Source organism: Tasmannia lanceolata, unplaced genomic scaffold (assembly GCF_043159265.1).
Source record: "Tasmannia lanceolata isolate RefF3 unplaced genomic scaffold, GAP_Taslan_0.1 ptg000008l, whole genome shotgun sequence".
Taxonomy (NCBI): Eukaryota; Viridiplantae; Streptophyta; class Magnoliopsida; order Canellales; family Winteraceae; genus Tasmannia; species Tasmannia lanceolata.
In genome coordinates this window covers 4,891,002-5,035,180 of record NW_027518685.1, presented here as the reverse complement: position 1 = coordinate 5,035,180, position 144,179 = coordinate 4,891,002, and the positions used below count along the sequence as shown (strand labels likewise).

General features: G+C 39.7%; 8 protein-coding genes across 17 annotated transcripts in view; all 8 read right to left on the bottom strand.

The window, feature by feature from the left end:
* The window catches only part of LOC143882477 (disease resistance protein At4g27190-like), a 2,905-nt gene extending 2,004 nt beyond the window's left edge, over window positions 1-901 (bottom strand). Inside the window, exon 1 of the mRNA XM_077385955.1 lies at window positions 1-901. This exon is cut by the window's left edge and continues 1,374 nt beyond it. Within this exon, the coding sequence (XP_077242070.1) occupies window positions 1-901 (901 nt within the window).
* A 2,091-nt stretch (window positions 902-2,992) lies between these two features.
* On the bottom strand, window positions 2,993-3,313 carry LOC143882476 (large ribosomal subunit protein uL6c-like). The gene has a single exon (XM_077385954.1). The coding sequence runs from the start codon at window positions 3,311-3,313 to the stop codon at window positions 2,993-2,995; it is 321 nt and encodes a 106-aa protein (XP_077242069.1).
* A 9,967-nt stretch (window positions 3,314-13,280) lies between these two features.
* LOC143884047 (protein transport protein SEC24 A-like) lies at window positions 13,281-42,477 on the bottom strand. Its single transcript, XM_077387411.1, has 14 exons — window positions 42,321-42,477; window positions 42,180-42,219; window positions 20,518-21,697; window positions 20,228-20,366; window positions 18,613-18,803; window positions 18,344-18,451; window positions 17,981-18,184; window positions 17,606-17,837; window positions 17,379-17,528; window positions 17,110-17,266; window positions 15,499-15,626; window positions 15,046-15,368; window positions 14,736-14,930; window positions 13,281-13,960 (listed from the first exon to the last, which is right to left on the bottom strand). The coding sequence occupies exons 3-14, from the start codon at window positions 21,652-21,654 to the stop codon at window positions 13,727-13,729; spliced, it is 3,198 nt and encodes a 1,065-aa protein (XP_077243526.1). The 5' UTR covers window positions 21,655-21,697; window positions 42,180-42,219; window positions 42,321-42,477; the 3' UTR covers window positions 13,281-13,726.
* A 13,218-nt stretch (window positions 42,478-55,695) lies between these two features.
* Window positions 55,696-57,299, bottom strand: LOC143882475 (uncharacterized). The gene is made up of 2 exons (XM_077385953.1): window positions 56,598-57,299; window positions 55,696-56,553 (listed from the first exon to the last, which is right to left on the bottom strand). Exons 1-2 carry the CDS (start codon window positions 57,297-57,299, stop codon window positions 55,696-55,698), a joined length of 1,560 nt encoding a protein of 519 aa, XP_077242068.1.
* Window positions 57,300-61,160: 3,861 nt separating this feature from the next.
* LOC143884046 (polyubiquitin) lies at window positions 61,161-71,341 on the bottom strand. 2 transcript variants are annotated; one of them, XM_077387410.1, is made up of 4 exons: window positions 71,221-71,341; window positions 69,470-70,607; window positions 69,423-69,424; window positions 61,161-62,684 (listed from the first exon to the last, which is right to left on the bottom strand). In XM_077387410.1, exons 2-4 carry the CDS (start codon window positions 70,605-70,607, stop codon window positions 61,311-61,313), a joined length of 2,514 nt encoding a protein of 837 aa, XP_077243525.1. In that variant the 5' UTR covers window positions 71,221-71,341; the 3' UTR covers window positions 61,161-61,310. The 2 variants fall into 2 exon arrangements, with proteins under 2 accessions (XP_077243525.1, XP_077243524.1); XM_077387409.1 differs by lacking the exons at window positions 69,423-69,424; window positions 69,470-70,607; window positions 71,221-71,341 and adding an exon at window positions 63,717-63,860.
* A 1,484-nt stretch (window positions 71,342-72,825) lies between these two features.
* TDP1 (tyrosyl-DNA phosphodiesterase-like protein) lies at window positions 72,826-106,849 on the bottom strand. Of its 8 annotated transcripts, XM_077387404.1 has the most exons (18): window positions 106,738-106,824; window positions 106,578-106,659; window positions 104,449-104,634; window positions 103,170-103,251; window positions 102,982-103,082; window positions 98,495-98,713; window positions 98,336-98,396; window positions 97,705-97,781; window positions 97,344-97,601; window positions 94,195-94,284; window positions 87,683-87,817; window positions 86,297-86,446; window positions 82,115-82,218; window positions 81,038-81,091; window positions 80,820-80,913; window positions 73,908-73,988; window positions 73,393-73,540; window positions 72,826-73,228 (listed from the first exon to the last, which is right to left on the bottom strand). In XM_077387404.1, the coding sequence occupies exons 2-18, from the start codon at window positions 106,590-106,592 to the stop codon at window positions 73,131-73,133; spliced, it is 1,953 nt and encodes a 650-aa protein (XP_077243519.1). In that variant the 5' UTR covers window positions 106,593-106,659; window positions 106,738-106,824; the 3' UTR covers window positions 72,826-73,130. The 8 variants fall into 8 exon arrangements, 7 of the variants coding, with proteins under 7 accessions (XP_077243519.1, XP_077243517.1, XP_077243516.1 ...); XR_013252714.1 differs by having other exon boundaries at window positions 73,393-73,566; window positions 102,982-103,251; window positions 106,738-106,839; XM_077387402.1 differs by having other exon boundaries at window positions 102,982-103,251; window positions 106,759-106,849.
* A 3,103-nt stretch (window positions 106,850-109,952) lies between these two features.
* LOC143884044 (Chaperone DnaJ-domain superfamily protein) lies at window positions 109,953-123,060 on the bottom strand. The gene is made up of 10 exons (XM_077387400.1): window positions 122,841-123,060; window positions 122,694-122,756; window positions 122,536-122,602; window positions 122,111-122,170; window positions 121,079-121,129; window positions 120,863-120,943; window positions 117,482-117,594; window positions 112,604-112,721; window positions 112,254-112,380; window positions 109,953-110,407 (listed from the first exon to the last, which is right to left on the bottom strand). The coding sequence occupies exons 1-10, from the start codon at window positions 122,960-122,962 to the stop codon at window positions 110,304-110,306; spliced, it is 906 nt and encodes a 301-aa protein (XP_077243515.1). The 5' UTR covers window positions 122,963-123,060; the 3' UTR covers window positions 109,953-110,303.
* Window positions 123,061-130,610: 7,550 nt separating this feature from the next.
* On the bottom strand, window positions 130,611-135,693 carry LOC143884043 (uncharacterized). 2 transcript variants are annotated; one of them, XM_077387398.1, is made up of 5 exons: window positions 135,517-135,693; window positions 134,732-134,914; window positions 134,197-134,275; window positions 133,199-133,379; window positions 130,611-131,026 (listed from the first exon to the last, which is right to left on the bottom strand). In XM_077387398.1, exons 1-5 carry the CDS (start codon window positions 135,676-135,678, stop codon window positions 130,945-130,947), a joined length of 687 nt encoding a protein of 228 aa, XP_077243513.1. In that variant the 5' UTR covers window positions 135,679-135,693; the 3' UTR covers window positions 130,611-130,944. The 2 variants fall into 2 exon arrangements, with proteins under 2 accessions (XP_077243513.1, XP_077243514.1); XM_077387399.1 differs by lacking the exon at window positions 135,517-135,693 and adding an exon at window positions 135,104-135,491.
* Between the last annotated feature and the right edge of the window lie 8,486 nt (window positions 135,694-144,179).

Sequence of the window (144,179 nt, the reverse complement as noted above, 5' to 3'; positions counted from 1 at the left end):
CACGACAAACATCCTCCAATCGCGTAGTTACAACAATTTTGCAACCCTTATGTTCGTTTCCACTGAGAATTCCGATCTCAGACACATCAAACTTCTTCCATACATCGTCAAGTATTATGAGAACCTTCTCCTCGTATGCCAATCTCTTTGACAATTGATTTACTCGTTTTTGTGCTGCACTCCCAAGCTTATCCTTCATTCCTAACCTCTCAGCAGTTTCGTCTTGGATTCTCCCCAAATCCATAGTGCTGGACACAGTCACCATTACTACTCTTCTGAAAAGTGGAGATCCTTGGAGTTTATTGTTTACTCTTTTCATTAGGGTCGTCTTCCCTACTCCCCCCATGCCATAAACACCAATAGCTCTGATATCCTCTTTCCTTAAAGCCCCCATAACTTCCCTCATATGAATTTCAAAAGATTCAAGACCCTCGACAAAATCGGGGATAGTTGTTGGTTCAACATCTGGGGGAGGCAGAATAATAGAAACCACCATGAAATTTCTTCCTTTGTGCGTAATGGCATCATTTGCCTTTTTTACTGCTTTCTTACTTAGTCTGTACCGTGAGCTCCAATGAGGATAATATCCCTTAAGACATCTTTGGTTCTGTAACATTTGATCATCTATTGTCCTTGCATCTCTTTCAATTTCAGCCACACTTGCTAGCCAATTTTCTACTTCCTCTGTAGGTTCTTCTAATCTCATCTTTGCCTCATCTACCGAGTGTTGTACTAGATCTTTCTTCTGTGTTAGCTCTGAAACTTGGGTTTTGAGGTTCTCAACATTACTCTTGTAATGGACAAGATACCCAATCTGGCGCTCAACATGAACCCACACACGTTTGCCCCCTTCCTTTATAATATCAGTTGCAGAAGAATTCAGGCATTCCTTGATGTCCATTTCAAGAACTCAAATGTCGTGTATATTTTTACAGCAAAAACTACTACAATGCGAGGAAATACAAATATTGCTGAAAGAAATAACACACACACACAGAGAGAGAGAGAGAGAGAGAGAGAGAGAGAGAGAGAGAGAGAGAGAGAGAGAGAGAGAGAGAGAGAGAGAGAGAGAGAGAGAGAGAGAGAGAGAGAGAGAGGTGTTTCGGCGTACCTCTTGTTGTAGCTCAATGGAAAACAGTGTTGAAGAATATAAGTAGAAGAAAGAGTAGAATTCCAATAACAGTGATATGAGCCGCGAGAATAATAAGTATAGCACCTTAGAAGGGCCTTGTTAGTTGTGGGTAGGGGTACTTCGGCAAAAGGATTTTGCATGGCTTCCATTACTCCAAGCACAAGTAAAGAACAACTTAAAGAGAAGGAGAACTCTCACGTGTCACTGGCAAAGAATAAGATAAAGAGAAGGAAGTCTCTCAAGCACAAGTAATGAACAAGACAAAGAATTAAGTACAAAGGGCAAGCAAAGAATAAGACAAGTCTCTAAAGGGCAAGCAAAGAATAATACTGGAAGAAGGGAGAAGAATAATCTGAAGAGAAGTGCTATCAGAAAAAGTATACAGGAGAATAAGATGATTCTAGCCAAATCCTCTCCATAAGACGATTCTAAACTTTTGATTTCTATACCGTTCATTTTTAAACTTCTGAGCCGTTGGAGATATTTGGGATAGGGCAGATACATGGTGGGGACCAACATCATCTAAATAGGTGTGGCCCACTTCTTAGGATAATCAAAATCGTTCATTTGATGAGCGTAAATCATCTCCGTGGGATGACCCCAACCCTTTTCAGATCGGAGGTTTAGGATCATCTTGTGGTGATGATTTACGGAGTACGGCCTATGTACGTCATGGCCCATCAAACGAATGGTTTGGATCATCGGCCTCACTGTACTTTCTGAAAAATACTAGACTTCAGGCACATACATCATATAAAGCCTCCATTGATCCATTTAGGGTTCAGCCAACAACACCATTGATTTTTGTAGTTTTTATGTTTTGCATGGGAATGTTCTTTCTTTAATATATCCTTTTATTGCTGTTTCAAAAAAAAAAAAAATGTTTTGCATGGGAAGCCCATTCGGCATCCGACCAAGACCATCTGATTCGCTTCATGACGTTCTACAAGTTCAACGGTCTTGATTGCACTTGTTCCCTTGTGAGACCCTAGGATTAATCGTCACCGTTGATCCAGATGCAACTAACCTCCTTATCGCTCACTTGTTATAAAATTACAAGCCTGTAATAATCTTCTTTTGTTTCTGATCTTTCTATATCTTTAATTCTCAACACTTTTTTGGAGTGTATTTCTATAAGCAAAAATGAATTTACACAAGGCAAAAATCGGAGATTTGTTCCCAAAAAAATTGCTTCTTAAGAAATGCCATTTTAAAAAAAATAAATTTCCATTATATGGAATCTGGAATCAAAGGGTCGCTCCAGAAAAATGGTTACCAAACTAGTAATCAGGACTTACTGGTGAGAATAAAAATGGGTATGTTCACCATGCATGCATGGGGCTTACTCTAAAGCACAAGCAAAGAACGAGATTAAACAACTAAAGACCAAATATCCGCACGACCATTTTTTGATAATGAGATGACTCACTCTGTTTTACACCTCTCTTTAATAACCTTTTACAGATGGTTTAAAAATGTAAAACGAGGTGAGTTTATCAAAATATAGTTGTGCCGAGCTTCTAGCAGATATCACCATTCACAAATAAATCTACAGCATTCTTTCAAAGTTAAGCAAACAAACACAAGACCAGCTAGGTAATGTTTGAATTGAGGAAAACACCAGCCGGAAGCTAAGAACAAAGGCAGTTCCATTTTAGCACAAATAATCTCTACTGATAACTGATTTTGACAAATTACAGCTTTCCAAAAATGTAATAATTTCTGACCATATTAAGCATTAAACACCAAATGAGTACATGAATAGCAAAGGAACTGAAGAAAGATATAGAAGTTTTTTTTTTTTTTTGAATGGCGGAAAGATGCAGAAGATTAGTGCACAGAAAGAAGCAGTTTACCAACTTACTTCTTCTTTCCGGCTTTATCCTCCTTCCTTCTCACAATTTCATCAGCATATTTGACCCCCTTCCCTTTGTATGGCTCTGGGGGCCTCCATTTCCTTACATTCGCAGCGAACTCGCCAATGGAACACTTATCATATCTGCTGACAGTGATTCTCGTGTTGTCCTCCACCTTCACTTTTATGCCTTCAGGGATTGGCATCTTGACTGGGTGTGAAAAGCCAAGGTTCAGCACCAATTCGTTTCCCTCCAACATCGCACGATACCCGACCCCAACCAATTGAAGTCGCTTTTCAAATCCTTTGGATACACCGACCACCATATTGTCCGTAAGAGTTCTGCATCGAAGTAAAATGGGATGTAAGTCAGAAAGCACGCCCTTCAACGGGCAGTTAAAGCAAACTACGGAGATTCCTATATCCACCTCCACCTTTCTATTTTTCAACTTTTTGAAAATTGAAGCTTTTTTGAGAAAAGATGACTTTATTGATCCCTGAAAGATACAAGATAAGTAAATTGCGGGAGACAAGTTTTCGCCAGACAGCCTACTTAGCCGAATACATAAATCCTAGTTACATACTGTACAAGCAATCCTACCCAACTTCATAAATTATGACTTCCATCCCGGGCTTTGAAACACCTTTCGCAAGGGTATCAGCCTCGTCGTTTGCAGACCGAATCGTATGACAAAGATAGGGAGCAACCAGACAGAGATGGCGAATTTCCAAAATAATGCTGGATAATTTCCAAGATCCACAGGCAGATCCGCTTGCCTATGCAATGACATTAGATGAATCACCCTACACGATCAAAGGGAGGGATAAGTGACCAGCCGCCCACTTAAGTCCCCACAACAGGGCATTGGCTTCTGCTACGCTCGGTTCACAAATGCCTTTAGGACCAGAGAATGACATACACGTTCTACCGTCAGAGTCACGAATCAGACCACCTATCGCTGCTGGGCCCGGTTTTCCTTTTGCGCTTCTATCAAAATTTAATTTTAGCGAGCCGGGCTGTTAGAATATGTGTGTGAGATCCAACGGTTGGATTGGTGTGCTTATATAGAGCACTTACATGATAAACATAGAATGGAATTAAGATAATTATAGGAGGAAATCTATCTAATCAAATCTACTTTCCTAATCTCTCTTGCTTGCCTCTTCTAATCCACTTGGCTAATTTATCTAGTTGCTTCATTTAGCCAACTTACCCAATCTACCTCTAAGATGATCCAACGGTGAGATCTTAACCCAATCCAACCGTTGGATCTCACACACATATTCTAACACGGGCGGAGGGGGGCTGCCACCGGGGAGCAGGGCGATTCTTAGTTTCTCGCTCCCGTATAATTGCCCACCAATTGCACAAAATATCAGCTGTTGAGTAAGAAGAAAAGACTCCATCCGCCCGAGCCCATAAGGAACAAGGCGCTTTAACATGTGAAACTAGGGATGCTTGTGAAAGGGAAAGACCATTTTGTAATTTTTTTAATTAAGTATGGAGTCTTGGTGGAGAGTCATGTTTGGTGTTAAGGGTTGGAGAGAAGAATAAGTGCAGGGGATTCAATGCCTTGTCACTCCATGCAATACGACAGCTAGAGAGGGTAACTTATCACAGAAAATGATATGGGCAACCTACGACAGATGGTCTTTGTCTTTTGGCGGGCTCGAGATATCTTTAAACAAGTTGCTGGTTTGTTTAAGTTTATTTTTGGGCAATAATATTGGTGTTTTGGACCTGGAGTTGGGTCCAAATGGTTTGACCCAAGCCCAACTTCATAGAAGGTGTTTTGAACTGCTCGTTTGGATTCAATGCCTTGTTTTCGTTTCATTAAACGATGGCTCGCAAGCCAGTTATGGGATAGAAATGGAGGAGCACATGATTGAGGATGAGGTTGAAGAAATGTAAAGACAAATGAGTGTGTTGGATCAACACTCAGTTACCTAAGTCATCCTCCCTTGATCGGATCTATGGATGAAGACTTCTGTGCAGTATCTCCTCCTGAATTGCAGAATAACAGGCAGCTGTTGGTCAATGACATTAGTAACTGCACTGAAGGGTTTGATTTCATACGTGGTTAGGGGGAGGCGAGGGTCAGGGACTCTAGTGCCATGTTGGATGGGAAGCTACCAAAAGGAAGCATGGCAGGTCTCAACAGAAGAAATGTCGTGTTGGACTCTAGTTCGCGCCAATCAGGTCAAGATTGTTACTCATGTTGTACCTAAAGGGGATTGAGGTGCTGTGGAGGCAGAAGTTTATGCAATTTGGAAGGGAGTCAAGCTAATTCACTTAATCAGTGTTTCTAAGTTGTGAGCCGAAGGCGACTTGCAAAACACTATTTAGTGACTTCATATGAAGTTGGCTCTCCCATGGAGATTTAGATATCTTTTCAGATAGATTTTTGGCATTTTGGGGAGGTGGAATGTTCCTTCTCCCACGTTCATACAGAAGGCAAATTCATGAGTAGGACATCTAGCTAATTATCGGGTTTCCAATCCTACTTTGGGTACTTGGCATTGGATGCCTACTTGGTTCTTTTGGTGGAGTTGCATCACTTCTCCCCTCTTTGTTTGCATGGGTTTCAGCCCTCCTATGTCATCTTTTTAATTATTACCTATTTGAAAAGAAAAAAAAAACAAAACCTATGCCTGCCACACTGTATACTGCATGAGGATTTTTTTATCTGATGGTAGGCCTTGCTATACAGCTTTTTTTTAGTAGGTAAGCTGGGATTGACGTTATACAGCTATTACTTATAGCATTAACCTACTATTTCTAGATCCAAATACAAATCAACATTCCCAAATGGTTTTACTAGAACGTTGACAATAATCTTAAGGGGGTAGCAAGAAAAATCATATGACTGTCAATGTTCAAAATGTACATTTTAAAGCCAATATTTTTATCAAAAAACATGATTTCTAGATCATACAATTTATAGCATTACTAGGAAAATGCTTTAGGAACCAAAGATAACAAGTTCACTACTAGCACTGAAAATGCATGGGTAGAGTCATATGATCCATCATAATATTTTGAAAGCACTTCTCATTCTCCTTAAATTGAACACAGTTAGGGGAGAGCTAAATAGTTATATACTCATGTTTATATAGATTATTATGATATGTTTAAATGATCTATTGCCCCCATACTTGTGCTTAACTTGCAAATCAAAAAAAAAAATTGCTTATCATGCATTTCACTCTTGTTTTCTCTTTTGATAAGCATCATAAGAGCTTAATGGAAATATCATATACTTGGCACATAGCTTACATAAGCTATTATTCATCTTGACACCCCACTTGCATATCCCTACCTTTTTGTTGCTGCCAAAAGGGAGAGAATTTTGGGAATTGATTAGGTAGTCCATATTTTGTATGCACCATATGCTTTACATTCATGCATTACACTTATGCATATAGTGAGGGAGAGCATTGCTTCATTGTTTATAGTATATAAATGCTTATTCATATATTTGTTTAATATCTCCTGGCTCCCTAATCAATTTGTTTGTCATCATCAAAAAGGGGGAGAATGTAAGCCCAAGGATTCCAATGGGTTCAATCATTCACCTTACCTTCTTGTTTTGATGCTAGCAAATCAAATTGATTAGCATTTATGAATTAATGTGTTGCTTTGAGGTGTTGTGCTGTATACAGGAATTTCATATCATAATCGCCATTACACAACTCCTCTCAACACATTACTTGTGGATCAAGAAGCAAAGGAACCAAGAGCTTGTACATACAGTGCAAGACATCACCATTTGGAGATGATTAAGTCAAAGAAGCTCGAAAATGAAGAGTCCACAAGTTCCTAACAAAGTGTCAAGAAGGAGCTTGGAGTTGAACATGCCATGGTGACAACTCATGAACCATTCAACATGCATTGAAGATTGGAGGTAGTCACAAGAGCTAGAACAAGTTCAAGATGTTCACTCAAGCCGAAGAAGTCCATGAAAGTGCAAAGGAGCCTATACATTCCAAGAAGACTCAAGGTTTACATCTTTTAGATTATATTGAGAGTCCTCTTAATTTAATGTTTAAATGCACTTTCAAAAGGTTTTCAAATGGTTTTTATACTTAACATTTTATATCTTTGAAAACCATCAACACACCCAAAAATGTGTTTTGAAAACCTTGGACTTATGCCCAAAGACCATGGCCCAAAATCCCAGACATTTTAATGTTAAAATGGAATTTTTACCAGGGACGGTCGACTGGGGGTATCCCGGGCGACCGCGGCAAAATAGCTGGAAATCTAGCTCTTACGAATTTTAGCAGGCCATTCGACCGGGGAAAGTCGGGCGACCGCGGAGATGTCCCTGGAAAGTTGGGAACACTCCATCATGGGTTTGGGCGGGCGACCGACGTGGGTCGGTCGACCGCGAATAGGTTCTTGAGCCGAATTTTCAAGCGGACAGGGAGCCCTCTCCGGGTGACCGCCATGGGACCGGTCGACAGCGACGGTAAGAAAATTGAAAATATAAAAGGACGCCCGATAGGGGCGAGTAGGAGTGCAAGTTTGGCCCTGTCAGCCCTGACCCCAAACAGGGTCTGGGCTGGATTTTCCAACCCTGAGGTCGGGTCAGGGTTGATTTTTTAGGCCCTGACTCAGGGTCGGGTTTAGGGTTAATACCTTGGGTCAGCCCGACCCTAAGTTTTCTATTATAGAATTGAAACATCTGTGCCTATTTCTTTTGCTAATGTTTTCTATTATCTTGGATTGATGTTTCTTTGGATTATTATTAATAATTGTCTCTGTTGCCTATCATGTTGCTGAATTCATAGTCTTATTTTGTTCCCTCTCTCTGTTTATTGATCATTTTGTTCTATATGATATGTGGTTGCTTTATTTTTGGCACTCTTAACTGGTATTTGCACTAGGGTCAATCAGGGCCAGCCCGGCCCAATCAAGGCTAATCAGGGGGGGCCAGGGCCGCACTGAGCCCTAAAGGGTAGGCAATGGGTTGAGGTTTTCTGGCCCTGACTCAGGGTCAGGGCCGAGATAATGGGATCCAGGGTTGGGCTAGGATTTTGAAAAATCCGACCCTGTTGCACCCCTAGGGGCAGGCGGGCGATCGCGGTGGCTTGGTCGACCGCGACGGTCGGGCAAACTAGCCATTGGGGCTTTCACAGGTTGACTTTTTCAACCCTGTTTTTTATAGTTTTATCCCCAAACGGTCATATTTTCAAATACACTATATATACACTATCAAAACCTATCTAAGTACGGTTTTGAACATTTGAGAAAGATCAAATCTCATTTCTCTTTGAGCCTCATCTTTAAAATCAAAAGCAAAACCTCTTTGAGCTTGTATTTCCACATTCTATCAAGAGGCACTCCATAGGGCTTTACATTAGCTATTTTCTTGGACTGATTGTGAGCTATAAACTTTGTAATCTGCCTATTAAGAGGCATTGAGTGTTTTTCATTTCATTTATTTGTTCTTCATTGAGGGTCTTCTCTTCGGCCCGTTAAGAGTTGTGAAGGAGATGGTCTTCTCTTCGGCCCGTTAATAATTGTGAAGATGAGGGTCTCTGATTCGGCCCGGTAAGAAAGGTGAATCATGTAAGAGGGTGTGTCACCTCGTAAGGCTTCGTGCAAAAAGGGTTTGTTCCCTTTGGAGATGGATAAGTCGGGTGTACGGCTTCATCATTTTAGTGGAGATCCCAATGAGGTAAACTTGGAAGAGTGGAGTAGGCCTTGTGATAGACCAAACCACTATAAATCGTGTGTTCCTTGTGGATGTTTCTTCTCCTTCTTCTCTTGCACGTGTGGTGATTGGTAAACTCTAACCCTAATTTGTTATTATGGTTTAAATTGAACAAGGGTTAGTAAATGCACTTGATTTAAATGTATAAATCATAAATGCATTATAATATCTATTTGAACAAGGGTTTGCAAATGTGCATGATTAGAATGTCTAAACCCTAGCTATCATTCAATATGCCTATTTGAACAAGGGTTGGATTAATTAGTGCTTAATTAATATATTAACTTTTAATCTTCCTCTAATTAAGCCTAAAATTTCTAATTGACCAATTCACCCCCCCCCTTGGGTTGTCACACTTGGATTTCAGTTGCGAAGCTTAAGACTAGCTGCGCTTAAACACTCGACCATTGGCCTTCTGTTGGCATTCCTTGCAAGCGGTGTTATCAGCCCTCTGTTGAGATTTGCTCATTTTCCCATCACCTAATTGTTTGAAAGTTCGAAGTCCCCAAGATTTCCTAGTTTAACTAGGAGATGCTTAGGGGAAATGGATCTGTATATCAGATAAGTATCTAACTCCTAAATATATAAGGATTTCCTAGTTTACATGCTCTACTAAGCATAAGCAGGATGGTTTTCTAATCATCTATATAGAGGGTATATATCATTTGCGATGTATAATTATCTTAGATAAAGATAAAGAGCACAAAAACTAAATTCCTTATTTTGCTCAAAAAATAGAAATATATGAAAATAAGAAGTAAATTTTTTTTTTCTGCATCAAAGAATATGTACAGCATATACCACAAACAAGAGGGAAAATACGTATACTCTTTATTTTAATAGTTATTGTTGGAAATAGGCTAAAGCGGTGAACGAATTTGAAAATGACAGGAGGAATAAAATTTGATGAGAGGAATAAAATATAATAATAATCAATTTAAGGGCAAGGCGCACCACTTAAGGTACTGTCTTTAAGACAGTAGATTCTTCCACAATAGGTTGATATCCAAAAAAATTGCAGGTGCTCTAGGAATCTCTGTCCCTAGGATACAATGCCCGACACGCTCTTGAAAATCAACGGCTGCAATCCGTTGATTAACAATAAATCAATCGCCCAAAAATAACGAGAAACAACAAATAATATTGGTAAGTGTTAAGTCAACAAGAGCACTTAATGGGAGATAATATGAGAGAGAGAGAGAGAGCACTATTTCAAAGTGAGTGTACTGTTGGAAAGAACACTCCCTTTTGAAAATGTAAAGTGTTTTTTCTCTCCTTTCATACTACTGTTTTGTTTTTTCACTCTATTTATAGAGTTGTAGAATTCTCCCAACGTATCCTTTTTTTTCTCAAAGGTACCCCAACAGTTACGTCAGTGTTGCTGATGTATTCAAAATAGATTCGTTCTGTGATCAAACAAAACCAGAAAACTCGAACACCAACGCTCTGTGATCAAACAAAATCAGAAAACTCTAGACACCAACGGACTAACTTATCAATATGAGAAAGATATCTTTGATCAAAGAGACATCTAATCATCTCAAATTCAAAACTGAAACCCCAACGAAGAAAAGAATCATCATAATGAAAGGGAAAAGGTTACAAACCCAAATTGGTTCAAAACATGTTTGATCTTCTTAGAGGGAATATCGGCCTCTTGACCCACCTTGAAAGAAGGGTCACTCCTTTGTGAGGAAAGCAACGAGGAGGGCCCTGCATTCCACCATCGGAAAGTCATAAAGTCTTAACCCATCAAGGAGGACCCTACTTCAAGGGGTTTTATATCATTAGAATATCAAAATAAGAGGTTTCTACACGTGTTCTCCCTTAAGCCTTCACCCTCGAAGCTTCTCTCTAAGCTTTCCTTTGAAGTTCTTAAACTTACAAATTGCAAAGACTACATACATATAGACTCACCCAAGAGACACCTAAAAATAGCAAATACATTAAAACACTTAGTTGTAGTTCCCATGAGTCCATTAGGTATCCTAAGCAACTACATAGGAACTCGCCATTTGACTCTTTGATAATCTAGCTAGACTTTAAGAACTATAAACACAAAAGACTCTTTATATAATCCACACATAATAACTACCTAGAATACCAAATTGACTTCTCACAAACTCATACACAATCATTTTGATTTACAATTTCCAACAACGTACAGAAGTCTTTCTCGGGGAGAAATACAACAGAAAAAACAAAAAAGTTGGACAAATCACAAAAGTACCAAGCCATTGCTACTGGCCTTTGTCAATATGCGGTTACATAGAGAAGCCCACGTCTCTTGGCCCATCTCAATGGGCCTTCATAGGCCGATACTCTAGGTGTATGTCGATGGGCCGCTTAAGTAGCTACTCATAGGCCCATCTCTCTCCCATTTGGATGCATGCTGAGTAGGAGTAGAAGTAAAGTAAAAATGATGTCATTATTTACATAAAAATAAATTACAAGTAAAAATCGTGTTTACATTCACTGTTTTTATCTCGATTTAAGGGGAAACTTTAAAAGGTTATTATTTCAAAAGAATAATGATATGGTAACCGATTTGGGGACCAAGAGTGGAACCGAACAAATAGCCTCTCAAAACATCAGCAATCATTCCTTTGTTTTTTTTGTCTTTTCTTCCTTTCCATGTGGCATGTGAGGATTTGTTAGGTTCCACTCTCGGTTCTACTCTCGATCTCCATACCAGCACTTATTTCAAAAAGGAAAATAATGAGGAGAATGAGAGCAAGACCGATGGGAAAGCCCAACAATGAGAACGCGACATGTGTGCAAACAAATGTACTTTTGTGGATTTTCCTAAATCTAATGGCTGCGTTGTGGCGAAAACCCATTTCATCGGTCTCTACTCGGTCTTACTCTCGGTCTCCCGAGCGTTACTCTTCTAAAAATTCCTTGCAAACAGGTAGAATCAACAGTTCTTCCTACTAAACATCTTTGAGAAGGGAGTGAAGCTAAATGACGAGGAATAATAATTGCAGTGTAAAGTGAAGTGTGGAGTGAGTGTTTGGTTGTCAAGGTAAAGGGAAAGGAAGAGTGAAAAATATATGAAAATGTCAAAAGAAATGATATCTTCGGCCCCTTTTCTTCCCTGGTCCACCCACTTGCAGTGTAAAAGGTCGGGTGCAACCGGAGTCAATTTTTGGGAATTCGGGTTGAGATTTTACATTAATATCGGGTAGGTTCGGTTGATTCAAATTCATTTTTTAACATAAGCTCCACTCGACCACACCAAATTTGCATCCCCGGTAAAAAGAGTAATCATAAATACACTAAGGCCACGTTTGGATACCAGCAAGAATTAGATTTGGATTTAGTTTATATTTTGAACTAGATCAGATCCTTAGAATTTCCAAATCAGTTATAACAGTGCAAAAAATTCCGATTTTCAAATCTTTTCTACGAGACATTATTTGGAAATCAACGTTTGTGGCAACTTCCGTCACCATCGCTGCTCCTCGACATTGCTCCGGCAGCAGCGAGGCATCCCTCCCCCCCTCCCTCCCTCTTAAAACATGAAAATGATTGATGTGTTTTGTATCCAAAACTCAAAATCCAAATCAAAATACAAATGCATGAGGTATCCAAACGGGCCCATTTGGATGCCGAGAAGATTTGGATTGGATTCTCACATTTGCAGCCTTTTTTGCATTGTAATTTGGATCGGATCAAATTCTTGGATTTCTATTTCAACAGATACTGAAAAAAAATCAGATTTCTAAATATGTTGTGAAAATAAGAAATTGGAAATCCACAGATCCTTCAATTTCCTTCACCCTCTTTGCTCCTCAACCTCTCCCCTCCACTAGGAAATACCCCCTTCCCTCTCTGTCTCCCTCAACATGAGCTGCCGGATCTATTCATTTTGTTTTCAAAACTCAATTACAAATCCAAATACAAATTGGGAGGTATCCAAACGGGCCCTTTGGATACCCACATGATTTTGATTTGGATTTCTCACATTTGCAGTTGAGATTTGGAACTGGATCGGATCCTTCGATTTCCAAATCAGCTACAAGAGTGAAAAAATTCCGATTTTCAAATCTACGAGACATTATTTAGAAATCAATATTTGTGGCAATTACCTTCACCCTCACAGCTCCTCGACCTTGCAGCTGCAGCAGCTGACGTCCCTCCCTCTTGTACAACATCAGAATGAGGATGATATGAGGATGATTGATGTATTTTGTATCCAAAACTCAAACCCAAATCCAAATAAAAAAACATGAGGTATCCAAACGTAGCCAAAAGGAGGGCGGCAGGGAGAAGAAAAGAGGACGACTCCCCTTTTCCATTTCCTTCACAGAGGTGAGACACATTGAATCTGCGATAGCTACATGACATTAGCTTGATTGACTATTTGGTGGGGCCTCCCATATTGGGGATTACAAATCAGTCATCAGATCATTCCATCACCACTGCAATAAGCAAGATTTTATAGTTGACACCTATGATTAGTGAAACACTTAAACATTTTTACTTCTAACATGTATTTGATTTGTAAGGCCTCTCTCCCTTTTTCAATTTGTAAGTCTATTACAATACAACAAACATCACTGGTGACAGCTGAAGGAACTGGTTGAAATATAATATATAAATAAAGGAGCATCCCTTACAAATTGAGTCTGTAGAACTTATTATTTTTAATTTTAGAAATCAACACCAGGAACCAAATAAAGGGGGATCATCCCTCACAAATTGAGTCTGTAGAACTTCTTATTCTTAATTTTAGAAATCAACATGGAAACCATAAAAGCAAACTTCAGAATGGAAACTCTTCATCTCCCAAAAAAAAAAAAAAAATCTAAAAATGAAACTCAGGACAGATACAGGATTTTAGTCTCAACGGGATTGTTTCTCGATCTGAAAAAGTAGAATGGATCCCAACTTTGGCTCACAAATATTTCATAGAACTTACCCAAAATCACTTAGTCTCATGGACCATGGGGCATTTGAGATAGGCATGAACCAAATTGATCTTCAGAGGGCCAAGAAGCTAGAACAGTAACCTATTTATGCACTTTGCTGGACTTGGCGGTGTATTTGCTGGATCCAATCAACATACCCAACGGTTCCCCCACTTTGATCTTCAATCAGATTGAAAAGTAGTAATAAACTTTCTCTTGGTTGCTCGCCTTGTCTTACGAGATGGCACAGCTGATAAAAGGAAGGATCACTCTCCCTAAATCTTTTCAGTATCCCCATCAACTTTCTCGAAATATGATTATCATGCTCACAAAGGCTAACCTGCAATTAAGAATAGTGGGAGTAGGATTAGAGGATATTAAGTACAGCAACACTGCTCATTGGGGGATAATGAAAAAAAGAAAAAAGACCAGAGAGCCATTTGGAGAAAAGCCCAGCAAAGGGAATAGGAATTAAAGAAAAGGCAACATTAAACGACAATTACTGTTTACAAATGACGGCCGCACCAACATTGATATAGCGAAAATTTTATTTGCAGATTAGACAAGAGCTATAGCAAAACTTTTAGCCATACTAGCTCGTGCACAAGCAACAAAAGAAGCTGAATAGATGCATACTAAAATGAAACTAGATTGGAATGATTGTAAGAAATCCACATCAAGAAAATGAAAGGGTAAATTATGGTTTAGAAAGATAACACGGATCCCTTCCAAAAATTTGATATCCACACTCCTGTGTTTTGATAATGGCACTCCTCACTTAATTAAACACCTTTTCACTGCCTGTTTATACCTTTTTAAGAATTAGAATTATAATAGGCAATAAAAGCTATAATTCGAGTGTGTAAGGAGTTTCATTATTAAAACAATTGAGACTGGATATCAATTGCCAAACTTCAATTAAGAAAAACAAAAGACATTGAATTATTCCCAAACTGCTATTAAGAACACAAGACATTGAATTATCATAAGAGGGGCTTGTAGAAAAGAAATTGAAATATGGAATTTTGATCAAACCAAAAACTTGTCTTTATCAACAAATTGCAATGAAGCTTTCTACGCCCACAAACTTTAAAGTTGCAGAACAGACCCTATACCTTGGACAAATCAGGGATACCAGATAAGTCTACTCCAAGTAAACTAGTGGTTATATTAGAAGAGAGCATTCTGCCAAACCAAATAATGATGCGAAATCCATCATCATATATATAAAGGCCTCTAGCATCTAAGCTCTCAGCAGATAAGGGTAATCGTTTTGAGAAGTTCCCTAAATCATCAGCACTGGTCGTGGCCTGCAATAGTAAAGCATAATCCATGATCAACATCCAACCATGGATCCAAATATTCTCAACTTTGAACAATTAATAGCATTCTTTGAGCAAATGATAAACCAAAGAAATTCATTACCTTTGCAAGGTACTCATCAATCCGAATTAAGGTAGGATACAAAGCCTTCAACAACCTTTTAACAGGTAAAATCATCACATTAAAACCAGCTGCACAGCGTTCATCGAGTTGAACATCGGCATAACCTCCACGAATAGGTATAGATTTCAGAAGTGCTAATCCATACAAAGGTAAGAATTTCAAAGATTCTGGAAATATCATCCTGCCACCCAATCGATGTTGCACAGCATAGAGGTTACGGTATTCTCTAAGGCCTTTCACAATCCTCAACTGTATGGCATGGCGAGCATCTTCCAACTTATGAGACAATGTTTTCTCAATTGCTGCATTTTTCATTTATGATTAGCAACTAGAAAACCATTGAAACTGTTCAAAAAAAAAAAAAAAAACTAGAAAACCATTGAAATACGGAATACCACTGTCACAAGTTATCACAAGGGATGATAATCTTACCGAGTCTACTCAACAAACAAACGAGAGACCCAGTATCTGCATGGCGGTACATCTCTCCAAGATCTGATACCACAGGAGCTGCTGCCGTATGGACTCTGATGCGTCTTTCACCAGAAGATGAAGTGTAACTTTCACTTGCTAAGGAAGCTTCCAGTCTATGGGTAAAAAAATGGCAACAATTTCTTTACCAAAAAAAAAATAAAGGAGGCAACGATTTACATTCAAATACTGGGCAACTCTAAGAGCATTGTCTATATCATTCCCATTCACTGTTTCCTGGGATTTGAATTGATAGTAGAATCTTCAAAGCTGAATATGCTTTGTCACGAAAGGATGTGTTAGATCAAGAGCATGGTCTTCAATTAGGTGGTGGCAGGAACAGTGTTTTTAAGGTGTTCTGGTGCAATATTTCCATAAGAGCCGGAAAGAGGTAATTAGTAAGATGACCAAGAGACATAGAATCAATTCCGTTCCGTTTCATCCGGAAAGGGCAAAACGTACTGTCCCAATAACAAAAACAGTAAAGAAAAGCAGAACGGAACATTCCGGTGAGATAGATGGTTTTAGTGGTTTTACTAATGAGATAGATGGTTTTAAGCAGCAAAATGTGTTTTTTGTGAAATTTTACTGGTATAATGGTTTCTCATAGCTTCTTTTTTTTTTTTTTTTTAAATAACTATACGAAAATTCTGGTCATAGCACCTTTTCGAAATCGATGAAAAACTGAGTTGACTGAAGTCTGGCTCAGAGGAAAGACTAAATTCTCAGTAATCCATTTCAGTCCCCACCTTAAGTCTAGGAATTAGGCAATTTGGGCAATGTTTAAGAAGCCCTTTGATCCCCTCCCTTTCAAGGCTAGACCGTGTGTAACTATTCGCACGAACGCTATTATTAGGGGCAGAAATAAGAAAGCAATAGATGGACAGTTTGTAGCCACTTCAAGAATGACATGAAGTAACGTTTACGGAAGTACTTACTAAGAGTGAAATAGACAAGGTAGGTAGGGTTCTACTGTGCCCAGATAGAAATGTTTGAAAATCCAAATGATCCAAAAGAAAATTTAAAAAAAAGACCCAATTCCTGAAACAAAGACTGCTAAGTAATGACTAGAACTTAAGAATGGATGAAGATAAGAGAACAGGATGTATTGTGCCGTATATTTTTAAACTGATTGAATAGAAAGAAGGAAAACAGACTACCAAAAAAAAGGAAGGAAAACAGAGCCCACTACATATAGAGCACCAGTTCGCACTCTCTTGAACAACAGGAGAATACGACATAATTTTCTAAACGCTATCCACATTGTGCAAACTATTGGTGCCAAAGTAAAGAACTTATGAAGTTCTGAAATATGTAAAACAACACGCAATGAGAACAGTGTGTCTCAGGCATTGAATACTTTGACTAAAACAAATGGCTAAAAAACAGAGCTAAGCAACAAAATTAACTTAGATTAGTTACATTTTAGACTAAAGTGACCCTAAAACAGATACAAAAGTAACATTCAAGAACCAATTCGCACAGAGAACAACTGATTCCAGCTTATTAGTAACTATTTCTTCTTCTTTAACTAATAGCTTACAACTAAATATTTCAGGAAGTGAAGGATACAGAAGAGCAACTTGAATATATACTGTCTGAGTTGTCAATAAAGTCTCTTCTAAGGATAACTGCATCGCAAAGGCTTTATCACAATCCACAGCTGGAAGAGCCAATAAATCTGTAGACCTTAACATAAAATGTCCATGATAAGTAGTAAACCGCACTCCTGAAAATTTTTTAAAAAAAAGGTATTCATCAGGATCCGCTAAACCTTTGCAAAAGCTGTAGACATCCAGGCATCTGATAGAGATTTTAAAATCATCAAAATATCTACAGACCTTTACCACATCGCACGCGCATCACAGATTCCCAAGCAGTCTCCCTCGTAAGGTCCCTGGCCAACTCATAACTTAACTTCTCTTTGTGAGTGCCTCCTTGGAAAGATGGATAATAGTATACCTGGCCACCAGTATATTTTGCAAGAGTTCCTAACAGAGAATAAAATAATTGTCATCCGTAGGATTAACTCTAACCTGTTTTTAATATCATATAGAAAGATTCGTACCTAACGAAGCTATATCAGAATATCTGTCGCTGAAAGCATATACATTAACCCCTATCTGGTACTTTGTCAGATCAGCAGCCATTTGCTTATAAAATGGATCTTCTGGTATCCTTAATGCATGTTCTTTGTCTGTTCCATAAACGCGAATATCATCGCCACGTAGCTTTAGGCGGCCAATGCCTAGTGAAGGTAATGTACTCTGAAAGATGAGCAACTTTCCTCCAAGTTGACTCTGTTGGTACAACAGAATAACATCCCAAGTTGATGCAAGTTAATTAAACAACTGACTTAATGACGAAAAATTACAAGTGACTGATAATTAATTGGCAAAAAAAAAGTCCACAGTAGTGCAAGAAGTGAAAAAAGCCAACACACCATAACCATAAAAGCCGCTTTAAGGGCAGGTCCGAAAGCAGATTCTATGTTAACATTGTCCTGAAACATGGAGGGCAAGCTATCCAAAAATGCATCCACCACACTTCTTGATTCGGACAAGTTGACAAGGAGGTCATCTGGCAAGGGTACAAATATGTCATCCAAATCTGCGACCACCATCATTTGTGGCTGTGTCAAAGACGACTGCATTGACAAAATACATAATATCAATAAATGGATAGATATTGTGCCTAAGCGCATACGTTTATCCAAGTAGAACCCATGGAACAAGGATGCATAATTCCCATACAATGGATGCTTTACCATTTAAGTTAAAAGGGTTGAGGAGCAAGAATCACATGCCTTCATATTATAAAAATGGAGTGCGCTGTCAAAGGTCAAGAACCCAATCTGGGTTCTAGGGAAGCCAGGCAGGTCATCCAAACAGGACTTAATGGTCTTCGCTACAGTCTGCCAAAGGCAACATAAATTCAACAATTCCATATGAAAAGCACTAAAAAAACCCAATACCGATATTTCTCGCAAGGGTTTGTTTGATGGACGTACCACAACCAAATAGTACCATTCTACCATAAATTCAGTTAGTATGGGGCAGGGAGGAGGGGAAATACCTCAAGCATACCACTTCTAACTGCAGATAGTGACACATCAATGAGAAAGAAATATAGCGGTGGCATTGGAGGCCGCACCATATATTCAGTTGGAGCAACAAATTCTACACTACCCTTCATAAGTTCAGGTCGTTGATCTGCATCACATCTTCTACCGCTCGCATCCAAAAGGGAGAAATAATCACCGGGGACTGAAAATGAAATTCTAACACCATTAGCACAAGTATCTTTCAACAATTGAAGACAAAGAAAATCTGCCTAGTTCTACAAGGTCGTGTGTGCATAGCTCCATTTTTGTCAATTATCATAAAACGGTGGAAGTTGTAAATGCATTCTAGTCAAGCCAAAGAACTTTGGGATTAATACTACCAGACACACATGGGAAGCTGCTGGAGCCAGCCCCACCCACATGACATTAGCATGATCATCATGGACATACTTAAAACCACTCGTTCAATTATTCCCGGAAAATAAACTAGAGGATTTGGATGGTTGCTCATTTCTCCATAATCATCAACATGTCGTCCAATTGAATAAGTAAAAATGTTCAATCGCATGATTTTCAGGTCACGTCATCTCCTAGTTGGCTCTTCATATGAATGGTTCATATAATTTTACTCCATGTGGGTGAAGTCAGCTTAGACTTCTAATAGTATGCACCAAGAACTAAACATGAAAAATTGAAATGGACTGTTTGCACTAGAGAAGGCCATAGCATATATGAAATCATTAGCTTACTGTATCTTCTTACAGATTATTCATGCACAATCCTAGTCGGTAATCATTCAACACTAAAAATGGGAATATCATACAAAAACCTCGTGCACCAGAAACATGATAGGACAAGGACAAAGAGTTGGCTGAAGGAAGTGCCGCGCGGCTAGGGGTAAGGGGCGGGGGTGATGGACAACACCTATATGAAAATTAATACTTCCCAATACCATATATAAAATATGGCCGCCAGGCATATTACCAACTGTATACATGTGTATGAATGTCTGTGCCAGTTAGGCTAGATTATAATATGCCCAGCAGCATTTCATGCAGTCTGTGGGCAACTTATGTGGTTTGGTTTATTTTAGATATATAGAGGAGAAGAGACAAAGTGTGAGTCCAAACTTGAAGTCCTCATTCGTAAAGCAATTTGTGTGGTTGCATCTTGCCACTACCCTTTCCTGTTTTTGCCTTTTTCAATTCATGTGCATTTGACAGCAGACTGACTTGCTGCTATAGAGGTAAAAGTGCTCTTCAGAATGAGAATCAAACATGATTTGCAGATCAGATGTCTAATTTCAAATCAAAATAGCATTAAGGAAAAGCTCCACCATCATGGAAGAAAAAAAGATATGCAACGGGATGGTTTTCAGCAGCCAATTTATTGCAAATTATCAGAAGAGGCCATTATGAAGGGTACAACAATTACCTTTAAGTAGAAAATTCTACTTCATCATTGAAGCTTAGCCAAAAAAAAAGATACAAAACATCTTCATTGAATCTTCAGTGCCTTGGCATATTAAAAAAAAAGAAGTAGAGCAGCACAAAATATATGTATAATTAATGTTTCACTGGAACAAATTAGCAAGGCTATAAAAGCACTAGTTAATTGGGAACCTACCATCATTAAGCAAAGCACAGATGTTACAACGCCACTTTCGTCCTCCATCTGTAAATGTCACATATGGATTTACATATGTTCGACATCTCCTACATCTAATTATACCAGTTGGTCCAAAATTCACAATAGGGACTTCCTCCTGAAAAAACAAATTGTGTTTGACAAGTTACTAAATTAGATGGGTAGATAAAAAAAAGGCTGATATATATATATATATATATATATATATATATATAGAATTTTAAATATCAAAAAGCCTAGGCCCTGCTGAGCACATAGCTGTTACTGACCCCATCAGAAGCTTCTGCCAGAGGATGGACCACAGCTCCAAGAGGTAAATGCCACCTGGAAAGCAATGACTGGGAATTTGGTATTGCGGGACTTGTCAGCCTTAAATATTTCGGATGGCAATTTAAGGGGTACATCTGAAAATAGGAATCTGGCTCCACATCACCATCCAATGGCCTTGGCAGCGCTTTGGAATCAATGCCAGGATCCATCGATCCTGGAACGGACCCAACAGTTAATGAGCTGAAGTCCTCAACCAAGCTTTGGACACCTACAGGAGGCCCGACACCAGGATACTGTAGTTGTTCCCTTGAATTCATGCCTAGTGGAGGAGCTCCCATTGTTGGGTGCACAAAGCCTCCCTGCTGAGTAGTAATAAAAGGGGAAGCCGCCTGTCCTAGAGGAACATTTGAAACTGGAGTGGTTTGCCTATTGGGGTATCCATGCATTATTGATGACTGTAAATTTGGTTTTGGCCCAGGAAATGAGGACTCCAATGGCAATGGAGGAACACTACCTCTCGGCATAAAGTTTGAACTTTGAGGTGGAGGTCTCATAAGAACTGAAGGAATCTGTGGTTGAGGGGGCTGAGGGCGAAAGTTAATAGGAGGAGGAAAAGCTTGTTGTTGTTGTCCTCCTGGAGAAGGTAGACCTGGTTGGGTTAACATTGGCTGACCAGCAGAAGGGAGGCCATGTATGGTTGTTACAGATTGAATACTTGAAGGATAACTTGGTATTGGGAAACGCTGAAAATCACCTACTACATCAGGCAAGGGCTGATGAGAAAATGGCATGGATGGACCATTAAACCTCACTGGTGGTGCAGCCCTATAACCAGAGGCCTCAGATCCAGCAGCCACAGGACCAGAAAACGATGGTACAGTGGTCATTGTAGTTTGAGGAGCGGCCACAAAAGGGGAAAGAGGTCTTCCTAGAAAAGTTGGAGGTCCAGGTTTTTCATTCTCCGCAGGCACAGGACTTAAAAAGGGAATTGGAGCTGCAAAGGGGGGGGAGGCAGGTCTTCCTGGAAAGTTTGGAGGTCCAGTTTTTTCGACAACAGGTCCAGAGGATAAAAAGGGAGAGGCAGGTCTTCCTGGAAAATTTGTAGGTCCAGGTTTTTCGTTCCCCATGGGCTGCATCTCACTTGATCTTCTTAAACTTAATTAAAATTCCATGCACAACCTGCTTTAATGCAACCACACGGATAATAAAAATTCGACCATAAAGGGGAGAAAAAGAAACCAGAACATCACACAATATAACATGAAACAACCATAGCACCAGAGATAAGTCACTAATATAATTGATGTTTTGTTGGAAGATTAAGCAATATTTCACTCAACAGCACACCAAGGCAACATCCTGTTCAATTGAAATGAGATAAATCACAAAGAACAAATGATAACAAAACTAGGAAAGTGGTCCTGGTATAGATGATTTCACATACAAACAAATCCTAACACAAATCATGCACATGTAATCCATAGTTTACACATGAACGAAAGAACTAGTACAATGTGATACAGAATGTTATTATAAAAAATACAGGGTTCAGACTGCTCCTTGGAACAGCACTAAGTAAAAACAACAATCCCTACATTCTCATTCTCAAGATTCAACGCTATTCCTAGGGGTGCAAGTTTGGCCCTGTGAGACCTGACCCACCCTGACCCGCCCTGAGCCCGAACAGGGTCTAGGTTGGATTTTCCAACCCTGAGAGCGGGTCAGGGTTCATTTTTTCGGCCCTGACTCAGGGTCGGGTCGGGTTCAGGGTTGATACCTCGGGTCAGCCAGGCCCAGCCCGACCCTGTTTTATATTATAGAATTGAACCATCTGTGCATATTTCTTTTGTTAATGTTTTATATTACCTTGGATTGATGTTCCTTTAGATTATTATTATTAATTGTTTCTGCTGCCCGTCATGTTGTTGAATTCATATTGTCTTATTTTGTTCCCTTTCTTTGTTTATTGAACATTTTGTTCTATATGATATGTGGCTGCTTTATTTTTGCACTCTTAACAGGTATTTGCACTAGGGTCAATTAGGGTCGGCCCTGCCCGGCCCAATCAAGGCCAATAGGGCGGGCCAGGGCCGCGCTGAGCCCTGCAGGGCGGGCATTGGGTTGAGGTTTTTTGCCCTGACTCAGGGTCAGGGCCCAAATAATGGGATCCAGGGTTGGGCTAGGGTTTTGAAAAACACGGCCCAACCCTATCTATTCCTTTCACACCGCTGCCAAATTCAACCATTTCCCCAACTTGAATCTCATTCAATCCATAAACACGTGATGTTGATGATAATGATGATCATAATAATAATAATAATAATGATATTTTTTCAATTGTAATTTATATCATTAGAAAAGGACCGAGGTGGTAGTATAACAAAAAGGGTGGCCCAGTGCACGAGGCTCCCACCATTGCAGTGTCTGGGAGGGCTAGATGTACGCAGCCTTACCCCTGCTTTGCAGAGAGGCTGTTTCCATGATTCGAACCCGTGACCACCAGATCACAATGGAGCAACCTTATCGTTGCGCCAATGCTCGCCCTCATTGAATTTATTTTTTACCTCATTGAATTTAGTTTTTCGCTTGGTATACTATAGCTTGTTATACTAAAAAACTATAGTATAACAAGTGAAAAAATAAATTCAACAAGGTAAAAAATCGAAACTCCAAGTCTTCCTTTTCTAACCATGTTAGCCCAAGGGTTCAACAAGTACTCCTATTGAATTGTTTTGATGATTAACAAACTAAATTTGTTTTAAAGGTTTTATACACTAATGATTTCCATTGGCAAAGTTATAATGTTCACAGTGTACTATCCTCAAGAGTGCATGACAAGGTTGAACTCAAGGTTGAACTCGAGGTTGAACTCAAGCACAAGAATGGCAAATCAACTCAAGCATCAATGGAGTTGAGTGAAGACATGTCAAAGCCTCTACAAGGTGCCAACAAGATTGAAGACCAAGTAAATTTAGAATATAAATGGTCCTCAATGTTTAGTCTAGGTCTATGGCACAAAGGAGAGTTAAAATCAACCTAGATAGAATTTAATGGGTTTGTGAATGTTCATAGTGGTGTCTCAACATTGTTGGACCCTCATGACACTCCATTTATCTTGAAAAATCAAAGTTCCAAAAGCCCAATCAAAATCAGCAAAATATAAGGAAAATCTGCTGGCCGTAGGCTTCTCGGAACTCCGAGAATTGTTCCAGGTTCAAAAAAATAGCCGCTCGGAGCTCCGAGCCCGGAGTCCGAGACGACCGTTGGGGTGCGAATATTTTGTGATTTTTTGTCCCCTCTATTTATATGAACCTAGGGACTCTTGGGTTTCCTACCCAAGGACATTACAAAGATTTCAAGAGCACAAAAAGTCATTTGTTCTCCTTCTCTTGAAGATCTTCACTCTCCATCTCTCTCTTGTGCCATTTACCTTAGATTATTCTTGAGAGACCTTAGGACCTTCACTTGTTCAATCTTGTTCTTGTGAGAGTGAGTGAGCTTTACCTTAAATTAGCCTATCTAGAGGCAAGCAAGCTTTTTCATTTCATCTTCTTTGTATTTGGCACAAAGGGCGCCGTAGAAGACCCTTGGAGCGTAGAGCTCGATTTGTACAAGGCGGAAGGAACGCCGTATTTAAGTTCCTTGGAGAAGATAGTGGAATCCTCAAGGAGAGTAACTTGAGAAGAGTGGAGTAGGTCTTGAGATAAGACCGAACCACTATAAAAATCTTGGTGTCAAAGCTTCTTTGCCTCTTCACCTCTTCTTGTGTGGTAAGTTTTCACTATTGCTTTGAATACTATTTTTGATTTCCTATTCAATCTAAAACTAGTGCAATCTAAGTTTTCAAAATTCTTAAAATTTGAAAAGAAACCCAATTCACCCCCTCTTGGGTTGCTAAGTGGAATTTCACTTGGTATCAGAGCTTAGGCTCTTACATAGGAATTCTCTTTGAAAACCTACAAGGGAAAGATTCAAATGGCAACCTTTTCTCATAGCAATGAGGGGCAATCCACCACTAGACCTCCCTTCTTCAATGGCTCAAACTATCCATATTGGAAAGCTAGAATGAGAGTGTTTTTAAAATCTTTGGATTTTGATGTTTGGAGAAGTATCCAAAATGGATATAATGAACCTAGTGTTGATATGGAACTATGGGATGAAAATGAAAGAAGAGAATCCACTATCAATGCAAAAGCAATGAATGCCTTGATTTGTGCCTTATCTCCCGAGGAGTTCAATCGAGTTTCTACTCTTGAAACCGCTAAGGAGATTTGGGATATGCTAGAGGTAGCTCATGAAGGGACAAATCAAGTGAAAGAGTCCAAGATGAATCTTCTCTTTAGAGAGTATGAGCTATTCATGATGGACCCAAATGAAACCATTGCCGAAATGCATACTAGATTCACAAACATAACAAATGGGTTGAGATCCTTAGGTAAACAATTGTCTAGCAAGGACTTAGTTACCAAAATACTTAGGTCTTTACCTAAAGATTGGGATCCCAAGGTCACCGCCATTGAAGAAGCAAAAGACGTATCAAAAATGGGCTTAGAAGACTTAATAGGTTCCTTAACAACTTATGAAATGATTTTAAAAGGAAGAGAAACCTTAAACAAACAAAAGGAAGATACAAAAAGGAAAGGAATAGCTTTCAAAGCAAGAGTTGAGAGTGAAGAGGAAGAGAGTGAAGAAGACACACAAGATGATCTTGCTCTCTTCACCAAGAGATTCAAGAAATTTCTCAAATTCAAGAAAGGAGGCAACTCTAGCCAAGGAAGAAATAGACCCTCAAACAAAGAGGAGATGAGATGCTATAAGTGCAACAAGGTTGGTCATATACGGCCAAATTGCCCACTCATCAACAACAATGACAAGGATAGGAAGAATAGAAGACATGGCAAAAAGGCTTTGTGTGCGGCGGCTTGGGATGAAGGGAGTGCTTCATCCGGAAATGAATCCAACGGAAAGGATGAAGATGACCTTTGCTTCATGGGACTCGCCGATGTAACACAAGACATCTCCTTATCCGAGGTAAATGATGTTGATGATATATCTCATGAATTCTCTAATGATGAACTAATTTTTGCTTGTGAAAAACTTCATGAAAATTTGGATTTACAACTCGCCAAAAACAAAACAATGAAAAAGTCTTTACAAAATGTCACTAGGGATTTTGGGTTCATGAAAAAGAAATTCGATTTGCAAACCAATACAAGTGAAAAATTGTTTTTGGAAAACAAAGCTTTGAATGAAGAAGTAGACAAATTAATCTTTGAAAACAAAAGCTTAAAAGAAGAAAATGAGAAACTTATTTTGAAATGCAAAGAACTTGATTTGACATTTAAAAAATTCTCATGTGGCAAAAATAAACTAGATGAAATTCTTGAAAATAAGCTTGTCTCTCTAGAAAAAAATGGTCTTGGTTACCAACCCTTTTCTAAAGGAAAAGCCTCATTCAAAAATAAAGCTATAGGAAATTTCTCCTACATCCATGCTAACACTAGTGCCTTTATTCCCACTTGTCACTATTGTGGTAAAATAGGACACTTAAGGTTTGCATGCAATGTTAAGAAATCAAAAGCAACAAAATTTATGTGGGTTAAAAAGAATGAGCTTTATGATGTTGCTAACCTTGAAGGACCCAAGAAAAAGTGGGTACCTAAAACTTCAACATGAGCTTTGATTCTTGTAGGTGTGCTTGAAAGGAAAACCCTCAAAGGACAAATGGTTTTTGGATAGCGGTTGCTCAAGGCACATGACGGGAGATGTAAGCAAGTTCGCCTTTGTCACCATGAGTCATCAAGGAAATGTCACTTTTGGGGATGATACAAGAAGCAAAATCCTCGGTGAAGGTACCATTAAAATTAAGGACATTAAGGTTGAACATGTTTTGCTCGTTGACGGTCTTTCATTTAATTTAATAAGCATTAGTCAACTATGTGATCTTGGTCACAAAGTTCTTTTTGAAAAAGATAGATGTAAAATTTTGAATTCCAAGAATAATGAAGTTGAATTTGTTGCATATAGAGATGGCAATATGTATTCATTAGCATTAGAAGACCTTGAAAATCAAAACATCCAATGTCTCTCCGCCATGGATGATAACCCTTGGTTATGGCATAGGAGACTTGGTCATGCTCATATGGATTTAATTTCAAGATTATCTTCTAAGAATCTTGTGAGAGAGTTACCTAAACTCAAATACATTAGAGATAAAGTTTGTAGTGCTTGCATTCATGGAAAACATGCTAAAAACTCTTTTAAACCCATAAGTGTATTATCTACCTCTTGTCCACTCCAACTCCTTCATATGGACCTATTTGGTCCCATGAAGACTAGTAGTAGAGGAGGAAGTAGATATGTATATGTGATTGTTGATGACTACTCTCGATTCACTTGGGTGTTATTCTTAACTAGTAAAGATGAAACCTTCAAGAAATTTGTCAACTTGTGCAAGCGAATTCAAAATGAACAAGGGGTTTTCATAAATGAAATTAGAAGTGATCATGGAACCGAGTTTGAGAACTTTGAGTTTGATACCTTTTGCAATGAAAATGGAATCAAGCACAATTTCTCGGCTCCAAGAACTCCCCAACAAAATGGGGTAGTTGAAAGGAAAAATAGATCTATTATTGAAATGGCTAGAACTATGTTAAATGAGCACAATGTTCCAAGAAACTTTTGGGCGGAAGCCGTTCACTCGGCTTGCTATATTTTAAATAGAGTGCTCATTAGACCTCACCTTAACAAAACACCTTATGAACTATGGAGTGGAACACCCCCCAAAGTTAGCTATTTCAAAGTCTTTGGTTGTAAATGTTTTATATTAAACATGAAAGACACCTTGCATAAGTTTGATTCAAAATCCGATGAAGGTATCTTCTTAGGCTATTCAACCCATAGTAAAGCTTATAGAGTCTATAACAAAAGAACTCAAATTGTGGAAGAATCCGTGCATGTCAAATTTGACGAGTCATTTGAACCTCCTAATGTCATTAATGAAGATGATGATGGTGTCAATCTTCTAGAGCCTCTTAGTCAAGTAGAGTCCATTGTCCAACCCTTAGAAAATCTTAATTTAGAAGGTCAACCTATAGAAGAACTTGAAGTAGAAAGTCTTCCTAAACATAGTAGAATCATGTCTAGTCACCCCTCTACTCAAATCATAGGTGAAACCTCACAAGGAGTTAAGACAAGATCTCACTATAAGAATGTTTGTGCCAACATGGCCTTTATCTCCCAAATAGAACCCAAGTCCATAAAAGAAGCTGAAAAGGATGAATTTTGGATGATTGCTATGAATGAGGAACTAAACCAATTTGAGAGAAACCAAGTATGGAGGTTAGTTCCTAGGCCTAGTGATCACCCGGTTATTGGGACTAAATGGGTGTTTAGAAACAAACTCGATGAGCATGGAGATATTCAAAGGAATAAAGCTAGATTGGTAGCCCAAGGTTACAACCAAGAGGAAGGTATCGATTATGATGAGACCTTTGCTCCGGTTGCTAGATTGGAAGCCATAAGGATGCTACTTGCATTTGCATCCCATAAAAACTTTAAGTTGTATCAAATGGATGTGAAGAGTGCATTCCTAAATGGGTATATTATGGAGGAAGTTTATGTTGAACAACCTCCCGGTTTTGAGGATTTCAAATACCCTAATCACGTATATAGGTTGGACAAAGCCTTGTATGGTCTAAAGCAAGCTCCTAGAGCTTGGTATGAGAGGCTTAGCTCCTTCCTATTAGAGAGTGGCTTTCAAATGGGCACGGTTGACAAAACCTTGTTTATTAAAAGAAAAGGAAAAGATATGCTTATTGTTCAAGTCTATGTAGATGATACAATATTTGGTGCTACCAATGATAAGATGTGTGAAGAATTCGCACAATCCATGCAAAAAGAGTTTGAGATGAGTATGATGGGAGAGCTTACCTATTTCCTAGGACTCCAAATCAAACAATGTAAAAATGGAATTTTCATCAACCAAGAGAAGTATACTAAGGATCTCCTTAAGAAATTTGGCATGGATAGCTCTCAAATCAAGCCAACTCCTATGAGCACTTCCACCAAATTAGAAAAGGATGAAAGTGGGAAACCGGTTGATGAGAAAAAGTTTAGAGGAATGATAGGAAGTCTATTATATTTGACCGCTAGTCGGCCGGATATAATGTTTAGCGTGTGCATTTGTGCTAGGTTTCAATCGGGTCCTAAAGAGTCTCATTTGAGTGCCGTTAAGAGGATATTCAAATATCTCAAAGGAACTCCTTCTTTAGGATTATGGTATGAACGATCGAATGAATTCAATCTAGTAGGATTTTCGGATGCCGACTTTGCCGGTTGTAGAATTGATAGAAAAAGCACAAGTGGCACTTGTCAATTTCTAGGAAGGTCTCTAGTGTCCTGGTTTAGCAAAAAACAAAACTCGGTAGCCTTGTCTACAACCGAAGCAGAATACATTGCGGCCGGCGCTTGTTGTGCACAAATCCTATGGATGAAGAACACTCTCATGGACTATAATCTTGCATTTAGTAATGTTCCAATCCATTGTGATAATACAAGCGCCATCAACTTGACAAAAAATCCAATTCAACATTCTAGGACTAAGCACATAGAGGTAAGGCATCATTTCTTAAGAGATCATTCTCAAAAAGGGGATATTGAAATTAAGTACATCCACACCAATGAACAATTGGCGGATATCTTCACAAAACCCCTTAATGAGGATCGATTTTGTGACCTTAGGAGTGAACTCAACATTTGGAGTCTAGATCAAATGAAAGAGTTTGCACATGAAGCATGAATAGAAGACATAATTATCTTTGTATATATATATCTCATATTTTGATTGTGACTACATGGTTTTTGATGATCCAACCCTAACTCTAAAAATCACTCAATTGGTACCCATAGCAAACTTCATTTCAAGGGGGAGTCGGTACCATCACCCTAAATTAAGATATTTAAAACTTTGGCCTTGCGCCATCATCAAAACCCTCGGAAAGTCATCTATGTTCATGCATTGGATCATGGTTGGTTAAGTTGCAACTCAAAATATCACATATAACTCTGTTCTCCTCCCATTCAAAAAAAAAAAAAAAAAAAAAAAAATTCTCGAAACTCCGAGATTTTGTCTCGGAACTCCGAGGAAATGAACAGAGGGCTCTGGAGCGTTTCTCGGAACTCCGAGATTTCTTCCAGGCTTCTCGGAACTCCGAGAAAATTTCTCGGAACTCCGAGAATCGGACAGTAGAAAAATAAAAAATTGCGTGTGTTCTCGGAACTCCGAGAATCGGACAGTAGAAAAATCAAAAAAACGCGTGTTCTCGGAACTCCGAGACTATTTCTCGGAGCTCCGAGAATCGGTCCAGGAGCGTTAAAACCCCTGGATCCGGTTCTTTTTTTTCATTTTCTCCTCTCCCCTTTCCCTCTTCCTTCCCTTTCTTCTAAAATACTACCTCCATTTTCGTTCTTTCTCTTCCTTTTTCTCCTTCCACAACCCCTTTTCCTCCTTCAAACCATTTCCTTTAACTCTCTTCTTCCTACCAACCCATTTTTCTTCTTCAAACCCTAAAATTTCTCCTTTTTTTCTCCCCTTCTTCTATTTTCTTCCATTCTAGGGCCATTTCCTTGTTTTTAAACCCTTATCCTTCTCTATTTCTCTATTTTTCTCTATTTCTCTCTATTTCTCTCTATTTCTCTTATTCTCCTTCATTTTAGGGCTATCTCTCCACTCACACTTCTTCTCACAATGCCTCCCAAAACCAAAAATCTCAACATTGGAGGCTCCTCCCAAGCTGCAGACCCTGAATACTTTCCTGAAGAAGTTCCCGAGGAAGAAGGGCCTTCTCGGAAGAAGGCAAAGGCAAAGGCTGTAGCGGCTGAGGTTGTGCCTAACTCATTTTTTACTGGGGATAAAGCCAAGAAACTCTGGGCCGACATCGGCACTAGGGGCATCCTCACCGGCAGGTACATTGATCCTCCTGTCCTTCAAAATTTCGACTTACAGGCAAAATTTGATGCCCTTCACTGGACATCCATCCTACACCTCAATGAACCAGTATACCCTCGATTGGTGCGTCTCTTCTACGCCAATCTCACAATTTCTCCTTCCTTCTTCAAAATTGAATCCAAAATCAAGAAAACAGTGATCAAACTCAACTATCACACCTTTGCCACTCTTCTTGGGATCAGCTTTGATGGCCTCACCCACTATTTCTGGCCGGAAGATGGGACCCATTCACTTGATGATATCGATCATGACACGGTCTATGGTAGGATTACGCGGAACTACCACTCTGGTATGCCCGTCCAATCCGCCGACCTCATTCCGGTAGCGCGTATGCTTCACAACTTTATGTACCACATCTTCATCCCTCGTGGTGGGATGCGTGAAGCCCTCAGACCCTTAGAGGCCTATCTTATCTACAGCATTCTCGAGGGCCGCCAGCTTTGTCTGCCGTACATCATGTTTCGCTACATGTTTCAGACCCCTGGCCGCTACCGCTCTTCGTTGCCCTATGGCATGGTCCTCACCCGTGTCTTCCTTCACTTTGGCATCACCTTGGATGGTGAACTGACCATGACTCCGACTGCCCCGTTTGATGAGCAGACCTTTAACCGCATGGCTTTGAATCAAGTAGCGGTTGACGATGCTCCTGCCGCTGGAGGCGGCTACGAAGCCGATGCTCAGGCTGCACCGGCCCCGCAGCCATCACAGGATACATCTTCATACTGCACTCGCCAGGATTTGGCTCAGATGCAGGAGGCTATTGAACGATCCATGGCCTCACAATTTGCGCAGCTATCTACCCATGTTGACTCTGAGATCTCTGCTCGCTTCCAGACCATGACTACCCACGTTGATGAGCAGTGGGCCGCTTATTATCGCTACCTCTCCGGTGACCAGTGGGGCCAGGCGCCGGGCAGCTCTTCTCATCAGCCACCGCCTCCTCCGCCTCAGTAGATGGCTCGAGTTCTCTAATGCTCAGATTTCTATTTCTATTCGGTGTATCTATCTGTTTCTGTTGTGTATCGATAGTCCTTGGACTATCCGCTGGTTGTATGGATTTTTTTTGGGATGTTTTAGGTTTATCTACATCTGTCGCCATTATGCTGTGTCATGAATGCTATGTATGCTGACCGATTGTATGCACTTTTCTGTATGCCATTTCACATCCTCTATATATATCTCTATGTTTCATTCTTTTTGCTTGCATACCATGTATTATGCCTACTCTCTTTATCGCATTTCATGTTACTTGTTCATTTGCTCTCACCTACCCTCACTCCTTTTGTTCCACCTTTTTGGTGATGACAAAAGGGGGAGAATATTTGAGCTCCCAATGCATATATTAAGGGGGAGCAAAGCTCTATGCTTAAAATGTTGCAATCAAATTTTCATCCTTAAAGTAATGCCTTAAATGTTCAATTAAATCAAACTCTTAGGGGGAGCCCAAAGTGTTTTATTCATCCCTAAAGGGGGAGCTCCTACCCTAAAACAAATTATGTTTGTCATCATCAAAAAGGGGGAGATTGTTAGCCCAAGGGTTCAACAAGTACTCCTATTGAATTGTTTTGATGATTAACAAACTAAATTTGTTTTAAAGGTTTTATACACTAATGATTTCCATTGGCAAAGTTATAATGTTCACAGTGTACTATCCTCAAGAGTGCATGACAAGGTTGAACTCAAGGTTGAACTCGAGGTTGAACTCAAGCACAAGAATGGCAAATCAACTCAAGCATCAATGGAGTTGAGTGAAGACATGTCAAAGCCTCTACAAGGTGCCAACAAGATTGAAGACCAAGTAAATTTAGAATATAAATGGTCCTCAATGTTTAGTCTAGGTCTATGGCACAAAGGAGAGTTAAAATCAACCTAGATAGAATTTAATGGGTTTGTGAATGTTCATAGTGGTGTCTCAACATTGTTGGACCCTCATGACACTCCATTTATCTTGAAAAATCAAAGTTCCAAAAGCCCAATCAAAATCAGCAAAATATAAGGAAAATCTGCTGGCCGTAGGCTTCTCGGAACTCCGAGAATATTCTCGGAGCTCCGAGCTCGGAACTCCGAGAAAATTCTCGGAACTCCGAGAATTGTTCCAGGTTCAAAAAAATAGCCGCTCGGAGCTCCAAGCCCGGAGTCCGAGACGACCGTTGGGGTGCGAATATTTTGTGATTTTTTGTCCCCTCTATTTATATGAACCTAGGGACTCTTGGGTTTCCTACCCAAGGACATTACAAAGATTTCAAGAGCACAAAAAGTCATTTGTTCTCCTTCTCTTGAAGATCTTCACTCTCCATCTCTCTCTTGTGCCATTTACCTTAGATTATTCTTAAGAGACCTTAGGACCTTCACTTGTTCAATCTTGTTCTTGTGAGAGTGAGTGAGCTTTACCTTAAATTAGCCTATCTAGAGGCAAGCAAGCTTTTTCATTTCATCTTCTTTGTATTTGGCACAAAGGGCGCCGTAGAAGACCCTTGGAGCGTAGAGCTCGATTTGTACAAGGCGGAAGGAACGCCGTATTTAAGTTCCTTGGAGAAGATAGTGGAATCCTCAAGGAGAGTAACTTGAGAAGAGTGGAGTAGGTCTTGAGATAAGACCGAACCACTATAAAAATCTTGGTGTCAAAGCTTCTTTGCCTCTTCACCTCTTCTTGTGTGGTAAGTTTTCACTATTGCTTTGAATACTATTTTTGATTTCCTATTCAATCTAAAACTAGTGCAATCTAAGTTTTCAAAATTCTTAAAATTTGAAAAGAAACCCAATTCACCCCCTCTTGGGTTGCTAAGTGGAATTTCAAACCAGCCTATCGGCCACCCCATTGGCAGAGCGACACACATGGAGGAGGACAATAAAAGTGGTACCCACCCAATCTTGAATTTCATCAAAGAATCTAGCGAATCTCCAAGGATGAGGGTGAAGGTCCTTAAGCCAATGAATCACATTCAAAGAATCCTCTTCAACAATCACTTTAATTTTGACAGATCTAGCTTTGGGAACCTCTGAGGTATCTAATCATATTACGTATGAATCATACGATTTATGATTGAATAGTACAATTCGATCAAAATCGCATGATTCATACAAATTTAGATTAAATCATGGGATTCAAATTGAAATCCGTAAAATTTGATTTGAATTCTAAGACTTGACTCATCTTCTCCTCTTATGATTGTTTAGCCATTCAAAAAATAAGTAAGACTTGACTCATAAATCGTGAGATTTTCAAAATAATATAAGTAATCATGTTCATTTCAGCCTTTAAATTGTATAAATTCTGTGAAATTACTAACCATAATAAGCCCCCTACTTGGGAGTTGGGGGCTAAGCTTCACAAAAGTTTTAAAAAATAAATGATGAAACACTTTGTCATTTTTTTCACTTTCATTAAATCTAGTAACCCATCTTTCATTGTTTACATCAATCCAAGTCCATCGAAAACAAATTCACAAGCAAGATCCTCAAAAAGAGGTTGGTAAACAGAATTTCAAATAGAACCCAATTGTATACAGAAAGGATAGACTTTTATACTTCATATCACACCCTCAACCTATATTATCATAGTCTACATTATTTCTCTTGCTCAACCGGGGAGACAGCAAGAACATACAAGGCCTATGATAGTACTTTCTCTTGCTCAACCGGGGGGACAGCAAGAGAATAAAGCCTCATATAGTGTAAAAACTAGAAAGACCATGAACCAAACTAAGGAGAAGGAAATCATAGTCTACATTATTTACACAGAACATACAAGGCCTCTGATAGTACTTTCTCTTGCTCATCCGGGCCCGCAAGAGAATAAAGCCACAGATAGTGTAAAAACTAGAAAGACAATGAACCAAACCAAGGAGAAGAAAATCAGTCCTACAAGATGGTCAACTGTCAAATGCATGCACTTTTCAGATTAAAAAATTGCAGCAGATCCATGTAAGGAAAACAGCAAAGAGAGCACGAGTTAAGAAAGAAACCTAACATTGGACTATGGTCAATTATAGAATAACAAGTGAAAGATAATAAATACAAAAACAATAGCAGCCGTATTTTTGTGTAAAAAATCTGAAAAGAAATAGCATGGGCATGAACAGAGAAAGAGGTATTACAAGACAAATCAACTTCAAAGATATTTAAACCAACAAATTGAAGGAAGTGTAGACCAACAAAAAAACATCAGTACAATCCATCCATATGAAAAAGGGGAAGCAGCCAGCTCCTGTAAAAATAGCAAACAGAATTCCCTGCCAAAACCAGCAGTCCATGTTGGCGCAAGCAAAGAAACAAAGGCAAGTTCACTTTAATTAAACCAAATAGCCAAAATTTCATTGTTTTGATCAACCTAACTCCACCAATGAAAATGAATAATAGAGAAATATGCAGCAAGTTTACCTTGATCAGTCGGCGGCAAGATCTGAATATACGATCGACGAGAACTCTGTAACAGATCGAGTGTTTAAGGGGCTCTGCTTGTACTTTTTTTGTCAGGGTTTTCCTTTAAGAAATTTACCCTGGTTTGTGACGTAAGCAATTAGTTTCCAGGTAATAGTTTTTCATTGGAAGTACAACCCCAGGCTGGCCCAACTCTTTTCTTATTTTTCCCCTTGTTGGCAAGTTTTTCCGTCATATTCCTGTTTAGGGTCACTCTCTCACTCTCTGCGCTGCCCTGGGTTTGTCAAATCTGTTTCAAATCGATATGTTACAAATTTCTCTGGTGACTACCACCGAAGGAGTTCTCGCCGATCGTATATTCAGATCTCGCCACCGATTGATCAAGGTAACCCTACAACATAATTTTCTGTTATTCCATTTCATTGGTGGTTAGGTTGATCAAAACAATGAAATTTTGGCTATTTGGTTTAAGTTAAGTGGACTTGCCTTTATTTCGTTTGCTTGCCCCAATATGGACTGTTGGTTTTGGCGGGGAGTTATGTTTATTATTTTCACAGTAGTTTGGTTATTTCCCCCTTTCATATGGATGGATTGTACTGGTGCTTATTGTTGGTCTACACATTTCTCACTTTGGTGGTTTAAATCTCTTTGAAGTTGATCTGTTATGTAATACCTCTTTCTCTTTTCATATCCATACTATTTTTTTCTAGATTTTTTACACAAAAAACGTCTGCTATTGTTTTTGAATTTATTATCTTTCGCTTGTTTTTCTATAATTAACCATAGTCCAACAGCCTTATGTTTTTTTTTACAGTGTCCAATAGCCTAATATTAGGTTTCTTTGTTAACTCTTGCTCTCGTTGGATTGATCTTTTATGTTTTCCTTACATGGATCTGCTCCTATTTTTTCATCTGAAAAGTGCATGCATGATAGTTCACCGTCTTTTGTTTTTTGAAAATGATAGCCAATTTTATTAAAAGAAGCGACCGAGGTGGTCAATTTTATTGACGCATGGTGCTCTCCTGAGCCCCTTATGAACGTATACCCGGAGTTGTTTGTTGTTGCTGCTTCAGCTTTGGTTAGTGATTGTTTTGTTCGCAAGGATGGCGGAGTGATGTGGATGCAGACTTTCAGGAGGAATTTCTTTGACAGAGAGTTGGAAGCATTATCCCATTTTATTGAGTTGGTTGAATCCTGCTACATCAAATTGTCTGGGTCGAATAAAAGAGTTTGGATTTGGGACCCATCTGGCTTCTTTTCCGTTAAATCTTTTTATTCGCATCTTGTACCATGTGGGGCCTCCTTCTATCAATACAAAGGTGTGGAAATTTCATTGTCTTTTTGGGTGGGCGGCGTGTAGGGATAGGATCCAAACAATTAACTTTCATCGGGTATGTGTTTGGTGGATGATTGTTCCCTTTGTTTGGAAGATGAAGAGTCGGCTTGCCATCTCTTTATCCACTGCAAAGTCGCTAGAGAAGTATGGGGGTACATTTTAGGGAGATTTGGTATTTGTTGGGTGTTTCCTCTCTCTATTTCGGATGTCATTTCGTGTCGGGAGGCGGTGCCATGGAAGAAAAAGGGTAAGATGTTGTGAAAATTTGTCTCCTTGCTACATGGTGGGTCCTTCGGAAGGAGCGTCATGCAAGGGTTTTTGAGGGGTCTAATAGATCGCCCTACCGGTTATTCATTAACATCATCGCTCTTACCATTTCTTGGGCGAAATGCTTGGCACCTTTCCGCTTTGTCTCTGCTTTTGACTTGTGGGAGGATTGGAGAGTGGTGTGTTTCAGTGGAGAAAACCAATCGCACGTGGTTCAACAGTGGGAAGCTCCACCTACTGGATGGATGAAACTTAAGTTTGATGGTTCGAGCTTGGGCAATCCCGGGCCAGCAGGTATTAGTGGTCTTTATCGTGATTTTCAAGGGGCTACCATTTGAGCTTATTCGGGGCCGCTGGGAGTGTGACTCAAATGAGGCGGAAGTCAAGGCGGTCTACTAGGGTATTAAAAGAATTGCAAGAGACCATATTGACACTACTATTGTGGAGGGGGATTCACTAAATGTGGTTAGTTGGCTCCGTGGGACTGCGGCGCCACCTTGGAGATTTTGGTCGTTTTTTTGACGAAATCTCTTATTTTGTAGAGGGCTCATCCATTGTTTTCAACCATGTTCGTAGATCTGCAAATTGTGAGGCGGATTCTTTGGCTAGATCTGGGGTTGAGAGATTAGAGTTGGAGTGTTTTGATTTTTTGCCTCCTTGAGGTTATTGTATTTTTTCTTCTCTATATTTTCTTATAATCCTTTGGGAGACCTTCTCGGCTTTCCATTTTTTTTTAATAGATTTGACTTCCCATTCAAAAAATATATAAACAAAGCAAAAAACAAGATACAAGAGAGAAAGAGAGAGCTTGGGGGAAGAGAATCAAAAAGAGCTAGAGCTTCCTTTGAGACTCCCTCTCTCGCTAGAGGGTCCACACCACTTGATTAGCGGAGGGAGAAACATGATGAAAGGACCAAGAATACCAAGCCATCCAATCAAACATTTCGTCAAAAAGGTGATCAAAATGCCACTGTGGTTTTTGAGATTTCTTGAGCCACCTTATGACATTCAAAGAGTCTTCTTCAACTAGCACTTTCTCACATAGTCTCTTGCCAACAACTTCAATCCTTGATGGACCGCTCTCACTTCGGCCTCTGTAGCATCAGAAATTCCAATAATGCCAGCAAAAGCCCACAGCACGTCTCCTTCACAATTCCTTAGGACCCCACCTATGCCGGCCGGGCTCACGTTACCGAAGCTAGAACCGTCAAAATTGAATTTAGCAAAGTCCGACGATGGAGGGACCCATTCTTTGATCGGATTCTGCCTCAAGACTGCCGACCCACAAACCACTCTCCACCCTGCCCAAACGTCATAGGCAGAGACAAACCTAAAAGATAGAAGAGTCTTCAGCCAGGAGATCGTAAGGGCTAGAACTCTAATGAATAGGAAATCCGGGTTTCGAGAAACCCCTTTGAATATTCTTGCGTTCCTTTCCTTCTATAGTACCCAAATAGTAGCCAAGAATGACACATTCCAAAGAGTTTTGCCCTTCTGTTTCCAAGGAACAAGGGGCCAACATTGGAGAAGATCGACCAACTTTTCAAGGAAGACTCAGGAAATGCCAAATCTGCAGAGCAATTCACACACTTCTCTAACAACTCTACAATGAATAAGGAGGTGATCCACTATTTCACCCGCCTCTATGCATAAGGGATAATGGTCTATAATGAGCATTTTCCTTTTTCGAATGAAGTCGACTATTTGGATACTATTCCTTAGGGCCGCCCACCCGAAAATACATACTCGAAGAGGAGCCTGGAATGACCAAACTCTAGCAACTTTGGAAGATGCAGGGTAAACCACTAAGTTGAAGTAGAACGATTTTAATGAAAATCACCAGATGAATTTTAGATCCATATTCTTATGTCTTTCCCATCCTGCTTTATGTATTCCTCTTCTAATAATACCATTAATCTTGCAATTAAGTCCATTTCCGTTTCAAAAAAATCCTTCTAAACCCAGGCTTCCACATGAACCCATCTTCTCTTCTCCCCATGTTTTCCTTCACAAAGCTATCTTTACTGGCAGCAATAACAAACAGATCTGGAAACAAGTCTTTCAATGATCTGTTATAGGTCCATTTATCTTGTATGACTGGCTTTCCTTCTCCTTGGTTTGGTTCATCGTCTTTTTAGTTTTTACACTATATGAGCTTTCCATGTTGAGCAAGAGAAAGTACTGTACACTGTCACATGCCTTGTATGTTCTGCATAAATAATGTAGACTATAATAATATGGGTTGAGGGTGTGAAATGAAGTATAAAAGTCTGTCATCTCTCTAGTTATACAGTTGAGTTCCGTCTAAAATACTGTTTACGTGTCTCTTTTTAAGGATCATGCGTGTGAATTTGTTTTTTGATGGACTTGGATTGATGGAAACAATGAAATATGGACTGCTGGATTTGAAGAAAGTGAAAAAAATGATACATAGTGTCTCATCGTCTTTTTTAAAACTTTTGTGAAGCCTAGCCTCACAAATCCCAAGCAGAGGGCTTATTATGGTTAATAATTTCACAGAATTTATACAATTTAAATGTTGAAATGAACATGATTACTTCTATTATTTTGAAAATCTTAAGATTTTCGAGTCAAGTCTTACTTTATTTTTTTGAATGGCTAAACAATCATATAAAAGGAGAAGAAGAGTCAACTCTTATTATTCAAATCAAATCTTACGAATTTCGATTTGAATCCCATGATTTAATCTAAATTTGTATGAATCATGCTATTTTTATATCGAATCATACTATTCAATCATAAATCGCATGATTCATATTTAATGTGATTAGATGGCTTAGAGGTTCCCATCCGTATCCGTGGAGATTTGCCAAATATTTCAAGAGATTCATGATAGAGTTTGTGAATCTCATCCATCCGTCATGTTAGGAGATCGGAAAATGGCGAGGCTGATAGGCTAGCCAGGGAAGGCGTTTCAAGTGAGGATTTGGAGCTATTCGATTTCCTTCCTCCTTGATTTTTTTTTTTTTTTTTTGTTTCTTTTCCAAGAATTGTGGGGTCACTTTTTGATCTTATTGTGCTTTATTTCGCCATGCGCTTGTACTGACCATGTGGGTTTTCTTTCGCTATTAATGAAATCTTCTACCATTAAAAAATATTGTTTTTTTTTTTGAGTTGTAACCTAATTAAGTTTTGTATAAAAGAAAATATAGCTTTCTTTCGAAAGACCCATTTTAACTGAGTGTGTTAAAGTCAGTTGGGCTTAGGGACTTAGGACTATTTACCGTTTAGTAAAAATAACTCCATTCGTTAGGACTTAGGACTATTTACCGTTTAGGAAAAATAACTCCATTCGTTAGGACTTAGGACTATTTACCGTTTTACAAAGACCAATGTCTTTCTATCGAAGACATTTTCGAGCCGACCTCGACGCTTCTCGCAACTGCGAAATCTAGCCTCCCCTCCCTTCTCCACCATCTTCTCCGGCGATCTAAGGACGTCTTTTCCGGCGATCGCAAGGTAAGATCTTCTCTCTCTGTCGTTTTAGTTTCTCCCCTTTCCTTTCTCGTTTTTTCTTCAAAAACCCTTGTTTAATCTCTCTCCCTCTCTGCCATAACCATGGATCAGGGTTTTCTGGGTTCTGATTTCATCCTTATGGCAATGAATTAGGGTTTTATTGATTCTGATTTGGGGACCCCCTCAATATCTCTCTTTTTTAGGGTTCGGATTGTAAAACGATTCAATTTTAAGTGTAAGGTGATTTTTCTCAGTTCTCTGTATTGAATTTATAAACTGAATATTACAATTGTAATGCGGGATGATAACAACAAACCCACATTACTGTTGGTGGAAAAGATATGAGCTCAAATGATAAAAGCAGAATACAAGAAGATAAAAAGTAGATCTCAATATATCTTCAACTCAACTGAGAATCAAACTAAGAACCGATAGCAATATGATAGCTTCAACCAAGACACATCTGCAACATGCTTCCTCGTTGATGCATGTGATATACTATATCCCTTATCACCCTCCCTCAAACACAAAGGTGCAATGACAACATTGAGTTTGGATCACAATGAAACAAACCGTGCGGAAGGTAATACTTTAGTAAATGGGTCTCCCAGTTGATTGGAAGTTGAAATAAAACGGACCCAAAGAGCACCGCGTGCAAATCTTGCCCGTACAATATGATAGTCGACTTCAATATGCTTTGTCCGAGCATGTAGAATCGGGTTGAGCGATTCAAAAAAATGTAGAATTGGGTTGGCTACGAGATAGGGGCGCTTATATTATCGCAAAGTAGCAAAGGAGGTTTGCAGAGAAAAGTATTGAGATCACGTAGGACATGCTGAATCCAACAAAGATCATCCGTTGTGATTGCCAAAGCTTAGTATTCTGCTTCAGTGCTTGATTGGGGGGACTGTTGGTTGCTTTTTGGAACACCAGGATATTAAATTCGGACCAAAAAATACACAACTTCCAGTGGTAGGGCGACGATCATCGCAAGAGCCAGCCCAATCGGCATCAGAGTGTGCTGTTAGTGAAAAGTCATGAGAGATAGTACCTTTAATATGATGAAGAATACGATTAACAGCCTCCAGATGGGTAGACGTACGAGCTTGCATAAATAAGCATACTTGATTGACAGCATAGGAGATGTCAGGCTGTGTAAGTGTAAGACATTGAGGTAGACAAACGATGCTTCTATGATGGGTTGCATCAACAGACATTGTACCATCAGTTGTAGATAGTTTTGACCCGTTCAGACTTCGGAGTTGGGGGCAAATGGGTTTTGCACCAAGCATATCAGTACTGTCCAAGAGATCCAACACAAACTTGCGCTGGGTTAGATAGATAGCATCTGAGGTACGGGTAACCTCCATTCGAAGAAAGTAATTGAGTGCACCACAATCTTTAAGATCAAATTGTGAAGATACACCATTGATGAGGTGATCAATTTCAAGTGAGTCACTCCAGTAATTATAATATCGTCAACATAAACGAGGAGAAAGACAGAACCATGATGGGAATGCCTAAAGAAGAGGGAAATATGATGTGCACTATTTTGATAATCAATCTCAAGAAGAGAGTCCTTGAAACGACTATACCATGCCTTTGGTGTTTGTTTAAGTCCATATGATGATTTGTGGATTTTGCATTCAAAATGAGGCTTGTATGGAACAACAAAACCAATGGGCTGCTTCATGCAAACATCTCCAGTCAAGGTGCCATGCAAGAATGCATTACGTATATCAAGTTGAGGAAGAGGCCAACTTAAAGTGCATGCAAGTGAGAGAATGATCCGTATAGTTGGAGATTTCGCAACAGGACTAAAGGTCTCATCAAAATCTCTACCCGGAATTTGATGAAAACCTTTTGCCACTTATCAACTGCAAATACCTTCAAAACAGAAATTGATCGACCTGAAAGGCTCTAAAAAAATCGAAAATATATTCATATGGTGCATTACAGTTGAAAATCAAGGGGACAAAAAACTCAAGAGAAGAGAGGACCGAAAACACCATCACAATCACCATGACAAACACCATCACAAAAGATGAGGGAAAATAAAGGAGAAACAAATACCGAAGCTATAAACCCTATAAACATCAACACTAACACTAGAAGAGGGTAGAAAGCAAAAAACCCACACTGAAACCCTAGAAAAGGGGGAAAACGAAAAAAAGTGGAATGTAGAACTTACCTGGGGAGGAGAACGGCGTCTGGTCCGTTGGAGGAGAAACCTACAAAGAAAAACCCAAACTCCTAAAACCCTAGAAAGCAAAAAAGTAGATCTGAAACCCTAGAAAAGGGGAAAAAATAAAAAAATAAATTACAAACTAACCTGGGAGGAGAACGGCGGGCGTCTGCTTCTTCGTTGGAGGAGGAAAACCGGCGGAGATAGGGGATTTCACGGCAAGAAGGAAAAGAGGGGTTTGGGTTTTTTCGCACCTCGTTTCTGTCGAGCGAGAAAGAGAGACGATCGGTGCTTTTTTTTTTTTTAAGTTTTATTAACAGTGTTAAATGGCCAGGATTGAATAAGATCGACGGTCTATATTGCTTAAGTAACGTTGCACATTTAAGCTTACAGAAGCAAATAACAGTAACTCCAACACTTAATACTCTAACAGAAATGAATTTTTTTTTGTAAATCTTCGACACTACAAGCTAACAGGAATGGATACCCATAAAAAAACCATGATTTTGGATTAGAAAATGAAAGAGGAAAAGAGATAAAATCATTAAAAGAGAGAAAATCATCAATGATTCATGATTTTCCCTAATACATTAGCCTTAAAACCCTAGGAACAAAAAACCCAATAGGTTTCCACTTAAAGACTAGTGAAATCCTCTCAGTTCATACTCTAACAGAAATGAAATTTTTTTGTAAAACTTCAACACAACAAGCTAACAGGAATGGATACCCATAAAGAATTCATGATTTTGGATTAGAAAATGAAAGGGGAAAAGAGATAAAAGCATTAAAAGAGAGAAAACCATCAATGATTCATGATTTTCCCTAAATACATTACGCTTAAAATCCTGGAAACAAAAAACCCAATAGGTTTCCACTGAAAAAAGAAATTATGATTTTCGAAAAACCCAATAGGTTTCCTCTCTGTCTAAAGCTTTAATCTCTCTACATTCTCACTAAAACAAAATTATGATTTTCGATGGAGAAACAAAAATACCCTAGAAACATCAATGATTCATGATTTTCCCTAGAAAGCCTAGAAACAAATAGAGGAAACCATCAATGATTCACGATTTTCCCCAAATACATCACCCTTAAATCCCAAGAAACCAAAAAAGCCTAACTGAAACCCTAGAAAAGGGGAAAAAATGACAAAAAATGAAATATAGAACTTACCTAGGGTGGAGAATGGCGTCTGGTTCGTTGAAGGGGAAACCTAGAAAGAAAAACCCTATCAGTTAAAACCCTAGAAACCAAAAAAGCCTAACTGAAACCCTAGAAAATGGGAAAAAAGACAAAAAATGAAATATAGAACTTACCTGGGGAGGAGAACGACGTCTGGTTCGTTGGAGGAGAAAACACCGTGCGGAGAAGGCAGATTTCACCGTCGAGAAGGAAGGGGAGGGCGGATTTTGGGCGCGTCTACGGTTCCCTCTACTTCTGTCGAGAAAGAGAGAGGGAGAGAGAACGTCGAATAGATTTTTCGCTGGTTTGTGAAAGGTCAGGGAATGGCCAGGATCGTTTGAAATCCACGGTTCTTAATCCATAAGCGCGACTGCGCATACAAGGCTATACGAGCGACCGCTCAGGCGCTCATAGTCACTTTCCCCACTGGGTCCAGGTAAGACGATGAAAAGGGGTTCTCATTTGCCAGATCGCGAAGTGTAAAAATCAACGGCTCCAAGACATCTTGAATGCCCGACATTTTACATTATGCTTAAATCAAAGGCCTAAAATGACCCGATCGGTGAGGGACCCAGGGTAATTTGATGATACACGGATCCGAGAACCAGACACGTAGAATTGGAGTACCGTAATTTTACAGTCCTCCTCTTAACTACGATACACACGTTGCACATAGGGAAATGTTATCGGCACTACAGTATTTTGATGAGGGCACTCCTCACTTTATTAAAAGTATGGTATGGCCCGCACCATAGGATGATCCAAACCGTCAATTAGATGGGCCAGAGCCCAAAAAGGTTGTGCCTCAAAAATCACTTTCATAGATTGATCCTAACCCTCCGTTCTGAAGGGGGTTAGGATCAACTCTCTAACATTCATATCGGAGGGTTAGGATCAACCTATGGAACTGATTTTTGGGGCACAACCTATTTGGGCTGTGGCCCATCTAATGGACGGTTTGGACTAGACCCAGCAAAATGGGACCCGTACCCGCAAAATGGGACCCCTACTAATGTTTGATGACGCGTAGCACTAGCGGAATCAAACCCAAAATACCCTTCCGAAATTTCTAGATATTGTTTCTACAGAAAAACAGTATCTAGAACAGTAAACAAAAGAAAAACAGTATGTATAAATACTTGGGGATTTTGTAGGAGTGTAGAAGAGAGTGTAAAGTCTGTCAGAATTGCCTCCTTTTATGAAATGACTGAATTCTGCACATTTTGTAGACCACCTGGTGTCTTTTCAGTGTGAAAAACACCTCTACAGGGCACCTTTCCAGAATGTTTGAAATCTGACCGTTAGATCGCACCCATTGATATTGAACGGTCCTGATCGATCATAGAGGTGACTGTTGGTTTGAGTAAAACCTCTCTCCAACCCAGTCATCGTTAGATCAACCATCTATGGTGTGGATCGCACCCCCTTGGCACTTGACCGTTGGGGGAAGGGACACAACCCATTTGATCATACTCTTTGACCGTTGGAGTTATGGGCCCGTTGGGCCGACCATTAGGCCCGAACCGAAGCCCAACCAACCCATTCGGCTTGATGGGCCTACGAACCATTTGACCTACCCATCCGACTGGTCCACCTTCATCTTGATCCAACGGTGCAGATCAAATCTGAAAAAATTAAAGGCTCCAATCGCTCCTCGCGACGTTGCGTACGCTTCAAAGTGCAAAGTGCGCCTAAAAAAGCACCACTATGCGCCCTATAACCCATTGCCCACGCCGCGCGTGCGCGTGTGAGAACGGTGCGTTGCACCGTCCCGTGGGTCCAACCATGGGTTCAACCCAATGTGCAATCAACAAGTATTAAAAAAGTGTAGTGCTTTATAAGCCCTTCTCTTTCCTTTCTCTCATCCGGTACGGGAGTATCTTTTCAACTACACTTCTACATCCTTTTGTAAAAGCAAATCTTTCCAAGAAAACATTTTCTTTTTCCCAAACGCTTTTGATAAAATATTTTTCAAAACACTAAAACATGCAAAATACATGATTTTGAAAATCCAAAATCACTAACAACTTTTAGGTGATCCAAAGCATTCATTTGAAAGGCCCTTATATAGATGGGGTGTGTACAAAAAATCAGCTTCATAGGATCATCCTAAGCAATCCATTTGTGGAGGTCAAAATGGATAGACACTTTTTGCCCACAAATCTACCCATTTTTGCCCTCCACTTTGGAGGGGTTAGGATGATTGAATGGAGCTGATTTTTGGTACACACCCTATCTATGATAGGGCCTTGCAAATGAATGCTTTGGATCGCCATAAAAAAATATGGGACACATGTGATTGGGCACTCGAGCGTACCAACCTTATGGTACGCTCTCTCTCTCTCTCTCTCTCTCTCTCTCTCTCTCTCTCTCTATATATATATATATATATATATATATATATATATATATATGAAAACGGTTCCTACACACATGTGTAGATAAGTTATCTACACACTAGCTTAAAATACAGTGGGGGCCACATTATTTGGGTGATCCAAACCATTCATTTTTAAGGCCCTCACATAGATAGGGTGTCCACAAAAAATCAGATCCATAGGATCATTCTAACCATTCGAACTGTGGAAGCAAAAAATGGACTAATTTGTGAAGTTTTAAAGACATCCATTTTACCTCCACAAATCGCAGGGTTGGGATGATCCTATGGATCTGATTTTTTGTAGAAACCATATCTATGTGAGGGCCTTTAAAATGGATGGCTTGGATCACCCAAACAATGTGGGCCCCCACTATATTTTAAGCTAGTGTGGAGAGAACTCTCTACACATATGTGTAGGAACCGTTTTCTCATATACATAGAGAGTTCTCTACACACTAGCTTAAAATACAGAGGGGGCCCACATTGTTTGGGTGATCCAAGCCATCCATTTTAAAGGCCCTCACATAGATAGAGTGTCTACAAAAAATCAGATACATAGGATCATCCCAACCCTACGATTTGTGGAGGTAAAATGGATGTCTTTAAACCTTCACAAAGTAGTCCATTTTTTGCCTCCACAGTTTGAATGGTTAGGATGATCCTATGGATCTGATTTTTTGTGGACACCCTATCTATGTGAGGGCCTTTAAAATGGATGGCTTGGATCACCCAAACAATGTGGGCCCCCACTGTTTTTTAAGCTAGTGTGTAGAGAACTTATCTACACATATGTGTATGAACCGTTTTCTCTCTCTCTCTCTCTCTCTCTCTCTCTCTCTCTATATATATATATATATATATATATATATATATATATATATATATGAGAAAACTGTTGGTGAGCTTAAGCGCACCATAGTGCGCTTAAGCTCCCCAATCACATGGGGGCCCACTTTGTTAGGTGATCCAAAGCATTCATTTTAAAGGCCTTATGATAGATAGGGGGTGTACCAAAAATCAGCTCCATAGGATCATCCTAACCCCTTCATTTGTGGAGGACAAAAATGGGCAGATTTGTGTCTGTCCATTTTTGTCCTCCACAAATGGAGGGGTTAGGATGATCCTATGGAGCTGATTTTTGGTACACCCCCTATCCATGTAAGGGACTTTAAAATGAATGCTTTGAATCACCTAACAAAGTGGGCCCCCATGTGATTGGGGCGCTTAAGCTCACTAAAAGTTTGGTGAGCTTAAGCGCACCAACAGTTTCCTCCCTCTCTCTCTCTCTCTCTCTCTCTCTCTATATATATATATATATATATATATATATATATATATATATATATATATATATATATATGAGAAAACGGTTCCTACACATATGTGTAGAGAGTTCTCTACACACTAGCTTAAAATACAGTGGGGGCCCATATTGTTTGGGTGATCCAAGCCATCCATTTTAAAGGTCCTCACATAGATAGGGTGTCTACAAAAAATCAGATCCATAGGATCATCCCATCCCTACGATTTGTGGAGGTAAAATGGATGTCTTTAAACCTTCACAAATTAGTCCATTTTTTGCCTCCACAGTTCTAATGGTTAGGATGATCCTATGGATCTGATTTTTTATGGACACCCTATCTATATGAGGGCCTTAAAAATGAATGGTTTAGATCACCCAAATAATGTGGCCCCCACTGTATTTTAAGCTAGTGTGTAGATAACTTATCTACACATATGTGTAGGAACCGTTTTCTCATATATATATATATATAGAGGAAAGTGAAGCTACACCACCGGTGTAGCTAACTTAGCTACACCGCCCGCTTAAAATACAATGGGCCCACATTGTTTTGGTGATCCAAACCATTCATTTGATTGGCCCTCACATAGATAGGGTGTCCACCAAAAATCAGCTCCATAGGATTATCCTAACCCTTCAAACTATGGAGGCAAAAATGGACAAATTTGTGAAGGTTTTTACACGTTCATTTTTGCCTCCACAAATCGTAGGGTTGGGATGATGCTATGGAGCTGATTTTTGGTGGACACCCTATCTATGTGAGGGCCAATCAAATGAATTCTTTGGATCACCAAAACAATGTGGGCCCATTGTATTTTAAGCCGGCGGTGTAGCTAAGTTAGCTACACCGGCGGTGTAGCTTCACTTTCCTCATATATATATATATATATATATATATATATATATATATATATATATATATATATATAGAGAGAGAGAGAGAGAGAGAGAGAGAGAGAGAGAGAAAACGGTTCCTACACATGTGTAGAGAGTTCTCTACACATTAGCTTAAAATACAGTGGGCCCCCACATTGTTTGGGTGATCCAAGCCATTCATTTTAAAGGCCCTCACATAGATAGGGTGTCTACAAAAAATCAGATCCATAGGATCATCCCGACCCTACGATTTGTGGAGGTAAAATGGATGTCTTTAAACCTTCACAAATTAGTCCATTTTTTGCCTCCACAGTTCGAATGGTGAGGATGATCCTTTGGATCTGATTTTTTGAGGACACCCTATCTATGAGAGGGCCTTAAAAATGAATGGTTTGGATCACCCAAATAATGTGGCCCCCACTGTATTTTAAGCTAGTGTGTAGATAACTTATCTACACGTGGTTGGGATGATCCTATGGATCTGATTTTTTGTTGACACCCTATCTATGTGAGGACCATTTGATTTGGATCACCCAAACAATGTGGGCCCCCACTGTATTTTAAGCTAGTGTGTAGGTAACTTACCTACACAAGTGTGTAGGAAATGTTTTATATATATATATATGATTGTACGCTCGACCGTACCTAAAGTTAGGTACGGTAGAGTGCCAAATCACATGCCACATTTTTTGTGGGCATCTAAACCATTCATTTGCAAGGCCCCATCATAGATAGGGTGCATACCAAAAATTAGCTCCATAGGATCATCCTAACCCATCCATTTGTGGAGGCCAAAATGGACAGACAGTGTTTGTCCACAAATCTGCCCATTTTGGCCTCCAGTTTTGGAGGGGTTAGGATGATTCAATGGTGCTGATTTTTGGTATGCACCCTATCTATGATGGGGCCTTGCAAATGAATGGTTTAGATGCCCACCAAAAATGGGGGACCAATGTGATTTGGCACTCTACCGTACCTAACTTTAGGTACGGTCGACCGTACAATCCTTTTCCTCTATATATATATATATACACACACACACACACACACATATAGAGGAAACTGTTGGTGAGCTTAAGCTCACCAAACTTATGGTGAGCTAGCTTGCCCAATCACATGGGTCCCACATTTTGGGGAGTGATCCAAACCATTCATTTGCAAGGCCTTATCATAGATAGGGGGTGTACCAAAAATCAGCTTCATAGGATCATCCTAACCCCTCCATTTGTGGAGGACAAAAATTGGGCAGATTTGTGTCTGTCCATTTTTGTCCTCCACAAATGGAGGGGTTAGGATGATCCTATGGAGCTGATTTTTGGTACACCCCCCATCTATGTAAGGGACTTTCAAATGAATGGTTTGGATCATCCTAACAAAGTGGCCCCCCATGTGATTGGGCAAGCTAGCTCACCAACAGTTTCCTCATATATATATATATATATATATATATATATATATATATATATATATATATATATATATATATATATATATATAGAGAGAGAGAGAGAGAGAGAGAGAGAGGGCCGATCTCTTGAGCGGCCAAGAATATGCAGTCGTTTTGAAGCTTGAGGTGGGGGCATTTTTTCCCAAAAAATGTCGAGGGCTGTCAACCAACACAGACTATATGTTTGTGTATAGAGGAATGCTAAACTGAAGGACGCCTTTGCAAAAACCATGTACATGGGTACCCCATTACACCATCTCACGAATGTGCATTTATAATGGCACAGAAAAATGTAAAATTATAGGAATAAACTTCATAAATGAAGAACACCAAACTGTTTCCTCTGCAGCCTCTCTAAACGCTCTCCTTCAAGAACAAATCATCATCCATGAGCGATGGATAGGGAAGGGCTTGCATTTCAGAAGATTCCCATATAAAGAGCGTGATCGTACCCAAATGGACTGTCTGTAGCAATCACTGAATGCGAGGCTGTTTGGCGATTTCCAATCTTTCCAAAAAAGTGAAAAACATAGTTCAAAATTCGAATCCATGTCACAAACTTGGCTTCTCTGTCAGTATGCACTCATATTTTGGTAGTTAACAACTTCAGAAATGATTTCAAATGAGTATTGAACACATTCACAACAGAAGTGCAGATGTTGCAAATCAATAGAAACACCATTCCTAAACTTCTTTTTTTTTTTTGAGAAGTGACAATATATTTAGGGAAATGATATCCTCCCCCCTCTCCCCCCGCCCCCCCCAATTAACATTATTCATTACGTTTTAAAGGCAAAGAAAAACATTAAAGGGGGTGAATTTATCCTCAAGCAGTGAACCATTCTCACAGAAACCGTTAAAGGGGGGGATTTTATCCGTTTAAGGGCAGGGGGTATCAATCCCCTATATTTATATAGTGAGAGCATTACAAAAAAACAGAGGGGACCAAGAGTCCCCCTTATTACAGTATAAGAATGATTCTTACGCCCAAAAGAAGACCCACTGAGTCTACTAGGAGTAGGAGACAATACATTTCCAAAAATTAACTTAATCTACACCAAAAACCTACTGTAACTTCGCCCAATAATTCATAAAAAACTTTTCATATACCCTTTCACCCTAGCAAAAATAGAGATTAATAGAGGATAAGTCCTCGAGCAGCGAATGACGAAAGTCCCTCAAGCACGCTCAGGTGATCTCATTTATCCACTTCCTCAATTAGGGTAAAGGGTTCCATAACCAAACCATTAACAACTCCCCCCTTCCATCATTCAGCTTTATTTTAAACTAGAGTTCCATAAAACGTATTTGGCAGTAAAAAAATGTGACGGAAAGATCCCACTGAATCGAATTTGGACCAATTTTAACCCGGAATTTATCTATTTGGTCCATGTAAGAAATCTTGAGAATTCTTGATCTCACTCAATATCTCAATTCAAAGATCCAAGATTTGTATAGATATAGTGCTAAACTGAGGGGCTCCCTTGCAAAAAGGGGATCAAAGGGTGCCCCATTGGATCCACATCACTGTTGTGCATTTAACATCCTATGACTTTTATGATATTATAAATGCACTATGGTGACGTGGATCCAGTGGGGGGCACTCCTCAGTTTAGCATTCCTCCTGTTTTTTCTCATCCTTCTATTATTCCAAAATCAGAACATAAATCCATTGTCTATCTCTCAAACACATCATAATGACAGATGGCCCCACCTTCAATCCTAGTAAACTCTACTCTTGTCTTCTTTGGATCAAACCAACATTGTGATCACCAGCTTCTGATTATGAGTGTACCAACTCCATCACTGCCTACAGACTTTGAAGGCAATTGAACAAGGAAAGAGGCAAGGTAGGTTCATATTGCTATGGAAAGGAATACAACTTAAAGGTGCTACCATGGCTGCTGCTTATTGGAATCAATAAAAAATACAAGAAAGTTTTAGAATCAGCCAGCAAATTAAATGGATTAGAAAGCAATACTAAATTAGTCGCTGATTCCATTAACTATGAAGATGACATTTAGCACTTGACATCTGCATGAAAGGATACACCTACTTGGTCAATGGAGACAACATGGAAGTTTTGAGAATTTAACAAGAAAAAAAGAAAGAATTCGAGATGGCAATCACACAAAGTAAATTAAAAAAAAACACCAACAATATGAAAGGGGAGCACACAACTTGGGTGAACTTTGGAATAAAAGAAATAAAATTAGCAGTTGGTACTAACTAAAGTAGAACATGTTCTCGCCACCATGAACAAGCTAGAGTAAAAGAAACTTACAGGTGGTATTAAAGAAAAAGGCTAGTATTTAACCATTCGACACGACAGAAGAAAAATAAAGGGTTGTAACTTGAGTGTCACACAACCTAAACAGGAAAGAACCATAATGGTCATTGGAGAGTCCTGTGCTACTTAAAGTCTAATGAAGCAGGTATATCGCTTTGATTCTGTGACAATTACGAAAGTGGAAAATATAACAATATAAGCTGTAGGCAGTGATGGGGTTGGGACACTCGTAATCAGAAGCTGGTGATCACAATGTTGGTTTGATCCTAAGAAGACTAGGGTAGAGTTTACTAGGAATGAAGTGATCTACCTTTGAGGCCATCTGTCATTATGATGTGTTTGAGAGAACGTTCCAATGGAAGATACACAATGGATTCATGTTCTGATTTTGGAATAATAGAAGAATAAGAAAACAGGAGGAATGCTAAACTATAGGTTTGGGCCATCAAAGCTCGTAGTTTTGGGGAAACCATGAGGGCAAACTTGGAAGACCTGAATATTCTTATAGGAGGAGAGGTTAGATATGACTCCTTGCACTTGAAGTTTGTTATGTTAGTTTGCTACGCTGCAAGGTCTCGAAATGGTTGTAGCTGTGTTTATGCCTCATTGACTTGATAGCCATTTTAGCATGCATATACTGTCTAAAAGTCCGCTGCTCTGTTGTTAGTATCCCTGATTTTATGGGCATCATACCAGATCTGTTTTGATAGTTACAGAGACGTGAATGATTCTGTTTGTGCGGGTTGAATGACTAGTTATCTCTGTTATAAATTTTGAATTGAACTTTTATGCAAATCCGCTTATGTATATTTTGTTCAGTCTACATGTTGCTGCCCATTTCTCTTTCATTTGAGTGAAACAAACATCTGTCCTTTTTTCTTTTTTTTGAAAGATAACATTCCCATTCATTAACCAAAACAGAATACATCAGCAGGCATGGGGACAAGACGTCCCCGCCGACTACATAACATAAAAACTAACTAACAAGGTGCGATTCACATAAAGTGATCCACGATTCAGGTAATATAATACTGCCTCTTCCTTAGAAAGTCCGTCCACCATCGAGTTGGCCGATCTTAGCATATGTGATAAGTGAGGCTGATCAGCCGAATCAGATCACGAATTTCATCAACAATAGTTGCAATCCGCCATGGTCCGGCACAACTGTTTGCAGCAACAATGATTCAGGTAATATAATACTGCCCCTTCCTTAGAAAGTCCGTCCGCCATCGAGTTGGCCAATCTTAGCATATGTGATAGAGTGGGGTTGATCAGCCGAATCAGATCACAAATTTCATCAACAATGGTTGCAATCCGCCATGGTCCGGCGCAACGGTTTGCAGCCCACGCTATAACATTTGTAGAGTCACCCTCAACAATTAAGGGTCCAAGATCATTTGCATCACATATGCCCGCCGGCCCAGAGAAAGTCATGACAGTGTTCCCGCGATCATTCCGAATCATGCCCCCAATACCGGCCACACCCGGGTTGCCGAAAGAGCTTCCATCAAAAATCAGTTTGAATCACCTGAGTGGGGGGTTTATCCAATGAGGCATTAATTTCGCCGATAATCTCTTCTCCATGATAACCGATATCCCATTCCTAAGGATTTGTTGGATGGTGTATTGCAGACCACCAGGCTTTTTACACCAAGATATAATAGCAATCTTGATCTGAAGGGCGATGTGGTGCCACACTTTAGATTTGAAGGACGATGGTGAATTGCATACATCTGTCCTTTGTAGACACGCTGTGTTATCCAATACGCTTCTATTTGGAAACTCCAACGTAGTTCAGTTTTTATTTCTGAACAACTTAGTTGTTCTTTCATGAAATATGGCTCTCAATTATTAGTTGTGAAATCTTGAAAGGGGACCTCGGTGTACATATATGTTGGGTTAACTTGAACAACTATTTCAGCATGTGTGTATTTTCTGTTAGACTGTCAATATTTAACACACAATGTAGAAACACATGAAATCTTGAAAAGAGACCTCATCTTCTCAGCATATTGAAAGTTTTGGTTGATTTTTTACTTGAGAGAACTGATTATTCTAGAAAATAAATCGAGGAATGTGAAACAAGATGGGGTGGTGTGCCTGCGGTGTTTGATATTTTGATTGAATTCAAGACTGCTCCATTGTCTCTTTCCAACTAATTGGTTTCTCAACCCCAAAGGTTTTGAAATGCCAAAGTCATAGATTGTTGGATTTTATACACTATACTTTTGAATAGAGGTTGCTAAAGAAAGTCATTATCACTTGTCGCTTTTTCCCTCCAGTTAACGTTTTCCTATTCTTAGACACTGAAAAGTGAAAAGAAGCTTTCCTCTTATAGTATTTGCATCAACCGAAAATAGGAGCTCCGATTGCCCTTTTAATCCAAGTTGCCCTCGACTTTTATCACCAACTCATTTCCTCACATCCTAATAGATATTCATATTCCTTGCCAAGCTTAAATTTATCAACTCTCACTTTCAAAAATAGTACCTTCGCTTCCTTCAACCTATCCAATAACTTAATTTTATCAACTCTCTCTTCCTCCAATAGTACCTTCCCTTGCCTTTGGGATCCTTCACAAAGCTTTGAGGGAGTTGAGAAGAAATGATCTCACTAGAAGAAATCATATCTTTCCTTTGGGGGTAGGATCCCCTATCAAAGTGGCCTTGTCTAATCTCCCCACATAGTCCATGTCATTTTTCCCATTCTTATAAGCGTGGCCAAGAAAACCGAAAAGCTCCAAAGAGAGTTTTTTATGGAAGGCAAGGAGAAGGGAAAAAAGCTTAAGCAATTGGTGAAATGGGAAAAGGGTTTCATTCACAGGTCTTTCACGGCTTTTGTAGTGATTTGAGAGATCTAGAAGAAGTGCAACTGAAGGACCTTTGACAACAAATGCTCCTCCTATCAAAGTCTCTTAGTCTGTCATAAGATTCTAGTTCAAAGGTTACATGGTCAAGATATGCACCAGAAATGGAAGGAAATTATATTGGATTGTATCAAAAAGCAAGGAAAAATTGAGATGATAACTCCAGATCCAAAGTGTCCGTGATGAATTTTGATGGTGCTTCCATTGGTAAACAAGACCCAACCAAGATAGGAGGCGCATACAAAAATCAGTTCATGGATATCATCTACACATCCTTAGATCCAATTGGCTGGAAGGATTCGAACAAAAGCTGAGGTGATGGTACTGCTAACTAAGTTAAGGCTCTTTGATAGCGATCTGCAGAGTTACCACTGCAACGGAAGGGAACCATGAACGTCACCTCCTAGGCGAAGGAGTTTGTTGACCTCTGGAGATTGGCTGGAACCATTAGTGAGATTCTGAATATTAGTAGCAGATTCTGCATTAGGTTCACCCATATTCCCTACAACACAGATGAGATTTTTATTTCTTGCAAAAGGAATGTGGGGCGATCTCAGCCCCCTTTGTACAGTTTTCTTTTTCTGGTGGTTATTGCTTCTTTTCAATTTTTTAACTCGATAAAAACTCTCTCTTTTCGAGCCCGAAAGTGGGGGTAATGTCAGGATCATCCAATGATCAGCCTTTAGGTCCTGCATGGACACATCCAAGTGTAATGGAGATTGTTATTCTTGTAGACCATCATGAGGCAACCCACATGGTTCTGATCCCATGTCAAATGGACATTCCAACCATATAATTGTAATCGTGGTTCATACAACATAAACATTCTTAGCGCACAAACCACATATAAAGTAGCTATATGTACAAATAAACGATGCTGGTAACATGTGTCCAAAACAAAATATTGAAATACCCCTCAAAATAATATAGAATGGATATAGCAGCCAAAAAGAGTACAACGCAATATATAGTCTGCATAAATATCTTTCAAAAAATATGCTTTAGCTACTGGAAATAACTGATCTAAAAAAGTTACTTACACGACGGAACTAATTGCAGGTAACCACAAATCTGAAACCTGTGAATGAAGTAGGAAACAACTGGTGACAGTTATTTGAACTGATTCAGTCAGCCCAGTCCAGTGATTTCTACCTGGTTCTTATTGAAAGCATGGAGGATTAGGTTTGGTCATCTAGAAGCTTATGGTAGAATTGCAAGACCTTCGGGTGTGCCTTAATCTTCGATGGATTAAAACGAGATAAATAAAGGCCATCTAAGCTTCTAACTCGAGAAAGTGCCACATAAACCATCCCACAACCAAAGGCGTTTGAGAGATCTGTTTGAAGGCAGTTAAGAGTCAAGCCCTGGCACTTGTGTATGCTTAGAGCCCAGGCAAGAATTAGGGGGACCTGCCTACGTGTCGCCAACACTGTTTCTCCCTCCATCACGTCCCACGAGTCAGGTCCAACAACAATCTCCGGTCCTGAATCAAACCGGACCCTAGGCAATAGCGCTCTATTACATATGCCCAAAACAGTGATACCAGTGATACCCATCTCTTCAATAAATGCTGTGATCACTCCAGTTGCACCATTCACCAGTCCATTGCTTGAGTCCTTGTTTTTTACCAGCATCACCCTTGCTCCTAAACAGAGCTCCAACTCATCAGGCGCAATTCCTTGTTTAAGCCGGTTTTTCCAAGGCTCATTGCCACTATCCAGAGATCTATAAGTAATGACATCTCCACCTAATTTTCTGAGCCTCTCATTGTTCAACCTCCTTACGTCTCCGTTCCTTGGATAGAGGCGTGTCACAGAGGAATCCCAATCACGCAATGTGGGTTCCGTCCAACAAAGATTAAGCAATGATAGGTGATCAAAATTCTTGTTCCCTTTGCCCTGAAGCAATTCGATCAGTTGGGGGTCAGATTGTCGGAAAACACGAGTAAGTTCGACCTGCAAGTCGAAACTGGCAGTCCAGCAGTTAGCTTCGAACGCTAATTCCTTGCTACGATTAGTCGGATTAACAGGAGGGAGCTGAAAGAATCACCACTGACAATGAGCTGTATTACACCCCACACTTGATCCTTCATTTCAACCCTAATATTTCTCGCAATGAATTCGAGGTTATCAAAAAGCTCTCCATCTATCATACTCACCACATCTATAACCAAGGCCTTAACATTTCTCCATCGCTTATAAGACCTCTTGTTCTTCCCAACTCTATTTAACAGAAGAACTCTATCTCCATTCCCAAGCCCTATACCGGCAAACGAGTGAAGTGTCTGGCCATCAAGGGCACACGCAGCGACTCCAGTGGAGGCTGTGACAAAGACATTTTGAGGACTGTGGATCTCTTTAAGAACTCTAATGGCATGTTTAAGCAAAAAACTTTTACCAGTCCCGGCGGATCCTGTGATAAACACTGAGCAACCTTGGGCCACGGCCTTCAGTACCTCCGTCTGTTTCTTGGAGAGCGTTATTGCACTCATGTCGGAGGATGACCCCTCCCCACATCGATGACAGTGGCCATTCAAGATGTGTCCATCCATGGAATAAATAGTTTCATGTTGCTGTGGTGGTGGTGATGGATATTGTTGTGGTTGTTGTTCGAAGGAGATGCGGCGGAATAGTTGTTTGGCCTGTTCTGCTCCATTCGTTGTCTCTGTTGGGGTGTGAGAGGGGACTTTGCATTTGGATTTTCTACTTTTACTTCCTTTAGGGGATTTGGTGTTTGTACATGGATGTGTTTCTTGTCGTCGTGTTGTAGGAGTTCGTCGCATCCCCTCCACATGATGAACCTCTGAATCTCACCGGTAGAATAAGGAGACAGAGGAGAAGTATTTCATAAATGCTCAGAAAATCAGTTACTGTCAAGAAGAATAAGGGCATATGCCCTAGTCATAATAAAAATCCAAACCCTAGTCCATTCAGTCTATGAGGAAGGAATGAACTTCTTACCAGAAAGAGAGATCGGAAGGAAACCCCTCCTATTCGCACCCGCCGATTTACAGGGGAAACAATTACAAACCCTTGCCTTACCGCTTCTCCCCTCTTTTTATAAGAATTTAAAAATTGGTGTACGCTCGTGCTAAGCTCGTTCGGCAAGGCAGCGGGAATAGATAATTTAAACCATTCATATGGCGTAAACAATTCATATTGGGACCTGATTTTTTCACCTCACTGGAGGATTATGCGCCCCCCGTTTTAGAGTGATTGTGAGCAACTTTAACGCTCTTTGACGTTAAGTCAAGTTAAAAGGGGGCAAGGGTCGAAAAAATCATCGCCCTACATATTTTGTGTAGGGTGCAACTTGGGTCGGGTTGAGGCCAACCTAACCCAACCCGAGATAACATTCCCTCAACCCTAACTCAACCCAACCCAAGCCTCGGGTTGAGGATGGTCAACCCTAACCCAACCCCCCTCCAAACAGGTCGGGTTTGTCTAGGGCCAAAAAGAAAAATACAAGGAAAAAACAACTCAACCCAACCCAAGCCTCGGGTTGAGGATGGTCAACCCTAACCCAACCCCCCTCCAATCGGGTCGGGTTTGTCTAGGGCCAAAAAGAAAAATACAAGGAAAAAACATAATCCTAAGAAAAATCATGAAAAAGTTAGAGGACGGAGGTCGGGTTGCCAATCCTCAACCCTAACCCTACCAAAAAGTAAATCGGGTTTGCTTTTCGCAACCCAACATGGGAAAATGCCAACCCAAGCCAAAATCGGGTTGAAACTGTCGGGTTCGGGATGAGCCGAACCAAGTTGCACACCTAATTTTGTGCCCCCATCATTGATATGCCGTGCCCCCCAAAAAATGGGCCCCATTGGATGATCTAACACTTTGATCTGTGGCCAAGGACGAGCGCAAAAAATTAATGGGTTAGATCATAGATTCAAGTTAGCCATGCTGTCCTTTTTTTTGGCTGCTAGCCTGCTAGCAATCAACCATATTGAAACTCTTATAAACCACTCTCTCCCAGAGTCACATGTGTGAAGAGCGGTTTACATGTGATATACATCAGGTTCATTGATCTAGTAGGCCATCGCAGGGTGACCATGTGGGTCCAAATGCCATGACGATCAGAGATATAATTCCCAAGATTTACGTGTTCAAAGAACCAATGGCTTAACTACGCCATATAGGATGTCGTTTTCATCACCCTTTATCAAATGTCTTGGTCTCCTCCTATTAGCATGCTGATTATTAGAGAGAAATGATTCATTCCATTTCATAGATCACAAAACAAGATAGATTATAACTAATTTCTACAAAGAAGTCCTAGCATGATGCTCGAGGAGCAGGGGTGTTAATAGGTCTACTTGGGATCATATCCACCTCTGGCTTGGTCACAATATGTTTGGATCCCTGAGGTGCCCTGGCCCTGGGTCCTAGTAGAATCATTATAAAAATGAAAGTGTGAAGAAAAAAATGTTGTTAGTTGTTTTGAGTTGGGTTTTAGTATCTACAAAAAGAGAAACTACATGTTGTAAGGCCTTACAACAATAACGCCTTTCTACGGTGGAAGTACCACCCTTGACATTTGATCCAACAGCAGCTCCTCAAAAAGCTCAAAAAGTGAGCTGCTGTTGGATCAAATATCAAGGGCGGTACAATAGTAAGGCCTTACACCATATAAAATCTCCTATAAAAATATGCCATAAATGAAAAAAAATATGAAGGGTATTTTTGTGCATTAGCACTATAAAGTTCGAATGTAGGAGGCTCCACTGAATTTTGTGGCTACGTCTGGGTCAAAATAAAAAATAATTCAGAACCATAGCATATGGATTCAATGGACATTGCTCGGATCAAGCTGTTGAGCTCAAATCTTGTCCATTAATGTTGATCCACCGCACCGTCTAGGCCCATCCACACCCCTATGAAGAAGGATACCAAGGCTGAGGCTGTCACTTCATAGGCACCTTGTATATGGCCAATAAAGGGACTTATAATAAGAGCTCCTTTTGCTCCAATCAAGATAAATAAGAAGGATACATTGCACCAAGAGGAGGGATCTAAAATATAAGAACAATATATAGGGTAAGGCTAGAAAAGTGGTAGTTGGATAAAGCTTAACATCCTTCTCAGTTTGTTATTTCTTCTGCATGTTGAACAATTTGAACAAATAAAAGAACCAACACTTGCGGTAGCCATAGCAAGAAGAAAAGTCCACATGGGTACTTGGTGTATATTTTGCAGGAAAAATGAAAAATCATCAGATTACCTCTTTAGTTCATTGCTCATTCTACCATCGCCTATGGATGAACACAATAAAAAAAATTTAGTATGGCTTGGGCATTCTAGAGATCCATCAAAACAATACTAGAGTCGAGTGGTGGGTCATTTGGTGAAACAAGTCGGACTGGACATTTTGGAGGTTAGTTCCACGTATGTGTTAATTTGGCACATAGTGAAAAGAAAGGAATAACTCCATATTCAAAGATAAAAAGCAAGGTTTCAGAAGGATTTTGATTGGCATAAAAAACCGATCAGATAGTGTGGAGCAAAAGGAGTAAGAATGTACACAGAGTGGGAGAGATTCTAGAAATTTGAAGGCAATTCAAAAAATGCATTGTCATGGGCAGGCAACAAGTGGTCCAGGCCATGGAAATTAGGAGACATTGCTGCAGAAATCATAAACCTTACTGGTCTTGATCTCTCCAAACTTTCATCATAGGAGAATATCTCCTAACCAAGTTGCTAACAAATTAGCCAAAGAGGGGATGGAGATGCATATGATGCAGGACTCACGTCTGATGTTGTGCAGATGTGTTGTAGGACTGATGTGCGCGACTCACACGCGGAAGGTAAGTTTTATTTTTGAGTTTTCTCTTAAGGGTATTTCGGTCAATTTCTCCTTGTAGTGGCGTTATATAAGCCACATCTTAAGGTTATGGGATCAGTTTTTTGTTCTTTGTGTTTTCTTGGCTCAGTTTGTGTTGAAGCACTTAAATCTTGTGTGATTTTGTTCTTTGTATCGTTTCATTCTTTTGAGGCTTTGGTGCACATTGTGGTTGATCCTTGTCTAGAAGGTATTTCTCAGTTTTTCTACATGAGATTTGTAATGAAAAGGGTGGGTGGGGTGTAAGGAGGATGTTAATGTGCTCGATGTCTTGTATATAAGCCACATCTCAAGGCTATGGGATCATTTTTTATTTTTTTTCTGTGTTTTCTTGGCCAAGAAAAATAGAGTTTGTAACCTAGACCGAAATAGTGGAAAATCTTTCCCCGTGGTTGATCCTTGTCGAGAAGGTATTTCTCTTCTTCTACATGTGAGTTGTAGTGAAAAGGGTGGGCTGTAAGGAGGCTGCTATATTAGCCTAGCTCATCTAGCCAAGAGGAAGGCCTGCAGGTAAGCAACCAAGCAACTGGCTATGGCGAATTCAAACGACTGCAAGTAGGGGTGGTGAACTGGTGATTGGCCAATGCTGCTGTTGTAATGGATATTGATCGATATGGCTTCCCAAATTAGTAATTTTTTTTCTAGGGTTTAGATTTTCCAAAATTGAGTACTGTTGTAAGCTCTATTAACATAGGTCAACATAGGTGGTGAGTTTACAAACCAACTCATCTACTGGTGTTGTTGGCTGTGATAGTGAAAAGAAACTAAAAATAAACATCAAACATCACCAAAACAACAGCAGTTACTTACAGAACTAAGAGAAAATATATATTAAAAAAAAACAAACTAAAAAGTTCACATTAGCCAAACACAAACCAAACTACTAAAATGTTCAGAGTCATGGAGAACAATGCTCCCTAGACCCAACACAGCAGATTCTGAAATAAAAGACTCAGAGACCACCACGGAGACGGAGAACAAGGTGAAGAGTCGATTCCTTCTGTATGTTATAATCGGCCAGGGTGCGCCCATCCTCGAGCTGCTTACCAGCGAAGATGAGGCGCTGCTGGTCAGGAGGAATCCCCTCCTTGTCCTGTATTTTCGCCTTCACATTGTCGATCGTATCAGAGCTCTCCACCTCCAGAGTAATAGTCTTCCCTGTCAGAGTCTTCACAAAAATCTGCATCCCGCCACGTAAACGCAGCACTAGATGAAGGGTCGACTCCTTCTGGATATTATAATCCGCGAGAGTCCTTCCGTCCTCCAACTGCTTCCCAGCAAAGATCAACCTCTGTTGATCGGGAGGGATCCCTTCCTTATCCTGAATTTTAGCCTTCACGTTGTCGATCGTATCAGAGCTCTCCACCTCCAACGTGATGGTTTTACCTGTGAGGGTTTTGACGAAGATTTGCATGCCGCCACGGAGACGGAGGACCAGGTGAAGGGTAGACTCCTTTTGAATGTTGTAATCGGCCAGAGTCCTTCCGTCCTCGAGTTGCTTTCCAGCGAAGATCAAACGTTGCTGATCTGGGGGGATGCCTTCCTTATCCTGGATCTTTGCTTTCACATTGTCGATGGTGTCCGAGCTCTCAACTTCAAGAGTGATGGTCTTGCCGGTTAGGGTTTTCACGAAGATCTGCATACCTCCCCTCAATCGTAGCACTAGATGGAGAGTAGACTCCTTCTGGATATTGTAATCGGCCAACGTCCTACCGTCCTCGAGCTGCTTGCCGGCGAAGATCAGACGCTGTTGATCTGGGGGGATCCCTTCCTTGTCCTGGATCTTAGCTTTAACGTTATCGATCGTGTCAGAGCTCTCGACCTCCAGAGTAATTGTTTTGCCGGTTAGGGTTTTGACGAAGATCTGCATCCCGCCTCTAAGACGGAGCACAAGATGGAGAGTGGATTCTTTCTGGATGTTATAATCGGCGAGGGTGCGTCCGTCTTCGAGCTGTTTGCCGGCGAAGATCAGACGCTGCTGATCCGGAGGGATCCCTTCCTTGTCCTGGATCTTAGCTTTAACGTTATCGATCGTGTCAGAGCTCTCGACCTCCAGAGTAATTGTTTTGCCGGTTAGGGTTTTGACGAAGATCTGCATCCCACCTCTAAGACGGAGCACAAGATGGAGAGTGGATTCTTTCTGGATGTTATAATCGGCGAGGGTGCGTCCGTCTTCGAGCTGTTTGCCGGCGAAGATCAGACGCTGCTGATCCGGAGGGATCCCTTCCTTGTCCTGGATCTTTGCTTTAACGTTGTCGATCGTGTCGGAGCTCTCGACCTCGAGAGTGATGGTCTTGCCGGTGAGAGTCTTCACAAAGATCTGCATCTGTAACAGAAATAAAATTTATGAGCACAGATGGAAAATCATAGGAAAGACCTATTGGAAGAGAATCAGATCCAAAGATCCGGACACAAAGAGTGAAACTTACATCTTCTACAGATCAAAGCCTAAAAGAAATAGCATAAGAGAAAAAAATAGGCATATTTGCAAAAATCTCGAAAATTCGTGAAAATCAAATCAGGCGAAGATATATGTGTCGCTCATCAGAAATTAGATAAAGGAAAAGGACAAAAAAAACCTATTTCCTACTTTGATTTTGTATGAGAATACAACGCGAAAACAGATCAACCGAAATAACAAGAGAGGAAAAAAAATCAGATCAAAGACGGGCAGGAAGTTCACATCTTCTCATAGATCTAAAATAATCGTTTGAATTTCTTCACAACGAAAAAATACTCAAGATGAAGCAAAGGAGATTAAACACGCCAACGAAAAGTAAGATAAAGACCGATCAGATCCATATATGTCGCTCATTAGATCAGGTCAGAAATTAGTTAATCGATCAGATCCATATATATCGCTCATTAGATCAAGTCAGAAATTAGATGAAGTAAAAGTACACAAAAACGTACATCCAACTTTGATTTTGCATGAGAGCACAAATTCGAAAACAGATCTACCGAAATAACAAGAAAGAACAAAAATATCAGATCAAAGACAGGCAGGAAGATCAAATCTTCATATAACCCGTTTGACTTTCTTCACAACTGAAAGATAACTGGAAACATTAATAATCAAGATCAAGCAAAGAAGATTTAACACGCCAACGAAAAGAAAAATAAAGATCGATCAGATCCATCCAGATCTGAAATTAAGATCTAAATAGTTTCGACCGATCAGATCCATCCACATCTGAAATTATAATCTAAATCGCTTCAAAAACAAAGAAAACCAAATCGCCATCCTAAACGACTGTTAAAGCAGATTCAAAGAAATTAAGATCTAACCACAGCATCGAGAAAATATGAAAACTTCAAAAATAAGAGAAAGACAAAGGGAAAAAAGGCAAGAACATACCTTGAGAGAGAGAGAGTTGGGAGATTTTCTTCCTTTCCAAAAGAAAAATCGAATGGAGATGAAGCGCCTCAGCCCTTTCTATTTATAGTCGCAATAGCCGACTTGCTTACGCAAGGGGTGGGATCTAAGACGGAACAACCAAAGAAAGTTCAATCAATCGCCGAATGCCACGTGTTAAATGTGAGCTGGCACGCACCTAGGGCTTTGCCTCTGTAAAGCCTTGCCGGTACTGGATTTATGGACCGTCTAGATCGGTCAAAGATGTTCTTACAATCGGGGTTGTTCCACTAACATTTCAAGTCATCTATGGTGTGCTAGACTGTTTTTTTAGATGGGATCCAGGTGCCCTGTTTGATCAATAGGAAGCGTGGAAAGTCCTCATAGAAGAATGTTTAAGCTTAGGAAACCACGCTAAATGGCTAACAACATGGTTTTAACCCACACCGAAACCACCAAAAACCGAAACGGTCATTTATTTCGGCCGAAGTTTTGGAAATTAATTTAATATTTCACCGAAATTATCGAAATTTCTGTAATTTTGGCCGAAATTTAATATTGAATAAAATATTGGTTTCAATTTTTTACCAGATTTCGACCGAAATTTCAGGGTCCGAAACCGGTACCGAAACCGAAATTTTAAGCCTTGCTAACAACTAGCCCTGTAGAATTGAGATTTTTTATATGGTGCCCGACTGTCAAGTCCCTTGGGCTCGGTACTACCTTTGATGTTTGATCAAACAGTAAGCTACTGTTGGAACAAACATCAAGGGTGGCACTTCTATCGTACCACCCAATAGGGACTCGACTGTCAGGCACCATATAATTTCTCTAGAATTGATACCACGTCTTGGTTGGATCGCAACAAAAGAGTAACCATATGGCATATGGAATGACTAATCTCCAAAATCTATATGATCTAATATAGGGGGCTAATCCCGAACATGCTTCTTAACTATTTTAAGGGATTTGCTAGCATCTATCGCAGAAGGCATTTCGCAGATGGCTTGTTACATGTGAAAGCAGCCACATTATGAATGAAGACAAAATCTGATGTGGCTGCTTTCACATGCAACAGGCCATCCGTGAGATGCCTTCTGCAATGGACATGAGTGTTAGGCCTAAAATCGGTAACAGATACGGCAGTGACGTCAGAACTGAGCTGGAGGACCCGAGGAGCCGAAGTGAATGAACTGAGTTCTGAGGGACCGGAGTTGAGAGGCTGAGGAGCTGAGTCCTGCACAAAGAGCAAACGAGGTCAGAAGACCAACCCGGAGTGTTGCTCCGGACAGGCCCTTCGACACTCAAGTCAATATGAGCAGGAGTGCAGAACTAGTTTTAAGAGTGGTGGGTGAGAAGTTATTACCCTTGGTTTGAGCTTTGAAAGCCCTTTTATAGAGGAAAACCTGGGGTGGTTGGATTACCTACCCCAGGACAGGTGTCGGCTTGTCATAGGTTTGAGTTTACCTACTCCGAGGTAATTACCATAATACTCCTGTACAGCAATTAGGCTTGTGGTGGGCCATCCTGGGGCCACGTGTCAACAGCTAATTGGCTGGTGTTTTTATACTCTATCAACGAGCAAGTGTAACATCGGAAGGTCAATTTTTTCCCCTGATTTGGATGAAATTTTATCACAAAAAACTACACCCAAATAGCGGTGCTAAGCTCGTTATAAGAATTTAAAAATTGGTGTATGCTCGTGCTAAGCTCGTTCGACAAGGCAACGGGAATAGATAATTTAAACCATTCATATGGCGTAAACAATTCATATTGGGAGCTGATTTTTTCACCTCACTGGAGGATTATGCGCCCCCGTTTTAGAGTGGGCGGCAAAATCAACCCAACCGAACCGAAACCGAACCAAAAATTCGGTTCGGTTTCGGTTAAATCAAACCAATTCAAATTTTGGTTCAGTAGAACCAAACCGATGATTGGTTCGGTTCGGTTTCGGTTTGGGGGTCAAACTGAACCGTTGCCACCCTTAGTTAAAAGGGGGCCAGGGTTGAAAAAATCATCGCCCTTCATATTTTGTGTAGGGTGCGACTTGGGTCGGGTTGAGGCCAACCTAACCCAACCTGAGATAACATTCCCTCAACCCTAACTCAACCCAACCCAAGCCTCGGGTTGAGGATGGTCAACCCTAACCCAACCTGCCTCCAAATCGGGTCGGGTTCATCTAGGGCCAAACAGAAAAATGCAAGGAAAAAACATATTCCTAAGAAAAATCATGAAAAAGTTAGAGGACGGAGGTCATGTTGCCAAGTCCTCAACCCTAATCCAAACAGAAATTAAATCCGGTTCACTTTTCGCAACCCAACCCAAGCCAAAATCGGGTTGAACCCGTCGGGCTTTTTGGATCAAAGGTCTAGGTCTCTTCCTATTAGCATGGCTTAAATACGCTATATAGGATGTCGTTTTCATCACCCTTGATCAAAGCTCTAGGTCTCCTCCTATTAGCATGGTGATTATTAGAGAGAAATAATTCATTCCATTTCATAGATCACGAATCAAGATAGAATATAACTAATTTCTACAAAGAAGTCCCATCATGATGCTCAAGGAGCAGGGGGTGTTAATAGGTCTACTTGGGATCAGATCCACTCTGCCTTGGTCACAATGTGTTTGGATCCCTTATTTGTTGGTCAGATCTTTTTCTAGGAGTGCTTTTTGGATTCTACTTTTTAAATATGTGTCACCGTCCATTTCGAATTAGATTGTCCATGAGGTGCCCTAGTCCTATCTATGTTGTACACAATTTGGGCTTAGGTTACTTGAAAGTAAGGGTGCACATGGTTCTTGTTCAACACGAAGAACCGAACCGAACCGGCCTATTTGGTTCGTTTCAGTTCTAGGATTTGGTGGTTCGGTTCCGGTTCTAGGATCCTGGAATCGTGAGAATTCGGTTCAGTTCTAGGTTTGGGATCTTGGAACTGAGAACCGAGTAGGATCATATCCCCCCGATCGGATAAAATCACACCCCCCCCCCCCCCCCCCCAATACGGTTTCCGTGAGAAAAAAATATTTTACACTTTACACTTACTGCTTAAGGATAAGTTCACCCCACTTTAACGTTTTGCTTTGCCTTTTAAAGTTTTATTCGTAAGTTCTTAAAAACGAATAAAATCTCAAACATTACACGGTGGTTTATTAAATTTTGTTGAACAGGTTTATTAAACTTACATGGTGGTTATATTAAACTCTCTCCTGAACAACCCATGCATTCCCTTCATTCATCCAATAAATGGGAAAAAAATTATAAAATAAAGGTTGGGTAAACCCAAAACCGAACCGATCTGGTTCTGTTCGGTTCCAATGATATATGGTTCGGTTCTGGTTCCAAATTTTGAGAACGATTGCATATGGTTCAATTCTAGGTATACCTCAGAACTGAACCGAACCATGTCCACCCTACTTGAAAGAAAGAGTAGAATCATTATAAAAATGAAAAGTCGGAAGAAAAATGTTATTAGTCGTTTTGAGTCGGATTTTAGTATATTATAAAAATATCCCATAAATGAAAAAAATTTGAAGGGCGAATTTTGTGGCTACTTCTGGGTCACAATAAAAAATAATTCGGAACCATAGCATATGGATTCAATGGACATTGCTCGGATCCAACTGTTGTGCTCAAATCCAGTCAATTACTGTTGATCCACCGCACCATCTAGGCCCATCCACACCCCTTATCAAGAAGGATAAAAGGCTGAGGCACCTTGTATATGGGCTAATAAAGGGACTTACGGAATAAGAGCTCGTTTTGCTCTAATCAAGATAAATAAGAAGGATACATTGCACCAAGAAGGAGGGTCTAAAAAACAAGAACCCTCCCTAAATACGGTAGGGCTAGCAAAGTTCTCAGTTCGATGGGTGAATCTCGCTCTGCAAGGATTTGGAGATCGCAGCCTCACCACAGGTGTTGGCCTTCGCTTGGACGGTGATAAAAATAATAATTAAAACTTGTGACCGCCACAAAAGAAGAATAGTCCACATAGCTACTTGATGTGTTTTTTTGCAGGAAAATATAGAAGCATCATATCATCTCTTTAGTTTATTGCTTGTTTTCCTATCGCCTACGGACGAACACAATAAAAAGGTGGTATGGCTTGGGCATTCCAAAGATCCATCAGGGCAATACAACTAGAGTGGAGTGTCGGGTGTCGGGCCCAGGGGTGGCAAAATTGGCCGAACCGAAGAGAAACCGCCGATTCAAATTTTGGTTTGGTAGAACCAAACCTAACCGTTGCCCCCGATTTCCAATGAATATGAGTAAGGGGTGGTGAAATTGGCAGAAACCGAATTTTTGGTTCGGTAGAACCAAACCGATTCAAATTTTGGTTCGGTTCAGTTTGGGGGTAAAACCGAACCGAAACCGAACCATTGCCACCCCGTAGGCGGGCCGTTTGGCGAATCTTCCACGTGTTAATTTGGCACATATGGATAGAAAGGTACAACTCCGTATTAAAAGATAAAAGGTGAACTTCAGTAAGGATTTATCTTGGCACCAAAGAATACAATGTTATAATATGGGAGAGATTCTTAGAAATTTGAGAGTGATTATGTTCGAGAAAAAGGAAAAGCACAAAGTGCCCAAGTGGAATCTGGAGCGTGCTGACTCTAAGGAAGCTGCGGGCATGCAACAAAGGTGTGTCCGGCCAGAAAGTAGGGGACATTGTGAAATCAGGGACCTAGTGGCCTTGATCTCTCCTAACTTGCATAGAAGGAAATCTGCTAATGAAGATGTCAACAAAGTAGTGAAAGAGGTATTTGGCCAGTATGCCAGGTGTGGATTGTAACAAATGACGCCAGGTGTGGATTGTAACAAATGACGATCTGCTAATGAAGTGGCCGATGAATTAGCAAAAGAAGGTGCCAAAAGAAAAGAGATTGAGTACACTTCCCGGTGGCGTCCAAAGAAATGCTATTTTTCCTCCGAACAGCCTCTTCTGAGAAGTGATAAACCAGGAAATTATTTCAGATAGAGTTTGGGCCCAGGGAAGTGGGTACAGTCGGTGGAGCTCAGGTCGATTTTTGGGAATTCCGGTCGAGCTTTTACCTTAAAATGGGTCAGGATCGGGTTGATTCTAATTCATTTTTAGCAAAAGCTAAACCCGAGCCCGACCAAAGTTGCACCCCTAGCCCAAAGGAAAGCAATCAGATAACGAGTTGTCCCAAATTGCAGAGTGAAAGTAGTGATGCGGCAATGCCAAGGAAAGGTTGGGAAGGTTATTGCTCCATCTGGCATCCCAAATTAAGAATTTGGGCTTGGGTTGACACTTTTAGGTTTTCCAAAACTGATTCCAGTGGAGGCCATCAATGGGAGGTGGCTACGGATACAAGGATTAAGAAACTGAGTATCGTTCTAAGCACAATTAACAGAGGTCAAAACAAAGGTTGCTTCCCATCTTGAGTGTTGTAGGCTGTGATAGGGATAAGTCACCACTCTCAATAGGATTTGGGACAAGAGGGCAACAAATTAAGCAAACACATCAAAATAACCAAGCATACCACTTTACAATGTATACGCAGCAAATTACAGTACTAAAACCATGGGAGACTGACTATTAATTGAAAAGAAACAACCATCAGCAACGACTATAGCAGTTTATTTATAAAACCAAGAGAAGCTCAAGAAAAACATACATAACAAGTCCACAGAGGGAAGGAAAAAAACAAACTAACTAACAAGTTCAGAGTCATGGAGAACACTCCTCCCTAGACCCAACACAACTGCTGATAAAAACAGATTCAGAAACCACCACGGAGACGGAGAACAAGGTGAAGGGTTGATTCCTTCTGTATGTTATAATCGGCCAGGGTGCGCCCATCCTCCAGCTGCTTACCAGCGAAGATGAGGCGCTGCTGGTCAGGAGGGATCCCCTCCTTGTCCTGTATTTTCGCCTTCACATTGTCGATCGTATCAGAGCTCTCAACTTCAAGAGTGATGGTCTTGCCGGTTAGAGTCTTTACAAAAATCTGCATCCCCCCACGCAAACGCAGCACCAGATGAAGGGTCGACTCCTTCTGGATATTGTAATCCGCGAGAGTCCTTCCATCCTCCAACTGCTTCCCAGCAAAGATCAACCTCTGCTGATCAGGAGGGATCCCTTCCTTGTCCTGAATTTTAGCCTTCACGTTGTCGATAGTATCAGAGCTCTCCACCTCCAATGTGATGGTTTTGCCGGTGAGGGTTTTGACGAAGATTTGCATGCCGCCACGAAGACGGAGGACAAGGTGAAGGGTAGACTCCTTTTGAATGTTGTAATCGGCCAGAGTCCTGCCGTCCTCGAGTTGTTTTCCGGCGAAGATCAAACGTTGCTGATCAGGGGGGATACCTTCCTTATCCTGGATCTTTGCTTTCACATTGTCGATGGTGTCTGAGCTCTCAACTTCAAGAGTGATGGTCTTGCCGGTTAGGGTTTTAACGAAGATCTGCATACCGCCCCTCAGTCGGAGCACTAAATGGAGAGTAGACTCCTTCTGGATATTGTAGTCGGCCAATGTTCTGCCGTCCTCGAGTTGCTTTCCTGCGAAGATCAAACGTTGCTGATCTGGGGGGATCCCTTCCTTGTCCTGGATCTTAGCTTTAACGTTGTCGATCGTGTCGGAGCTCTCGACCTCGAGAGTGATCGTCTTGCCGGTTAGGGTTTTGACGAAGATCTGCATCCCGCCTCTAAGACGGAGCACGAGATGGAGGGTGGATTCTTTCTGGATGTTATAGTCGGCGAGGGTACGGCCGTCTTCGAGCTGTTTGCCAGCGAAGATCAGACGCTGTTGATCCGGAGGGATCCCTTCCTTGTCCTGGATCTTCGCTTTAACGTTGTCGATCGTGTCGGAGCTCTCGACCTCGAGAGTGATGGTCTTGCCGGTGAGAGTCTTCACAAAGATCTGCATCTGTAACAGTAACAAAATTTATGAGCACAGACGGAAAATCATGAGAAATACCTATATTGGAAGAGAATCGGATCCAAATATCCGGATAAAGAGAGTGAAACTTACATCTTCCACAGATCAAAGCCTAGAAGAAATAGAATAAGAAAATAAAAAAGGGATATTTGGAAAAATCTTGAAAATTCGCGAAAATCAAATCAGCCGAAGGTATATGTGTGGCTCAGTAGATCTGGTCATAAAATAGATAAAGGAAAAGGACACAAAAACCTATATCCTACTTTGATTTTGTATGAGAATACAAACGCCAAAACAGATCTACCGAAATAACAAGAGAAAAACACAATCAGATCACAGAACGGCAGGAAGTTCACATCTTCATATCGATCTAAAATAATCGTTCCAATCTCTTCACAACGAAAAAATAATCAAGGAGATTTAACACGCCTATTTAAAGAAAGATAAAGATCGATTAGATCCATCAACATCTGAAACTAAGATCTAAATCGCTTCAAAAGCAAAGAAAACAAAATCGCCATCCAAATCTACGATCTAACAATAGCAGAGAGAAAATATGGAAATTTTCAAAAGGAAGAAGAAGAAAAAGGTAAGAACATACCTTGAAAGAGAGAATTGGGAGCTTTACTTCTTTGGAATGGAAAAATAGAATGGAGAAGGAAGGGGCTCAGCCCCTCTATTTATAGTCACAATAGCCCACTGCTTACGCAAGGGATGGGGTCCAAGACGAAACAATCAAAGAGAGCACAACCAATCACAGCACGACACGTGTTAAAATGAGCTGGCAAGCACTAGGTATAGAATCATGTGGTGGGTATCTCCCTCTTTTTTAAGAGTAGTTGGTTTTGGTAGGTGAAGCCCTTTTATGAGAGTCACGGACTTTCTGCTTCTTCAAGTGCGTATAAAGAAAGGGAGAGGACTTTTTCGCCCCTGCTATAGGATTATGACGCTCCCTTGTTGACGTGATTTGACGTAAGAGAGGGCTAAAGTCTGCCCACAATTCACGTAAGAGGGGGCGCATCATCCTACATGGGGGCGAAAATACATCTACCTAGAGCGGTTTGAAAACACACAAATCTTAATAGGACTAAACGACATCTAAACGCATACATTAATAGAGCCCACACACAATCTTAAAATAGGACTCAACGACATCTAAACGCTAGTGTTGGCCCATTGACACATTAATATGGCCCACCAGACGGATGCTAATGAATTCATTGTGGGCCCACTTTTGATCATGATCATCAACTTTAGATAACGAAAAAAACAAATCTGAATAGATGGCTGAGATTGTCCGACTGGCGTGACCTTTTGGCGGTGGAAGGTCGACCATGGACCTATTATATGGATTGATCATAGATGTTTTTACAATTGGGGATGTTCCCTAATAAAGCCTTCCTTTATAACATTTTCTAGGTCTCATTTGGCATGAAAACTGAGGGAACCCAAATTATATAACCCATTGTTTCTCTTTAAACGACTTGAAAAACTACATAAGAAACAGGAAGATCAATATTCCTGCCACAACCTTAGGAAGGATAAAATAAAAAGAGTAGATCGGATCTAGGAGCCGTATTTTATCAAGAGAGAGTGTGGAAAGTCATAGAAGAATGTTTAAAGCTTCGAAAACCACACTAAATGGCTAAGTATAAAGGACTGACCCTGCATACTTGATCCCCCCTGTCTTGGTTGGATCATAACCCAAAAGAGTAAAGATAATAAGATATGGTGAGTGTGTTAGAATACGCGAGGTGAACATACGTGAGATTTCACCGTTGGATCATCTTAGCAGTAGATTAGCCAAGTGGTTCAAATGAGGTAACCTAGCTAGATTGGCCTTCCGCTGGAGCAGGAGGCTTCTACAATTGTGATCAGGGCAGGATCGGTTGCTGTATCAGTTGCTCTGAAACCATGTACTCCAAAAACTTAAACTATGCCTAACCATGAAATTATACAGCTTGAATAAATAAGCCTAGTATCATTTGCCAAATCTTTGATTCATGTGATTTTTTGGGGTATAAATTCTTGACGATGAGGGCCACAAGATGAACAGTCCAGGGTAAAAATCGAGCTCCAGATATATGCTACATCACGGTGTCATGTTTCCATGTTTCACGAGTGACCTCACAGCTTATTTTGTTTCGGGGCTTGATCTTGTGGCTTTATCTCGTAAGGTACAACTTATTATTTGTGATCAGCACCGTTGATCTGGTAGGCCTAGCTGAATCCAGTAGGCAATTTTTTAAGAAATAAAAAGAAAATGTTAAAATAGATAGGGCTGTTAGATTCCTTCAGATCGGATATGATTCAAACAACTAATAGGACCAAATCCAGTTGAGAACATCTTAAATGAATCATGATGGGCCCAAAAATTAAAACTTGATCTTTGTACTACTTTTATCTTATGCACAGAATATGCCCATTTGAAACGGGACCAAGACCTTGTGAGTTGCCTGATGATGTACTGTAAGATCAACGGTCATGATTTCACATACCGAAATTGAAAGGTTAAGAATCAGCGTTGACATACAGCTGAACATGTCGTGGCCAAACTTCACCATATGCATCTTTTGAGTGATACCGCCTGTCCCATGACCACGGCACGTCTGGAAACGAAAACAAATAAACTAAATTTAATAGATTAACTCAACTCAACTCAACTAAGCCTCTGTCCCAAACTAAATTTAAAAGATTATATATGAAAATTGAGATATGGTAAGAACAAAATCATATCACCATAAATAAGTAGCAATTGGAATGACAGCCTCACCTTCAGGCGTATATGGCTGTGGAGGGAGCTCGTATGGAACCGGCAATTGGATAACTTTTGATGATGAATCTGTACTACTACTTTCTTTCGAACAAAGAGTTGCTAGTTTTGTTTGCACTTCAACATTTTGAGATGATTCACATATGACCTGACCAGTGAAGAAGTTAAGAATATCTGACAAAAGGGAAATGATATCAGCACAACCATATTTTGATATTTTCGCAAACCCATCTTGTCTTTTAGCATTTAAAGAGCTGTTAAAAGGTCATTACATTTCTCAAAAAGCTCTCATGAGCCAATCAAAGAAAAGAAAGCTTGGTCTGTGCAAATATCAAAAGAAGGTTGTGCTGATAACATTTCCCTTGACAAAATATAATTGAATATTATTATTGACTACTATATACTTGTACAAACAACAAGCATACAAGACTCATAATCTCACCACTACTGCATATTCCAGTATCCACAAAACCAATAATAGAAGTTTATGGCAACGCTTAGGATGTATCTATTACCTTACTTGGACCACTGTTCTCTGTACAAGAGAACTGAAAACCATGTGCTTTTTCAGTAGATGGCAAGAAAAGAACCCCGATCTGAAACCATAGAAATAAACATGCTTAAAAACAAGAAAGATTCTTCCAGACAATGCAATGCAGAAAAACTTCAGCACTTTGACTGAATTGATGGATCTAAGGTTAGAGAGAGGATGAGAAAGTTAGAATTTTAATTTCATCGATTTCAAACATCATTTTTTTTAAAATAATTCAGAGACTCAGAACGGAGTACGGACCCTATAATTTGACCACTTTGGATGTATAATTGGACCAGTAAAATATCATTTAATCAACAAAGCAAGTAACAACTAAAAAAATTCAATGCATGAGTCAGACAATTGGACCATCAGTAAGACAGGTGATAAATAATGGTGAACCATAAGAAACTAGGGCAACCCCCAAGTTCCCTAAAATGATCCAAAAGCTTCCATTATATAATATCTTAGAATATCCCGATGAAAAACCTTTGGAGGTACACTGGGGTTTTGTAAGCCCAATGGTTCCCACCTTGGCAATTCCCATCTTATTTTGATGATTCCAATACACAAGTGATTTATGATCACTAATGTGTTTGATTGTCTAAGTTGTAGATCATAATTGCTTAAAGACATCATTGCTTGGATTAAGGCCAAAGAAGCTCGCATTGGACCGCTTATGAAGGCCAAAGACATCGGAGATCCAAGACAAATGAAGACTTGATGAATCGCATTGAAGATCGAAGTCAATTTAGATTGTATAAAATCCAATCTTAGTTTTAGATTTTAAGAGGCATAACTAAGGAAATAAACACACACCCAAAATTTATATGTGATTGTCTTTGTGGTGTTCCAACACCTTGGAACCCTCATAGCAATCCCAACTTGGTGTTAAGTTGGAAGCCCAAAAACATGAAGTGAAAATCTGCTCTTCATAGGCTTCTCGGAACTCCGAGAAATGGTCCAGTAGATTTTTTTTCATTTTCTGTTTGTATTCCTGGAACTCCGAGATTTTTTCTCGGAACTCCGAGAACACTGTAACGGTCATATTTTGAGCCGTTGGGAATTTTGCCGGAATTACCACAATGCCATTGAACGGTCATATTTTGGTTTTCCTATATATATGGGCATTCTAAACTTCAAGACTATCAATCCTAACACTCTAAAAACCTACTTGAACATCCTTAGAGTGAATCAAACTTGTTTATGCCTCTCATCATCTAAGATTAGGATTTGGATCTTTAGGCCATATTTGTACATCTTCTGCAAAATTGTAAACCCTTGTGAGGGATTTTTGTTCTTTCTTTCTTATTCAAGAAATTGTATTCGGGCGAGTGTTCGGAGAAGCGTAGCCCACTCTCCGTGGTGAAGATTGCCACCAAGGTTAAAGGTGATCGGAATTTGTAATCGGCATCGATCTTCGCCGAAGTTAAGAAGATCTCTTAGTGAAGCCATCAACGGGTCTTTGTTGGTGGAGTGGAGTAGGCCTCGCGTTTTGAGGACCGAACCACTTTAAATCTCGGGTGCACTCTCTCTTGAACTCTAGCTCTTTATTTTGCATTGCACCTCTAGATTTAACTTGTGTGCTTGAATTTCATTTTGATCTCTTAATTTTCAATTTAGGTTTGAGTTCTCAAAAAGATTAAAACTTGTTAGAAACCTAATTAATTCTCACTCCTCATAGTTGCCGTACTAGGGACCACCCTTGGATTTTCACTTGGTATCAGAGCAAAGGCTCTTAAAAGATTTTATTTTCTCTAAATCTTTGGTAAATTTTTCTTTAAAAATTTCAAACAAGGGAAAGATCACAAGATCTTTGGCAACTTTCTAATTGTGAAATGACTGATAGAAATGGAACCGGACTTCCGGAGGGCCATTCCACAACTAGACCTCCCTTCTTTAATGGGTCCAACTATGGACATTGGAAGACAAGGATGCACATCTATCTTCTTTCGATAGATGTGGAACTTTGGCATATTGTTGAAAATGGATACATTTTGCCTTCCACACCATTTGAAGAATGGAATACAGTAGAAAAAAGGCATGCAAATTTAAATTACAAAGCTATAAATTCTTTGTTTTGCGCCTTATCTACGGAGGAGTTTAATCGAGTTGCTCTTTTTTATTCCGCCAAGATTATTTGGGATACACTTGCCGTTACCCATGAGGGAACTTCTCAAGTTAAGGATTCCAAAATAAACTTGTTAAAGAGCAAATATGAAATGTTTAGAATTGATCAAAACGAAAGCATTTCCGAAATGTATACCCGTTTTTCTAAAATTTCTAATGAATTAGCAAATCTTGGTAAATCTTATCCTACTGATGAGCTTGTGAGTAAGTTGCTTAGGTCTCTTCCTCCACATTGGGATCCAAAGGTAACCGCCATACAAGAATCAAAGAATCTCAAGACGCTAACCATGGAGGAGCTTGTAGGATCTCTCATCACCCATGAGATGCTCCTCACTAGCCGACAAGAGGAGAAGAAGCCGAAAGAGAAAGAGAAAGAGAGTCGATCTCTAGCTCTAAAAGCCTTCAAAGCAAACTCATCATCCTCTAGCGAGACGGATAGCGATGAAGAAGAAGCTTTGAGAAAATTTAAAAGCTTATGGAGAAAGAAGCATAAAAAAGAGAAAACGAAGAAGAAAGAAGAAAGTGAAGTAGAAGGAGGAATAAGGTGCTACAATTGCAAGAAGACCGGACACAAAAGACCGGATTGTCCTCTTCTCAAGACATCTTCCTCTAAATACAAGGGAAAGAAGGAATGGAAGAAACATAAAGCTCTTGCCGCCGGATGGGATGCTACTAACACCTCGGGAAAGAGTTCAAGCGAAGGGGAAGAAAAGAAAGATGATCTTTGCTTCATGGCACTCACCCATGAAGATGAGGTAGACTCTAACCCCTCATGTTATTCATCTAGTAGTGATAGTGAAAAAATATCATATGATGAATTGTGCTCAACCTTGCACTCTCAAATTTCTAAAAATAAAGTTCAAAAGAAATCCATTTCAAAATTAGAAAATGAACTTAATTTTTTGAAAAATGAATTTTCTTCCAAATCTCAAGCACAACTTGAAAATTTTAAACTTGAGATTAAAACCCTTAAGGGTTGTTTGGATGAGAAAACTTGCCAAATTGCAAAACTCCAAGATGTGGCAGGCTCTTCCAAATCTTATGAAGATGAATTTAATGATTTTCTAAATCAAATAACCCATCTTCATAATGAAAATGAAAGGTTAAGATTATGTCTCCGTGGATTCTTAAATGGTGATAAAAATTTTGACATAATCTTAAAGAAAGCTAGTCAAAGACCTAATCATGCATTTTATGATAGGACTAGCTTGTCTAACCCTCATGTTATATACCATTTTTGTGGAATAAATGGTCATTACCAATTCTAATGTGCATCTAAGATTATGGATTATGGTGGAACCAAGAAATCTTGGGTTCCCAAAGCGCCCCCATATGATCATCTTCATATGTGCTTAGATTAGGGGTTTTTGCTTAAAATTGAATATCTTTAGTTATCCCCTCTTGTATTGAAATTGTTTTTTCAATAGGGGGAGCTCTAGGTTTGTCTTTTTCCTTGAAAAAGGGGGAGCTTTAAATTGAATATCTCATCCCTTTGTTTCTCTTTTACCCCAATCTTTTTGATTGATGCCAAAGGGGGAGAGAATTCTAGTATAAGGAAACTATGTATGCTTTTATTGGAAAATCTCTTGTGCTTGTCATCATCAAAAAGGGGGAGATTGTAAGCCCAATAGTTCCCACCTTGGCAATTCCCATCTTATTTTGATGATTCCAATACACAAGTGATTTATGATCACTAATGTGTTTGATTGTCTAAGTTGTAGATCATAATTGCTTAAAGACATCATTCCTTGGATTAAGGCCAAAGAAGCTCGCATTGGACCGCTTATGAAGGCCAAAGACATCGGAGATCCAAGACAAATGAAGACTTGATAAATCGCATTGAAGATCGAAGTCAATTTAGATTGTATAAAATCCAATCTTAGTTTTAGATTTTAAGAGGCATAACTAAGGAAATAAACACACACCCAAAATTTATATGTGATTGTCTTTGTGGTGTTCCAACACCTTGGAACCCTCATAGCAATCCCAACTTGGTGTTAAGTTGGAAGCCCAAAAACATGAAGTGAAAATTTGCTCTTCATAGGCTTCTCGGAACTCCGAGAGAAATTCTCGGAACTCCGAGAAATGGTCCAGTAGACTTTTTTTCATCTTCTGTTTGTATTCCCGGAACTCCGAGATTTTTTCTCGGAACTCCGAGAACACTGTAACGGTCATATTTTGAGCCGTTGGGAATTTTGCCGGAATTACCACAATGCCATTGAACGGTCATATTTTGGTTTTCCTATATATATGGGCATTCTAAACTTCAAGACTATCAATCCTAACACTCTAAAAACCTACTTGAACATCCTTAGAGTGAATCAAACTTGTTTATGCCTCTCATCATCTAAGATTAGGATTTGGATCTTTAGGCCATATTTGTACATCTTCTGCAAAATTGTAAACCCTTGTGAGGGATTTTTGTTCTTTCTTTCTTATTCAAGAAATTGTATTCGGGCGAGTGTTCGGAGAAGCGTAGCCCACTCTCCGTGGTGAAGATTGCCACCAAGGTTAAAGGTGATCGGAATTTGTAATCGGCACCGATCTTCGCCGAAGTTAAGAAGATCTCTTAGTGAAGCCATCAACGGGTCTTTGTTGGTGGAGTGGAGTAGGCCTCGCGTTTTGAAGACCGAACCACTTTAAATCTCGGGTGCACTCTCTCTTGAACTCTAGCTCTTTATTTTGCACTGCACCTCTAGATTTAACTTGTGTGCTTGAATTTCATTTTGATCTCTTAATTTCCAATTTAGGTTTGAGTTCTCAAAAAGATTAAAACTTGTTAGAAACCTAATTAATTTTCACTCCTCATAGTTGCCATACTAGGGACCACCCTTGGATTTTCAGGTTTTAAAAAGCTAAAGCAGTTCTAATGAATAGCATGAAAATGATGCCCCGAATGTTACTGCAAAATTTTTCTGAAGGCCCTTTTGTAGGAAATCATCTGACCTTTCAGAAAAAAACAGAATGCACAAATATTGTCAACCTCAAGGCAATTGCACAAAGTACAAACATTTTTTAGGAAATGCGTGAAAGCCAATTGTGTTGGCCACATATGCTCTTTGATTATTGGATCATAGGGAAATTCAATTTTCTTTTCTTTTTATTACTTGTAACAGAGACTCTTACTTTTAATATCATGTTTCTTAAGGCATTCAAGATAGAAGTTAAGCCTCTAACGTTCAATAGGAAAACATTTTGAAAACGGGATTCCGTGTGGAAAATAAAAACGGGAGTGATGTGACCGTTGATTAGACCATTTAAAATGTATTTATTGCTTTTATGGGGATTTGAGATCCTTTACTTTGTCTTTTAGTGGACGTGGCTCCAATGAATGATGCCCTTTTCTCTTTTTTTTGACAAAACGGATTCCCGTTTTCCTAACAGTGCACCTTTCAATATCATGTTTCTTAAGACATTCAAGATAGGAGTTCGTTCACGGAAATTTCTTAATATCATGTTTCTATCTTCATATTTTCATATTTGCATTTTGTTAGTTGTGTAGTTTTTCAATACACATATTTTGATTATTTGATCCTATTCAATAGTTCCTTGAATGGCAACAGAGAGATATTATATTTCTCGTGTTTTTTTAAGGCATTAACTAAGTGAACTAATCTTGGAAAATTAAATGGAAAAAGGATCATGTCTCACAAGAGGATGCCTTCCACCCATCCTGTTGGTGGAAACAACAAAACATCAAGATCTTACCTGGCATATCAAACCACCCAACCTCCATGCTTTGTCAATGTCCCATCCAGTGCACCAGTGGGAAGGCATAGAAATCTATTTCAAGGCCTCTCATGGAGAAGGATACCCCTTCTGTTATTATCAGATGTCCTGCGCTTTTGCATGTTCTTACCATGGGAATCACGTATTGAGCAAAAAATATTTCAAAATATTGCCCATGATTTTAGTAATGTTGCACATATAAACCATTCAGATGCTAAAGAATTAAGGTCTCCATATAGGGCATTGCATTCTTTATCGTCCTCTAGCATCATTTACAAGTTTCTCCATCAGAAGTATTTGCTGGAATAGGCAGTAACAACCCATTTAGCTATGACGGTTGACGAGTACCAGGAACTATATAGGCTGTATAGTGGATAAATAATGCTCCATTAGCCCACATTTCTGGGAGATTAGGTTCCATGGCCTATCTATATGAAATAAAATTTTCAATAAAAAAAAGACCGAAAATAATTTGTACATTCAAATAAATAATGAGCTCCAACAATGTATCCTATGAGTCTAATATACGAGTTTTTAAGGCATGCCCTCCTCTAATTATAATTTTATTCTTCTCTTTATAATTGTTCATTTTCATAAAATAAAAAAGATAAAATAATTCCAATGGATTTAAAACTTATTCGTAGGTAAATCAATTGGGAAAGGCTTCTGTAGAATGTCCAATGTCCGTTTTATATCTTCCATGCACAAATGTTCAATTCTCATAAGATCTTGATTGTTACTCAAGGTCCAAAATTCTAAATGTGTTGCTGGAACAGGATGATGACTAAAATTTTCAGACAAAAGACGAACTATTAGGGCACATGAAAATGAACCCTGGCAAGAGATATTTTACTAAGAATAAGGGAGTAAAATATAAATGAAGTTATGAAAATCTGCAGTTATAAGAGAGCAGAATCTAACAACGGACATGACAAGAAAGCAAGTTCTTCATAGGATTAGGAATTCTATAATCTACCCACTGTATAGTTTTTCTTAGTAACAAGGGTTTTCCACTGTATAATGCAAAGAAATGCACCTCGTATGAACGGATCATTAGTTGGGAATTGTTCTTTTGCAGTGCACCCCAAGCAGCTTTGCTAAGATTTGCTGAAGTTAGAAGAAACCAACTGCTGATAGAATTTAATTACGATACATCTAAAATCTCAAAAATAGATTGGTCTGGAGAGAGAAACTACGCCAATGAAGACATAAACACTAGAAAAATGATTTAACAAGTTCAGGATGAGTTCTTACGCAAGGTTTTGATCATTATATCGGGCATATGTTTTTATGTGAGGCATTGCACGGCTGAAACACCAAAAAATGAACAAGAAACATAAAAAAGTGAACACAAATCAGTATGTATCATCAACTACTATTACATAGAAAAAAAATTAGAAAATATATGTTGATATACCTAATTAACAGAAATAATATTTTCAAGCTAAAAAATGTAGCATTCGACGGAACATGGAAAACAAAATCATTCATGATGACATTAATAGCTGTCACAAAACCGAAATGGGTTACATAATATGCTGCAACTTTTCCGTTTTTTTAACAGTAGCAAAAACAAAGAGGGAGTGGCTGTAGGCTGAAAAACAATTCATAAGTAGTTGTTAATGGAGATAAGCTATGTTGCATCAGCACGGATACGAGTGTCGGAATCCGACACGTGTATCCAGTGTCGGAATCCGACACCTGTATCAAGTGTCGGGTTCGGCAAACCTCAAAAAGAAAGATTCGTGGATTCGCCAAAATATTTAAATTGATTCTGAAATTTTAATTATAATAATAATATATTAAAACTTTTAGTAACTTGAGTAAATATAATGTTTTATTTTCATATAGAAAATATAAAAAACTCACATTAGGATGGATAAAACTTAAAATGTGCAGTAATTGTAAGGTTGTGAGGGGAAAAAACAATCAAGAGAGACCTAGAAGTGTCTATGAATCCCAAAGTATTGGAATATGAGACGTGTCCAACACGGATTCTTCGCCTATTCAGAAGAATCCATGTAACAGAGGAGTTAAGTTATGAAATTATGCGTACGTATCGGATTATGCGTGATTGGTATACATATAGTTCCTCAAACCACATTTTCTAAACTAACCGGATCCAATCCAAATTGATGTTGTAACACATCTGCTACAGAACATATACGTTTATTTTTCAGGTGATTTATATAGCCAAGAGTATGTTCTCACAAGCACAAAGCATTGACATGCCTACATGCACTCAACAACAAACCCGGATGCTACTCAATAGGCCATGTAATCTTGGAAATTATTTCATGATCATTGATGACAACTAACAAATAAACATACCAACGGCCAGTGTGGCTTGCTTTCCATCTTGCCCAATACTTCTTCAAGAAGTCTTTCTCTACATTCTTTTGTGGGCTTGGGATAGCATTGCCAGCGGCATAACCCTGAAGAATCAAGAAAGATACTTGGAATTTATGAGATCTTGACAGAAGAACAAACAAAAATAGAAGATGAAAAAAGTACAGAATATACAACTACATGATAAAAGCTTTAAGCTCAAACTGTTATTTACGAACCCTACAAGACCAAGAAATTATTATGATGGGCCATTTTACCATTTATGTGGTTTTAGAACCACATGTTTTACTTCATAAAATGGTTATCATACTAAAACTAGTTCTGTCTTAAAGATACATGTTTTATCAGTCATTTTAGCACTTTCATATCCCTAACTGGAAAAATCCTATCATGGTTACTGGAGCTTACCAGTAAAAGGGACATAAATATAGTAGATAAGAAAATTCATAGTATTTTTTGCCAATCACCAAAACTTCAAGGTTTTTTTGCCAATTAGTCATAATATCATCCAGTTTGAAGCGAAGAAAAACCCTATAAAGTTCTGTAAGTGATGCGGGACTAAAAACTACTTGAAATAAAAAAAAATTGATAATGGTAGGCAATTTTATTGAAAAAGGGACCGAGATGGTTTAGATACAAAGCGACAAAAAGAAAATGAACGAAGAAACAAGAAAAGAGAAATTAAGGGGGAAGAGAGTCAAAGAGAGCTAATGCTTCCTTGGAAACTCCTTCACTCACAAGGGGATCGGCCACTTGGTTAGCGGATCGACGAACATGAACAAAGGACCATGAAGACCGAGACTTCCAGTCAAGCATTTCATCAAAAAAATGATCAAATCTCCATGGCGGATTTTGAGATTTCTTCAACCACCCTATGACATTCAACGAGTCTCCTTCAACTATCACATTTTGCACCCGGTCTCTCACTAGCAATTTCAAGCCTTGGTGTACCGCTTTGACTTCGGCCTCCGTTGCATCAGCCCTCCCAATGGGGCCCGCAAAAGCCCACATGGACTCTCCTTCACAATTCTAAGAACCCCACCAACTCCGCCCAGGCCCGGGTTGCCTCGGCGAAGGGATCCACTCTTGAGAAACTTTTTGCTCGGAGGCTACACAACATTGTCCATCCTTCCCATAAATCATAAGCATAAACAAACCTACAAGAGGGGAGGATCTCCACCCAGGATATCGTTGGAGCTAAAACTCTAAGGAACTTTTAGGTGAGGATCTCCACCCAGGATATCGTTAGAGCTAAAACTCTAAGGAACTTTTAGGTGAGGAACTGAGGATCTCCACCCAGGATATCGTTAGAGCTAAAACTCTAAGGAACAGGAATTATGGGTTCCGAGAAATCCTTTTGAATACTCTTGCGTTCCTTTCCTTCCATAGAACCCAAATGGTGGCTAGGAGAGACACATTCCAAAGTGTTTTCCTTTCTACTTCCAAGGGGCTGATGACCAACATTGGAGAAGGTCAACCAATCTGTCCGGGTACACCCCAAAAATGCAATCTACCAAGTAATTTATTCCATACTTCTCTCCCAACTCTGCAATGAATAAGTAGGTGATCTGCTGTTTCACCTACCTCTATGCATAAGGCGCAATGATCAATGATAATCATCTTCCTAAGTCCACAGTTTGGATTCTACTCATTAGCGCGGCCCACCCAAATAAGCATACTCGAGGGGGGTGCCTGGATTGACCAAACTCTAGCTACCTTGGAACTAGGGCAAACCACTAGGTTGAAGTAGAATGATTTGACTGAAAATTTACCAGATGAATTCCAGGCCCATATCCTTTTATCTTTCCCATCCTTGAAATAAATGCTCAACACTCAAAAAAATAAAAATAAATAAATGCTCCCTAATTTCTTAAATAGTTGAGTTATATAAATTTATATATACATATAGGGGACACTGGTCGTGAGCTTGAGCTTATATAGCTTATATGAGCTAGAATGCCACAAACACATGGGTCCCACACTTTTTGGGGTGATCCAAAGCATCCATTTGGAAGGCCTTTATATAGATAGGGTGTAAACCAAAAATCAGGTCTATATGACCATCCTAATCCATCCAAAAGTAGAGGGAAAATGAACAGACACTCTTTGTCGACAAATCTGCCCATTTTTTCCCTCCAAAAGGATGATCCAATGGACCTGATTTTTGGTACACACCCTATCTATGATGGGCCTTGCAAATGAATGGCTCGGATCACTACAAAAAATGTGGGACCCCTAGGTTTGAGCACTCTAGCTCATATAAGCTTATATGAGCTCAAGCTCACAAACAGTTTTCCCAGGCTAGAGCTCAGAAACCTTTTCTTATATATATATACACACACACACAAACACACTAAGCAGCAAACTTTCCAAAATGTCATTCGCCTTTTCCAAGGAAAGCAATTTTGGAAAAGTTTTTTCGCCCCTACTCGTGATGACTCTATCTTTTAGCATTTAATGGTCATGTGAGTGCTTTTTGGGAACGGTAAAAAAATGCCCTTTTGGGGGAAAAAGAAAGCTAAGAATTTACGTAATTGTAATATTTTGATGCATTTTCGTTGTACTTCTCTCTGGAGTTGTCATATAAAGGTATCTTTTCTTGGTAATTTTTTCGGTGGTTTTTCTACTTTGTAGCCCTTTTTTCGTAATTCATAGCATGGGCCTACCATTTTCCATGGGCTTTTTTATTGGATAGGCCCCACCTTTTGCACATCATTTTTGATAGTTTGGGTCTCACCACTTTAATTTTATAACCATTCCTAGCACGGAAGGGGCCCACAATTTTACCTCTAATGTTATGAATAGGTGACCCGACCATCTTTACCCTAGGGTGGAACCCACCATTATACACCTCCGTTTGATAGGGTGGGGTCTCCTATTTGACACCCATGCATAGCATGGGTCCAGCATATATATATATATATATATATATATATATATATATATATAGAGAGAGAGAGAGAACGGTTTCTACACACTAGCTTAAAATACAGTGTTGGCCCACATTGTTTGGGTGATCCAGACCATTCATTTGAGAGGCCCTCACATAGGTAGGGTATCCATAAAAAATCAGATCCATAGGATCATCCCAACCCTACGATTTGTGGAGGTAAAATGGACATGTATAAACCTTCACAAATTAGTCCATTTTTTGCCTCCACAGTTCAAATGGTTAGGATGATCCTATAGATCTGATTTTTTGTGGATACCCTATCTATGTGAGGGCCTTTCAAATGAATGCTTTGGATCGCCCAAACAATGTGGGCCCCACTGTAATTTTAAGCTAGTGTGTAGATAACTATATATATATATATGAGGAAAATGATTGTGAGCTTCAAGCTCATATAGCTTATATGAGCTTGAGGGCCCAAACACATGTGGGCCCACATTGTTAGGATAATCCAAAGCATTCATTTGAAAGGCCCTTACATGGATAGGGTGTGTACAAAAAATCAGCTCCATAGGATCATCCTAACCCATCCAAAAGTGGAAGTGGATGGCAAAATGGACAGACACCGTTTGCCACAAATCTGCCCATTTTTGCCCTCCGCTTTTGGAGGGGTTAGGATGATCCAATGGAGCTGATTTTTGGTACACACCCTATCTATGATGGGGCCTTGCAAATGAATGGTTTGGATCACCACAAAAAATGTGGGACCCATGTCTTTGGGCCCTCAAGCTCATATAAGCTATATGAGCTTCAAGCTCACAATCATTTTCCTCTCTCTCTCTCTCTCTCTCTCTCTCTCTCTCTATATATATATATATATATATATATATATATATATATATATATATATATATTCAAATAAAATGTTATGAGAACAAAATTTAACTGAACAATATTCTTGATGCAAAGAATAAGACAAATTTACAACAATCAATTTGCTCTGTAAAGGTTTTACATACGAAAAGGAAATCAAGTCTTATACGGTATTTGCATACTTGATGTGAAGAGTATTTTATACGGTATTTAGGATGACATTACTTGGTAAAGTCTTATACGGGTGGAAAATGTTACGGTATTTAGCTTTATGTTACTTAGTAGATTTCTTTGAAATCCTATTACTTATCAATGTATTTGTTATTGATCACAAAATACGAAACCCATGAGACGGTACAATTCAGGAATTGCCATATTCTGTCCCAATTTACGATATTTACCTCTAGAGAGCATCTGACATCCTCAACAGTAGGCCAGATTATTAGTGGTTTCCCCAAACCCAAAGGGGTTTTATCATCTGATGAACCTGATGACATTGACGATGTTAATTCAGACATCCACTTCTCATCCAAAGAACCAAGGGAAGAGAACTGCAAAAATTCACGACAAGTTACAAGTCGACCTAAGATATCATTATCAAATATGCACATTAGAAGTATAGAATGGCAAACCTTTCAAAAAGAAAGAAAGAATGGCAAACCAACTTATAAATGTAAAGTTAGAATCACTGCTTGAAAATGAGTAAGATTTACTAACAGAAATTAAAAGGAAACTACAAAAGAAAGCAATTTGGTTCCGCAACTTGCAATATGCACTTGTGAAGAATCTCATCTGCCTTAAATACTCTTGTAGAATGGTAGAAATACTGCGTTACAAGTTTCAAAAAAACACTTCAAACAATATATTTTAATAACCAATATATTAAAAAAAAACTTTTAATTTAGGGTAGCAGTATGCAATCAGAACAGGAAGCAATTATGGGAGCTGGAGATACTTGGTTTACTTTTCATCATTTCTGGTGAATGTGCAAACATGGGAAAAATAAATAAATAACAGTGACCATCATCACAGTGATGTGATTGAATTTCAAAAAAAAAATATCATTGATGTGATTTTAGGTCGCATTTGTAGTCCACCCTCTTCAGGAACATGTTGATAGGAACAAGACCAATTCACAACATACATAACTGTAGCTCCGAGCTAAATTATTTTAGTCCCAGTAACATTTTAGAATAAATTCCCTATTAAATCTATCGTAAGCCTTGGCCATATCCAACTACATTCTCCCCTCACTTTATTATCAATACCTTGTATCTCCTGCCTGTGCTATGACAATATTTTCAATGACCATCCCCTAACAAAAGCGCCTTGTTCTTGAGAAATGATCTTAGGGGGAATGGTTGCAAGGCGATTCACAATCATCTTTGATGTGTTTTTGTAACAATAGTTACAAAAACATATAAACGAATCTCTGTTCCACTCCCCTGAGCTACTCTTTAACCTTTTCAGCTTAAGAGCCAAATTTGAAAGATGATGATCGAAGGTAGGGGACAACCATTGATCTTTAACATGGCCCATGGGATCCACATTGAGTCCACATTTTCTAAAATATGAAAGGCATTTTGTGTAACTGATTAGATTCTGTATGATGTAAATGAAGAGCAGGGTCCTAAAAGTACTAGATCGATATATTCATCTCCTGCTAAAACACAAACATTTGTGCAATATATGTAGGCTGTCACATCTTGAAATCACAATTGAAATAAAAGGAATATTACAAGACAAAAAACATAATTAAATTTATTAAGAAAGGCAGCCAATCATACCTGATAAACAAGAGGCGATCTTTGAAATTCTTTGGCAAAAGCAAGATCCTGCAGAACAGCCCGAAGTTTCATATGTCCCCACTTTTTCAGGTTGGGGCCGTTATGGTAACCAGGAACAGATGCAATTAATCTAACCTAGAAAAAAGAACCTTAATAAGATGATGCAAGATAAAGAATTTTAGGAGATACATCAAGGATAATTATCACCTATTTTTTCAAAGAAGGGGATCATTTGAATAGTTATTTTAGTATCTGAGAGATCCAAATACATAGGCATGTTAGATTATGTATGTCATATAAAGAGCACAATTTGAAAATAAATTCCCCAGTTATTTCATTTAATTTGACGCATGAGATGTTATTATTTTATATATATATATATGAGGAAAGTGTTGGTGAGCTTAAGCGCCCAATCACATTGGGGCCTACTTTGTTAGGATGATCCAAAGCATTCATTTGAAAGGCCCTTACATAGATGGGGTGTGTACCAAAAATCAGCTCCATAGGATCATCCTAACCCATCCATTTGTGGAGGTCAAAATGGACAGACATTATTTGTCCACAAATCTGCCCACATTTTTGTCCTCCACAAATGGAGGGGTCAGGATGATCCTATGGAGCTGATTTTTGGTACACACCCTATCTATGATAGGGCCTTGCAAATGAATGGTTTGGATCACCACAGAAAATGTGGGACCCATGTGATTGGGGTGCTTAAGCTCACCAATACTTTCCTCTATATATATATATATATATATATATATATATATATATATATATATATATATATATATATATATATTATTTATTTTTTTTTATTTTTTTTTATTTTTAAGGATATGGCATTGTTTTAAAAGGCATGTAGGCGTATGCCAGGAGGCAAGATGTACTAAACACCTTGATGTGAAAGCCTTGAGGTAAGGGTACAAGTTCATTTCCATGGTCTTGCACTTTTGCTGTCTGTCAATTGAACCAGATATATTAGGATAGGTTGAGTGGGGTTCGTACGTCGTAGTGGCTAACATGGTTCGGTAACTTGGGTAATTTACAATAAACATACATAAATTTTCTGAGGAATGATAGATGCAAGGGAGCCCATGCATAAAATGCCAGAAAAAGGCTATTGATTGGATACACGTGATTTTCGGTAACCTCTTAAAAATGGTTGATAAAGTAAATTCGGTTGCACTTAATGACGTGGATCCAATCAAGAGCCCTTTTCCGGCTCTTTATGCATGGACGTTCTTGCATGATTGCATCTATCATCCCTCAAATTCTCCAATCTGTTTGAATTTTACAATTAGTAATATTTGGAGAGCACCTAGTATGGCTGGCTATATTGCATTAGATGAATATAGTGCTACAATTAAGCACACGTAGTATGGCTGACCATATGCCATTAAATGAACATAATGCTCCAATTAAGCAACACTTTATAAACATTGTTTCCATTAAAGTGAATATCGATATTTTAGCAGTGCGAAGTGGAAAAAAATTATAGCTCTCTAAAAGTCTAACAAGATAAATACCAATAAATATATCTTAATCTTGGAATAAGTAATTTCATAAGTATTTAACTTGCTCCAAATCATGAATCCATAAAATTTGGCAACAAAATGCCAAAAGAAAAGATTAAAGAAAATCTCAGAATTGGATTAACCGATCCCAGTGACCCAATACATACACCACATTTCAAATGTAATTCATATAAATATAATCAAATAAAAAATATTGATATAGTATACCACCAATGCACTTTCAATTTTGGTTTCGGTCGTTTCATGTTGGTTTCGATGGAAATTTAAAACCATGCTTTCTACTGTAGATTAGATATTGTGTTAGTTGGAGGAATACCATGCTTGCAATTGTCCCTAGTTAACCGACCAACAAGCATCTAACTATGCTCCCAGTCATGCCTTTTCTTCCCGGAACGAATGCACTTCAACTATTTCTATTCCTTGCTGAACCTCTTGCCTTTTGGAATTCAGTTCCAGAGGGAAGTTTTGATTTCTCGGGCACTAAGGAATTATATTATTGTGATCATGTCAGTCTCCTCTCCTCACTCTGAACATAAATATAGGACTTGATTCAAGGAGGGAAACTCATCTGGCCAAGTAACTGAACTATGATCAGCTCCAATTCACGATTAAGACCTGGTAGAAAAATCATGAACAGTAAGAAACCCAATGATGCAATTGTACTACACTTTCTTCCTTTTTTGAAATGGAATACTACACTTTCTTCCTACAAGCGACGGCATCTTCAGTGCGCATTGGCTCATAGGGGTCATAAAAATCAAGCTCCCCCACATACATTTGAGGGCTGCAAAATAGTTACCTAACGATTTCTCCCCAGTCTCTAATGGGCAATGTCTTGTCATAGCCTATATATCTGAGCAAAATTCTTCACCTGAAAGTACATTTGGGCTGTGGCATCCCAAATGTCTTTGTTTGTCTTTAGAAACATGAAGTCACTATTGATATTGGGCTCCATAGAACTCACCAGATAAAATATGAGAGAAAGGTTTTCTTTTTCTCACCGGTTGTGAGTTGGATCTTTAGGAGTTAGTTTCTTTGTCCCCAACAATCTCAAATGATGTTCAGGAATTATCAAAACAAATTAAAACAACCTTTTTTTTTAAAATGAATCATCAAAACAAACTGAAGCAACCTTAGTTATGGATTTCGTTTCACCGGAATCCCACTATATACTGTTTCACGCTGTGTTTCGTCCCAATTTGCCCCATTTCGTTAGAACGGGGTGTTTCTTCAAAAACAGGGCAAATGCCTGTTTCGGCCTAAATTTTACTTTTTACTTTTTTTTTATCTTCTCTTATTCTTGCCTCTTCTTAGAATTGGGTAAGAATTGGGTATTTATATGCAAAGTCATTTAAGTAAATGCCATTTACTTAAGATTTACATGTAAATAGGGAAATACCCCCATTTGGATTTATTAAAAATAGTTTCAAGACCCAATTCTAAAAGGATAAAACGCCGACTTTCCAGTTCTAGTACAAAATTCGACCTCCAGGTCAAAATCTTAACTTCCAAACGATGGGATATTTTTCCAATTTTAAAAATTCATAAATTCTATCATGTCTAAACATTATTAAATCACAAAAGTCAGGTAAAAAAATCTCATAATTTAGTCTCTAAATTTTTAACATTATTAAATCACAAAAGTCAGGTAAAAAAATCTCATAATTTAGTCTCTAAATTTTTTTCATCTAATCAGGCATTGGTCAACACAGGCATTCAGTTGATATTGGTTTTCCTTTAAGTAAATGTTGGATATTTACAACCTTCGTACTATGATGGATTGGGTTACATAAGATGACCCCGTTGTTCCAATTTTTAGCAACTTTTTTATTTCTTTGATTTTTTTTAAAAAAAATTAACTATTAAAAAAAAAACTCTATAGTCATAGCATCTTTTTCGAAACAAAATGCTGAAACGGCCGAAACGCCGAAACGTTCCGTTCCACTGACCAAAACGAAACGGAGAATGAAGCGAAGTCGATAACTAAGGAAGCAAGAGTTATTAGGTTTATAAATCGCAATGCCAAAAAATTGAGTGAAAAAAACCCTGTGGCAACCACACCGTAGATCCAAGAAGTCGTTGGAACTCACTCAAATCTTATCCAAATTTCATGAGACATTAACCAGAACATTCCTTACCAAAAAAACGACCCAACTAGGGACAATCCTCGCAAGAAACATAGTCTCAAATCCTTGCAGCTATTAGTTTTCCGATTCTGACTCATTCTTTCCAAACCTAAATCGATCGGCTGAAACTCCTATCATATGGCTTCAAAATATCTGCAAAAAATCACCATAAATCTTCCAAAATCAAGACGATTCAAATGATGATGGACTCGACCCAACCTAGTCACCTTGATAATACAACTGATAATGTCGCCAAGTGACATCAGCAACTTCCTACACGTTTTCTAGATATACAATTTCAATCCATTGGCTTTGATACGAGGTAGAAAACACTAATTGAATAGATCTAAGTTTTGTAAGATAAGAAGAAAGGAAGAAGCGAAAAAGAGTGAATAGAGAAAGGGAAAATGTGATTAGTTCAAGTTGCTCTTGTGCCCGTTAGTTTGACTTATTACCGCAATACAATATTAATGAAAAGACAAATATACCCTCAGCTACACAAGTAATGACTCAGGTATCAAATTATCACAGTAGGATTAAAATACCCTACATCTCAACAGATTTCGCATTACACGGCTAACTGGTAATGCATGTAATGGGTACCCCGGTTCAGACTTGCATCATGTTTCCTATTTTGTTAGTTACTACAAAATTTTGCTATTCAATTGCTCAAAATAAAATACTCTTTTCCAGAACATAGAACCCTGACTCAAATCAATTGTAAACAAAATTGTTTTCACTGCTAATAGGTTGAGTTACCTTTTGAAAAAGTACCGAAGTCATATGTTAATAGTGAGTCTATGAACCAAAATCCTCATGACATAGCAGAGGCCATGTAGTGGTGCAAATTCACAAGGGTATTGAGGACACTCCACATTGACTAACTGCCTTGTGGAAGAAGCTAATTCATCTGACTCAATCGAAGCATATGTAAAACATAACTATGAATTGCATGCTCTTTTTTCTTCATATATTGTAGTAGAAAGGTTCGTTGGTTGAGTCAAAGCAATATTCATCAATTCTATTAATGATTTTTTTAGTTCAATTTAGCTTGTGTACTTAAGAAGTATTTCCTTTGTCACCATGAAGAATGGTGAGACCCATCCCAAACACAAACGTGCCTTTCGCATCCAGCCAAAATCATTGCTGCTGCTATTATAAATAGTCATAAGACTTTATAACAAAGACCTTCAGAGTCTTGCAAGAAACAAGCACTTCATAGAACTGTTGATGCATTTTCAAAATGAGGACACTTCCTCTATACAGAAAAGAAAAAAAAATGATAAACAGAAGAATAAATAGAAATTAAACTCAAAAAGCACACCAGTCAACATAATAGTTTAGATGAGTGGTTTCATATATTTGGTTGTAACATGGTTTTAAATTTCAACCGAAACCAACATGAAACCACCGAAATGTTTCCATTTATATCCCCACCAAAACCAAAACCAAAACCAAAACGACCGGAATGCATACCAAAACCGAAACTCATATCGAAACCAAAAAAATGAGTTAGTGTTACATATGAAATTATGAATTGCATGTGATATGTGGTGCATGCATTATATACAATTATTAATATGCATTACATGTGAAATGTGGTATGTGCTGAATTATCAGACGTGGGACAGCGCATGCCACTAAGTGTTCGATGTTATTAAACCATTGTGGATGATTGTCTTGCTTATTTGATGGTTTATAAGTGTGTATTTGTGCTTATTCTAGCATTTCCTGAAGTTTCATCTTAAAATTCTACCATTCGCATATGTTTCCAATTTTCCATATGTTTGATTTTACAGGGTTTCTACCGAAATTTCCAATAGAACCAAAACGTTTCTATTTCCGTGGCGATCGGAACTGAAACTGAAATTTAAAACATTGGAAGTACAGTAAGCCTCCTAAACATTAGCAAGCTAGCTATCCTTAATAGTTCTCCTTAACAAAATGTTCAATGCTAATAATGTAGTATAGCTATAGAAAATAGTCACGAGAACAGGGAAATAATATCTTTACTCTCTTGTTTCAATGATGGCACTCCTCCCTATATTTAACTTTTTCTATTTAGTTGTTATCATGGTTTTAAATTTCCACTGAAATTGACATGAAAATGACCAAAATGTTTCAATTTAGTAAGTGCATTAGTGGTATACTATATCAAAACGTATTAAATAATTCTATTTACATGAATTGCATGTGAAATGTGGTGTACGTATTATATATAAATATTTATACAAATTTCATGTGAAATGTGGAATGTAATGAAATAAGAGACATACGGGACAGTGCATGTCACTGGATGTTTGATATAATTAAACCATTGTGGATAGTTGCTATGTGATGGTTTATAAGTGTGTATTTGTGCTTATTCTACCATTTTCTAGAAGTTTCATCTTAAAATTCCATCATTTGCATATGTTTCCACATGTTTCTGTGATTTTACAGGGTTTCCACCAAAATTTCCAACCAAGACCGAATGTTTACAATGTTTGTGTGGCGACCGAAATCAAAACAAAAGCCGAAATTTAAAACCTTGGCTGTTATAGCATGTTATAACCCCATAGAGCTAACAACAACCAATCAGATAAGTTTTTAATAACAAGGAAGAGGATATCAGTTACCAAGAAAAAATGTGTAATGAAAATAATAACTTACAGAGAAAAATAAATGAGAAGACAAGATGCTATTACTCAACCGATTGAAAACATAGAATAAAATAATTGATTTGAAGGATGCCTTAGTCCCAACACAATCTTATGCAAATAGTAACCTGAAGTTCATAAGCCAGCAATAAGACCATCATTTAGATTCAGAGATCATAAATTTTGGAACTAAAGGGGTTGAAGGATACCACGGCACTGCTATAATCAAACTTTTTAAAGAATGATGCATTGATAACAACATGACCGATGGTTGGCAGATTAACACTGAATCCGGGCCACTGCAAACATTTCAAAGGAGAGAACGATTAATATATTTTTTTCTGCTCAAAGAAGCAAAGAAAATAAGACAAAAGAACACTTGAAAAAACTAGAAATCCTCATACACACAATTCCTAAGCAATTAAAATTTCAGTAACTCTAAATGGTTTGGCAATTTCAACTGTTTCATGGAGAAGCATATGACGCTAACATCAGGAAGAAAATGGGTTACAAAAATTGAAGTGCTTTTCTTTATGATGATTTTTTTCTTTTGAGAATTTAAGATGAAAATTATTTTTTCACCTTTTTTCCACAACTAAGACAAGTGATTTTCTTCAGATCTTTGCTGGAATCAGAGAGGCGGTTTGATTGCAACATAATCTTTCCTGGAATAAGGCCCTGTCCCGGATTTCATGTTGTTATGGATAGCTTATCCTGAATTAGTTTATCACTTTTGCCAACTTTGTTTTCTATCCTGGAATTACTTGTATCCGCTGTTTGTTCCACATTGAACTATCCAAGAATTAGTGTTGTCTTGTTTGATTGAAATTTCATGGGGCCTGGAATTTCTAGTGCTACTTAAGAAGTATATTCAACAAACAAAATTAGATCAAAACAATGAACCTAGGACAACTGCAAGTGGTGAACACATATGAAGAAGACAAGAAGAGAATAGGAAAAATAATTAAGATGTTAGATATGAATTTGTTGAGGAAGAGAATGAGAGAAAGTGTGAGTTAGGGAGTCTCCCCCTCACTTATGTATTTATATATAATGAGAAATGTACAAAAGACGGATATGCCCATAGGCATATACATAAACTAACACTCCCCCTCAAGCTGGAATGTATATGTCAAACATTCCTAGCTTGCTACAATTATCACTCAATTTAGCTTTGTTCAATGGCTTGGTAAACATATCCGCTAATTGGTCCACCGATCTAGTGAACACAGTGTATATTTCTCCATTTTGAATCCGGTGCCGAATGAAGTGACAATCAACCTCGATATGTTTAGTTCTCTCATGAAAGACTGGATTTGTGCAATGTGAATCGCTGCCCTGTTGTCGCAATATAACTGAGAAGGAGATGATGGGGAGAAACCGATCTCTGACTAACCAAATGAGCTCTCCACTTGTGTGTGCCATAGCTCTCTGACAAGAGAGAACGTAACCAAATGAGCTCTCCACTTGTGTGTGCCATAGCTCTATGCTCCGCCTCTGCACTAGATTTGGAGATAACAACCTGTTTCTTACTCCGCCATGACACAAGGTTACATCCCACAAATGTGCAGTATCCTGTGGTAGATCTTCTATCAGCTGGAGATCCTGCCCAATCTGCATCTGTGTACCCTTCTATCTTCTGATGTCCATGTTTCTTGAATAGCAACCCTCTACCTGGAGCACTTTTTAAATACCGAAGAATCTGAAGAACTGCTGCCCAGTGTGAAGTACGAGGTGAACTCATATGTTGGCTGACAGAGCCAACATCAAAGGAGATATCTGGGCATGTGACTATAAGGTAGATAAGTTTACCAACCAGCCTCATGTATCTGCCTGGGTCATCTAACAAGTCTCCCTCTTCACGTAGTAACTTCACATTTGCATCCATGGCAACTGAGGCAGGTTTCACTCCAAGACAACCTGTCTCCTCAAGCAGGTCTAAGACATATTTCCCCTGTGAGAGAGAAATCCCCTTTGTCGAATATGCAACTTCAATACCCAAGAAGTATCTAAGACGACCCAAATCCTTGGTAGAGAACTCATTTTGCAAGAATGTCTTCAATTTCTGGATCCCAGCTGTATCACTGCCAGTGATGATGATGTCATCGGCATAGACTATCAAGAGTACACACCCAACTGTAGACTGATAGCTAAAGATAGAATGATCAACTGCACACTTCTTCATACCAAAGCGCAGAATGGCATCACTGAACCTTCCAAACCATGCTCTAGGAGATTGCTTAAGACCGTAAATGGCTTTCTTTAATCGACACACAGATCTAGGGAATAAGATCGGAGCCGCGAAAAGAAGACGAAAGTGGGTAAAAGAGATTTAAGGAATTAGGAGACGAAAGACAAAGAGAAAGTGAGGTTGCGGGAGCAGATTTCTAGGGTATAGAAATGGTTTTTTTAGGGTACTATAGCGGTACTGTAACGGGTACTGTAGCGGGTACTGTAGCGGAGAAGGGAGGTGGTGGGGTAGGTTACTGTAGCAGGGAGTGGAGGAGTTAGGGGAAAGGGAAGAGGGGCAGTGGGAGGAGGAGGAGAAGGGAAGAGAAAGGAAGAGGGTGGGGGGGCTGGGATGTTGGGTTAGGGTTAGGGTTAGAGGTGAAGGGAGAAAAGAAGAGGGAGGGTGAGGGGCTGCTATGGGGTCACTAGGGAATCAAAACCCTAGGGCTCTGATACCAGGTTGAGGAAGAGAATGAGAGAAATAAATTGTGAGTTAGGGAGTCTCCCCCTCACTTATGTATTTATATATAATGAGAAATGTACAAAAGACGGATATGCCCATAGGCATATACATAGACTAACAGAATTAATAATAAGCAAGAGAGCTACCAACCAACGAAGAGTAAGGGGCAACTGAAATCATTTTGATGGAAAAGAGAATAGATTAACTTAATTCATATTGCTATTCCAAAGATCTGAACTTTTTTTGAATAGAAAACAATTGATGAGTATAGGGACCCAACAAATTCCTCCCCATAGGGAGACACAAGGTTCAAAACTCCACATTAGGGACTGAAGCCATACACAGATCAAAGCTCTATATGGTAAGAGTTTGATCCTAGGAGACAAATGATCAATGATCACACATCATTCTATCCTTTAGAGAATATTAGGCACATGACAAGGAATAGCAAAAATATATATTTCCATTTAGCATCATAATAATGGTAAAATACAACTTGACAACCAAAGAAAGATAATAGATAATGTGAGGCATGTGACGTAACATACAAACCGCAATGTTAACAGCTTGAAAGCATTATCTAGTTACCAGGTCAGAATAATGGAAAAAAGCATTATATAGTTAAGCCAAGATCTCACAAGTTTATATGAAGAATAACAAGAATACCTTTAGAACATTAAGATAATCAATCAGGTCATTCTCAAATGGACACCCTCTATTTAGATTCTTTTGATCTTTCCAAGGGAAGTCTTGCATCCACAAACCTTGGCTTTTGTTATTCCAGTCAACATAGATTAAATTTGCTGTATGTACAACAACACGCACCCCTTTAGGATATATGAGGAGCATGACTTTTGAATGGTGTGTCCCATATGAAATTGGAAGCGAGGGGCGGTGTAGAACCCAATTTGCAGGCTTGTCCTTCTAAAAGAAACCAGAAGTAACAAATTTAGGAACTCAATATGCTCAAGAAAAAACATCAAATAATCAGAATATAATCAATACAACAAATTAACCAAAATCGAACCTTCAAATGGTCCACTGTAGCGCTACTTTCTCCAAGAATAACAAGCACATGAGAAATTTTCCTCAGATTTGGACATGCTACAGCAAACAAATTCTTTTCAATGGGTGTACATGAGTCATATTTAAAGACCTTTGTAATCTAGTGTACAGACACAACATCAAGGCAATATAGTTAGATAGAAGTTTGTGTTTATACCCCTTAACTAGTGTACTTGACTAAAAGGGCATACTTACAATTGGTACAAGTGATTATTAAAAATATAAGATGAGACACATCAAGGGAGGCTAAGAAGGATTCTTCTGATTCTCCCATTTTCGTAAGCTTTCCGTAGGGTATTTGCTCTTTCATATTTCTCTTCTCTTTATGAGATTCAGCTAGGTTTTTCAATATTTTTGCAAAGACAATGGTTATTTTGACTCTCCAGACATTAGGAAACGTATACCTCATACATTTAGGCAAAACTATAAACCTTTGCCACTTCAAACCCAAACCAGTGTTTTGCTCCAAAAGACTATGATGAAAGTCAATGCAAGGCCACGAAACAGATTAGGCCATAATTCATAAAGAGGAATCAAAAACTATTTGATCGACAGAATGAGAAGAAAGATAGGCATTAGATAATTAAACTCACCAGATACCAACCAATCCAGATCCACCATGTAATTCATAAGCACAGCAACAATAACATTTCCCTACTAAAACATTAAGCAAAACACAGATCAGTTTCCATTGTGAATTCATTTATGTACGCTTCCACTACAGAATGGCAAGATAGAATTAAGTACATTACCTGTATCACATCCCCTATAGAAACTGAGGAGGAATTTGCCCATGCAGGTATACGTTGGACTCGCAAAAGTCGAAATGTTGAAGGCAAATTCTCTCTAGGGACATTAAAATGACCAGCGGACTCAAAGTTATTACGAGGAACAACAGCCACCTCTGATTGAGATGAAAATTCACCATATTGTACAGACACTAAAGAGTCACTATTGTTTGCCTCCTCATCCTGTATGAAATAGAGAATGAAAATATAAAAGCTCCAACAGAAAACAACCACTAAACATGAGATAGTAAAAATCAACAAAAGCAAAGAATAAAGTCCACAAAAGTTCAGTCTATTTCTTTTTTTCTTTTCAAAGGAAGCTGTGGATTCCATGTTACTTCATTTACCATCAAACGACAATGATAGACAATACACTAAAAATTGACCCAAACATATGTGATTTCCACAACAAATTCTCAGAAAATTTCGAGCAAGATACTGAGAATCAAAACCTTTACTTCCACATCTTCATAATCAAGTGACTTTGAGAATAAAGCATGCATACAAAATGATAACCGATTCATAAAAATGACAAGGGTCAAAAGAAAACATTGAGATCCAAATAAATTTTAAATTTATTGAAAAAAAATAACATATCTAAACCATGGTTTTAAATTTCGGTTTCGGCACAAACTGAAACGAAATTCACATGAAGTCGTTTCTTTACAAGATTTCGCCGAAATTTAGGTTGAAATTTCATTTTTGGACTTTTTTACAAAATTTCCACTGAAATTTTTGAAATTCCACCGAAATAGCCGAAATTGACACCGAAATTTTAGACATTTCGGTCGAAATCAAAAAAAATAAACGAAATCATAATCATATTTTAACAAGATTTCGGCCGAAATTCTGCTCCGAAACCGAAACGTTTCAGTTTCAGTGGTGGCCGAAACCGACACCGAAACCGAAATTTAAAACCTTGATCTAAACCAGCCTAGTTTTTAAAAGCGAAGTTTTGAGTATACTACCATTATCATGAAACAGTATAAAAGAAGCAAACCGAGGTACTCAGAAGTCCATCAGGTCAATAGAATAGCACTAAACCCAACTGCCCCCCATACACTTCCATAAGCTTCTCAAAAGAACAGAACCATGAATTGCTAGTAAAAGTTAAAAATCCCACATTCAATATGATGCCAGCCAGAATGATATGCACTGAAGGACAAAGCAAGTAAAGTGAGTTCCTGGGTAGGCTTGACAAAACATAAAGGAATCAAACTGATCCTACTAGCAGGGAAATTTGCTGTTGTAATAATTGGTGCATTGCATCACTTAGATAAATGAACAGTATTCCTGCATTTCTTGTACAACATATATAGACCACGTGCTGTAAAAGAAAAAGTCTGTGAGTTCCTTCATGAACCTTAAATTAGAACAGCGATGTGTTTAGCTCAATCAGAATCGGTCACTTCATCTATCTAAACAAATTGAACATTTACACTAGAGGATCATAGTATGCCATGGGATTCTTTAACGGTAGACCAAGTGATAAAGAAAAACCAAGTCCGAAATGAAAAGAGTTACACAGAGGATAGGAATTAGAAACACGTGACCAAGTGCAGTATAGTAGAAATTAGGGATGAGTAATGAGATTCCTACTAGCACTGTTCTCCGACCCCAAGAACATCCATTTACAAGGTTGGTAGCTTGGGGTAAAAATCATCATAATTATCATTTGATCCATAAAAGTCTATTGGAAGTATATAATGTACATAACTTGCATTTGATAGATGGATGACCAGATCAGAAGCTATGATTTGTGGACACGGACAAGAGTGTCGCGTGTCGACACGGCAAAGCCCCAAACTTTAGAAACGAAGACACGGCTAAAATAGAAAGTATATGTAATCATGATTTGTGGATATAGATTCGTGTGTCCAGTTTCGGCATAGATACGAGTTGTCTAAATGAGGTAAACACAATATTCAATAAAAAACATAATATCACACTTGACACGACACAAAAACATGTCCACACACCCACATTAAGTCTAACACGTCCACCAATACAAGTAAAAGTGTCCAAAGGAGTGTCAACACGTGTGGACACGCATGTCGTGTCAGACACGGCAAGACACGTGAGTCGGCAATAAATTTGAAGTGCCGGCCAAATCATAGATCAGAAGTCAAAATCCGCTGCTCAACAGAATGACATGGGACTCCTTCGAAAGTTTCAAGATTGGAGGAAAGGATCATAGGTCAGTGCTATCGATGAAACAACACAGATGTCTTCAGAGGACTATATACTTGCAAAGCCCATGACAAATAACTTGAAACTTCCGGGGAAGTAAACAAACTTTTCAACAAGTATGAGAGAGGCCCTACTGACATCAGTATATGTATGTTACAGGCTTGATGAGGACGAGGACAATAGTCCAATGTTCTAGCCAAATTGAACAGTCCACACTCCTTTTTTACTTTTCTGATAAATAGTCATCTGCCTCTCCATATTAACAATGTGTGAGGATACATTTGGTAGACAATTTAACTCAAGCATAGTAGTAACAGGAGTTTAGGTGCCTCTAACCATTGGTACATGTTTAGTTGAACTGTAACAGTACTTTCAAAGAAAACCAACAACATAAGTTTTGAAGGGATTAATTCGCCATCATTTTTCACTTCCCTCATACATTTTGAACTAAACAAATAATTTAGGTTGATCGTTGAGCTCTGGCAAAATTTTAATCTTCACTGATTGGAGAGAGAGAGAGAGGGGGGGGGGGGGGGGGGGGGGGGGGGGGCTAGTATGCATAGATGTGCATGATTTAAAATTTCCCCGAAACAACCGAAATGTTTCCATTTCCATCCCCTCCGAAACTAAATCCAAATGAATTCCTTCCACGTCATTATCGCAGACAAAGTTGTTTCCTGAAATTCGACCAAAATTCTTAAAATTCGACCGAAATTTCTGAAATTCAACTCAAACTCCTAAAATTCGACTGAAATGATCGGAATGACAAAAAAATATGGAAAAATGTGTTTTACATCGTAGAAAGCTATTTCTTCTTTTAAAAAAATCCTTCCCTAATCTGCTGTAAATCGAAACAAAAAACTGCAAATCAAGGAAACACACTTTTCCTGCTTTTTATGGAATTTTTTCTGGAAAAGCCGGGCCCATCCTAATTGAATCGAAGGTGGCCCGCTTTTCATTTCCATGTGAAGAGTCACAGGAAAGTCAAATTTTAAAACCTAAGCATTGTGCAATGATTAAGTCTCCAAGCACCGAAAGGAAAAAATGTTTTTTTTTAAAGCCATTTTACTGTGCATTTCATTTCATTTCATTAAATGTAGACAATGATATTTGCTAGGCAACATCATTGATCTGCATAGCAAAGTAACCGTATCATATGCATGGATGTCAGATCAGCATGGGACCAATAATAGCTCGTAGCTCTATGTGGTATTGACATAGAGTTGGGATCCTTGAAGGGGAGACTGGTCATTGTACTTTCTTATACTTCAATACATTGTACTTCTTTATTGACTTTACTGTTCAAAACATGTGCGATAATGCAAGTCACTAGGTGTTCGATGTGATTAAGCTATTATGAATGGCTTTCTTGCTTATGTGATGGTTTCTAAGTATGTATTTGTGCTTATTCTAGCATTTCCCAAAGTTTTATCTTAAAATTCATCAATTGCATATGTTTCCATACGTTTCCGTGATTTTACAAGATTTCCACCGAAATCGAAATGATTCTGTTTCCGTGCCGACTGCCGACCGAAACCGAAATTTAAAACCTTGTGTGTGTGTGTGTGTGTGTGTGTGTGTGTGTGTGTGAGAGAGAGAGAGAGAGAGAGAGAGAGAGAGAGACTTCAAGCCCATTCATCATGCCACTTCATTATTTCAGCCCTAACAAGAGAATAACAGCAATCATAGTTGATAAGAGAAAAGAACAACAAGAAGAAGCCCATTCATCATACCAAGCGCATTCATCATACCACTTCATTATTTCATTCTCAATAAGAGAATAATTGCAATCATAGTTGTTGATAAGAGAAAAGAACAATGAGAAGACCGGAAGCAAATTTCAAAGGCTCAACCCTCAAGGAAAGACATACATGAGGCTACATTATGAAAGCATAGATATATGTATAGTGTAAAATAAATCAAGGTTTTAAATGTCGGTTTCGGTGTTGGCCACCACCGAAACCGATATATTTCGGTTTCGGTGGAAATTTCGGCCGAAAACATGTAAAAATTTGACAAATTCGGTGGAAATTTCGGTAATTTCAGTGGAAATCTTTACAGTTCGGTGGAAATCTATTACATTTCGGTATAAATTTTGTAAATACGGGTGAAAAACGTGTTCAAATTTCAAATTTCGGGAAATCGTGTTAAAATCCGATTCAATGACCAAAACCGAAATATTTCAGCCGAAATTTCGGATTTCTATGAAACAAATCCACCAATAAAAGGAAATGAAGAGCAAAATCTAAAATGAAGAATACCTGTAAAATCCGTGCAAACGCTTCATCTTCAAGAACTTGTCGTTTTCTTTTTAGAGTTGATAACTCCTCTTCACTAAGCTTATTTCTTTCAGTTAAAACATCTGCTTGTGATGAAGATGAATGTTGCTCACATGCCAATGTCGTATATTTGAAAAGAAAACTACCAGGAATCAACTCCAGAATATCACCATGGCCAATCGTGGCTTTGTCTCCAGAAGAGAGCTTCCTTCTTTGATGACCCGATTTAATAACAACAGGATTTGGCCCCTCCTACAATTCCACTCAAATGTCAAAAACACATTTCAAGTTAATTAATTATCTAAATTCAAAAGATATTTGTTTTAATTACCAAGTGAAAATGATTAGGCAAAAATATTTCAAAGTTTCAGGGTATCAACAAAACAAACCCATAAAGAACAATTCCCATTACAGTCAATGGAACACCTTTTTTTCTAATCACAAATTGTTTGAGAACTAGTCGTTAAAAATCACATTGAAAAGGTAAAAAGTGCACCATTATGCTTTTGACAAATTACTTATAATGGTTTGAGAACCAGTTGCAAAACATCACAAGAAATGGCAAATATAAAAACTGGTTGAGTTTAAAATGGTATAGGTGGAATCAAGGCAGTAGTTGTGGGGAATATGAGCAATGGATGCTTGGAAGTTGAAGAGGAAGTGGGAACGAGAGTCTAAATGGAGTGGGAACACGAGCAAGATGTCGAGGTGGCAGAGGCACCTTGAGTAGAAGATTCCTACAAGTAACATTAGGACGAAACATATTTCATTGAAAATAATACAGTAGATAGAATTTCTACCCAATTTTCGATGAAATTGGAAGTTTCCTTTCTTCAGGATTGCTAGGAGCATGAGGCAACATCTCTCGCGTTCTCTAATGAGAAAAACTAGGCAGACGGTACCTTATGGGATCAATGGTGCAATCAATTCTAAAGCCCCACACGGAGACATGCATGTGCAATCAAGACCGTTGATCTTGCAGAATATCATGAATCGACCGATGTGCCCTTGGTCTCATGACAAACGGACATCCCATGCGTAAGATAAAGAAATACAAAAACAACGGTTTAGCTTTTGTTGGTGACTTGGTGGTACCTTAAAATAGGATTGATGGGTCAAGGACTTGGGATCATCCAATGAAGGTTTTTTCTAAGGCATTTGGCAGGACTTGTGTTGGATCAACAAATCTGATCACATCGACGTGGCAAAAGCAGGGCCCAGAGAGTGTTTTTCAGGAGCGACCCAAACATCCACAATCTTTTTAGCATTTTCCAAATTTTATATGTCAAACAAGTTGATATTAAAGAAAATGAGAAAAAACAACAGAAATCCCAACAGGCCAAGTGGACCCAAGTGTTGAAGTTCCACAGAACTTGTCTTCCTTCAAATAAGATTCTCATTTCAATAGACCAAAAAGAAGAGGTTCACGGAGAATAAAGAACTGCATACCACAACTAATTCAACGGAACCATCAAGCATTGCATTCAAACTGATATGTTTGCGGCTCACTCTTTTGTCAGATACAGGAAGATCATTGCGGCCCACAACATTGACTCCTTCAAAAATTGGTATATTTGAGACTGAGGCATCTTCCTCTTCATTATTCTTAATGGGAGTGAAAACTCCAATCTTCAGCTAAAATGTTTCACAATGACATATACCATTAATAAGTTAAACTTTGCATGGAGAAACGTACTCTAACAAAATATCACACAGCACAGATGTGGTATAACATTCTAATATGAATTTCATTTTAACCAAAGTTTAGAATAGAATAATCACATCATAAATAGAAAATTAATAAATAGTTGTTTTTTTTTACCAAAGTTCATAATAGAATAATCACTTCATAAAGCAAGTTGATAAATAGTTATTTTCTGACCAATAAGTTAATAAGCAGTTTGATAAATAATCTCTCAATAAATAGTTATGATAAACTTCAAATGCTGCCAAGTGATAAAGCATGCGGATCATTTTTATTGGATCCACAAGTTTCCAATAGATGAGGTGACGTATTCCTTTTTCAGTTGCAAAATACCAAGACAAATACGAGGCAGATATGTTGGACATACAAAAGTTATAGTATTATACCATCCAACAACCAACCTCAAGGCCTAAAAGGAAAAACAAAAGTTAGCGAGATTCATTACTGAGACTGATAGTACGATAACGGCAAAAATCAGGTAGTTGGCTATGGGTTTGAAGTGAGAGTGGCGAAATAAACGGAGGATGTAGATGAGAGAACAAAAGAAAGAGAAAGAAACAAGAGGAGAACAAAAGAAAGAAAAAGAAACAAGAGCAACAAGATAGAAAAGGGGGGAAACATGGGGAGGTGGAGGAGATCGAATCAAAGCTACAGCTCTCAAATTTTCAGGCCATTTTTTGTTGAATTTCAGTACCGTGGATCTCTTTCTCATGCAGAGACAGATTGGAATTTGTGGTTTTCTGATGGAAAAAGATTTATAACAGACAAAGAAAATGGAAAAAAGGTGATGTGAGATTAGCATTCAAATATAAGTTCACATCAGCTGATGAGGATGATGCATTGTCCACATCAGCCAATATGGCCGATATCCTACCAATATAAGTGGGATTTTCGGTAAGTCGCAAAATATCGGCAAATATCGTATCGGTCGATATAGCCAATGCAATACCGAAATTACGCTCCATGAATGAGATACACCCTTAGATATGCATATATTATCACAAGTCCTACATCATTTTTTTTTGGTAGGTAAGCTGGGATCGAACCTCAGACCTCTAGGTCCGAAAGCATGCCTTCACCATCGAGCTAGAGGCTCAATCCTTAATCTTACATCATTTGTTGTATCAAAAATTGTTGCCCCTTTTATAGCATGAGTTGTTTTCAAGAAGTGGAAAGCATATCCTGACTACATTAGTAAGCGGAGTTTACAGCCTAAGATATATGTTCTGTAATAATCTATCCAAAAAAAAACAGTTTGGTGGCACACTCCTTGTTATAAAATGTCACAAAAGAGCTACATATTGATTGACTTTGAACAGTAGGAAGACCAAACAGAAAGAGAGCATGAGAAAAGGGGCCGATTTCCCAAAATATAACAGCTAGGCAGTTTCTCTCCATCACCTAAGGTCATATTAGGAAAGGTGAAGTACCAAGAACTATAGATGATAAATCCATATAGCTAGAGCTCATAAGGCCAGAAAAATCCCCATATTAAAGGAGATTGAAACTACAATTTAGTAAACTAGTTTCCCATCCCTCAAATTTCAAAGGTTGCTTCAGAATTCATAGCAAAACTCAAGGGAGAATTCTAGGGTTACAAAATTACAAGCAATAGAAGCTGAAAATCTTAGAACATCAATCACTCATGTCAGGACATGATTGTTTCATGGAATTTCCATCTGAGATTAATATAACCCAATGTGATAACGAATTCTTAATAATAGGATGAATGAAATTGACACCATCAATCAAACATCTGTACCATAGATTTACCATTACAAAGAAAAATAAAAATGATATACAGTAGTAATTCCACGCAAATTTGAAAGCTGGTAAATGGTCGAGAACGAGGAAAAGGGGGAAAAGTAAGTACCCGAGATTCGTCCATTGATGGAAATCTAATGCTTTCAAATCCTAATTCTCAGAAAAGCATTGGGAAATATATCGAAATGCTTCTGCGAGAAAACGGAAAAAAGAAAAGTGAGAATAAGAAAACATTAGGGTTTGAAGGATGAAAGGAAGAATGAGAAAACCTTTTAGGGTTTAAATGACACCTTTCGCGAAAACCTAACGATTTGGCTGATTAAGAAGAATGAAGTACAGTAATATGCGCAAGGGAAATGTTATCAGCACTACTGTATTTTGATGAGGGCACTCCTCACTTTATTAAAAGTTCGGTATGGCCGGCACCATAGGATGGTCCAAACTAGACCTGGCAAACGGGTAACCAGGGTGGGTACGGGTACCGGCGGGTACGGGTAAGAAATACCGGCGCGGGTATCGGTAGCCTTTCATGAACCTGGAACCCACTCGGGCGGGTACGGGTATACCCGCGGGTAACCCGGCAAATTTAAAGAAGAAATTATATATATATTTACGAAAAGAAATTATATGATGAATGGGTTTATGAACACATAAAGGTGGTACGATGGATGTACAAACCTTGATATTTAATCTAACAGCAGCTTCTTAACAAGTCAGCTGTTGTGGGATCAAATATCAAAGATGGGATGATGAGTACATGTTTATATGCCCATTCATCATACAATTTTTCATTTACTTTAACAAATGTTTGTTTTGGTACAACCAAAGATACCAGTTACATGGTCTGATTGCTTTGACTTGTTTTGTTGGCCCACCCACATAATCTATTTTTTAGTGTTTTGTGTTTAGGCCTTAAGAATAAAAAGTTGAAAACCAAATGGCGGGTAACCCACAGGCACCAACGCCCAACCCAGACCCACACATGGGTTGGGTTCGAGTATTTTTTTTTTCGCGAGTATTGAAATTGGTATCCGTACCCCTCGGGCCGGGTGTACCCACAGGTACGGGTCCCATTTTGCCGGGTCTAGTCCAAACCGTCCATTAGATGGGCCACAGCCCAAATAGGTTGCGCCCCAAAAATCATTTCCATAGGTTGATCCTAACCCTCCGATCTGAATGTTAGAGAGTGAGGAGTGCCCTCATCAAAATACTGTAGTGCCGATAACATTTCCCTATGCGCAATGCGCAAAGAGTGTATCGTAGTTAAGAGGAGGATTGTAAAATTACGGTACTCCAATTCTACGTGTCTGGTTCTCGGATCCGTGTATCGTCAAATTACCCTGGGTCCCTCACCGATCGGGTCATTTTAGGCCTTTGATTTAAGCATAATGTAAAATGTCGGGCATTTAAGATGTCTTGGAGCCGTTGATTTTTACACTTCGCGATCTGGCAAATGAGAACCCCTTTTCATCGTCTTACCTGGACCCAGCTAGGTGACCTTTTAATGGCCTGTCATATCATCGGCCCCGATCACGAGCATAGATGGCACCGGCATATATCATTGATGGAAGGATTGTGTCAAGCAGCAAGCCCCACCATAGCTGTGTAACTTGGATCGGGCTCAACCTGAACCTGATGGGTTCAACCTGATTTCAGCTTGGGTTGGGTTGGGTTCCATTAGTTCTAGAAAAAGCCAACCCAATTTAATTCCAGATTGCGTCAGACTTGAGGCCTTTTGGCAACGCTAACATGAACCCAACCCAACTCGATTTGGCAAAAACGAGTTAGACAGATTGGGTTACGATTGAGATAATTAGGTGGATTGGGTTAGGGTTGACACTACTTGGCTTGGGTCAGGGTTGACACTCCATGACCCTAGGCTCGGTTGGACTAGGGTTGGCTTCAACCCAACCCAAGCTGACCCAAGTTGAGAAGGCGGTGAGTGAGTAGAGCATAGGATAGGGCTGGAGAACAGAGAAAAATGATTCCTGTCCAAGCCCCAGCTCATGCTTTCCTCCTCCCTCCCGACCTCTTCAAATCCTACTCTCCCACCTCTCTACCTCTCTCCTACACTAGGTAAACGAGTGTTACACGAAATAATTTTTCATGGTTACCAAACATGCCCTAAGATTTAGTGTGATTTTCTACACCATGATACTCCTCCAATAGAGCACAGAAGATGGACGGTTCAGATCATCCAGCCATGCAACCACAAGGGACGATGAACTGTCTCACTCAGTTGTGACTTCCAAATGACTGCAAATGCCCCCAAAACGAGATCAAAATCATTAACAACTGACGGGAAATTCACAAGGGTACAACTTACAAGCCTATGTACCAAAAGATCAGATTCCAGAACAATTCGGCAAGGCAAATGGTCAAAATTTTGGGAACAGTTCTTCCGGTATATATTCCTACGTAAAGCATAGATGTATAATAATTTCTTGAGGGAATGATATTTCCACCCCCTCTGTTTGTATTTTCCCAAAAATGACTGCATTTCCAATTATTTTCCTGAAAACATCACTTCCCTTTTATATAGTACAACACACCTTAACAAGACTTTTTTTCTTTTTTTTTAAAATTGCAAATTATTCATGAAATTCGGGGATTTTTAAAAAAATGCAAGCATTTCAAAAATTTAAAAAGGTAAATTTAGCAGCTATGTACATGGATTAAATTTCCACCAAAACTGACACGAAAATAACAGAAATCTTCATGTTTCCTTCCCCGCCAAAATACATACCACAACAGCATATACGAAATCAATATAGTACGTGTATGAGCACTGAGTACTTGAGTAGTATGCTATGTCATTGTGTTATGTAATTATATTTATATCTATATGAAATGCATATGAAGTGTGGTGTATGTATTATGTATAAACAGTGGCATATACTGAATTATCAGACATGCACACAACAATGCATGTCATTAGGTGTTCGATGGTGTTAAACCATTACGGATGGTTGTCTCACTTAGGTGATGGATTCGGACCATTTGGATACACAGATTTTAGTATCCATGTTTTTAGTTTGAAAACAATGTAAAAGAGGGTTCATGATCAAGCAGTTATATGCTGTCCTGACAGCGTTTCTTGGATTTTAAGTGAGAAATTCAGGTTTTAAAAATCTCTCTTGCATCCTGAGATTTCCAAAACCTGAAAATATGGGAGGATCTGCTACTCTTGCTGACAGAAAGAAAGGGCGAGAGGTAAAAAAAACGAGTAAAAAACGACAGCTGGTCCGCTTCTTCTCTCGTCTCTTAGCTACAATTTTGAAGAAATCCCGGATTCTAAAATCCGTGTATCCAAACGGCCCCTTAGTGTATATTGCGCTCATCCTAGCATTTCTGAAGTTTCTTCTTAAAATCTATAATTTGCATTGTTTTCATATGTTTCCATGATTTTACAAGATTTCTACTGACATTTGAACCGAAACTAAAAGTAAAACCAAACCAAAACCTTAGCTATGGCAACAAAAAATAAAAAACAAAAATCTTACTGAGTGCAACTTATATTTCATAATCCATGACTATTGAACAGAGTAATCTTGAAGACAAAATTGTAATGCATGATCTTATACACCACCCCTTTATGAGTTCTGAAGAAGGGTGTTTTGGCACCAATTCCATGTGGGAATTGAACACGAGACCTTTGACAAGGTTCATGACCCTTACCACAAACACAACGGTGAGGGGTTGGTGGACCTTTGACAAGGTTCTTCTACACCACCCTTTATGAGTTAATCATCAAAATTTGTTTCTCAAAGGAGAATTTCAGATGAAAAAGAAAAAGTGGACAGATGACCATCGATGGAGGTTTAAATAAAACCAGTTATCTTCTGCGCTTTGTTTCTTTTCGCATGTCTGCCAGGTAGCTATCCATGTTAGCTTTGTTCCACAAACGTTTATGAACAAGATCGCTCTTCGTCAATTCATCTGACACAATCAAATGAAAAATGAGAGGAACAGATGTAAAACCAATCCATGACTAGAAATTATCTACACTCTACTGTCTGTATCTATACACTCACACACGGCGGCAGGTCACTGTTATGTATGTGCAATAGACTAGAGTACACATATCATCGAGATAAATAAAGTGATGATTTTGTCATTAATCACCATACTGAAATTTGCTGTATAAAGAATATCAACCATCTATCAAATCTGGAACATGCAGTAGAGCGGCAACCCACCTCTTGGATGGGATGTTGGCCTAAAAATTGAACTGCTGTGTGTTTTTAACAATCTGATCAATGGAATTTTTGCTGGACCATTGATTATCACTTTTGTTTATTTATTGATTCAATGGACGGATCATCTGATTGTTGTGACACATGGGTTATGGCCCAGAGATTGGTCACTCGAGAATTGACATTGATGGAAACGTACACTGACTAGAAGGTGCGGATGGGTTATAGTCCGAATTGGTGTCGTACAAGAGATCATTACAGATATCAACATTAAACTCTCTGTTACAAGGTATCCACATGTACTCATAAACTACAATAGCATATTGGTATTTGAATAAGTGCGTTCTCATTTTTACACGGTAAACTAGATACGAGAAAATAGAATGCGTAAGTTAAATGTTTCTCTTTATTGCCTTTATTGTTTGGTGATGGCCAGTTTGTGTCAAAGAAAAGAGAAGCTTAAGCCTCTGACTTGGGAATGACTTAGTAGATAAACCGAGACAGCACCGATAGGAAATTCCGGAATAAAGTTCTGGGAGGCTATCGATGTCATGGATATTCACATCTCAGGACTACCAACAACGACGGAGCAAGGACGGACAGGATCCAAAAAAAATCCTGTTATTTGTGAAATAATGCAGGGTAATGATATTATTAGAAACTTTTAATCGACGCAAGTGTCATCATTGACAGGTCTTCCATTTTTTTGAGGATTTCTACGTAATGAGCAAGCAGAGAAAAGGGCTAGAACACCATGTAACTGTTGGTTTGTTACATGATCGCAAAAAATAACCAAAAGGTGGACGTGTGTCGAATCACTGAGCCCTTAGAGGTTGTAGAAAGAAAAAATGGAATGAAATTTATGAGGTGAACAGTTATTAGGAGTTTTATAGATTGGCTTGCTTGCATCCCATCACAAGTCTTGTGGCTAATCAATCTTCAGTCGAACTTCCACAGCCTCTCTCAGCTAATGTTGTTGCATTTCTAATTAGTTTGATGTTGGGGCAGGGACAAATGGCACGTCAGTGGTTTTTATTTATAAGTTCATTTCTGGTATACAGTCTGAATTCTGAAACAGTGAAACACATATATTTATGAGATAGCTTGTGAAAGCTTGTAAACTACAGTTTTGGTACTATATGTGTTTATTGTATTGGGCCATCACTTATTTTGTGAATGATTTTCTTTGGAAAGCTTATTGACATGTGAAAGCCAATTGTGCTGTGATAGTTCTCAGATATTATTGGTTTGTATTTGACATGAACCCTCGCCATCCTTGAGATGATCATTGGCTAGCTGGGGAACTGATTAAGGGCATCAACCAAGTCATTGGCTTGTAGTGGGGAGTTTCACTGGAATTGCCTGGACTATGGTTCAAGTCTTCTCAACAAGCATCAAGGTTTTAGTTTCAATGATGTAACTAACAACAAAAACAAGTTGCTTTGCTGGATAACTTCTGTCAATTTCAAAATAGCAACATAACTTCAGTTCTGAAATTGCAAGATAGATTAGGGCATTCCTAGAAGATTATTGGAGACTTTAAAACCCTGTTTGAAACCAAGCAAGTAGGATTAGGTTAGCAAATTTACCAATATTCCTCCATGCTTTAAGAGGAACTCTGAGGCATGTTTGCGTCATGTAACAAGCATCATCCCAGGAATAGGGAGCTTTTTTAATCTGGTATCTCCAAAACCAACAGCCTCTCCACAATAATAGCTGGATGAATTAACATGGATGAGTAGAGTACTGAAAGTGAACTCTAATGATCTTTTAATATGTAAACATATCTTGCAGGAAACAGATAGAAGAGAAAGCGAAATCAAGAAGAAATAATAAATTAACATTATAAACTTCTTGTAAAGTTTATAGGAGTTTCAAACCAAGAATGGCAAGACTACAGAGCTTATGCGATTCTTCTTGATGAGATAAACTAACAGACCTTGCCAAGGGTGTAAGGTAAGAGTAGAAACTGGACCGCAACAAGATTCCACATGGAGGGCTTTTCAGCTCCCTGGATCTGCAAATCAAGTTCTTTGCTAAGATCCTCCAGCATTGTCCTGTGATGAATAAATGGATGGGTTATATTAATTACAATTTAAGAATCAGGAGAGACGGAGCAAAATAGTTTAAGATAACAGTAATCTTATCAAGCATCTACAATACCCATTTATTCACCAGTCGGCAAAATAGCCACTCATATGAGGGACAAAACCCAGTTCAAGAATAAATAAAATACCAGTAAATGGGAGGAAATCCCAGGAACACAGACAACACATCGACTTACTGAAGGACATGCATATGCAGAAGAAAATGATGCAAGAGACAACCAAAACATAGGCCCATTTATAAAAGTATGCCGAAGTATATGGATGGTATGAAACTGGAATGATTAAAAGATTCATAAAAAGAGTATATTGAATACTAGATTTAATTCTACTTTTTAAAAGTTTGTAAAACCCTAGATAGGATAGATTATCATGAATTTTACCTGGTCGAAAGGGAAGAGGATATCTCTCTCCTAGTTCTTCATCAATTTGGTATCAGAGCTATAAAAATTAGTTTTCTTCCTTATTGATTCTACAACAATTTGTTGTCCTTTAGAAAGTCGATGTTTTGGGGGAAATAGGTGGTTTTGTGAACCCTCAATTGTGATATTTTTTATAAATTTTGAATTGAATAGGTTTAAGTGGAAGTATGAAGGTTTGAATTAGGGTTGATCTGTAGTGTTTTTTTTCTTTCTTTTGAATGGTAGGGTTGATCTATAGTTAAAAATATTTTAGTATAGAAAGTTATATTTTTTGAGAAGATTTGTGGAAATTTCTATTTTTTGTTCTAAAAGAATTCTAGCTTGCTTAAGAATGTCTTATAAATACTTTTTTTTTTCCTGAAATAGTAGTCTTATAAATAGAGGGCAAGCCTTGGCGCAACGGTAAGTTTGCTCCATTGCGACCTGGTGGTCACGGGTTCGAATCACGAAAACAGCCTCTCTGCAAAGCAAAGGGTAAGGCTGCGTATATCTAGCCCTCCCCACACCGGGGAACCTGTAATGGCCGGAGCCTCGTGCACTGGGGCCGCCCTTTTTTATGGTAGTCTTATAAACACTTTAAAGTTAGAAAGTGTGAAAGAAAAATCTAGCTTGTTTAAAACATGCGGTTGATATTTTATATCTGTTGCACCACATACCAAATAAAATTTAAATTATCATCCTTTGAAAACCCAACTTCATTGTGCATGAAAATATAAATGTAGCCAAGCCATGAGAAAAGCTACAGACAGCACTTTCTCAATCCTCATATGTCAATTAAATATTGCGCTATAATAATATCGAATGGGAGAAATATCAACCTGGAGGGGAGACCAAAGAAGAGAAAGTGAGGCCCGATTGTGGAAAGGGTGGAAAAGACTCTATCTGGAAGCGGAACCTTGGTCATTAGGGGGAAGAATCACTCTTGTTAAGACAATTTAGCTAATATCACTATCTTATACTTCACTCTTTTCAGATGCCCGGTTAGTGTGATCAACCAGTTTGAGCAAATTCAATGGGATTTTCTATGGGGCAACTCATAGGAGAAAAGGAAATTTCATCTTTTAAGCTAGGAAGAAGTGTGTGAGCCTATTAAGGTGGGCAGTTTAGGAGTTCAAAACCTGAGAGCCGTGAACAAATCCTTGCTTGTGAAGTGGCTTTGGGGGTTTGGTGAGGAGAGACAACAGCTTTGGACTCGAGTGATTGAGAGCATGGTTTTAAATTTCAACCGAAACCGAAACGTTCCGAAACCGAAATAGCCAAAATTTACAAAATTTTGGTCGAAATTTCGTTAATTTTGGAAATTTCGGCAAAATTTGTTAAAAAATATTATTTTTTATTCTTTTACAAAGTTACGATCGAAATCATTGAAATTTCGACCCAAAAAAACGTTGTTTCGAGCGCGTGTACCAAATTTCGACCAAAATTTCGGGATTTCGGCTGAAATTTCGGTTTCGGATAAGTCCGAAATTTTAGCCCAAACCGAAATTTAAAACCATGATTGAGAGCAAGAGCAACTACGAGGCATTCATTGGGAATTAGATATCTAATGATAAGTTCAGAAGTAAAGGTTTGACTGCGTGGAGGGATATATTGAGACAAAAGGATAGATAAACTTCAGGGTTTACAAAGGTGATAGGGTCAAGTTTTGGCAAAACATATGATGTTCATAGGCGTTGTTGAAGGAGTTATTCCCTGATCTTTGTGCGGTGGTAGATGACAGAGAGGCTCGAGTCTAAGATTGTTTCGAGTGGGTGGAGGGGTAGATCTCTTGGAACATAAAGTTTAGATGAAATTTCTTTGACGAAGAGATTGATCGGGAAGCCTGGCTCTTGGACACCCTTGATTCCTGGTACATCAAGAAGTTTAGCAACGACAAAAGGGTTTGGATCTGGAGCTGGCCAGGGATCCTCGGCGTCAAGTCTTTTTACCACATGCTTGTTCCTAGCTCTCCATCTCCACATCTTTCCAAAGGTTGGTGCATACAGGCACCTCCTAGAGTCTGGGCATTTGGGTGGACATCCTTCCAGGAAAAGATATTGATAGTTCAGTTGCGTAACGGAAGACCCTTATAGTTGATCATTGCGCCCTTTATGTGGAGGCATGCGAGTCTATAGAGTACCTCCTTCAGTACAGGATTGCCAGAGATGCTTGGTACCATAATCTCAAGAGATTCGAGGTATCGTTGCTGTTTCCTTCACACCTCCCCAACCTTTCGTATTGCTGGTCCTTTTCTTAGGTACCATAATCTCAAGAGGGAGGATCTTATGGCCAGTGGCATTATTTGCTACCATATGTGTCCTTTGGAAAGAATGAAATGCTCGCATTTTCAAAAGCACTGCCAAAAGCCAAAAAATCATCTTCATGAAGGCCATATCGCTTACAATCTCCTAGGTGAAGATCCTTTCCGATTTTAAGTTCATCTCAAGCTCTGACCTTATACGGAGATGGAAGGAGGTTTCTTTAAGGAGAGAGCTGAGGTTCTCAACCTCTGGTGGACTCCTTATCTCGGTCAAAAATTAGTTTGTTTCAATGCGCCTTTAGGCTATCTCTCTTCCTGGCCGCTTTTCGCACTTTCCCACCATGTTATTGTGTGGTACTGTGCCAATCAAGTATATTCGGGTCGTTTGTTTCGTGATTATGCTCTCCTCGGTGATGATATCGTTATCGGCCAGAAGACCAAACGATAAGTCCAGTTATCTCTCTCTCTTGGGAAAGTCATCCAATTGGCAAAACCCATTTCTAAGACGACTGTCATCACCGACTCTTGGTCAACACACTCTTTGGTGAAGTTGAAGTTCGACGGATCAAGCATGGCATTCCGGTGCCCGCCGGTGTAGGGCGTGATGTAGACCCGGGGAGGGAAATAGAAGAAAGAGGAGAGAAGAGAAGAAGAAGAGCAGGAGAATAATAGAAGAAGAATAGATGGAGAAGAGAAAAGAAAGAATAAAGGAGGAAGATGAGGAAGAAGAAGAAATCTCGGGAGAAGAAGAGAGGAAATTAGAGGGAAGAACTCAATTAATCTTTATTCATCAAAACTTAAAAATCCCTAATACTATTTATAGGCAATTGAAATAAAATTCCATGGAAAATAAATAACAGCCCTAAATCTAAATACATGGAAAATAAAATCTTAATGGGCAAATAGGCCACTTATTGGCCTACCATATGCATCATGGAGTCTTCTTAGGGACGTGAATGACACCGACAGATGGGCTTTTCTGACCATATAGAAGTCACAGACTAACAAAGCAGAGATCATGGCCCTTTTCTGACCATATAGAGGTCACAGACTAATGAACTGTGCTTCAAGACATCATGAGGATAGATACTAGCGATCTGGGTAGAGTAATCATAGAGGGAGATTCTCTCAAAGCCACAAACAAGGTTTTAAATTTCGGTTTCGGAATGCGTTTCGGTCCTCACCGAAATTGAAATTTCGGCCGAAATTTCGAAATTTTGGGTGAAATCTGACGAAACCAAAAGACTGATTTTTATCTCGTCCTAAAATTTTGCCCGAAATTATCAAAATTTCGCCCGAAATTTCGGAAGAAAATTATTTAACGTTAAAAATCCAGATTTCTTGGAGATATTCCTTAAATTTTGTACGGTTTCGACTTCACCCAATTTTAGTTTCTTTCTCCACCGAAACCCGAAATTTTGGACCAAAATTTCAGATTTCGGTCAAAATTTAAAACCTTGGCCATAAAGTGGATGGATAGGAGTCGACCTCATCCATGGAGGTCTGCAAACATGATTGAAGAAATCCTTGATCGGGTGGGGGCACCTGGCCTGATTTCAGCATGTTAGAAGATCATCCAACTCAGATGCAGATCACTTAGCACGAGCAGGTGTTGACAGGGCCGTTTAGAGTTCCTCGATTTACACCTCCCATGACTTTTTCCTTGACTTTTCATTACTCTTGATCTTCTATGTACCTCAGCTTGTTTGTTTCTCCTTTGTATTGACCATCCCGCTCGTGCTTTCCCTCTCTTTCTTCATTAATACATTATTCTATCATTCAAAACAAAAAATGGGAGCTAACATTTACTCCACCTTACTTTTGGTGTCATATAGCCAATTTATGTTAGATTATTTCATTGGCTGTTACAATTCCCAATGTGCTGCAGGAACAACTAAAAGAGTAACGTAATGATTGGTACTGCATAGTCCCAAAAACAATGAGGGTAAATATCGGATCCATATCAGACTGATGCTGTCAATTGACATATTGCAATATTTGTACTTGAAAGAGGAAGATTTGATCATGCAATGATGAAAATAAATCCTTACTTGTCCATCTGCTTGTTACCCTTTTTCTTGTTTGCCATTCCGCCACTGCGTTCAAGTTCCAGTGCTCGTAGCCTATTCTTATAAGCTGGTGTCTTCTTAACCATGCTTATAGCCTGCAATTGTGTAAGTAGATTATTGAGCACTTGGAAAATGAAGCATATAGAACTGTTCATGTAGTGAGTGATGCCATAAACAGAAAATTCCTACAAACCTACATGAAATGTACTCAACCACAGGAAGCAAGTTAGTTTCAAGGCAGTTCATATTTTATTTACTTTATGCTATTCATAACGTAAAAGAATAACTACAGGAAAAACCTTCAACAACAGTTAAGTAACTTTCTTCACTAGGAAAATAGTGCCTCTCTATATCTCTCGATCTCGCTCTCTCTCTCTGTGTGTCTGTGCATGTAAGTTTAACATATAACGCTGGGTCTTAAAGCATTACAAGTCACTTTTCTGCTTTACAATTTGCATCTCAATTTACATGCAAGAGGAGGCATACCCACCAACATAAGATGCTATTAACTGATTGATCTCTTGAAACTTATATGCAACATGCTATAAACTGATTGGGTACAATCAAGGCTACTAAGGTAATTTGGAGAACCCAGTGCACAGTAGTGGTACATCATGAGCCACTTTCGATAATCAAGTACCTGTGATATGATTAGCTTTGTATTATATGTTCTCTGAGGAAGTTATATATATCACATTATCACCCACATTGAGTATATTTATCCCTCTGGAAAGACAGACTGGCAAAAGGATACAAGAATTCAAATAAAATAGTTTAATCGAATGGAATAGTTTTTCTTCTTTATTTTTCTCTCTAGAACAATTGGATGACAACCCCACTTCGTCTTTCTCTAAATGGTAGACATCGACACAATAGGCTTTAAGATAAGAGATGGGAGAACCTTTTTCATTGTATTTTTCTAATTCCTTTGAACCCTTTTGGCAGTTGTGAATCAGGGTAGAGGGAAAAATCCCTGAATTTGGTTGAAAAAAAGATGCAGGATCCAAAGTATATGCTTTATAAGAGGGTTTGTTTCCTTTGTTTTGTTCATGGAAGGGAGGCATCCTTGTTACATCTTATATGTAAAATAACTACAATGATGCAATGATCAATCACCATGAAAGATGCTACACATGAATGTGTAAAACCTAAGTTGGCATGAAAATTATTATTCTGTACTTTACCTTTCTAAATTAGCTTAATCAACTAGAAGGTGACCCATTTAGGCAACTGCAATCCTTACATGATAAAACGTTCAATTACTCTCTAGAATAAAAGTGAGTAGGAACAATAACATGGAAAAAGAAGCTCGAGCTACAAAAACCTATGGGGCGGTACATCAAGGCATTATTTTGTTGACCCAGGGGATGTTTGAGAGTCTAGTAGTGGAATGGGATTCCCTTAATGTCATCCGGTGGTTGAAGGGAACATCTTCGAATCCTTGGAGGCTCAATAGATTCTTTGATGAGATCATGGACCGTGTTGGATCTTCCTCTGTGGTCTTCCAGCATGTTCGCAGATCAGCAAATGATATTGCAGACCGGCATGTGAGAGAGGGGGTTACTAAGGATGCTCTCACCCTTTTCGACAACCTTCCCCCTTGATGCCTTTGTTTGGGATATACTTTTATCTCCTAAGTTGTTTCTTTCTTTGTGTGCTCTCTTCCTTCATGTGCCTTTGTATTTGACCTTCTCGGTCTTTCTTTTTTAATATAATTGGCAGCTATTCAAAAAAAAAAAAGCTACAAAAACCTATGGCATGGACGTTAGATGGCTGTCAACTATGATATGATCAATTGATTGTTACTTTGTAATTACATCATCTTGTCTAGAAAGTTGGGGTAATTAGATAGAGGGCGCGTTGCTGGTCCATATCTGTATCCCCATAATCCTTAACCTCTCAGATACAGTTCTACAGCACGCGACAAGATAATTATCTGCAGGGCTTGAAAAACTCAAAACACAACTAGCAATTGAAAAACTCTGCAATTGCAAATGTTCCTCAAGTTGAATTCACCAGATGAGGAGCCAGAATCATTACCAGTAAATATAGAAATGCTTTTAGATTTTCCCCTCATTAGTAAACTTTTAATTACTAAAACACGATATTTGATTTGAATACTGGCCCCAAACTAAAAAAATCTAACACGACAGACAAGAATAAAATCCTCAGGAAATTCACTTATATGCACAAAATCGTTTCTTAGAAAATCTAGAAACGTAAAGTCAAAGTAATAATTATAAAATGAAAAAGTTACAAGATAAATACATCTATCACCGAAATGATCTAATGAAACCTCTTGATCATTCTCTACCGATGAGTATTTATTTGAAAAGATGCCAAAGGACTAACAAAGTAATTTTTATTTTATTTTTCATTTTCAAGTTTGTCAGAAATAGATTAGCGTGTTATAGAAGAAAATGTCCTCACACCTGATCTTTTCAGGTTACTCATGTCAAATGACCAAAAGAAATTTAATATAATACTTAATATACTCAAAGTCTACGTTTAATCTCTTGTCACAAGACAAAAAGAAATTTAATATAATACTTAATATTAGTGTTTAAAAATGTGAATGCAACGCGGAACGCGGCCGAAGAAAATCCTAGTCAACTCGGCACGACACGGACGACTAGTCAGTTGACGCGGACATAATTCGGGAGAGTCAAAGGAGTTTTTATGGACTCTGTGGGGCAAAATGGGGAACGCGGATGCGGCACAGCGCGGAATGCGGCCAAGGTAAAAGGGAGTCAACGCGGACGTGGGGAAGTTTTAAAACTATGCATAATATCGTCAAAGTCTAAATTTAATTTCAGCAAGTCATAAGAACTAGTGAACAGAAACTAATATTAGTAACTCATCATACTATTTTACTGAAATAAAACAACAGGTCGGATAATATAATTTGAATGTCCATAAAATAAGAATACCTTTCCCAGGTACAAGAAAAAAAATTGTGCTATTCATTTGGAACAGGTCGGATAATATAATTTGAATGTCCATAAAATAAGAATACCTTTCCCAGGTAGAAGATAAAACATTGTGCTATTCATTTGGAAGAACCATATATCTCTCCATGTAAAAGAAATGCCCCAAATCCTACAGGTTGACTGAGGCACCCAATATTTGATCTATACGATAAGGATAATTATTTTTATAGTTCTCTAGACATGAAATTCACATCAATTACTTGCATCCAAACCCCTAAGTAAACATGTAAAGATCACTATTTTAACAAGAGACAAAGCCAATATTTGCAGCCCAATCTTAACCTGGTTATCTAACTACTGAATTGTGCAGCGACAGTATTGGCAACGAAACATAAGATGTCACATTTTGGTCATATTTGATGCATCTTCATACCTGTGTATACCTGCTCCACTGATTCAGATACTGAAATGCTGAAAGAACCAAAAGAAGACCCACTAAGACTGCACGAGGATCCTGTAAGAAAAAAAAATGGCTGCTAAGTAACACCAGTTTGGAGCAGTAAGTTCAATCCTACTTCCTATTTAAACATAATTTTTATCAACGACTAAGTATGTAAATAGCAGAAAGGAAAAACAAAATAGTGCTTACAGTTTTGTGCCCGTAATATGCATGATAGTAACGAGCCGTATTGTAGAACACCTGAAACAAAGAAGAAATTAGTTGTGACATTCTTAATAATCTGATATATGCAATGGATATAAAATCCTAATACTTGGAAATTAAATAACAAAAAAATTTACGCAATAATATCCTGGCATAACCATTTACTCCTATATTTATTCCATTGGGAAGAAAAAATTCTATGATATATCCTGGCACGGAGTTATTTTCGCTTCGCCCTCGCAGCACCAATCTCTGTTGATTCCAGTCCAACCTTCTCTATCAGCTTGGTCCGGTAGAGGATCATGCTAGGGTCAGATGATCCTCCCACCCCTGCTTCCGGATTTTGATCCGCTACTCCATCCCCATAAGGTAGGTACATTGTTAAAAAATAATACACTTAAAAATGAATTGTTAAAGGAAATCTCTATACTACATAGTCATACCATTCACATATCAACAACAGCTCAGACACACCATCTCAGATCACCCACATATCCCATTAAGTATTAAATGTACTATGTATTAGAGCAGGGGATGGAGAATTTCGACCATATCAACACACACAAAAATTCCATAAAGGACCCGCTCTCATGATGCGGTTTGGTCCTTAACTTCCTGTTTAAGAACTCGGCATACTAAAAGTATCTCTATGTCTCCAACAGACAGAATAGTGGAATGTTATAAGCAGTATGCATGACCCCTACCCTACCTCATAGACAAAACTCAAGATTAGCAAATTTTAATCACAAGTATCACAAAGCGGGAAGATACCTTTACCTTCTTTGAAATATAGTTTCAGAATGGAGATTGTAATTACTGGAAAAACAGGCAATATTCATGATAGTAATAGCACGGAAGAAAAGGAATTAAGTGTTGTTCATAAAAAAACTTAAACTCCATCACAGTGTAAAGCTAAATTGTAATTTGGGTTTCTCTAGGTTGCAGTTCTGTTCAGCTATCTAGAAAATGCACAAATTGTGATTTTGGTGTACATCCTAACGTGGCTACTATATGTACCTCCTCTGGATGTGCAATTGCATAATCGTATTGCTCCCGTGTAGCTTCATCCTTCAAAATCTGCAATGGCAAAGAAATTCCTCCCATTAAAAAAAACAGTGAAGAAAATCATATCAAGTCTATCCCATCAGTACTACTTTCTACTACAAGGTGAAAGATCAAAACATGCAAAACAAAGTTGTGAAAAATAACTACTGAACTATGTCATCGAGTTCGAATGCAATGTTAGCAAAATTGGAGGCTAAATTTTTTAAATATCTAGTAATGTAACAAGGAACAGATCATAATCGAAGCACCAATTTATCAATTTTAAAACTAAATATAGAATAAAAAAACAAAGTAAGCAATAATCCTAAAATTAGACGAAATTCAGCAACCTGTTCTAACAAAGATCAACATAACCCTAAAATCTAAAATCACCATACCTCATAAGCATTTGCGACTTTCACAAACAGCTTTTTCGACTCTGGATCCGGATTTTTATCCGGGTGACTGAAAGAACAGAAAAAAAAAAGAATTTAGGTTTTCAAAAAGCGCATGAAAAAACTTCAATTGGAGGAGTAATGAGAGACGCAAAACATACTATTTCAAGGAGAGCTTGTAATAAGCTTTCTTGATCTCGGACGAATTGGCGCTTTGAGAAACCCTAGAAATGAGAGAAGATGAGCGGTTGAGGTAAAGTGGAGGTGAAATGGGGAAAAAGAAAAACTAATGAGAGAAATTGATTTACCCGAGGAGGTCGTAACAGTCATCTTCGTCGCAGTAAATGGCGGAAGAAAGAGGAAGAATGAGGAAAAGAAGGGAGCAGAAAAGTGCAGAGACGGCGGACCACCGATTTGGAGGTGGTGCCATCGATCTGAACTCCTGAAAAGGGAATTTCTTGAATGGGTCTCTCTGTAAATAATAGAGATGAAGGAGAACGTATTTCTTTGTTCTCTAATTTACCGAAATAGCACCGGATGATGGATTGAATTACGAGAAGCACAAATGCACGCACGACCACTTCCGAAGTAGGAGGGACTAGGGCTACACACAAAACCTGCCAAAACCAATAAACCGAACCGGGCTTTTCAGTTTGGTTGTTCTAGGCATTGGTTTGGTCATGGTTAAGACTTTTTGCTGAACTAATTCCATCGGTTTGGTTGACGGTTTTGGAGTTTTAATCCGAAAATAAATCAAAACTGGACCGAAGAGAAACTGTAGACACCCCATTTTGGCCACCCCCTGTGGACGCCCATTTTTTAGCCCCCCCCCCCCCCCCCCCCCCCACCCAACGCGCGTGCGCTCGTAACCTGGAGGGTATTTTTGCTATTTTGGGTGGTCTAGGGGTAGTTCTATCATTGTAGTCACCCTAAGGGTGCGTTTGGATTGCCAGAATCAAGAATCGGTATCGGTATCACATGCCAATCCAATTCCAATTCCTCCAGTAAACGGATTATGATTCCCATTCTAGTGTTTGTGTAAGCCATGGAATTTAACTAAGGAATCAATTGTGATTCCCATTCTAGCATTTGGTACTGTCGAGACCAACGCCGGAACGGAATCAAATTTTCAATAATTTTTTCAACAAATAACCCACAAACATCAACCTATCAAACTATAATATGTGGGATTTGCTAGCGTCCATTGCTGAAGGCATTTCGCAGATGGGCTGTTGCATGTGAGAGCAGCCACCTCGTGAATGAAGACAAAATATGGTGAAAAGTGAGCCTCTGTGGCTGCTCTCACATGCAACAGCCCATCCGGAAATGCTTTCTGTGATGGATGCTAGCAGATCCCATAATTAAAATACGAGAGAGTGAGAGAACATATGGGTGCAATCCAGACCGTTCAACCAGAATCAGTCAGAGAGAGAGAGAGAGAGAGAGAGAGAGGATTGAACACAACAACAGAACAAAAAGGCTATGGCTTTCAAGGAATTAGAAATAGAGATTGTCAGTAATTCGTTGTTCCAAGAAGGGCCAATGATCATGTGCTGTATTTCTCTCATGTCTAAATATTATGGAACTCGATCTCGAAGCTGTTACGTACCCAAGATTAGCTGGAAGATCTTCTTGATTTCCTTAGTAGTAGATTTCCTTATTTCTTGCTATAGCTAGGATATTTCCCTTAATATTAGTTTCCTTTTATTATTATCTTGTTTCCTAAGTATCATTTAGGACTTGGGAAGTTTGGATTGTTTCCTACATAGTAGAAATGCTAATTCTATAAGTATGTAATCTCTTTCTTTTTAACGTATGAATGGAAAAGCAAGGACTGTTTTAGGAGATTTGGCCATCTCGAATCGGCCTACATTGTTTCTTTCTCTATTATTTTTACTTTTATCCAAGGGGTTGTATCATCTGGTATCAGAGCTATGGCTAATGAAAGTCATGCTACCCGAAACCAGCGGATGGAGGCAGAAATTCGATCTCTTAAGGAAGGCTATGAAATGCACGGATGTATTCTTGAAGATATTCTAAAGAAATTGACGGCCTTAGATGCAACATGCCAAAGTTTAGTCGCATCAAAGGTTCAGGACGAATTGGATGATGCCCCCGTAGCACCACAAGTAAATCAAGGAAATCTCGAAGATGTGCAGACACATCTCCGTACCCTCCGTCTAGAATTTCCTAGATTTGACAGATCCGATCCAGCCGGGTGGGTTTTTTAGTGCTGAACAATTTCAAAGGTTCAATAAAGTACCCGATGAGCGTATGGTAGATTTGGCATCGATCCACCTTACTGGGGATGCAGTACCATGGTTTTGTTGGATGGAGAAGACCATGGGTGTAATGGCATGGTCACAATTCAAGCATGCTTTATGTGCTTGGTTTGGGCCGCCTGGAAGTGACGATCCAGGAGGAGCACTATCAAAATTAGAACAAACAGTATCTGTTCGGGAATATCAGTCGGAGTTTGAGCAATTAGTCAACCCAACCGTATGATTACCCGAATCATTCTTAATCGAATGTTTTATTCCGGGCCTTCGTGACGATATTCGGGCCGGCGTTAAAATGTTTCAACCGATTACTCTCCAGCATGCATCCCAACTAACCTTGTTACATGAGGAATTATCTCTAGCTAGTGGTCGATACTCGTGCCCCCCACTACCAAATCCATCGACATCTACTTCTACGGCGATTGCCCTCATGAAGGAATGACCATTACCAGCAAAAAAATTAACACGTACCGAAATGATCGAGCGGTACAAGAAAGAGTTAAGCTATAATTGCAATGAGAAGTATAGGCCACTCGATCAATGTCGAGGACAGTTGGCGATATTAGAAGGATTTGGAATTGAAAACGAGGAAGAAGAAATAATAAAAGTAGAAGGATCTTAGTCCTTGAGGACATGAACTCTTAAGAGGAAGGGAATGTTACGTACCCAAGATTAGCTGGAAGATTTTCTTGATTTCCTTAGTAGTAGATTTCCTTATTTTTTGCTATAGCTAGGATATTCTCCTTAATATTAGTTTCCTTTTATTATTATCTTGTTTCCTAAGTATCCTTTAGGATTTGGGAAGTTTGGATTGTTTACTAAATAGTAGAAATGCTAATTCTATAAGTATGTACTGTATTAGGAGATTTGGCCATCTCGAATAGGCCTACATTGTTTCTTTCTCTCTTAATTTTACTTTTATCCAAGGGGTCGTATCAGACGCCATAAATCTTCATTCTCTAATGGGTATGCAGGGTTTAGTATGAGATGTCTTTGACTGGAGATCAAAATCTCTGATCCTTCTGAATGTGCAATAGCTACAAATATTGTACAAGAGAGGGAAACTCGGAAGAGGGAATTGTTTAATTGTTTAAACCAGAGGAACAGGTCCAAATAGAATCAAGCAGGCATAAAGTTAAAGCTAACCTATAAAAAAAAAAGGCTGAAAGCTTCAAGAGAGAGAGACTCTGGTGGGACCAAACCATAAATAGGGAGAGAGACCCATACATAACTTGCTGTCTATTTACAGCCGGAGAGGAGAGAACTGTGTGGTTTTGCAGAGCCGGATAAAGAGAGGAGAGGAGAGAAGAGGAGACAGGGAAGTTTGTGAGAGAAAATACCTATAATTAGACAGCTATAATCGAGCAAAAATAAAGGGGGAGATTTCACGCCTTTTTTGTCTCACGTTTCCAAGAATCAGAATACCACCCCCTTGGGTGGGTATCAAAAGACACTTTGTATTCCCTCGCTTATTCCCTTTTGAGTCAAAAATCCTTTCCCATCCCATTTGGAAAATGCAACCAAATGGTGGAATCGCCCAAACCGGTATCAATTACCGATACCAATTCCTGATTCCGGTAATCCAAACGCACCCTAAAGGTATCAACCCTAGATATAAATGCAACATAAAAGCTTCATTTGAGATAAAAGCTGAACCAAAAACTGGATAAACCGTGAACCGAACTAAATCGAACCCGTCAAAATCAGTTCGGTTTGGTTCGGTTATACCCTCATTAGTTCGGTTACCGTTTGGATTTTCTCCAAACTGATGGGATCGGTTCGGCTAAAAAAACCTACCTAAATCGAACCGGACCGAACCGAACATTATGCAGCCCTAGAAGGGATACTATACAAGAAGCACGAATGCACGACCACTTCCGAAGTGGATTGAATCAAGGTTGTGGGAGTATCATTTCTTAAAACAAATTGTTTATCAGTCCATACAAATTAATTTGCATGTTATATCCCGATTTCCCTAACGAGCATGTTGTCCATGTGGGTTGGGAAATTGTTTAATGATTACAGCAATGTAATCAAGTGATTAATTTTCGAATGGAGTGTATATCATCTTACAGGATGTTGGGATGAGAAAGGATTATTTGCCGTTAGAAATTTCGTTACTTTCACTTAGTAGACTTCTATTTATTTCAAACAGCTGAGAAGAATAGTTAAATTGATTAGTCATTTGTTTTCTCGAGCGATTTTTGCTCTGGGATTTACGGAGTCTTCATATTTCTCGGATTCATTTATGGGTAAATTAAATATTAATTTTAGCTGCTTTGTATCTATGATAAGCAGGTTTTGTTGATGTAGTAGCCTTGCACACCCAGCCACCCAGGTGTGTGGTGTGGACCTGTGGCGCTATCTCGGACCCCTAGGTTCAGGGTGTGACACCTCCGTCTTAATATATTTGGCATACTACCGTGTTTTAATAATGAGGTATGCTAAACTCACACGAGCCCCTAGAGAAACCAGACACAAGGGCTTCTCCATTGGATCAACGTCACCTGCTTTTATGTTACCCTTTATGTTATCAATCCCATTATAAATGCACTAAGGGTGGCGTGGATCCAATGGAGAAGCCCTTGTGTCCTTTTTCTTCAAGGGCTCCTGTGAGTTTAGCATTCCTCTTTAATAATTGCACAAACCCGTTAGAGTTTTTTGAGAACTATAGTAACCCTTGACAGCTCGTAGACAAGATGAGTTAGTGAAAATATCAAAACATGGTGGTGCCGATATCATTTCCTTACCCCAATTACTATATCCTTAATATCAACCACTTTTTGAGCCCGCTTGTGACATTTATTTGTGATCAGGTCCGTTGATTATTGACAACATCTTCCAATTTATTCTAGGCACTCATCCATTTCAGGTTCCACCAAGAAAAGCATTAATTTTTGTAGTCCTCAACTTGCGCATGTGATGTCCAATTGGCATGGGACAGACCATGTGGAACCCAAAACCTGTTAGTGAGCATCAATCCCCAGACCCCTCGTGAATGTCTACCCAAGAGTTCTCACATGTAGGCCACTACTCAAGAGATATTTAATGTGATCGTAACACTAGTATTTTCTAGGGAATAGAAAGCATTTTTATAGATCACGACATTCCATGTCTAATTGGAATGGAGTTGGGATATCAAAAAACAAATAAAACTAACTACTATAAGTTGCTAGGGTCTATTTGGTTGCACAATTTCTGAGGTTTAATAGGTGATTTGGTTGGTTTTGATGTGCTGCATCAGCTACTAGTGATGTTTGGTTGCATGTTTTGATTCAGACTACTTAGAGGTTACTTGCTTTATTTGTACCTTGTGCTTGTCCCCTACCAAACTAGCTGAACATATAAAAAGTTGTTTGGTAGTACAGTCTTTCCCACTTAGCCCTTCTCTTTCTCCCCTCTTTCTATGTTGGTGATGACATCTGTCCCTTATTTTATTAATGATACTCAGCGCTGGAAATAACTTCAGTTGGCAACCAAATATTATTTATCTCTACTATAAGACCAGACTACTTTACTCCTATTACACCTGTCAACTACATTAGTTCACTACTACCCTACAAGTTAGCAACCAAGGTTTTAAATTTCGGTTTCGGGGTACATTTCTGTCCTGACCGAAATCCCGAAATTCAATAAAGGGCTTCGAAATGTCGGTTTTTTGGGCTGAAATACAGAAATTTCGGTAATTTAAGCTGAAAATTGGTAAAGGATTAAAAATTTAATATTTTTTCCTAAATTTCAGCAAAAAATTCGAATGAAATTTCCAAAATTTCTAACGAAATTTGGTACATTTTGCCAATTTCTGTCCGACCATGGTAGCAACTACGTGTAAGTAAAGGGTGGGGTAAACCTTGCTCAACAGTCAACACTATCATTTATTGTATTTTCTAAATATTGAAAGGGAATTGCTAGTGTCCATCGCAAAAGGCATTTCGCGGCTGGTCTGTCGCACCTCGGACCAGGCTGGTCTGAGGTGTGACAGACCAGCCGCGAAAACCCTTCTGGACCATAGCAAATCCCATATTGAAAATCGGAGACAAATTTTCTAACTGATCATGCATTCGCCCTCATTTCAATGGGATTTGACGTCAAAAAGCGTTAAAAGTTGCCCAATGTAGACGTTACAGGGGGCAAATGCGTACCGCAGAGGGTGAAAATATCATCTCACAATAACAGTAGTTCCAGGCTTCCAGCTAGCCATCAAATTCAAAACCCTTAATTGCGCCGTATTCACGCACAAAAAAATTGGTGTACAACTATAGGTCAAATGTGTAGGATCATTTATGGGCATGATGAAGGCAGCAAACTAACGGTTTAGATCGATGAACAGTGTTCTAGAGAGATGGAGAGAGAGAGAGAGATCACTCCCTCCTTCCTTCCTCCACGGCGTATACCTCTAACATTAAGGCCCACAAAAAGGATCACAAAAACAAAAGATAGGAAGAAGAAAAGAAGCTTGTGCCAAAAAGCATTTGAAAAACATAGAAAAACCACAACAATCCAGGCAAAGTGGGCTGACAACATGTGCTTTGTCTTGGGTTATATTCTTTCCGTCTTCGCCACGAACTCCACATCTCCTTGTCTTCATTTAGTAAAGTTAAATGGAGAGAGAGTGAGAGAGAAAGAGAACTATATAAAGTTTTCTTTATGCCGAGATACAGTGGATCTTCTTCGAAGCCAAAGCGTGCTGATGGATTTCGAAGGAGAGACCCTTATTTGAGTAATGACACTCAGCGCTGGAAATAACTTCAGTTGGCAACCAAATATTATTTATCTCTACTATAAGACGAGACTACTTTACACCTATTACACCTGTCAACTACATTAGTTCACCACTACCCTACAAGGTAGCAACCAAGGTTTTAAATTTCGGTTTCCGGGTACATTTCGGTCCTCACCGAAATCCCAAAATTCAATAAAGGGCCTCGAAATGTCAGTTTTTTAGGCTGAAATACCGAAATTTCAGTAATTTAAGCTGAAATTTGGTAAAGGATTAAAAAAATAATATTTTTTCCGAAATTTCAAAATTCGAATGGAATTTTCAAAATTTCGAACGAAATTTGGTACATTTCGCCGATTTATGATTTGACCGAAATATGAGATTTCGGTACCACCATGGTAGCAACTACGTGTAAGTAAAGGGTGGGGTAAAACCTTGCTCAACAGTCAACACTATCCTTTATTGTATTTTCTAAATATTGAAAGGGAATTGCTAGTGTCCATCGCAAAAGGCATTTCGCGGCTGGTCTGTCGCACAGCTTTTGTCTCCATTCATGAGGAGGCTGGTCTGAGGTGCGACAGACCAGCCGCGAAAACCCTTATGGACCTTAGCAAATCCCATATTGAAAATCGGAGACAAACTTTCTAACTGATCACGCATTCGCTCCCATTTCAACGGGATTTTACGTCAAGAAGCGTTAAAAGTTGCCCAACGTAGACGTTTTAGGGGGCAAATGCGTACTGCATATGGGTGAAAATATCATCTCACAATTATAGTAGTTCCAGACTTCCAGGCTTCCAGCTAGCCATAAATTTCAAAACCCTTAATTGCACCGTCTTTGTTAATTAATTAATTAATTAATTGCACCGTATTCACGCACAAAAAAAATGGCGTACAACTATAGGTCAAATGTGTAGGGTCATTTATGGGCATGATGAAGGCAGCAAACTAACGGTTTAGATCGATGAACAGTGTTCTAGAGAGAGAGAGAGAGAGATCACTCCCTCCCTCCTTCCTTCCTCCACGGCGTATACCTCTAACATTAAGGCCCACAAAAAGGATCACAAAAACAAAAGATAGGAAGAAGAAAAGAAGCTTGTGCCAAAAAGCATTTGAAAAACATAGAAAAACCACAACAATCCAGGTAAAGTGGGCTGACAACATGTGCTTTGTCTTGGGTTATATTCTTTCCGTCTTCGCCACGAACTCCACATCTCCTTGTCTTCATTCAGTAAAGTTAAATGGAGAGAAAGAGTGAGAGAGAAAGAGAACTATATAAAGTTTTCTTTATGCCGAGATACAGTGGATCTTCTTCGAAGCCAAAGCGTGCTTGTAAGCGTGCTGATGGATTTCCAAGAAGAGACTGCTACTTTTCTTTAATGTATATGGTCGGTTTGCTTTCCTTTACTGTAGCTACTGCGCATGTGAGTCCTCTCCCATGGTGTTGCGAATGGTAAGGGTGAAGTATATAAGTATCAATGTTCCCATGCTCGACCTGCAAAAACCCATTATTGATCATCATATATTCACATAAATAGAGTGTATTTTTTTTATCAAAACAGTGTGCGTAGATATTAGGGTTGCAACTTGGGTCGGGTTTTACCCGGCCCGCATCAGCCCGGCCCGAAAAAAGCATGGGTCGGGTTCAAAGTGGCCGGGTAAGTTGTTGGGCTGGGTTTACTTTTCCAAAGCCCGAGTGATTCTCAGGTTGGGCCGGTTTTAAAGGTGGAAAACCTGGCCCGCCCGAAAACCCGCATTTATTCCTTTTTTAATATTATAAGTTATAAATAAAAACATTGATATGGGTAATTTAGTAATTCTCATTTCTCATCTCACCAAGACAGTAAGAGTGTAAGACACAAACGAAAGAAGGTCTATTTCTCGCATTTATGCCTCAATTGCCTATTGCTCTGATGGCCATCGAAGTCATAAGAAGGTCTATTTCTTGCATAAAATAATCTTTGCAGTTCTTTAATTTGTTTACAGTGGCATCTTTACTCATATTTGATTGTCCATTTTATTCATACTTTCCATTCATGTACATGTTTGTAGGATACATATCAGTATATCACCACCACAAAAATAATTTTATGTCATTCTCTATAGGCAAACAGAGGCCATGACTGCATTCTTTTTTTATCGAACCTCAGAACCTGTGTTTTGCATAAATATTTAGTGAGTAGTGTTTAAAAGCTTACAGATCAGTCTGGCCACTAACGAGTTCATTGAGAATTAGAAAATGTTTAAATCATACTTTGTCTAATCATATCACTTATCAGCATGTTTCAATCAATATGTTAAAATCAGGTTTAAAGTGGGTTTAGAATAAATTATGACAATTTGGAACAAAAAGGAGGGCATTGTATGAAGTTGGAGGTGGCAATGCGGAAAAACCCGACCCGACCCGACCAGAGAAATTATCTCGAGTAGGGCCGGGTTTAAGAATCACGGGTTTTCCCAAAAAAAAACCGGCCCGACCCGACCCGAGGTTGTTTCTTGGGTAGGGTAAGGTTCTAGAAAACCCGACCCGCCCGACCCGAGTTGCAACCCTAGTAGATATCAGCTTCCACAAAAGTAGCGTGTTTCATTAAACTCAAGTTTATTCAAGAAAATGTAGTAAAAAAATTAGTAAAACAAGAAAATGAGTTTAGAGTTTTATCATTTACAAAATATGGTGTTTAAAACGTTTAAAACCCATTGGTTTTAAATGATGTTCGCCTAAAAAAACAGAGTTTTATTCGTGGTAAAAGTTTTAAACGGAGTTTTAAACAGCAAACCAATAAAACTATGTCTATTTCAAAAAAAAATGAAAAAAAGAAATCGCGTTTAAAATGCGGCTTTGCTAAATATGGTTTAAACCCAATGAACAAGGTAATGCTACTTCGGATGATCTAGACCCTTCGTTATGGTGGGGCCCACATTGGATGGTAATGGCACGATTGTGCTTGGGGGTCAACGAAAATGCCCTTATAAATGAGCAAAATTCCGTTGACGAAAAGGTTCACATAACCGAACCTAGAGGGTAGCCATGTGAAATGGTCCTAGTCAACTACACCTATCGCCCAATTTCTTTTTTATGTTTTTAAATTCCATCTGTATATAGTATGTTCCCAATCATTTGTAGGCTTGTAGCTCGTGTCACGGATAAAAACGACAATTTTCAACTTTCCTTTTTTCTCTTTTTGAATAATATCTGTGATAATCTGCTTCGTTGATCATCTTTAGATAGGTAAAAATTTTCTATTAATACATAAAACATATGAAATATTTCGCAAATATTATTGAATACTAACTTAACATTTGAAATATTTCACAAATATTATTGATTATTGAATACCAACTTATAAAGTTCAGTAACTTAAGCTTTACTCCAAAGTCTGGACTGGTGATTTTTTTATTGACATATTAGGTTATTGAAGGGTAGGATTGACCTATGGCTCACAGCCTTTCTTCGTTTCAAATCAATACACTAGTGGTTTAGATGATCTAGACCACAATGTAGCAGTTGCTGACGAGAACATTAGCAGGTTAGAAAATTTCTGGTTAATCTAATAAAAGTCTAACCTAACCATTCGGTCCATTCCACCAACTCTAATAATACGAATACCAAACCATCAACTCTTGAAAAAAATGAAGAGAAAAGAGAAGACAAGAATTGTAGGCTTACACAGTGGCAAAGGCGAAAAGAATCCTCCGAGGATTGAGCCAAAACGAGCGCCTGTTGCTAATGCTGTTGAATCTCCTTAATCTCACTTCTGAGCTGCTACTCGTTCCCTCAGATGATGCAATGTTTGCTACAGGTACGACGACCGATTTCTCAACAGTGGAAATCCCAACACCCAAACCACCTGCATATGTTCATTTCCACTGTAAATGTGGTAGGCCCACAAAAGTGATTATCCTAACCATCCAAGATGTTAGAAATTGTAAGATCTCACCGTTGGATTAGGGTGAGATCACAGGTGGTAGATGAGGTAGGTAAGACAGATTAGGATTCTAATATTAGGATAATCTTTATTGATTTTATTTTCATACATATCTATGTTTATCCCTTTGAGGGTTCATTGAAAACAACCAAAATCAATAGAAAACTCTTTTTTTATACAAACAAATAAGATGAGCCCAATCATCATCCTCACTCGTTGACGTAGAAAATAAATAAGACTGTAAATGTAGAGTTACCAAACCAGACCAACTTCAGAATTATCAAATGGGATGTGATCTATTCGCCCCCTTTTTTCTTCCCCATCCCTCTCTACTGTATTGATGACTACCATTCTACTCTAAAGGGGGTTGCACAAGAATGAAAGAGTGGCGAATATATCATTACCCTTTTTTAAATCAATATAAGCATAACAGAGACAGATAAAATAAAACAAAGGGCAGTCTCGAAACAAATTGCAGATAAATCTCAATAGTCGATGTCGTTTTCCAAGGCCATTTTTCTCGTCAACAACGAAGAAACACGGTTTTTTTAAAGGAAAACTTAAAACTCGGTCGAAAACAACACATCGATACAGTTTAGGATGAGTTTTAGCCAATCCAACTAGTCCACAATCGAGGAAATTAATCACAATTCAGTTAAAGGGGGGCGCCTAATCCTACAGGAGGGGTGAAAAATTCATCTCCCTTAATCAATTATATTAACGATGTTGAGTTTCTAACCTTTAGATGCATCAGTCTCTCTTTCAGCGGCCTTCCTTTCTACTCGTTGAGATACTTTTCGAGAAAGGTTTTTCTGCAACTGTAATCAAACACCCAAAAAGTAAAAGAGAGTTATCATTACATGATTCCGTAGCCTAAAAGAAACGGCACTTAACAAAGAAAACCCAATTAAAAACAGATTCCAAATCAACACGAGATGATCAAATTATATACTATTTTACACTTGAATTAATAAAGTAACAAAAAGCTTGCGAAAGTATCAGGCAAGAAAATTTTAGGGAAAAAGGAACAAAAAGAAAGTACTGCAAGAAACAAGAAATTAAAAACACGAACAGGCCAAACAAATACATAGAGAAATTAAAGAGAGCCAGGGAATCTAAGTCTATCTAAAGGATTATTTCTTTTATATGTTTTCAAGAGAAAGTTCAAAAGACAAATTAATTTCAAATAGAACATATATATCCCTCCAAGATCACTTACTAACACAAGGAAATTTGCAAAGCAAAAGATTATTGAAGAAGAAAAAGAAACTTACAGTGCTTCTTGGGCTAGCAGTTAAATCTTTATCTTTAATATGTGATAGGGCCTCTATGTCCAATACGAAACTATCAGAACTCTCGCTTCTCTTAACAAATCTTTCTTTATCAGAAATTGCCATTTTGTGGGTTTTGGTTTCTCCCAATCCAATTTCACAGGAAAAACTCAAAGAAGAATCGTCCTACAAGAAACAAGAAGAGAAAAAAAAAAACCAAAATGAAAAAGAAGAAGAAGAACCCGTTGATTCGTTATAACAAACTTCCTGGGGCCCCAATTTCAATAAATGCTTACAAACAGTAAAATCAAATCAAACAGTAGACCCATCAATTACAATTGAAAAGAAAACACGAATAAAAACGAAAATTTATACCGATTGTGAGTCTTCAGCCATTTTTTCCCTTTTTCGAACAGGGGATCGACAAAAATATAAAAGCGCCAAAATCGAAAGAGACGGAGTTTTCAAAGCTGGGGTTTCTTGGTAAATTTATACGAACTAAGGATATTAAAAAGATTCTCAGTTAGTCAATAAGCAGATACAATATTAAACACGGAGAATAGAAAGATTGAAAGGGTCGTGGCGTGTTGAGATTTTCCCAACTTGAAAAGACGAAACTAAGAAGATGAATCCTTCAACAACTCCTCATCTGCCACAGTGTTTTTAAAGAAGCTAATTGGACAAAGAGATGGTTTTAAAAAATGAGGCAAACCTAACTCTTATTTTATTATTATTCAAGAAAACACAAATTGGGTTTTCGTAATTAAACGAAATATAGAAGAACCCACCTTTAAGATTTCTTGGGCTCTTTGTTTTCTTTCGCTTTCTGAGGACAAATTACTGCTCGGAGAGAGAGAGAGAGACAGAGAGAGAGATCGTTGGATGAGAGTAAAGGAATCCCCAAATCTACACCGTACACGTGGCACATGTCGATGATCATGATACCTCATCAGGGTAGACCCCCACCATAGCCCCAACACATCCCAAAAATGTCCTCGATTTTAGGCAAGGCTAAGTGCTAACTGTCTAATTAATGTCGGGGTAAGGTAGATGTGGACCAGCCATCCAATCACCGTTTGGTTTTGATCGAACGGTGAGAAATTTCAAGACTAGTTCGCAGTGTTAGGCACATTTTGATCTAACGGCAGTGAGAGCTGGGCCCACTTAATCCGTCATCATGATTCATACATAGAATAAAAGGGAGATGATGTTTTCACCCCCCACCTTACGTGCACACCCCCCTTATAACATGATTTGACGTGAAAAGTGGGCAACTTCATGTCAAATCATGTTATCAGTGGGGTGTGCAAGTACTGCAGACGGGTGAAAATATCATCACCCAATAAAAAGGGAAATGATGATAAATTCGCGCCCCCTACAGTATAATTGGCACCCTAATAACGTAAATTATGTGGCAGACATTAATACCTTTTTCACATTACAGGGTGCGAATTATCATACAGAGGGTGCTAATTTATCATCTCCCAATAAAAAATTTTAAGCCACTCCTATTGTAGAGGAATTTGATTCCAATACTTGATTTCTTAGCGTAATTAAAAAGAATCCTAACGAGTGTTTATAAAGAAGGCTCCCAAAATAAATCAGATTGCTTGATCTAACACTTACTGAATGATCCAACGGTCAGATCTGATATATTCTAACACTTACTGTAAGTGATGGTTGTAAGTCACTCACAACCGTTAGATCTCAATCGAACGAATACGATACAAAATCAACAAAATAAGGAGAGCAATAACCTCACCACCAACAAAACTTGGCTCACCCCCTATAATAGCAAAGAGTGTGGGGGTGTGGAAATATCAATTCCATGCTTATTTTTTTTAATTTTCAGGAGTAATTGATATTTCCACACCCCTTGCTACTATACTATCAGCAAGGGGTCTAAGGAAAGTTCCTCAGACCCCAACCTGACCCAAGTTTCTTTCACTTACCAGAAATCCGGACTTTAACTCAGCGGAGAAAACAACTATGAGTCTCATTTTTTTTGTCGTTTTTGCCATGCCGAAAGAATCAGAATTCTGACACGTGTCAATCACATGATTTCCTGGCCGCGCATGTACCCAAATGGGAGAAGAAAACGTTCCTTTAAGTTTTATCTTCACATCTTCTTTTCTATTTATGAAAATTCTTCTGCACTCCGATTCTGGCAAGGACCACGTATAAGACAAGGCAATATGGGATGCGTAGTGCTTTTCAGAATTTTCAGACTCCACTAATGGATAAAAAAGAGAACTCATGTGATAGGGTCCGGACTCAGCACTGAGGGAATCCGGACTCAGCAATCCGGACTCAGCAATCCGGACTCAGCACTGAGGGATCCGAACTCAGCATCCAATTAGCTTCTGGCACGTGGCCCTCACAAGGACCGTTGGAAGGCCAACACCTGTCTCCCCTAGGTGTGGCACCTGGACCAATCAGGGACCTCCACCTGCCCTCCTTAGGCATGAGACCTGGTCCATACAGAGGCCACCACCTGTCTCACCACTACCACCTGTCTTAGACAGGTGGCTCAGAATCACTATAAATAGCCTTCACTTGTTCTAAGGTGAGGGTCCTGAAAATCTGAGAACCAAAACTCTAAGCTTTTTGCTCTGACATTGCTCTACACTCCTGCTCATACTGACTTGAGTGTCGAAGCACCCGTCCGGAGTATCACTCCGGGTTGGTCCTCTGACCCTTTTCTTTCTTGTCTGTACTCTGTGCAGCGCAGGATTCAACCAGCTATTCAGCCGTGGCTCGTTAGCCCGGACCACCCAGCCCTACCATAACCTGTTACCGATTTTAGGCCTAACAGATTTGGCGCCATCCGTGGGACCTCGCAACAAAAAGCTGTTCGAAATCTCACCCAGATAAAAATGGTAGGACAGACCGGCAAGCGAGCACCTCCGACTTCTCGAGCTACCCGGGCTACGGCCCCCCGTGAAGGACGAAGTGAGCGTCTGGCCTCACAGGTGGAGGTCGGGGCGGCCGTGGAGCGGACTTCGCCCCACTCGGACCGTTCAGACCCCACCCCGACCCCGAGGGAGATGAGGGCCCTTTTTCAGGAAATGACCGCTGTAGTTGCGCAGTTCAGGAATGCGGCTCCCGCACTCCAGCAACACCCCGTCGAGGTTTCTCGACCTGTTCAGAGGGGAGAAAGCTCCCGCAGAGAACGCACGTCTCCACCCCGCGACCAAACTCGTCACTCCACTCGAAGAAACCACCACTCGCGGGACAGGAGCGTGCGTCCTGAGCCTCGTCGACAGCATCACCGGTCACGATCTCCCTCCGTGCAGAAGCGGGGCAGCAAGAGAGACCCTATGCACGGAGAGGGATCGCGGCACCGGCGAAGGAGTCCCCTCAGCCAGTCCGGATCCGCAAGGAGCCCATCAGCCGTAAGAAGTAGACCTGCCCGTCTGGCCGAACAGAGGGATGATCCGATGTTGCTAAGAATCCAGAAGATCGATAACAGAATCGAGGAGCTGGCTAGAGATCATGGCCGCCCTGCTTCAAGGATCTTTAGTAGCAATCCCCCTTTCACAGATCGGGTACTCGGTGCGGCAGTCCCCTTGGGCTTCAAGATGCCGCAGATCCCGCAGTATGATGGGACCACCGACCCCGTGGATCATCTGCAGACCTTCAGGACCACGATGCTTCTCCACGGGGCGTCGGACGGGTTCCTTTGCAGGGCACTCCCCACCACATTAACCGGAGCCGCAAGAGATTGGTACTCACGGCTCAAGCCCAAGTCCGTTGACAATTTCGACGACTTCGGGGACGACTTGGCCCGGCATTTCATGAGCAGCAGAAGGCCTCGAAAGACGACGGCTTCACTGATGGCCCTGAGGCAGGAAGACGGTGAGGCCTTAAAAGCGTTCGTTGGCCGGTTCAACAGGGAGGCCCTTCAGGTACCCAACCTGGATCCCTCCGCGGCAACGAATGCTCTTCTGGCCGGAGCCCGGTCCACCGACTTCCGAAGAGCAGTCGCCCGGCGAAATCCGCAGTCCTTGGCAGATCTGATGACCGGGGCGGAAGAGTACATCTCCGTCGAGGAGACTCTCGCTGCCCTGGATTCCGTCAGCAAGAGAAGACCAGAGGAGAAGAACCCCGCCAAGCAGCGTAGGGATGACAGACCTCAGAGGAAGGAGAGCAGTCCGTCCCGGAAGGAAAGGAGCTCCCCCCGGCCTCGAAAGGAGAGTAGCCCCCCGACGAGGGAGCGCTACACGCCCCTCACAGCGTCTAGGGCTCAAATTTTGGCAGCCATCCGGAAAGAAGACTTCATCCGGTGGCCGAAGAAGCAGACGCCAGAGGCAGGCACCCAAGACATGTCCAGGTATTGCCGGTTCCATAAGAGCCACGGCCACGACACCAACGCCTGCATTCATCTCAAGGAGGAAATCGAGCAGCTGATAAGCAGAGGGTACCTCGGGAGGTACTTAAAAAATAACGACAACAGAAGGGAGCGCCAGGACAACCCGAGACCCAGAGACAGAAGTCCTCGAGACGCCCAACCCCTGGGCGACCGCATCCAGGCTCCAGCCCCGGCCGTTCTCCCTCCTCAGGTACCTCAACCTCAACTCCAACCTCATGGTGTTATTGGTACCATTTCAGGAGGGCCGACCGCGGGAGGGACCTCTTCATCGGCCCGCAGAACCTATGCCCGGCAGGTCAACGCCGTCCATGCCTGCAGCAAGAGGGCCGAGCCAGAAAATGAGATATCCTTTTCGGAGGCAGATCTGGACGGTCTGATCCTCCCGCACGATGATGCCCTGGTCGTCACAATGCTAGTGGCGAACTGGGAAATGAAGAAGATCCTGGTCGACAACGGGAGCTCCGCCGACATCCTCTACTACCACGCCTTCGAACAGATGATGATCGGAGCTGACCGTCTGAAGCCGGCCAACTCAGATCTGTTCGGATTCTCGGGAGAAGTTGTCAAGGTCGAAGGGCAGATTGAGCTTCCAGTTCTGATCGGGGAGCCGCCCTGCCAGTCCTTCGCAATGGTGACCTTCCTGGTGGTTAAGGCCAAGTCGGCCTATAACGCCATTCTAGGACGCCCCGGCCAGAACCTCCTCCGAGCGATTCCCTCCGCTTATCACCAGAAGATGAAGTTCATTACGCCAGGAGGCGTAGGTGAAGTCAGAGGGGATCAGCCCCAATCAAGACAATGCTATGCGGCAGCACTGAGAGGGAAGAATGCGTCTGAGTCTCTTCCAATCGAGCTGTACGATCTGAGAGACGAAGCGCAGATCACAGTCAACCAGCCCGCAGAGGACCTCATCTCTATTCAATTGAACATCGATGATGAACAGAGGGTTGTCCAGATCGGCTCTGCCCTGCCAGAGGCCGCGCAGCAGGATCTCGCTCAGTTCCTCAGGGCCAATGCAGATGTCTTTGCCTGGACTCCTTCAGACATGCCCGGCATTGACCCGTCGATTAGCACCCACGAGCTCGGTGTCGATCAGACCTGCAAGCCCGTGAAGCAGAAGCGTAGACACTTTGCACCGGAGAGACGGAGAGCCATCAGAGAAGAGGTGGAGAGGCTTTTGAAGGCCGATTTCATTCGTGAGATCCAGTATCCGGACTGGCTCGCGAATGTGGTAATGGTAAAAAAGTCCAACGGGAAGTGGAGGACCTGTATAGACTTCACAGACCTGAACAAGGCCTGCCCAAAAGACAGCTACCCACTTCCAAAAATAGACCAGCTCATTGACGCTACAGCAGGTCACGAGCTGCTCAGTTTCATGGATGCTTTCTCGGGATACAATCAAATCAGAATGTACGAGTCTGAAATCCCGAAGACATCATTCGTTACCGACCAGGGGACGTATTGCTATCGGGTGATGCCTTTCGGACTGAAGAATGCGGGAGCCACTTACCAGCGTCTCGTCAACAAGCTGTTCAGAAATCAGATTGGCCGGAACATGGAGGTCTACGTTGATGATATGCTAGTGAAGAGCAGAAGTGCTTCCAACCACGTCTCCGACCTCGAAGAGGCCTTCCAAGTCTTGAGGGAACACAACATGAAGCTTAATCCGACCAAATGTACATTTGGCGTCGGAGCGGGCAAGTTCCTGGGCTTCATGGTAAGCCAGAGAGGAATAGAGGCGAACCCGGAGAAGATCAAAGCGGTAATGGAGCTGACTCCTCCCAGCACTATCAGAGAAGTACAGCGGCTGACCGGGCTGGTGGCAGCTCTGGGGCGGTTTATCTCAAAATCCGCCGAGAGATGCCTCCCTTTCTTCAATGCGATCAGAGGTATAAAAACCGCGCCCTGGACTCCGGAATGTCAAGCAGCGTTCGAGGAGCTGAAGCAGTATTTGTCCTCCCCTCCCTTGTTGTCCACGCCGGAGCCAGGAGAAGAGCTGATTCTGTACCTCTCAGCGGGACCCTTGGCGGTTGCAGCAGTACTGGTCAAAGAAGAATCTAATCAGCAAAAGCCGATCTACTATGTTAGTAAGGTCCTCCATGATGCAGAGACCAGATATCAGAGAGTAGAGAAGCTCGTGTGCGCCCTCATTACGGCGGCCCGGAAGCTAAGGCCGTACTTCCAGGCGCACACAATCAAGGTCTTGACAGGACAGCCTCTCAGACAGATCCTCCACCGGCCAGACACTTCGGGCCGGCTTGTCAAGTGGGCCGTGGAGCTCAGTGAGTTTGATATCAAGTTCCTACCCAGGCCGGCGATCAAAGCTCAGATCCTCGCTGACTTCATAGCCGAGTGCACAGTTCCGGACCCAGACCCCGGGCTAGTAGCAGTTCCATCTCCAGAAGCAGAGCTGGCCGTGCCAGATCCCCGGGTCGTTTCCAGAGCATCACCGCCCCCCGGGCCTGAGACCGTCATCCCGCACCCAGTTTTTGATGAAGAGCCGCTTTGGGAAGTTTACGTGGACGGGTCATCGAACAAGACAGGGTGTGGTGCAGGGCTAGTTCTCACTGGACCAGAGGACTTCGTCCTGAACTATGCCTTGAGGTTCGGTTTCCGTGCGTCCAATAATGAAGCAGAATATGAAGCGCTCATCGCCGGGATGAATCTTGCTGTGCAGACCCGTGCTCAGAGGCTAAAGGCGTACTGCGATTCGCAGCTCGTCGTCTGTCAGATCCAGGGAGTGTATGAAGCCCGTGAAGAGCGAATGATCAAGTACCTGGGGAGGGTTCGCAGTCTTGCCGTTCATTTCAAGAGCTTTGAGGTCGTCAGAATCCCCCGAGCAGAGAATGTAAAGGCAGATGTGCTATCAAAGCTCGCAGCCTCAGGTTACACCGCCCTCAGGGAAATTCGCATGGAGTTCCTGAAGAGGTCCAGTATCGACGCCCAGTCCGTCGTGGTGATGCAGATTGACGATGAACCATGCTGGATGGATGAGATAATCAGGTATCTGCGCAGCGGAGAGCTCCCGGGAGAGAGAAAGGAAGCCCGTAAGGTCATACAGAGAGCAGCGAGGTTTTCACTGGATGGCGAGACTCTATACAAGAGGTCGTATACCCTCCCGTATCTGAAGTGTCTTCGCCCCAGTGATGCCTTGTTAGCCCTACAGGAAACCCATGAAGGAATCTGCGGAGAGCACCTCGGGGGCAAGGCCCTGGCCATTAAAATCCTCCTGAGAGGTCTGTACTGGCTTACGCTGAGGAAGGACGCGCTGAGCCTTGTGAAAAAGTGTGAGAAGTGCCAGAAGTTCTCTCCAGCCGTCCACCAGCCACCCGTTCCGATGGCCCCGATCATCAGTCCTCTTCCCTTCGCAGTATGGGGGATGGATATTCTGGGCCCCTTTCCGCCGGCCTCGGGAGGCCGTGAGTTCGTTGTTGTCGCTATTGATTACTTCACCAAGTGGGTGGAAGCAGAGCCTCTGGCCAAGATCACAGAGCAGAATGTACATAACTTCTTCTGGAAATCGGTGGTGTGCAGGTTCGGAATCCCCCGGGTCCTCATAACGGACAATGGCAAGCAGTTCGACTCGAGGAACTTCCGAAAGTTTTGTTCTGACCTGCACATAGAGCAAAGATTCACATCTGTGGCACATCCTCAGACAAATGGGCAAACAGAGGTGACGAACAGGACCCTCTTGCAGGGGATAAAGAAGAGACTGGATGGCAAGGCCGGGCGTTGGGCAGACGAACTGTATCATGTGCTCTGGGCGTATCGGACTACCCCGCGTACGGCCACAGGCGAGTCGCCTTTTAATCTCTCCTTCGGAACAGAAGCAGTGATCCCGGTTGACATCGGCGTCCCCTCCCCAAGGATCGTCCATTTCAGTGAGCAGCTCAACGGGGACGGACTCCGTGCCAACCTTGACTTGCTTGAAGAAGTCCGTGAGGAATCTCAGATCAGGTCGGCGGCCTATAAGCAGAAAGTATCCAGATATCATGACGTCAAGATTCGACCAAGAGAATTCCGCGCTGGCCACCTAGTCCTGAGGAAAGCCTCCGTTTCCCAGCCAAGAAGCGTGGGCAAGCTCTCTCCGACCTGGGAAGGACCATACCGAGTCAAGGAAGTCATCCGCCCAGGAAGCTATCGGTTAGAGTCCCTCGACGAACAGATGCTGCCACATGCTTGGAATTCTAGAAATCTTCGGATCTACTATCAGTAATTTTGTTTGCCTTCATAGGCTTGTAAAGAACTGCTGTAATCATCCGAATTCTGCAATGAATAAAATAAGTTTCCCAAATAATTGTCCCTCTTTGAGTAACTCATTTAGCCATCAGTATATAGCAGCAGTGGTGCACTCCGGCTCATCCTAGTGGCTTGGAGATCAGTTCCAGCCAGGACGCCCGCAGTGGAAACCACCTCCAAATATTTCCTAAGTGTTTGAGTACCAAGCTTCCAGCTCGGTTCTCTCGCAGACTTAGGACGAGCAGCAGTGGTGCACTCCGGCTCATCCTAGTGATTTGGAGATCAGTTCCAGCCAGGACGCCCGCAGTGGAAACCACCTCCAAATATTTCCTAAGTGTTTGAGTACCAAGCTTCCAGCTCGGTTCTCTCGCAGACTTAGGACGAGCAGCAGTGGTGCACTCCGGCTCATCCTAGTGGCTTGGAGATCAGTTCCAGCCAGGACGCCCGCAGTGGAAACCACCTCCAAATATTTCCTAAGTGTTTGAGTACCAAGCTTCCAGCTCGGTTCTCTCGCAGACTTAGGACGAGCAGCAGTGGTGCACTCCGGCTCATCCTAGTGGCTTGGAGATCAGTTCCAGCCAGGACGCCCGCAGTGGAAACCACCTCCAAATATTTCCTAAGTGTTTGAGTACCAAGTTTCCAGCTCGGCTCTCGCAGACTTAGGACGAGCAGCAGTGGTGCACTCCGGCTCGTCCTAGTGGCTTGGAGATCAGTTCCAGCCAGGACGCCCTAGTGGAAACCACCTTCAAATATTCCCAGCTCGGTTCTCGATGAAGCACAGAAATAATACGTACAAAAAAATAAGAATGCTGTACAGACAGTTTAACAAAAAATGTATTTGTA

What these genes read in the sequence shown, in the direction of transcription:
- TDP1 (XM_077387402.1), bottom strand. An exon ending in TCTGGATTGGTTGGTATCTG is followed by an intron (nt 97,782 to 98,335) that starts GTGAGTTTAATT and finishes TGTTTGCTGTAG; the next exon opens with CATGTCCAAATCTGAGGAAA. An exon ending in GCAAGCCACACTGGCCGTTG is followed by an intron (nt 81,092 to 82,114) that starts GTATGTTTATTT and finishes TTGGTGTTTCAG; the next exon opens with CCGTGCAATGCCTCACATAA.
- LOC143882476 (XM_077385954.1), bottom strand. Translation starts at nt 3,313, where the DNA reads ATGGTGGTCGGTGTATCCAAAGGATTTGAAAAGCGACTTCAATTGGTT.
- LOC143884046 (XM_077387410.1), bottom strand. Translation starts at nt 70,607, where the DNA reads ATGCAGATCTTTGTGAAGACTCTCACCGGCAAGACCATCACTCTCGAG.
- LOC143882475 (XM_077385953.1), bottom strand. Translation starts at nt 57,299, where the DNA reads ATGCGACGAACTCCTACAACACGACGACAAGAAACACATCCATGTACA. An exon ending in GGGTTGAAATGAAGGATCAA is followed by an intron (nt 56,554 to 56,597) that starts GTGTGGGGTGTA and finishes TGATTCTTTCAG; the next exon opens with CTCCCTCCTGTTAATCCGAC.
- LOC143884044 (XM_077387400.1), bottom strand. Translation starts at nt 122,962, where the DNA reads ATGGCACCACCTCCAAATCGGTGGTCCGCCGTCTCTGCACTTTTCTGC. An exon ending in TACAAGCTCTCCTTGAAATA is followed by an intron (nt 122,603 to 122,693) that starts GTATGTTTTGCG and finishes CTGTTCTTTCAG; the next exon opens with TCACCCGGATAAAAATCCGG. An exon ending in GGTAACAAGCAGATGGACAA is followed by an intron (nt 112,722 to 117,481) that starts GTAAGGATTTAT and finishes TATTCATCACAG; the next exon opens with GACAATGCTGGAGGATCTTA.
- LOC143884043 (XM_077387398.1), bottom strand. Translation starts at nt 135,678, where the DNA reads ATGAGGTATCATGATCATCGACATGTGCCACGTGTACGGTGTAGATTT. An exon ending in GAGCCCAAGAAATCTTAAAG is followed by an intron (nt 134,915 to 135,516) that starts GTGGGTTCTTCT and finishes TGTTTCTTGTAG; the next exon opens with GACGATTCTTCTTTGAGTTT. An exon ending in CTTTTCGCCTTTGCCACTGT is followed by an intron (nt 131,027 to 133,198) that starts GTAAGCCTACAA and finishes GGGTTTTTGCAG; the next exon opens with GTCGAGCATGGGAACATTGA.
- LOC143884047 (XM_077387411.1), bottom strand. Translation starts at nt 21,654, where the DNA reads ATGCAGCCCATGGGGAACGAAAAACCTGGACCTACAAATTTTCCAGGA. An exon ending in TTAGAAGTGGTATGCTTGAG is followed by an intron (nt 18,452 to 18,612) that starts GTATTTCCCCTC and finishes TGCCTTTGGCAG; the next exon opens with ACTGTAGCGAAGACCATTAA. An exon ending in GCGCGTGCGATGTGGTAAAG is followed by an intron (nt 17,267 to 17,378) that starts GTCTGTAGATAT and finishes AAAAATTTTCAG; the next exon opens with GAGTGCGGTTTACTACTTAT.